The following is a 144,179-nucleotide window of genomic DNA, read 5'->3' on the forward strand; positions in this document are numbered from 1 at the left end:
ATGAGCCAGCTGGCATTACTGATAGGCTGTTCATGTGGAGTTGTGGCTCTTCCAGAAGATTTCCTGTAAAAATAATCAGTGAGTATTGAGATGTACTCAACTAAGATGATTTCTATGTCACAAACCACTTTCAGTATTTGGTGTTAAAAGCTTATCTGGTATTTTCAACTTGCTAAACTTTGAGATTTTTTTTTTTTTAATGACATACAACCTAGCATTTTTGGCTCTGGTAAATGATCAGCTGTGAGAGTAACCTCTTTTCCTAGAAATGTTGTAAAGCACTTAAAAGCCAACGGAGTGCACTGTTCTATTGGGTTGTTAAAATAATTCATCAGAGTAGCAGATGTTCAACAAGTTACAGGCTATCATATTGTTGTGCATTATAGCTGCATATGCAAGCCTAAAGACATGTGGACAATATTATACTGCTAAGCCCCTTGTGGACATATTCTCAACAATAAAATGAAAAAAAATTGAAAGAACTAAACGAAAAGGAATTCCTTTCAGCAGTCTTTCCTTTAGTGCAGTGCCATTGGCAAGAGCTATGCTGCTTCTGGATCTGCAAATGGCATGTAAAAGCCCTCTATATATTGCACTGTCATGTGTTATAGACCTGTTAGTTTTGCTACTGTTAAGTTTGGCACCTTAGTCCAAAATCTAGGTACAAGAAGCTGGCTAATCCCAGGACTGCCTAGATTTCTGTCAATAAAGTCCACGTATCACGTATATTTTTACTTCTGGCTATGCCTAGAAATGTCAAATTCTGACAAGACTGGGCATTTTGTTACTTGAATCTTGCCATCATTCATAAAGTGAGAGTTCCTCTGCCTTTTTCACTTGGAGGCCAACACTCATTGATGCCTACCCTCAACACAGGGAAGCACGTGGGCACCCTGTTTACCAACCATTTAGTGATCAGGCTACTTGCCTGGGGTATGAGACTGCAGTTTAAAATATCTGTCTGCTCTGGAGTCAGATCAGAGTGGTTCCAATTTGCATTAAATATTCATTAGGCACCTGAGTGAAAAAGAAATGGAAAACTATGTTATGGCACAGAAACAGTAAATACGGGCTAAAACTCACAAACCCAAGGACTTTCCATGGTTAGTGTTCCAGGAGAGAGGGCAAAAAGACAGAAAGCGTAGTTTCCAGCAACTTCCAAAAGTTCTCAGTGGCTTCAGTGACGTGGGAATGCGGGCAGTTCAGAACCAGACTGATGAACAAATGTCAACCCTGGCATCTTTCAGATTTGGTCTCATAAACATTTGCTGTGTTACAAATTTATATCCTGCAAATCCTCTCCTCTGTCTGTATATAAAAATCCCACTGAAGTAGATGGGACTGGGGAGGGGAGAGAAGGTTCCTGAGTCTGAAGGCCACAAAAACTGCTATTACGAAGTTGTCCACTGTGCTGTAACCTAAAAACTGGACTTGAGATGCTTGGTGAAACTTCTGACTATCAGAAGATGGCAGCATTGACGAAGAAAACAAGTAGAGAAGACGTAATAAAGTAAATATTGATTTACATTCTGGCTTTTTACTTTGAATAAAGTAGTATTGTAGCAAGATAATGGCAATACAATAACTGAATGCAAAAGAAACCTTAACATGTCTGTCCTGATGAACAAATCACTGAGTTTAACAGTGTATTATTGTTAAGTGAGGCAGGATTTTCTGAGGTGGCCATCTAAACACCATATACATGTAGCATTTGCATGAAGTTCAAAGTTTATTCCTGGTGAATACAGTTATTAAAGTCACATGTCTATGGTAAACAGACTTTTTGCCCCTTTTTTTTTTTTTTTTTGATTAAAGTTAACATCTCCCAAATGTAGGCTATGTTTAGACCTACTAGTCCAATAGGAGGCTTAATTAGATGTGATTTTTTTCAAATAATTGGCTCTCAGATTCACTGTAGGCAGGAAGCTCTGTGTTTGACGTTACTGACACTGGCCTAGATTTTGATATGTTTGGCCTTATTGATGCGTGACTTGTCAATAATAAATGTGTGCTGAGACTATGGAAAGGTCCCCTTGCAGATTTGCTCCATAGTTCAGCCTAAACCTACTCGACATAGATTTGTATGTGAACAACACGCAAGTAAACGGAGCTTACGCTCTGCTGGGGGAGCACAGTATTTATCTAATTCTCACTGCAGCATCTTGAAACAGCAAAGCCTTAACATTTATGACTGAGGTAGATGGTTGGTGAGTGTGGGGTTAAGGGCATATGTATGTAGAGCATAACTTTTCTCTCAAAGAAACAAACAGTAATTTAACTTTTACTGTTCTGAAAGAGTCTTCCTAATTGGGAGCCATCTGTAACAGGCAATACATTCAATTCCAAAATTTGCAGACAGGTAACTACGACATTTTACCATTGTGTTACTCTTTTCAAGCTCTTCACTTAGTGACATGAAAATACATGGGTTCAAAAGACTGCTTGCTTGGGTCAATGGAATAAAGCATGCGGCAGATTCATTAAAAAAATTTCAGTATCCATACATTTATGGCAATTTACAAGAAATGCATATAGAAACCAAGCAGCACAATTATAATGTCTTCACCATTTTGCAGAGCCATACACTAAAGTTTATGGGTGCAGCATACTCCCTCTGTCTGCAAAGCTACAAAATAATTTGATGTTCTGATGAGCTGGTGTAGTGGTTTCTGTCCTGTGCTCTTCCTGCTTCTTTTTTTTTTAGTGCCAGCATAAGTTGGGAAAAGAAATACTCATTTACCTATGAGCCATGGCTCTTTATCCTTATGTATAACAGATATAGTATGGAGAAAGTTCCTTACTTTCTCATTGCGTCACCACTCTATTTTCCTGTTTTCAAGGTTCAAGCCATGCATTTGTGATGTGACTTTTTACAAAGTTTCAATGAAGGAAGGATATGAATGAAAACTTCTCTGTAAAAGTTCACCTGAAAATTCACTATTTTGTGGACTTCTAGGATTTGTCACTTGGAAAAGAGAAACCAAAGAGTTTAAATTCAAGAAATTACAAAATGAACACATACAGCTTTTTAATACTTTCATTAATATTTTTGATCTGCCTGCTTTATTTGCTGTCCTGGGATGGTATAGAAATATGTGGTACTGTCTTCTCTTCCCTTTCTCTGGATTGTGACTTCTTCAGTAAAATGGCTCTAACACCTGAGGTGAACAGTCCCATCTTTTCTGTTATTCACAGTATCTCTTGGAGAAAAGGATTTTTCCATCCTTTTTTTTCTTTTCTTTTTTTTTTTTCCATTTTGCATTCCTCCTTCCCGTTGAAAGAAAAATAAGCAGAGTTCCTCTTTTCTTTTCACCTTTGTCCTGCTTTCCATTCTCTCTGCAGAATTTCAGTCTTGGGTATCACAGGCTACAGGATACATTCTTTACCAGTTTCATTCTTGCAACATCACAGGTTCACAATAGTGTAGTTAAAAGGAAAATTAGACTTCATGTCTGTGTGACAGCTAGTTCTTCAGCTTCTTACCTACTTTTTGATAGCTCTGATGGCTTTATTTTGACTCTTCATATTGCTTGAGTAATATACCCAAATTTCCTATTGCTAGGATCTCATTAAAATATCTTAATTATATTTTACATATACAGTTGTGTGATAATAAGTGATAATAGGGTGATAGGCAAGAGGAAGAGAATATAATATGATAGAGGTACTCCAATGTTTTAAATAAAGCCTGTTTGGTAAAAAAAAAAAAAAAAAAAATTCTTCATTCTTTTGTCTTTCTGCAAATCTTCAGAGTACTGTGATGGGAATGCAGTCAGATTTTGTTTGCACTTGTAGCACGTCCGTTGCTTGTTCCTGTCTTGGTTGTTCCTGGTTTTAATAGTCTTCCTAAAAAATTATTCTTAAAATTTAAGAGCACCGTGGCAAGATTTTGTACATATAATCCATCAATTTCATTGAATCTCTTTCCCTGTTTGAAACCTTCTTCAGCACTACACTCTCGAGTTATCAGCCTTTGCAGATGTATTGGGTCTGGCTGAGATGGAGTTAATTCTCCCCATAGCAGCCCTTGTAGTGCTATGCTCTGCATCGGTAGCTAGAAAGGTGTTGATAACACACCAGTGTTTTGGCTACTGCTGAGCAGCGCTGGCACAGCATCAAGGCTGTCTCCCCAACATTTTTGCCCCCTCCCTCAATGGCAGGCTGGGGCAGGGCAAGATCTTGGGAGGGGACATAACCAGGACAGCTGACCTAAACTAACCAAACAGATATTCCATACCATATGACGTCAGCTCAGATATAAAAGCTAAGTAAAGGGAGACGGAAGGGGGGCATTTTTGTCTTCTGGAGCAACCACCACGCATACTGAAGCCCTGCTTCCCAGGAAGTGGCCAGACATTGCCTGCTGATGGGAAGTAGAGAATAATATAATTTGTTTTTCTTTGCTTTCGCGCGCGACCTTTGCTTTCACTTTATTAAACTGTCCTTATCTTGACCCACGAGCCTTTTGTTATATTTTCTCCCCGCTGTCCAGCTAAGAAGGGGGAGTGATAGAGCGGCTTTGGTGGGCACCTGGCACCCAGCCAGGGTCAACTTAACTTCACCTCTTCTCTTGCTGTTTCCATTTTCTGCTCAAATTGTGGCATTCTCTTGAGACTTACAGGTCTTTGCATTTTTTGTCATCAGGATATATATAAATATATGTATATATCCTGGTTTTATATGTGTGTGTATATATATATATATATATATATATATATAAAGTATATATATATCTCAGAGGTCTTGATGTTGACCATAGAGAACAAAGAATTGGATTTCTTTCACTTCTGTCCTGTTGAGATTTTAGCGCTCAGTCATCTTGTCAATGAAAATCTTGTCACTAACTTTAATAGGTTTGACTCCATAGCATTTGAGGTTAAAAACTTAACAAACCTACCTCTTGGCAAGGTGAGTATTTGTTTTCCTTTGTATGTGCTATCCTCTTCTTGTTGTTGATGGGAAAGGGGAGAGTATCCAAATAAATGTTTCATATCATCCCTGTGCTACCTTAGGTTACAATGTTCTCTTTCTCCAGTTTACTCCTGTAGCAGCTGAACAGATTAAGACATAAAAGGATGGCCTGCCTGTTTAAAAGTTTATTTAATGATCTCTGTTCTGCATTACTCTTAACTTGTCATCCAGACACTTTACCATTACTCATGTGAGGTCATGGTAGTGATAGAGAAGTGAAACTCCTGTATCATGTTACTAGCAGTTAGAAAAATTTATGCGTCAGGTCCTTCATGTTAATATGGGGCCAAGTAGGTGATTGTGGCAATCTGGATAGAGCATTTGCGTTTTGTGGTTATGTCAGCATGAGTGATGAGTTCATTCTGTTATTCCTTTTGCAGTTTGGATTGTGCACTGCTTTTTGTGCTTCCCTGTTCCCAACTTTTCAAAGGTGGTAGTTGAAAAGCCTCTTAGAGACTGGCTTATAGCAGTTCATTACAGGTAACTTTCAATCACTAAGCTCTTAAACATCTGATCTCCCTATTTCTGCTAACCTGAGCTGGTTTTGTATTAAACATCTGTATTAAATTAAAAGGAATACTAAAAGCACGTTGGCCTCGGAGCTCTATTCTAATCAGCATGTAGTAGTAAAATTTTAAAATTAAATTCCTGTAGGAATTAAGTCCACCAATAGTGTTATATGTTTAAAATTAATTATAATTTCAAACCTTCAGTTCAAATGCCTCAGCTAGCTTTTCATGTTGTAACTTTTGTGTGCATAATTAGATTTTTATGGATTTTCTTCTGATACTGTGTTCATAATCTTATCAGAGCAATATATTGTGTCATTGTAAGTACTTATTATGTACTATAAGCCATGAACAACACCTCCTTGTAATAGACCACTTGTCTGGTAGTCAATGTGTATTGAATTTTATGCTGTATACAGCAAAAGGATTCATTTTTTAGGTTATAAAATTAGCATTTTTGAAAGATGTATTGCAGAATATGAAGAACTTCTTGAAGATTCCTGGAACATCAAATTATTTTTGAATGAACATTTTGTTGTAGATTAATCTATTCATGATGCATGTAATTTTGAAAATGTTACTATGGTAGGCAAATAGGAATGGGCATTTCATAGTGACAGTCTTACAATTTTCAGATTTTCAGTATATGTTCACCAGTGGAAGCTACACATACAAGACTTCGCTGTTAGGAGAGTCAATTGTCATGGTGCTAAATATGCCCATCTCCAGATAGTGCCAGCAGTACAATACATGCTGCAATAGTGTTAGAGCAACAGTGATAATATCTCTTTATAAAGTAGGGCTTGTAGTTACTCAAGTGTAATAAATAACCTTGGTTCTATCATGGCATAGAAACAAAGTGGTTTTTATATGGTACAACCTGGGTATTTTTCTTCTGTAGAACTGGCATGTGATCACAAAAAATATCTTTGGGAATACTTAGATGGCTTACAGTTCAGTATTAACTCTGAGCTGCTTTGTGATTTCAGTTCTTTTTCTGAGTTAAAAGGTGAAGAGGAAGGTATGTTTGTGGCTTTTCTGGTCAAGTAAGTCACACGTACAATATTTAGGTTTTATATTATGAGATTGTATTGGGTCTGGCTGAGATGGAGTTAATTCTCCCCATAGCAGCCCTTGTAGTGCTATGCTCTGCATTGGTAGCTAAAAAGGTGTTGATAACACACTAGTGTTTTGGCTACTGCTAGGCAGCGCTGGCACAGCATCAAGGCTGTCTCTCTGACATTTTTGCCCCCCTTAACGACAGGCTGGGGCTGGGCAAGATCTTGGGAGGGGACATAAACAGGACAGCTGACCTAAACTAACCAAACAGATATTCCATACCATATGACGTCAGCTCAGATACAAAAGCTAAGTAAAGGGAGACGGAAGGGGGGCATTTTTGTCTTCTGGAGCAACCACTACGCGTACTGAAGCCCTGCTTCCCAGGAAGTGGCTAGACATCGCCTGCTGATGGGAAGTAGAGAATAACATCATTTGTTTTTCTTTGCTTTCGCGTGCAACTTTTGCTTTCACTTTATTAAACTGTCCTTGTCTTGACCCACGAGCCTTTTGTTCTATTTTCTCCCCCCTGTCCAGCTGAGAAGGGGGAGTGATAGAGCAGCTTTGGTGGGCACCTGGCGCCCAGCCAGGGTCAACCCACCACAGGCATCCTTGCCCATCTTTGTCTCTTACCACATGTTTTTATTTTGGAGCAGTGAATCATAGCTCTCTTCATGTTGGTTTAACAGCAACTCTCCTATTTTCTTCATTCATTTCAACATGATATGGGAAATTCTTGTTTTCTTGTGAAATTTTTTTATCCCACTGGTGCATATTAGCTGTCCTCTTTAAAGAGGGATGGGTCCATTTTCTCTGGCTGTTGTCTCCCATATGATGCTGTGGAGCTAGGGATCAAATAAATTTGTAGAGTGCTAGGATCTCAGTCTAGAAATGGCTTAGATCTTGTAATAGTCAAGGAATTGATCAGCCTCTTGTAGAGGTGTAAAAGCTTTTATAAGGGAGTATGTTTAAGTATGTTTCATTGTTCCCATGTGTTGACTTACAAGCATCCTTGTATTCACACACTCCATTTCCACCTGCCAGGTCAACAGGTGCTCTCTGTGTGTTTCTCTGCTCCAGATGTTGATTTGGGTTCCCTTTCTGTAGTGTTGCCTCTCTACTTCCCCTTCACTTTAACTAATATTATTTCTTTTCTTTCTTTTCTGGATGATTAGTCTATCAGGATGTCATCATATTAAACAATTGGGAGAATGTCTAATGATGAAATTGTCAGCAGGTGCCATCACCCAGTTCCTTGCTGAATAGCTTGACTATACACCTGCTTGGTGACGATGGCTCTGCTAGCCAGGTGTCTGATTCTGTGTGTCTCCCATTTTCCTATTCCATTTTTCTGGTTTTGGGTTTGTTTTTTGCAAAATCAGTAGAGTTCTGTTGAGTAAAATTTTGGGGTTGAATGGATGGAATATTTTGGTAACAGTACAACAAGCAAACAAGCAGTCTTATGCCACTGAAATGAGCATAGTGACTCATTTTGCTGAGGGGTTTATGATGATTGTGGGCCAGAGGCTCAGTGGTAGCAACCTTGCCCAATCAGGGCAGCTCTGGTTGGAAGTGAAGTACCTCTAAGTGCACTTTCATCTTGACCCATGTGAATTCTGATCTTGGGGCCAGCTGGAGCAAAAATGATGCTAAGCATTTTAAAATAGTCACCAACCTTTTCTACAATTTGATGTCAGAAGCAGCAGCAACTGTTATGTTACCAAGAGCTGAATGGTGAGCTTTTCCTAACGCTGGTCCTCAATACTGGGGATCTGGGTAGCATTCAGTTAATATCCTGGACTCCTAGGTCTCCAAGAGTTATTATATAGTTATTCTGTCAGACGTTGCCAGATCCAGATATAAATATTATTAGAAGCAATTATTAGGGTTATGGTTTTCCTGGTTTGTTTTGGGGCTTTTGCAGCTTTTTATTTCCTTTCTTGCATTTCTCCCTTTGTCCCACACTGGCTGTTTTAGCAGTTCTTACTGCTAGCTGCCAGCTGCTTTTGTTTTACTAACACTTCACTCTCTCATAGAAGAAGTGGGAGGGTTGCAATGCCCAGACTGGTGCATTTCTCCTCTTTTAGAATGGGTGCTGACTGAAGTTGAACAGGTTAGCATAATGGCCAGATCTTGGCATTTTATAACCCTTTAAATGTTTTGTGCTTTTATTAAAGTAGAGTGACTAAATTCAAGACTTACGTTTGTATTTTATTTATTTACTGAAAGTTACATTTCAAGATTTTCTGGGTTTGTAGAGAAAAGCCTGAAAATACTACTTAAGTCTCGATGACCGGAAGGCAAATAAGAGGATCCCTCAGATTGTTGTCTAAAGCTCAGGACATTGGACTGTGACTCATGATTTTGAGACATTCTGGCATGAATCACTAAGCTTTTCCTAGTAGAGGAAGGTCTGCAGACAGTGAACAGCAAACCTGAAAAGAGTAGTGGAACACTAATTGGTACAGTCAGGTTTTGAAGGGGAGTTCATGACATACTGATACTTTGCCAAACTGTATTGCTATGACCATAAATTGCAGTGACTTGTGTTAAATGCACTCCATTTTTGCCTCTGATTTCCCCCTTTCTGCCTTCAAATTCTACTCAGAAAGTACTTTGCTTTTTCTTGGGACACTTAGCAGTAGTAAACCCAGAGCAAAATCAGTAATTCTCCTTTTGCTTAAATAAAATAAGCTTTTATTTGGCATAGAAATTGCAAATAAATGAAAATAAAATTGTATCATAAAGCTTCTCATTGAATTTCATTCTACAAGGTTGTCTGCAAAGGCTTCTTCTTAAACATAACACTCAAGGGGAAAACTGTACTGATTTTGGCAATCTAGTTTGTGGGCTCCATCTCTGTGCATTCAGATCATGCTAGTAGAAAGGGTGGCATGTTATTCAAAGTCTGAGCATCCAAACCAAAGCAAAATAGTGGAATTATGTGCAAAACTGGAAACAGAGAATATTCAAACCTGCATGCTAAAAACTAATGTATGAATTCTTGGTTAGGCATGTAACTGTGAAGTCTAATATTGTGCTGCACATAGCTGATTAATTCTAGCCAAATTTGTCTAAAAGTTCTTGTTAGCAGTTCTAACTCCTACCAAGGCAGGCACTTGGCAAGGAGACTTCAAGTTTACTTAATCTTATTTTATATATATATATAAATATATATATATATATAAAGGCAAAACCTTATATTTATGTAACTCCACACCTGAATTTGAAAACTGCTAACAATTGCTCTGTAGAGAAATAGCTGAGGTTGCTTGTGGCTGTATGTTTTTATCAGCACTAAGCAAATTATTTTGGAAGGGGAAGTGAAGGGAAGTTTACTGAAAACTGGGAGTTTCATTACTTTGCTGTTCCCTAGCCTTGCTTTATTCATGTCAGTGAATGAGTATCTTCTTGACAAAATAGTTCAAGTTTCTTCATATAAAATAATTAAAAACACTTTTAAATTTGCTGCAGTTTTGTTTTCATCATTTTAGCTGAATGAGTGAGACAACACTCCATATTTTATCATACCCCTTCAATAATACTGTTATTGTGGTGGTTAGGTGGCAACTTGTTAACAGTACAAGGGCACAACTCAATTTCTGGGATGTAGCTCCTTGAAGATACAGTATATTTTGTCTTACAAAGAGGAGTGGAGCCTTCCTTAGTAACTTATTTTATATATGTGGTCTATACATGCCTTTCAGAGTAATTTTAAATTGGGACCATTATATTCTTTTGTATTTACTATGTATTACTATTATTATGCATTACTATTATTTACTATGTATTACTCTGTATTTAGTATTTATGCATTTATTAATCTACTTTTGCCTAGACTTTCTGTTTCAATCTAATCCAAAACTTTGGTTCATATCAATGGCATATAAAGACGGGATTATTTGCATGGAACTAGTTAGAGGATAAAGAAGAGAAGAAGAAAGAAAGAAAGAAAAAAAAAAGCTTGTGTACTTTTTTCTGGTGTATTTCACAGAAAGCACAGACTGTAAAAAAAGGTCATCTATAATCTGTCAGAGGCATAAAACCAATGCCTTGGAGACTGTACAGAATCTGCTCACTGCTCATTTTTTGGCCACAAGCATTACCAGATATAACAATTAGGGACAAATTTAACAGCTATCATGTCTTCCCCCTCTTCCCCCCACCATTATCTCTTTGAGCAAGCTACAAAGAAGTTACTTAATACTGCTGTTCATGTCAGGCCTCTGCATAGGTTCCTGTCAAGATTATTTTATGAGAAAAATGTTTTTATAAAATACTGTAAATTTGCCTTGGCTGTAAATCACTTCTTTTGATCAGGGAGTACCTCCTGTACAAGTTGACATCTACACACCTTTCTTATTGCAAAGGAAAAAGAAATCGTTGATCTCCTTTTGATGATTTGTTGCTTCCCAGACCTGTCATTCTGTCTTGTGCATCCTCCTCTGCAGCCAGGAGCTGAATTAAGGCTCAATTGCTCTGGGTTTTGCCTTGAAAAACGCAAAACTTCCTGCCATATCTTATTGCTAGTAAATGCTTCATGGACAGCTGGATGCAGAACTGAATCTGAAAAGGTGGAAAAAAATGAAAAGGATTAGAATACTGATAAGAAGGAGAGAGCAAATATAGATTAACCTCAGTCTTAAAAAAAAAAAAAAAAAGGAAAAAAAAAGAAAAGACTGAGACTTAGGGAGGAACCTGTGAAAACACAGGGAGATGAGAAAATGTTTGGAGAATAACAAATATCAAGAAGAACTTCTTAAAGATGACTTAATATCTTAAAAGCAATATTTACTTACAGATATATATAAAAGGAATGAGAACTGAAGAGACAAGAGCAAAGACAAGAGATGTAAATTTGGATATCTAAAATAATTTCTCTGGTTAAATGTTTTTTTAAAATTTGGAAAATATGAACATGTTATTTACATACTGAAAAAACCCCTCACAGATTCCCCAGTTTGAATACTTTTGTTTACTGTGCCTCACAGATTAGTGGATGGATAACTGAAACACATGTGACAAAAGCTCAGAGAGTCTAATAAAAACTGTCTTTCAGGAGAACTCGATGAAATCAGTAAAGTCAGGAGAAGAATTACTTGGTCACTCTGTTTCACCAAGAGCTTTGCTAAAAACCTTTCCAGTAGCTAGCTTATTCCTTCCCAGTGCCAGTAAAGCCTTAGTTTTCATGCTTCATTGTCCTAAAAATAGAACCCTCATTAGTTTTTTGAGATTTATTGAGCTAGAGTATAGTCTTGTGCCCACAGCTAGGAAGACTCCCTCTAGCATCTTGAGAACCAAGAAAGAAATATTAACTTAAAAAGTGATACACTGGTAAGTTATTGAAATGTCTTTGTATTTTGTATTTGTCATTTATGTCTCTGTCCCTGTCATGGAAGCTGCTGTTGAAATCTTTCAACATCAACACTCTGCCATTTAAAACTTACCCTGCCAGCATGCCATCTGTTTTGATCAGGGAACCACTTTCTACGTGAGCTGACTCCTACACACATTGCACTTTGCAAGAGAAAAATGTATTTGCTGAAAAGTAAAAAAATCTAACCCTCCCTTGAAAAGCAATGCTCCTTGACTGAGTTTAAAAAAAAAAAAAAAAAAAAAACAACTTAAAATTAGATAAATACACTTTCTTCCCTCTCTCCCATTGTTTTAGAATTCTAGACAATGGAAAAAAATCATACTAAAGTGAGTCAAGCCTTCTTTGTAATCACGTTATGTACCCCCAAAGCTGGTTGCACATGTTGATATATTTCCAGTCAGGGCAGAGATACTGGCCTTTGAGTTTTTTTCTACGGTATGTTAACTTTGTAAGTTTAAGAACAAAACAAAACTATTTTTTCCATACATGGCTTCTTCAAAGAGCAATGCAAATACATTTCTCAACATTTTTCTAGCTTTGTGAAAGCAACTGTAATCAATATGATTTACTAATCGTTATATGTGATTTTTAATAACAGATACGATTAGAGTAGGTACATCTGGAGGAGATACTGGTCTTGAAATCTAACCCCATTCTTCCTTGATAGGCTTTTTTGTTAACAGTTTATTAATGTCTTTCACAGTCATAACAGTGCTCAGTGCTTTGTGGGTGAAGGGAGACAAGAGAGGGAGATGAGATGTACATCCACAGTCTACGCTGAGGCAACGTTAGCAATCCCATAGCTGGCTTTCAGCATCTTGCTCTATACCCACAATTCCAAAGCCTGAACTTGTGGCTCAAGTCCCTAAAGTGATGTGGTGGGCAATATTGATTACCTGATGGTTTTTCTTTTGGGTCATTTTGTGGTGCTGAATGCAGATTCTAGGAACAGTTCTGTGACAGGGTTCCTCACTACAAATATCTCTTTGCAGCACAGGATCATGGGGAAGACAAGAAAGCACAGAGCAAATGGGGGTGGCAGTGATAGCTGCTACTTTGTGTTGTGGAAAGCCTGACTGAGCATGTTTTAAACTTACTTACCAAAAAGGAGAACAGTCACCGGGGCATAAAATACTCATATTAGTAAAGACAAAGGAGTCCTTCTTTACAGCCTATTAGGGTTAAATAGCATGCAAAGGAATGGCATTATTCCCTTATCCCCTCTTTGAAGCTCACATTAGAAAAAATGTGAGGACCTCCAGATTCTCTTCTGGAACTGCATCATGTAATCCTTTCCACGAAATTATCAAATTCCATCTTCTAACTGCTTAGGTTCCTTTGTAAAGACCTATACTCTTCTGTTTCTAGTTTTGAGCCTGAATTTTTTCATGGCCAGTTTACAACCAACTGTTCTTGTGCTGACACCATCCGCATGCTTAAATAGTTCTTCTTCCTGTCTGTAATTTACCCTATAAAGTAATAATAAAGGGCATATCCCATCATTTTACCAATCTAAAATAATACACATTCTTTTGGTCTCCCCTCATTGAAGTAACTTCTTCCAAGTTGGTCCCAGCATGATTTAATAAGGGTCCAATACTGGCAAGGTGCTTCTTCCTTACAAGCTCAGCAGCAATCCCAATAATTACCTCTTTTAGGGAGTAACAAATCAGTAAGGGAAATCCAGCTTTGGTTGGTTTAGAGTCATGTGAAATGCTGTGAAGGGCATCAGATCAGTCTTCCAAAAGAAAAAGAAAAAAAGAACCAAACACAACAAAACCCTCTAGTGTTCCTCTGACCCCTATCCTGCAAATTCCCCTGGGCAGTTTCATAGAATATTATCCTGAAATTTATTATTTTCTATAATTTATCTTAATACTGCACTAAAATCCCTAATAGAGTAGTGATGACACAGATTAAACTCTCCATCCACAGAAATATAAACACTTTTTAGATAGCCTGTGAAGAGTGGCTCAATGTTAGGAAAATTGTGAGGCAAGCTGTTAGTGAATTATTGTCAAGGTCAGAGAATGCACATTTATTTTTCTGGTAGTTGTATCATTATCAGGCCCTTATGATATATCCACTTGTACGGAAAATGTAGCTAACTTACCTTGGTGAATTTGATTTATTAGCATTGCAACTGACAAGGTTGCCCGTTTGTTAGTGCTTATTTTATATTTGAATAGCTTTCAGCACATAAATTTGAGGAATTTCTTGAATACTTTAGCTGTTCCGTATTTCATGGAGAAAGCTAGACCAGAAGAGTGCTGCTGTTGATATTTCTATTTTGATACTGTCCACTTTTTTTATAAATTAAAGTGATGCCTGCATTTGTACTTAGGTGTGCCTTGTGACCAGAATTTATTGCAAACAGTAAAACTTAAATGTGAAAACTCATTAGCTTTATCCTGAATAAACTGTGACATAACCTTGCAATACAGTTTATTTTACATTCAGAGCTTATCATAAATGTTTTTTTTTTTTAAAAAAAACCAACCCCCCAAAAGACATGGAATTCAAAAGAAATTAACTAATTACATGAGTTCCTCAGATTAATCTTAAATTAGAGAATGGGTGGAGAAGGAATATGTGAGTAAGTATATGGTGCGGGATGGAAGAAGAAGCTCTCAAATGGGTCCAGAAATGAGGCCTTTAAGTTTCTTATTGACTTCAGTGGCGTTACATCAGGCAGAGGAGCACAGCTTAATTACAGCCAATATTAGCTCATCCTTTTCCCAGAAGGATGTACTTTTAAGTAAACACAATTGTATAAAGAGCCAAATAAAGAAAAAGCAAAACTAATTACTTGCCCCTAACATCTTGTAAAGTTTCTTTAACACGTCTCTATTCTTTCAGGTCTCCTTCTTTGCTGTGAGGAAGAAATGCTTCATTTAACTCACTTTACTCCCCTGTATCACTGTGGGCCACCAACTACGTACCTCCAATTCTATAGATCTCAGGTTGTCCTGATTTTCTAGGGATCAGGAGGGAAGCCAATCAGAAGCACAACTTATATAAACTCACAGTGTAACGGGAAGAAAGGGTAGATTTCTTTAGGGCCCCATGTCATCATGTTGACACTCAGGACTTCTCAACTTCCAGAATGTCTTCTCAGCTAGTTCTTCTCCCACAGTGACTGCATTTTTAATAATAGCGCAGAAGGAAAACAGGAAGACTCATCTCCCATCCTCCACTTTAATGAATGTATCTTTCCTTCACAGAAGGTGAATGTGCTAGTTTAATGTCAACAACAGCAGTGAGACTGACAGTCACAACTCTAAGAATGATTGTCCAACCATGCAATGGCTTGGCTGTGATCAGGATGAGAAGCCTCTGGTTGAAGATAATCATGGAAATTCTGAGTTGATGTTGTTCGGTTATTCCAAGAAATTGCCGGTTTATAACATCATTTACTGCTGAAGTAATTTTCAGATTATTAACACCACCACTGATAACTGGACTCCTCATTCCTTCCAGCCACTCAATACCAACCATTGGAAAAATGCCTTTTTTTGCAGGGGGTGGGGAGGAACCAGAAGTCGTCTTCTGTTGGATTTTAGCAGTATGATCTAAGCAGATGTAACCTGCAGGCTTTATTGTAAACATCCGTGTATCTACTGTAGAAATCAAATGATACGCATATAAAATGCTAAACTGAGCTGAGTATGAAAGTTCAGTGCTTTTTCTCGGCAATGAAGTCCACCAAGAATATTTCAACTTATTGCTCTTTTCTCTTAATCCATTGGGTCAAATTCAGGCATAGGGTTTTTGTAATTTCAGGCCTCTGCTATATTAATTTACGTTAACTGAAAAGCTGCCTTTCTGCATAGCTTTCACCTCATGTAAGAGCTATATTCCAGTGGGACAACAGAATAGCCAACATCAGTAGAGAAGCTTATGTGTGTAGGAAGTAACCCCCAAAAGGTCAGAAAGCAAAGCAGAGATTCCCAACTGAAATGCTGGGCATCATACACACGTGGTTGCCTCAATATTTCTTGCTGGGAAAAGACATGAAAAAATATTTTGTTTCTGAACCCATTAGTAGTGTTAGGATTGGTGGTTGTTGAATTGGTCTATGTACAGAACTTTATGAAAATTAGGACTAAGTTATTTTAATTACAAAATACCGACTGTATAATTAGCACCACTTAATACAAAATGTGTTCAGTATATTTTACATGTAATTGAAATTCTGTAAAATTAAACTAATAATATAAATAATTTTTTTCAGGATAAAAAGTAGGTTAAGATAAGCAAATTTCATGCTTTAAACATTGAGATAAATATTCCCTGGTGTATTAAAATATTGTGGTTTAGACTGTTAATCTTTTCATTGAATAATAAATATGAGCTTCCCTTTTATGTAATTAATGCAACCCATATTTTTCAGTAGAGAAATGAAATGTTGAATCGTACATAAAAAGTAGCTATGAGTATTTCATTACCAAACTTAATTCAGTCATTTCCACAGTCTTATGGAAAACGTTACTCACCTCTTGGGGAAAACTTTTGGCAGTGAAATGTAGTTCTGCTTGGCATATATTTTGAATTGCTTGAATCTCTGGTTAGTTAGTTCCTTCTGGGGGGCTATTATACAGACTGGTTCAGAACAATAGTTAGGTCCTAGCAGTATTTTATGTTTTCAAAGTCTTATTATTAATGTAAGGCATCCTTGATCACCATTTCTGAAAGGATATTGAGAGGTTAACCTGTATTTTCTAGTATTTTAGTTTTCACTCGGTTATAAAATATGCAGTCTAATGTCATTGTGTGAAATCTGTATACAAGAATGACAATTTCCAAAGCATTTCAGAGGACCATGAGTTTTATTTCTCAGGCTGTTACTACATTTGCATGCAGCCATTTCTGTGGTGTAAAATAAGGACATCATCTGAAGTATGATTATGCTCTGAATGCCCAGTGAAGCTTTTAAAATGATACCTGACAACCAGTTGCATAGCTATAGATAGACTTTTTTTTTATAATTCACTTTTTACAAAGACAGTCCGTTAGAATCCGAGAGAAACGGAGGAAAACAAACATTACTTCCCTCTCTTAACATTCACTGTAGCTAAGAAAAACTGTTACCAAAGATAATTCAGTTACACTTCCCCAATTCTGATTTGGCTTTTGTAAGTAAAGCCCTAAGGATTAGTTGGACATAGTCTTTTTATTAAAATACTTTTGTTTATTAATACTATGGGAACTGATATCTGGCATCCTTAGGCAGTCTGGAAAGCTAGAGGCTTAGAATTATTACTATAGCATATAATTATCAGAGTAATACAGAGCTACACTGCAGTTTTAAATGGTCTAGGCTGGTTTCTGCTAGCAGAGTATCTGCAGTGACAGAATGCTGTGTGGACTACAAAAATGTACTTGAGGACACCTGTAAATCCTTAAGATGGTAGCCTTTTCTGAGCTTTGCTCTGTTACTGCTACCCAGTACTCAAGCTAGTTTGTGTAAAGCTAGTTCAGATACATCAATGCTAGCAGCAGCTGTGCCTGGTGTACAAGTATTCCAAGGGAATCTGATGTGTGTGTTCTCCAGAGAGAAGATGTTACAAGATCAGACCCTAATTATTTTGTAATTGTGCAAGGCTTTAATTATAACACCTTAACGACTGGCTTAGTTTAAAACACTTTAGGGACGTTGACTTAAATAAAATGCTGCTGTTGAATTATGTCCTTTCCCAGCAGTCTGAGCACTTTTTATTTCTCTCTCTCTCTCAGGAATCTGCTATGCCTAACAAACAGAGGAATAATCCATGTAATTAAGAGATTCTGGGAGCAGGTTCCCTGTTTATCCTTAAAAAAGCTGAACTAGTAGGCACTGGGCACCCAATTTTCAAGGCATGCACAGTATGTTCCACTTTTCATCCTAACAGAGCTCAAATATTCCCTGTTCTTTCTGTTACATAAATACAGCAAAAAGAGTTGAAATGGCCTTTGCAATCAGTTGCTTCCAAACTGGGGAGAGAGAGGGAAGGGAATACTAGTGAAATTTTGGCCAAGGTCACCGGTCAAGGATAATTGGTATCAGAACTCAATAAATCTGCATGCAAAGCACAGAGAATCTTCTTTTCTACAGATGACATCAGAAACAAAAGATCTTGATGTTGCCTTTTTTTTCTTTTTTTTTAATGTGTCCTGTACTTGGGTAAGTATTGCCTCTTCCTACCTGAAGTGTGCACTGAGAGTACTGAGGAATGAAAACGATGTAAATGAAATGTCATAAACTTCTGCAAAATATTAACAATGTTGGCTAGGGATAGCTTATGAGCCATTGTAGATACTTTGCTTGGCCTTTACTGTTTTGAGGTTAAATTCCAACTTGAAATGCAAAACAGCTTGATAAATCTGCTTTGAGGAAAAACCTGATCTTGATAAACTGAGGTCTTTGTCAGTAGGTGTGCAAGTTGAGATGATGAAAAGTAAAATGGCATTAATACAGTTCCTAGTACTTCCGTCCTGGAGTCTCTAAAGATATGTAGTTGTGATGGAAACATTTAATTATAGGAAACAATATTAAGCTATTTTTAAGCTGGTCAAAACTCAGAATTTCTGTCCGTTCATCCTGAATCGAAATAAAAACCTGAAAGGCTTAATAAAAAGATTCCTGAAACTTTCATTCTGGGGATACTGAAAAGATGTTCTGGAAACATTTTATTTCAGTAAGACTGAAAGCCTTTGAAGCATATTTATATAAATTTTGATAAAATATTTTTGAATTCATGTAGTAATCATGCTCCATAGAGTAAGCGGTGGGGGGGGCGGGGAGCAGCAGGGAAGGAATCTGAAAAAAGAATAGTGTAGTTTTTAGTTGGGCAGGTTGTAAAATACTATGCTTTTAAAGACTGTGTTTCTTTTTCTCTCTGGGAAAGAGACAAATGATAACTTTCTCCAGGTGGAAACCTTCCTTTGGGCACTTGGAGTCTTAATGCTTGTCAGTTTAAGTGTCTAAGCTGGCTGTGGGCTGTGTGTCCTCCTGCTTCTCTGCTGTTCCATGTAAGTAATACTTGAGATACAAGTGGCAAACAGAAGATTTAAGTAAAATTCTGGGTTGTCTAGTAGAGAATCACATATTTTTATGAAAAAAAAAAAAGGAATCCACTATTGTAAATGTGCTTAAGCTCATTAAAATTATATCAATATAATTACATTTTGGGGTAATGACCAGTGTTATTGAATAATATGAATACACTCAAGAAATTGTATTTCAAGAACTACTGTTCTTTATGTTGTGCTAACATAAAGAATAAAGCAAAACAATTATCAAATCAAACAGCAAATTGGATTCAATATCTCATAGAAATGGAACAATCAGTCATCACAATAATACCTAAAATTCCAACACCATTTGGTTATGGATCCCAAACTTCTGGTCATTGATATGAATGTTTATATAGCTGTATAGATAGAAACTAGATTTTTAATTTGTATTGAAATACTGTCTTTCTTAGTTCTTGTTCCTGTTTCAAGTATAACTCTCTGCCAAAAGGAGGGTTTATAATGCTGATCTTAACAGAACACCCTTTACAAGTGAAAGTTTGATAGCTCTTGTGTATTAGGAGTTATCAAATGTACTAAAAGCAAGGAGAAAAGTCTTTCATATCCCCAGAAACTATCTTCATCTCAGTCCTTAGAGCAGCAGCTGTTTTCAAGCACCGAGAATTGCACAGCTTCTGAATCCAAGCTTGAAAATTGTTGTTGTGTATGTGATATGTGAATTTACCAGCTTGGACATCTTTGTATCTTTTCTGTGTATGATATAGAATGCCCTTTGGATGCCTTTCATCTGTGTTTTCCTTACATATTCACTAAGCCATCCTTGGAAGTTAGCAGCTTTGCAAATAAGACAGGAATGATTCACTTAAGTTTTTACGATGCTGCAAATGTAAGTCATCTTGTTGCAGAGCTTACTGAAATTAGTATAGATTGCAGGATGAGCTTTTCATCTGCGCTCCAGATAGAGGGAGATTAGTGGGACAAGATCATCTTTTGCTTTTGTGGAAACACGGAAAGGGAATCAGACTTTACTGCATTACTTTCAATGCATTTCATTCTCAGGCTGTTAGAACACAACTGATATCATACTGTTCTTTCTTACAAAAAACAGTGTGGAAAGGGTCTTTAGATAGAATCCTAAACATCATGTTTCTTGGAGATGGGGTCTTCTGCCACAGGCAAGAAGAAAAGTCTCTTGTGTGTACTCCTGGCATAGTTGCAGTCTACATGTGCTCAGTCAGACCTCTAGACTGTGTAGGCTTTCCTCTACAGGGAGCTGATTCTCTTCTTTCACTTTCTATCTCTTTGTCTTCTGTATTCCTCCGTCATATGGTTTGGCTGAAGTGGGCTCCTTATGACTTTGGAGATACATATCCTGGTTTTATAATTTTTATAAAATTGCAAGGCACAGAACATTCTCCAGTTATTTTTGCAAATCATTTTTTTTGAAGCAGGTCCTTCTATTCAGCTGTGAGCCTTTTAAACAATTAGAAATTGTTTATTTCTAATTTTATGGTTTGGGTTTGTTTTTTTTTTGTTTGTTTGTTTTTTTTTTTTTTGCATGCTTTTCCCTTTCCTGTTATCGTGAGAAGCTGGTGGTATTAAGCAGTATTTCTTAGATGCCACTTTGCTTGTTTACTGAAGATGTAACTGTTTCCTCAAGCACAAAAGGAATGAAAGAGATGGCAGTTTATTTTCTGTTTCATTCTGATTTCCAAATAGCACAGACTGTCTGACAGTCAGATGGTAAGTACTTCTCTTGCTGTTCCCCTGGCTTTTCTGGCTGTTTGGCTGCCTCCGTTCACACATCTGTAGCTCTTTATCAAGTAATAATCAGGTCTTTATCTTCAGTCCACAGTAAAAGCCTCCTCAAACATAGAGTCTTACTACTGGGCAGATTTGTGCGAATGCTGTGTTTTAGGGAGAAAGTCTTACAGCTTCAGTTATTATTAAGCTTTTAAAAAGAGCTTAGCTGCATTTTAAATATACTCCAGGAAAAGGGTGTTACTGTGCTACACAGTTTCAATGAAACTTCACCCACCCCCCCTTTTAGCAATTGCTTCTAAAAAGACATCTTTTCTTTATTTGAGAGATAAAATGAAGGGGAATCCTCATTGTCTTTATCAGGAAAATAGTGATTAACCCAATAAGTGATTGAATACTTAATGATTAGAGTAATCTAATTGTAAAGATTTATCATACTGCTATAAACTGTGCCATATTTTTTCTTCTGTACCTTATGTAAAAAAAACCCATGAAGGAATCTGTGATGCAAACTCTGTGCTTTTGCCATCATCAGCCTCTTATCAGGAGACTCATCTCTTCAGAAGAGGAATTGATTCTTGTTTCTGGTATCAAAACATGACAAAGAAGCTATGTAAACTGGATTTTTGTTAGAGCCAAACCATTTCTTTTCTGTGAGATCAAAACCTGTGGCATGAGGGTATGGAAGAAAGATTCCAGATAGGAAATACTCAGGCTTTCATAAATGTGTACTTTAGAGTAAGTAAACTTGGGATTTAAGGAGCCAGTAAGATGAAGTGGCCACTGTATTTAAAAATCTCTGTTTTCAGTTTAATTCTGATTTTTTAGCAAATTGTTTTTTGTATTCTAGTTTCTCATGTTTTGGCTTAGTATAGAGACAGATCTCTCTGTGTATGTGTCTGTGTGGGGGTGTATGTATATGTGTATGTACGTGTCTGTATGTGTATATTTAAGACTTGAAAAACGCTAAGCCCGAATCCAAAAATCATTCATGTTAATATCTTTTGGCTTTATATCCATCATTATTTGGAATGTGATTAAATCTCATTTACTTCACTGGGCCCAAAGCATGTGTTTAAAGTCAGGCATGTGCTTAAGTGTTTTCCTGAATAAGGATGCTTTCCTGAATGAGAATTTAAAATGAATGCACTCCATGTGAACAGTGAACATCTTTTTCCATGTAATTGTTCAGTGTCATACCAAAGTCTGAGCTTCTGTTAATATATTTTCTTTCTAGTTAATGTGGAAAGAAATATTAGATCACATGGATTGAATTCCTTTTTTAACTGCATATTTTTTTCTGTAGTTATAGCACATTATATTACTGTTAGAGCAAACCTCTAATTCAGGGCTGCAAAGGAATAGAGAAATATTCTTTAAAATGGACTAACATCTCATCATTGGTCTATGAATTTATTAACTAACATGAATATTACAGATTTTGTTCAGAGGGCTTGTTGTCTACCTTTGGTTATTTTCTGCAGAAGCCTCTTTCATTTGTGGCCTGTGCGGTCATTTATAAAACATTAAAGGTAATATATAGCAAAGTCAGTGAAGTAGTGTTGGTTTTGATTTTTTGGGGTTTTTTTAATGCATTTTTTAAAGGTAATATGTTTGTACTGTATTGCTACTTAGATAAATGGCTGTTTAGGATTAACTTGTTGTTTGTCTCTGATTAACAATGTCTGTCATTTTTTAAAAATGAAAGCAAATATTTGTGGCATGAAATATGATGTATTTACAGTTGAAGCCCAGCAGCCAGTTTTAACTTGCTAATATTTTTGTGGTTGTGATCCAAAAAAATTGACAATGTATCGACTCCCTGTTATAGTAATGCAATTTGCAATGTTAAAAAATCTAATATCAGTTATCAAAATTTAGAAGGTATTTAAGAATACACATTGTTTCTAGGAGTCTCTCTGTAATAATTTTTTTTTTAAATTGTATGTAATTTTTTTATCCTGAACATTTATTTTCCCGAAAATGCATTTGAGATTGTAAATTACTTGCACCAATAGAATATTTGCCCTCATTAAAAAAAAAAAAAAAGTAATCTGTGAGTCTGTCATATTTCTCTTCAAAAATCCTAGTGTATCCTTTGCAAAATTCAGGTATCTTAAAGTCTACAATGAAATTCTAATATTGTACTCTTGAAAACTATTGAAAAGCACACTGACTGGAGGCAGACTCTGCAAAATAGTAGTCCAGTGAATCTCAGTCTGTGTTTATATAAGGAATTCTAGTTTGTACCTCATTTAGAAAAGAAACAAACAAAATGATTGAGAAGTGATTGCGGTTTAGATCTATACATTAGATTGAGTTTTAGGATTTCAAGTTGTCTTGAATTTGTCTTACTTTTATTTTAGAATTTGTCTTGTTAGTTTTCAGCATGATTACTTCTGTAATCTAATTCATTCCCCCACACTCATTTTCTGGAATGATGATAGAGTATTTTATGATACAGAGCAATCTTAGTTACCTTGGAGGTACCAGGTTCCCAGTGCAGCAGAATGGTACGATATTCTGAAGAGTGCAAGTTGCCTTTCAGGAGTTAAAAAATTATGACGCTCCTTTTAAGAGTGTCCATATGCTTTCAAATCCAGTTCAAAAGCCTATTATAAATTTTGAGCGCAATGAGAACTGCAATGCTTTCATTTTTACGTTTTTCTTTTAGGTTTGGTATTTCCCCAATTTGCCTGATAGCTGGCATTCTGACATATATGTGTGTTCAAGTGCTTTCAAATCCAGTTAATGCACAGAGTGCAAAATGTAACTCCTGTACCTTTCAGCAATTGTGGGAGTTACTTATGGCATCAGATGAACAGAAAAAACCCAAAAAGTTTAAGGAGATACTGTGGGTTTTTTTCGTGTCTTTATAGAGCATCCACCATAATTCTCTCTGAAATTTTTGGGAACTACTGTAACAGATGTTGTAAAAATAGATAAAATTAAAAATAATATTTTTGGTAATGTAAAAAGATTTAATTTAAAATTTAAGAACCTTAAAATAGACTATGCTGCTGATTACATTGTTTAGTGGCCCACCAAACTAGCTGAGTAGCTCTGTCAGTATCTTGACAAAAGTTAGAGGTTGTTACATAAAAGTAGATGTTATCTATTCACTCAGCTAGAAAAACTGAGTTCTGTGTAACTGCTTTTGCAAATGCTAGGTTTTTACCCCATGGCAGCTAATCTTCTCAGGCTGTCTTTACAGTAGGTGGAGTAGATGGGCTCCTTGAGAAGGAAATTGGAAGAGTCCTCTCTCAATCTCCCTCTGGAGGACCTGACATCTCTTTACTAGAGAGGAAACTTAGGAGATCTGCCTCCTTAGGTGAACCTTAGCCCTTTGGAACCCCTTTCAAGAATGACAAACATCTGCGTGATAGATTGCATTTTTTGCCATGATGTGCAAGGCTTTGGCAGCCATTAATTCCATTACTACTTCTGCTGGTTATTTTCCACTGCAATTGCTTATTGCTGTTTTCTATTTATATTCTGCTCATTTCGCTGGAGTGCAAGGTTATACCCAGAACATTCAGCATCTCTCCAAGTCTATTCTTTGTGGAGATACTAGGGACAGCATTTGATGTTAATCAGAAATGTGCAGAGAGGGCTTGTTCCAGAGTCTACTGAGTCAGGAGAAAGATTTTAGTGGAGTTCTATGTATTTTGGATCAGGCTGATGGTTCTGAAATTTCACCCTGAAAAATACTGGTCATATATTTCATTATCTTTGAACATCAAAATTAAGGTAATTGAGAGTTTTAAAAATAGGACTTAGTGTTGCTGTATATATGAAATGTATTAACTCTAATTTTTTATAGTTGTTTGCTATTATATGAATGTAATTTATTGTGCCTGCAGCAACCTGAGGACATGCTGGAAAATTAGATGATTCATTTCAAGAGTTTTATCCTAGTGAGCAAAATTTTAATCAGTCAGTTTTCTAATCCCAGCTCTGTTATTGGCACACTCTGTAAACTTGGCAAGGTCACAGAAGGACTCCATTGTAGACACAGTGTTGCATCTCAGCTAAATCATTACTGCATATGTTTTCATTTATCTGCATTATAGAATTTTTAAAGAAATAGAACTGTAGAAAGGTGCTCCTCTGATGAGCTATGCTAAAGATAATATAACAACATAAATTATGAGGAATATAAGATTTATCTTGAGCTATGGTTACTATTTCCTATGCAAAATTTTTACTTCACCTTAAAAAACCCCCCTCTAACCTAGTAGAAAAGAAAGTAAAAAACCTCATAACACACGGACTACTGTCTTGTCACTCTTACAAGTTTATCACTACATTGTTCATTGAGCATCATGAATTGCACCACGCAGTGAACAGGAACTGTATTATCAGTTTGCTGTACCTCAAAGCTTGCTGTTAGCTTTTATCAAGAAGATGCTACTTTTGACAATGTGGATGTTAATTCAGAAATATAAAGTAGTTCAGTATCCAAAAATTAGTTGAGTTTGTCAAAAAAAATGCTAGTGATAGTGTAGAAGATATTCTAATTGCTTTAATTATCAGGCGGTAAATATAACAAGAATGGTCACATTGGAGTAAAATTTTCAAAAGTATCCAATGTCCTAACTTTAAAGGAAATAAAGAAGCCTAACATCCATTGAAAGCAAATAGAATTAGGCTCCAAAACTCATAATTGACATCTGAAAATGTGACATAGACTCCTAAGGAATGTTAAAAAGTTTTACCCACAGATGACCGTGAAAAACACAAGCTCTTCGGAATGATAGACTGACACATCCCAACATTATATTGAGAGTGGGATCATGAAACATGTTATATGCTGCATTTTTTGAAGTATGGGTTAAATTTCTTTACCAGGCAAATATGAATTTTTCCTTGGCTATCAGAAAGCAGAAGGCATTTCAGATTAACTGCCACATAAAACAAAAACAAAACAACCCAAACCAGTGGATATTATTAGCAAATTATAGAAGAAGAGAGTAGGAGCCATGAAACAAAAGAGGTATAAAAGGAATGTCATTTTACAAAGACTCAGAAATGTTTAGTAGGTCATTAAATGAGGTAAATGTGTAAGCATGTTTTTACAGAATTTGAGTGAGAAAGGCACAGGTAAATTAATTCTAAGCAGGGAGGGAGATAAGGATTACATATGTTGTAATACATATATGTATTTTATATACATATGCGTATATGAATGCATGGCTATTATAACCATAAAAATCAGACTAGGGTTAAAAAAAAATTACTTAAGTCATACATCTTGCAGGTCTTTCCAAATAGCAGTTTCTATTAAAGCAATTCAATTGATCGGTAAGTTGAAACATCTTCAGCTTTGAATATTGTCTAATGGTATGTTGTTTTTCTATTCTCTAATTTTCAAAAGTTTTAAACAATACTGCTCTCAAGCCCCTCTTTTGCTTTTGTACTGCATCACATATACTGCCATTGCAGTCTGTTGTGTTCAGTTGATCTACATTCGTTTAAAACAAGGTGGCAAACTCTGATTGCTGGCTGTCCCATGCTGGCGATACCACTTTACTTCTGTAGAAATGATGAAACCTGGCAAATAGGCAACAGCCATTAAGAAAACTGTGGAATGTATCACAATTAAGATGCCAGCAATACTGACCCCTTCTCATGTGATTATTTATTCAAGCAGTAATTTTTGAAGGACAGATACTGATGACTAACTATAATTATGCTGGCCTAAGTGTTCCCATTTTCTCATTTTGCTGTTGAGATACACACCCATTTAGAGATTATCATCTTGCTATTATTTTGTGAGCTAGTTTGAACAATAAACTTGTGGGAAAAGGTATAAACTACAGCTGAGAGTAATTTCAAAATAACTACCTTTTATGATACATATTAGCTTCTTAAATCCCATGCTGGACTTCAAGAGCTGCAAAGCAAAACAAAAATCTCTTAGGGCATCTGAACCACAAAAAATACTCAGAGATCGGGAAAACTAATGAGAATCCAGCAGCATGAGAATGAATGTTTTCTGATAGAAATGGCTTCATTCTAAGAAATAACACAGAAATTGTGAAAAATGGGGAAGATAAATTCAAAAACGTATGGAAGCCACAAATTCATACAGCATGTTGGCAGCTGGGTGGAATAACTGGCCTTATCTCTTCTCTTTCAGTGCTCTTTCACAGTATTCTTGGTGCTTTAGTTTAGAGAAAATTAAATACCAGGTTTTGGAGATGTTGAAACCATTGAGCTAGTTCTTGTTCTGCCTTATCACCTATTTATAATGCTATAATCTGTAGGAGTCTGCTTACACATTTTAGTAGTGGAAATCTTTGTACAGACATATATGAGAAGCCAGAATGGAAGATTAAATCAGTTTAGTGTAGTCAGGCTCTCTAGCACATCCCAATGTGATTATGTGCATATGAATATTCCCTTTGGCTTTCCATACAGACAATATGCAAAGTTAATTAACGTACATATACTAGCCTTTTCTTTCAAATTCAGGTGCCTAAAGGCATACTCTGGTACGCCCTGACAGGTCAGTTGAGAAGCCAGCCATTGTGATTTTTTTGAGCATAAACCAACCTTGATGCAAACAAATAACCCTTTTATACAACTGACCTGTTAGTTTTCCCTCTTCACTTACATCTGGCAACATCACAGTGACTAGGTTTTTATTGTCTTTGTTAGCAGCATGGGACTGAATAGTCAGGTTCGCACCCTGGGCATGGGGAGGGCCTTGGTGTTAGCTCTGGTGACCTGTTTTGAGTGGTGGCATGCAAATATGTTTTCTTCATAGCAGCTCCAGAACCGTCTGGCCTTACCTGCCTGGGCTTTCTACAGCATAAGAAGTTTGCTCTGTCCCATGCTGAGCAAAAAACTCATCCATCCACCGCAACACTCTCACAGCTTGCGCCTCAACCAAGCATGCTGAGACTTTGCTGACCTTAGTCTCATGCTTGGCAAAGTTGCCTGCTGTACCAGGCCATGCATGCCTCCTTGCCAGGCTATTTACTCCTGTTCCCAAGTGTGGTGTGCTTTTTTGTCTGTTTGGTTTGGTTTGGTTTTTTTATTAAACTATTTCTTCTTTCCTACTAACATGAGCATTCATCCCAGCAGCCTTGGGGGACAGCCCTTGCTGGTTGTGGCTGCTGGTGGGGGGGGGCTTGGCCATGGGGCAGGGCTGGGCAGCTCCCAATTGCACCAGTGCTGTTCCAGGGAGTCTGGTTGCTTCAGTGAGTTGTAACACTTCCTGCAGGCAGGTGAAGCCTCATGGGACAACGCTGGAGGACTCTGAGGGGGTTAAGGGAGCCAGATCTGATGGGGCCTAATCTCTTTTGCAAGTAAGGATGAAATTGGGTGGGTATTGTACTCGGTTTCCTCTGACAAGTGAGGCTGGTTGCACCAATACATCAGCTGAGTGGAAGATGGGTAGACAAAGACATGACTGCGAAGTTAGAAATACTGCAACATGACAGTAAAGGTACACTATGCTATTTTATATAAGGGAAGCTTTGTGTAGAGAAAGCATATATATACTCGGTGATTCTTCCATTTTAAAATACTTCTTGTTAGAGTTGTGAAAAATCTCAGTAAAATTAACTATGCCTAATTATTTACAGGATACTGGAAATGTAGGTGGTTACAAGAGAGGAAAAGAGGCAGGCCTTTTTAAGGACTCTAGACTTCTGTTGTGGTTGGCTAAGATATGACTACCGAGTGGGATTACTCTGAGAAAGTGTTCAGCAGAGCAAGTAAAGTTCCCTTGTGCATGACAGGAGGGCTAATTGGCCGACTTCAATGTGTAGCTGCGCACTTATGTCCTTTTTTAATTCAGCAAGGGAGTTAGGTCTTTGTGGAAAAATAGACCCTATCCCTGATCATCAGCCAGACCAGGCAAAATTGTTTCTGTTTCTTGTACAGGCAGATTAAAGTTGGGAGATAGGTTATGTAAGCAAAAAGGACATCTTCAGATCTTCAGGAACTTATTTTCCACTTAAGGGCAAAAGCAGGAAAGACTGACTCCCGGGCTTTTCTCTAATGCACTTGATGCACCAGCCCTATGTCAGCGTGTATTTAAAAACATAATCTGGCCTCCAAATACACAGAAAATAGTGCTGGTGTATTATCCATATAAATATTTTTGAATGTTTTCTTTTTAATGGCTAAGATAAACCATCAGAAATATAATGCCTGGCAATATTTTACTGGGTTTTATCATGTTGCTGTCTTTCATTTCAACCATAAACATCTATTTGCCTGTCCTCTTAATTAAAAAGGTTGAAAAATATAGCAGGTGTGTAAATTGGAATGAATTCATGGAACGTTTATTCTGGCAGATAGTTCAGTAATACTTGAATCCTCACAAAGGCGGAAACGGAGTGATGCTAATGAAACTACCATTCCAGTGTAATCACAGATTTCAGTTTTCCCAGGAAAATAGTGGATGTTAAAAAGAATATCTACCTGGGGTTCTGCTGAGCTCTAAGGAACTCCAAGTATGTCATACGACCTGGCCCAAAGTGTTTTCACATTCCTTACCAGTGACAATTCTGCAGCTAGTCATGGCCACTTGTTCCATTATCTAACTGGGCTTTTAAAATTCTCTAAATATTGAACTTGCATTTATCTTGTTCATGCCAATCTCATGGATGTTTTCCTTGCTTTTCTTAGATCATGAAGGAATTCGATCTATGTTCTATTTGTAACCTTGTTTTATATTTAAAAAAATCAGGAGTGCTTTGCTGCTTTGGTCTGGCGGAGATCTCCTCATCATTAGTGAACAACGTGAAGGACATGAGTTCTCAGGTCTCTCCTAAAACTTCCAGAACAAATATTCTGGAAGTAGAGTGGCTATAGAGCTTTTAAGATAGGCAGTTTTAGTTAGAATTCAATTTAAGAATTTCTGGAGTATTTTAAGTAATGCTCATTACCTTGTTGAACACAGTGTCTAAATAATATTAAAATTAATTAAGTGTCTAATAATATTAAAAAATGCATGTGTAAGGTTATATTACCATGTCTTATTCTTACTTTCTTGAGTTAATGTATCTACTTTAGTAAGCCTTTTATTAAGGGTTTTTTTCCAAATATTTAGTAATTTTTTTGGTTTGTTGCCTTTTTTTTCCTTTTTCCATTTTTTACCTGTTAAGTGTTAAATCCCAAATAAATGCCTAGGTCCAACTAATAGTGAAATAGCTGCATTTCTTTGAAAGCCCTGTGAAACCAGCTCCCCAGCAAAACAAAAGCATACACTATCATCACCCAGTGATTGGCCTTTTCTAGTCTATTTTTACCTGTGTCTTTTGTCGTTCTAAAAAAATCTCTGTGATTTTAAAGAATTCTTCAAAAGTTGATATATTTTCTGGAAACTGAAATGAATCAGTGATCCATTTGAATAAATACTATATTGTCACACATTTGCTATGTAATTTATCCAGTGATTCATCAGTTTAGCTTTCAATATACATAATACTGATAAGATTTAGTAGATCATATATTTGCTTCAAAAGATGTATTAGATTTGGTAGGTCCTGACTTCAGTTCAACATAAGATGACTTTCTCTGTCTTATGAGGATATATGTGATTTCCAAAAGCAATGTATCTGTTTTTGAAAAATCCTCCACCGAAAAGGGAAAAAATTAATTTATTGTAAGGAATGAAACATTCATTTTAGGAATCTGAATATAGAAATTACCCACATTTATATTAAAATTTCATAGCAAAGCAATATACTGTGCATGTCTTCACGTTTCATATACTGAAAGTAATATTTTGATCATGATAACTTCACTGCAAGTATTGCTGAGTTCTGAACTGAAAAGCAGTTTGCTCTGTAGAATAGAAAAATCAATTTAGCATAAGGTGATCTCATTATACTCTATTTATCCAAGATTACAACAATTTAGAAGATTGAGAGTGAAAGTAATTGTTCTTTTATTAATCCAAGTAGCTTTTAAAAAGAAATCTACTGATTAGGAAGCTCTGCTTGACTTCTAACTTGAATCTCCCAGGACTTATTCCAGGAGGTTCTGATTTCAGTCATGTGTTCTGATGACATCATAAGCAACTATGGCCATACCTTGCTGAAGTCACAGAAACAAGATGGAGTAACAGGTTAACATGATCTGTTAGTATATTCAGTATTAATTTGCCATAGAAATGTTAATATTTTTAAATGTTCTGCATATATGTGCTCTCTTGCCAACTGGTGATTTAAAAGCTGAAACTTTAGGCAATCCTTTCACTTTTTAGTGATGTAGGTTTCTGATTTTATTTTGAAAAATTAGTACAGTGCTTTGAAGATACAGTGCAATCCCCTGTGCACCAAGATTCTATTGCTGACCTTTATGGATGCTAAGTCTCTGCCTCCTATTCTTTTGCATGTAAGGGTGTAATATTTCCTGCCAAATGCAAGGAGAAAAGAGAGAAAGGACACCTACTGCCAGGAGGTCCAGACTTTCACATTACACCTCCAACATCAATGTCCCTGAAAATGTCTTTGGACTTGAATGAGAGTTTTCTCCCTTTTTTTTTCTCCTCCCGCTCCCCACAATTTGAAATCCATGATTTTAGTTTGAATCTTTCCTTAGTTACTGTATTGGTAAAAGTGACAGGTTACAATATACTGGACACTTAACACTTAAAATATTCATAAAATTCAGCTGAAGAAGTGATGATTATGTTTTCAACTTGCAACTACAAATGTTAGCTCACCGTGTCCGTAAACATCAGTTGCATCTGACAATTTTTAGCTCAGCTCCAGTGAATCAAATAATATAGTTGCTGAAGCAGGGTCATGTAGTCTCTATAGGCTTTTATTCATTAAACATTTTTATCTGATAAAAACCCCTCAAAATTCTTTGTAGACTCTTATACAAAATTCAGCCATTTAAGTAAAGAATGTCAAAGAAAGCAGAAGTCCTTATGCAGTAATTAAACTAAACATTTCCTTACATTGTGGGGATGAATGGTGGACAGAGGGTCTAAGAATAACAGGAAGATGCTGGTTTATGGGTGTAAGCCAAAAATATGCAAGGATCTCTGTAACTGAGCAAGCCCATGGTTTGTGTGTCCCAGATCCCACTCCACTTTGGATTGTGACCATCCCTGCACTCTGCCTCTTTGCAGGCCCAGCTCTGTTCTGCTGTATCCCAGTCTGGAAGTACACAACCTTTTAGGAAGCAGAACAACTTGCGTATTTAGTGAAGTCAGGTGCTCTAGTTACTTTGATCTTTCTCATGCATTTTGCTTTTGATGTTAGCAGAGAAAATTTGTGGCAAACTAAGTTCTTGTATTACACCATCTAGGTATCCACCTAGTTGGTGGTTTAATAAGTGAGATGTAGAATAAATGGAGAGAAGACTTAAAAGGACTGGTAAAACGGAGTATTAGTTTAGAGTATCTTTTTGTTTATTAGGAGATCTCAGACTGAAAAATGTGCTGCTGCCTTGCAAATAGATGTATAATATCTATATATAATAATACCTATAATATATTATATCAAAATAGAGATAATATAAAATATGTAATATATATAGTATATGGTGTATGATATATAATATATAATATAATATATAACATCTAATAATATATCATAAGAGATATACAATATACAACAATAGATATATAATAATATCTATTATATCTATATATAATATTAATAATAGATGCCCCATCCCTGGAAATGTTCAAGGCCAGGTTGGCTGGGGCTTTGAGCAACCTGGTCTAGTGGAAAGTGTCCCTGCCCATGGCAGGGGGGTTGGAACTAGATGATCTTTAAGGTCCCTTCCAACCCAAACCATTCTATGATTCTGTAATTTTTTACATAAGACACCAGTGCTAGAAAAGTTTCTTTTTGGTATATAAGGCCATGTCACTGTTTTATAAGGCTGTACAGAAGATCAGTGACTATGACTGATATAGCTATTGTGCTTTTTAATGTAGTACTTTAGTGCTATTTTAGATCAAAGATGAAATTCCAGTGGTGGTAGTCAATTGGACAGTGAATCCACTCCTCAGGTGTAGCATAGAACCTGCAAAGAGGCTCTAAGGAAAGAAATCTTCCTATATTTTAATTAATTTTTGGTTTTTCAAATTTTCATCACATTTGGCTTTGAGACATTAAGTGGAAAGATCTTCATAAGTGAAATTGTTTCTGAATAATCCTAAATGAAAAGTTGACAATGGTTAAAACTAGAACAGATGAGTAGGAAAATAAATATTTTTAACCCTTTCTCTCTCTCCTCTCCAGAACTAGCCAGAGGTCTTTGTCCTGCTTCAGTATTCCATTTTCACGGAAATGATCTCAAAAGAGGTAACCTTTCTGATGTCCTAATCATCTTTTGTTGCAGTTACTGTTTTTATTTTTTAAATTTTTTTGGTACAAGGTGTGGAGAAAAATGAACGGTTGAGCTAAATTTGCAGAAGAGGGAAGTTTATGGGTTTTACTTGATTTGGTACTTGGGAGTATGCCTCAGAACAATGATGACCTTAAATGGTGTTGTGCTAAAGAAAGAGCTGAGCAAACAATGCAGGTTTCTTCAGAATGAGTCAATAGCTATTGTGACTTCATAGAGACATTTTGACTTCCGGAGAATTGATAATAAAAGGAAATGTGATGTTCCACACTGTGTGGTAGGACAGATTCTGCAGTGTGTGGTAGAATGGTTACTGAGGGCACCTGGTTGACCAAAAAGAACTAGACTGGCAGAGTGTCCTTTACACATTGTTTGACAATTAGATTTTAAGATAGCTACATGTCCCTGGCTGTGCTAACAAGCTGTTTATAGTTAAGGATTTCTACTTCTTTAACAAAATGCTTAGTAAGTCTCCTGCTTGGAGATCTAAAGTAGCTAATTGACTGTCATTGTGGGGGTTTTCTCTATTGATAAGATATGCTATCATAACTTCTGATACCGTTCACAGAGTGGTGAAAGTAATATTACTTCAAATATTTGTTGAACTGATCTGTAATCTCAAGTTCACACTTCTTAAAATTTAATTTGTTAGAGTATTTAGATAAACAGAGGCATTGACTTAAAATGGAGCAAAACTGCAGTATCTCAACATTGGGTTTCTGAAAGGAAGATTATTCTGCACCTCTGAATATTGAAAGTCCCAGTGTAATAAAGTTCTGAGTGTGCATATTGTTTCTGAAAAACTTAAATTTAGGTCTTTTATGTTACGTCTTGAACTAGGTGTTTCTTTATGAAGGACTACTCTGCATATCCTTATGGCATAGAGATAAACCATCTATATACTGTCAAATGGAAACAACTGTATACATCTCTGAATAGTGATGATTTTCATAATCTCAAACCACCCTTACAAAAGTTTCAAAAGTTCTGTTTTGAAAAGTTAAACTACAGGTGCTCAGAGCTGCTACTAAAATCTCTCAAGGCTTTATTTTTTCTTCAGAGTACCTTTGCTTTGCCTTTACCTCCCTTTGTCAGCCATATCTATTATATTTGATATTGTATTTCTCCCATGCTGGACTTACTTTTTCTCATTGTGTGCCTTGTTGCTAACACCATTCTATCTCAGATGTATTTGTGGTGTGGTACCTATTCTCTTGTGGTATTTTCCTGCAGTACTGCTTGTTATCTTATTTTCCATAGGTACATATATCTTTAGACTGACACCCTCCCCCGCCCCCCCAATATGATGTTTACAGCCTGCCACTTCTTTTGAACAGTTGTTTATGGTAGGGAGAGTTGGGGACCGATGACTGTAGATATCTGCACCTCATCACTTGGAAGATAAACTGAAAAGTAGAGTGGATTCATTCCACTGTTGAGATAACAGGGAAGACACGGAGATTCCTAAGTCCCCAGATATAGCCAAAGAAAAAGTGACGTAGGATTTTGGAGGCCTAGAGCTCCCCCAAACATAAATCATCAGAGAGCAGAAAAAGGATACCATCCTATGGCATGTTCCTTCAACTGACAATTCAGTGCTCAAATCTGTGTTACTACCTATGTTATCAATGCTATACACAGAAGGAGAGAGTTTCAGTTATTCCTTTGGAAGTTATAGCTCTTTCTAGATGTAAATGTATTTCTTCACTTCTTGCTAGTCATATCCCATAAATGAGGAAAGGCAGACAGGTTTTTGGCAATGAAAGAGAAACTTCTCTTACCTGTTAATTTTTATTTTTGGAAAGGAGCCACTTGATCCAGCTGACCTGCACAGTATTTAATATTCACCAGCAATGTTTTTGACATGCAGTATTTTCATGCTGCTTTTCTTTCTCCAGCAGGTTTAGATATTTGCAGCTGACCCTATAGTTTCCTCTTTTTTCTTAGCCTTTAACATTTGCAGTTATGAGTCAACCTGATACTTTTATTTCCCAAGTGACTGCTAGAGCTAATACCATTTTGGAATTGATCTGCACCTTTGCAGAAGGTAGCATTACCATGATGTCATTGCTGTATTTTTCTGCAATGGCCACTGAGTATTCTTATCTCTGCTCCCCTGTTAAAAACAAACAAACAAAAAACCCCAAACAAACCAAAAAGCTGAGCACAGGTCTCTTGGAAGACCAACTAAGAGAAACTTCTTTACTAAAAATATTGGTGGTTTAAATATACCAGTTTAGCAAAGCCTTTTGTAAATGGTAATAAGTTGATTTTATATATATCAGGAAAAGCATGAAAAAGCCAGTGCAGACCCAACAGAAGTCAGGAGGGCTGTGGGTGATATTCAGGACTATTGTTAACATTATAACAGCTATAGAATGCTTTGCAACAGCTCCAGGGGTTGTGGCGGTGTCCGTAGCACCATTCATGTACAGATGACGAAAACAAGATAGAGTACTTCAGTCATAAAGCTTAAGTATCGAGCTTGTCTCCCCTGTGAATAGTCAGGGACTCCCCCTGCCCCAGTCCTCTTTTCAGGGGGTTGGGCAAATTCCAGACCCTTTGCCATTGAGCTCCACCTGAGCCAATCACCCAAAGAACTTCTTCAAGGGAAGAAGGGTTCAATTTGCAAGATGCTCAGCCCACCTGCTACCGCTGACTCATGCTGGTCTTCTTGCAGGAGCTGCTTTTGTCCTATTTGTGCCTTTCATCTTTAACTTGTGAGAGAAACACCTGTCACATTTGGGTGTATTTGCACCTCTGATTGTTTCTGTACTACTAAATAAAATGAAGGCCAGGATCTATTCTCTGGTCCTTGAGGTCAGATGGAACAGACAGGCCACATCCACAATCCTGGGCACTTGGCTGTAGTCTCCCCTGAGCTCATGTTTATCCGTACTATCAAATAAAAGAGCAACAGTCCAGTTCAAACACTGGACTCCTTCTGGCTACGGTTTGTACTACTGCAGAAAGCTTTCTCTAAGAGAAGACATCATCTGGCCTCAAAGGTGGGGCTTGGTCCTGAACCACCATTTACTTACTTATATGTAGACATAGAGGCTTTTATAGACAGTCCCCTGGCTTCAAAGTGAGTTTTGAGGACCCACCTGAAAACAGTGCCAGAGCTGGGACAGGAACTCCAGAAAGGCTACCTGGTAGTCCTGTGTTAAGACAGATCTTTTCAGTCTCATACCACCTATCTGTAACACAATTTTATCTTAACAAGGAGTAGTAATGGCAAGTGAGATTTTGCCTTCCAAGAGTTTCAGGTCAAATTGTTTCCAAGCAGTCTTTTAAAAAATTATTTTATTTAATTTTATTTTTAAATAGAGCCATAGAAAAATACAGCTGAAAGGACCATCAGGAGGACTTTTGGTGCAGTATTATTCAACCTCCAAGCACCTGATCTGTGGTAGTTCATAAAGCTTCTTAAGGTGATCTACAAAATGACTCCCAAATCTGAAAACCCTGCACATATACTCATAAGCTGCTGAAATGCAAGCTCAAGTATCATCATTAAAAAAAGATCAGAATGTTCCATTAAAGAACATTTTACAAAGGAGTTAGTTTATTTACCTAAAAGCTAAATACTTTATTTTTTTTTAATTTTTCTGGAATGTGCCAGGTAAATCAGATACAAGATGACCCTCTTTTTCTCAGATCCATCATCTGCTCATTAATTACAAAGATAGTTATATATATCTAAGTATCCATCCAAAAGCAGGATCAGCTGTAGCTATACCATCCAGTATATGCTTGCCAAACCCCTAACAATGGTGCTCAGCAGATTCCCATAACAATCCAGTCCAGTGTCTCCTATCTATTACATTGTTTTTCCTCATGATTAACCTATATCTACCCTACTGCAAATTTAGTGGTTTATTTCTTGTCTTGTCAGTTGTGGATAGAGTATCCCCTTTACAGACAACTATGTACAAAAGCTTTTTGTTTTTCCCATTCAATCATTTTATTAACTGTCCTTGTGAAGTTAAGGCATCTTTGTGTGTATGTATGAATAAAAGTGATTTTCTGTGAACAGGAATGGAGGAAGAAAAGGGAATTAAATGAGAGTGTCCCCCAAAGTCTGCTTTTGCTTTCATCCTACCTGTTGTGTACCTTCCCACTACCTAACTTCCAAACATATTGTGAGAAGCAATATGTTTAATGACAGCACTCCGAAGTTATTCCTTGCTATTTAATAACTGGTAGGAATGCAGTAAGGAGCACAGTTAGAGTGAGTCTAATCTTGGTTAAACTAATAGTTTGGAGTTAAAACAGTGTGGTGAATTTATAAAGAATTGCAGATTCATTTCTCAGAGACATCCCAGAAAAATAAGGCCCTGCTTACCGCATCTGCTCATAGTAAAATCCTCCTTTGACTAAACACTGCTACTTCATCATTGTCATTTTCAAGAATCAGATCAGGAACTCCAGGGTCATTTTGATGAAGAAGAAGTCTTTTCAATGATTAGAATTAAGAGGTTTCTCACAGAGTCTCCTGCTGCTTGACTAGTCATTGTTTCAATAACAAGAAGTTACCCTGCGGTGATGGTATCAAACTTTTCTGCTTCCTATGGTGCATTCAGAGGTCAGCTGCAATGAGAATATAGAAGTGTGTTTGACAGAATAAAAGGAAAACTGAAACCTTATAAAAATCATCACGAAAGAGGTAAAAATTGATGTCCTAAGAAAATAAGATTATTTTTTGTTCAGATAAGAGGATAAGGGAACAGGTTATGTCTCTGGATATCTTTGGGAAAAGAGAGAAGTAAAGGATCTGCAGAATTTAGAGTTACATAAAGTAGTGTTGGTTTTGGCTGGAATTGCCACAATGTGAAGGTTGAAGGTGAACTTTCTTTCTGCATTCCCCTTCACATTTTGAAAAATTATTTTCACCTGTGCTGTACTTCTAAGATGATTTTTGAGAAAAATAACCCATGAAGCTTTAAATTCAGGGACAGGGATGTTGATCAAAGCCTTATTTTCAAATATGGTAGTCCATATTCGGGAAGAAAATGGTTGTGTCATACATCTAAATAACTTAATAATTTTTCTTTTGGCTCCTTTGCTTCCTTCCAATTTGCCTCCTACTGGCTATTTATCATGGAACCTACTGTCATGAAAATATTACATTTTATTTTTTACATAATTATATATTTCTTCCCTGTACATTTTTTCTTTCCCTGCAGAAATTATCGACGTTATTATTTATTGCAATAAACAATAACATGTATTTGACAAAATAAAATCAGCATAATCTCAAATACATTACTGCAGCTTAATATTTCATACTGTTCTCTGTAACAGAGAATCTTTTAAAGATAGAAAATAAATTTATTTGGAAACATCACACAGAATACTTCAAGCCTATAATAAACAATATTTAAACCTTCAAAAATGAAGCTGATGCCAAAAGCCTAACAAATTAAAAGTATTTCTAGGTGATTAGTCAATGTGTGTACAGTACTTTGAAAATGAAATGCTATGTCCTTGCTTAATTATGAGTGTCCTTGGAATTACTAGATGCAGTCTGAAGAAATATGAAAACATATGGATGTTCATTTTCATTTCTGATGCCCCTCTTACCCTTTTGAGTCTTCCTCCCCCCCATTCCTCTTATAAAACATATTTTCAAGAAAGCCAGAAAATGCTGGGTCACCTACCCCTCTCCAGCAGAAGAGGATTCATTTAGTATATGGTCTGTCTATAGGCTGCCATTTCTCTCTGGTGCAATTTATCTTTTATGTTGCAGTGGGATTTAGGAATCCCTCTATTCTTCACAGTTTCAATGAATTCAAAGCTGGAAAAATAATATAGGCTGGCTTCCTGCATAATATTGCTGAGGAATTCTTGCATGTTGCCACAACTTTTGAAATCAATCTTTTAGATTAACATCCAATCTTGACTTAAAGATTTCAGATTATGGAAAATCTAACACCTCTCATCTTGCAACAGGTACCTTTAGTGTAAACAAGTGCACTTAATTTTAATTCTACATGTTGGGTTTTCTTACACCTCTCTGATTAAAAAGCCAGTTACTATTTGAAATCTTTCCATGTAGGCACATACAGACTATGGTTTGTTGCACAAACCTTCTGTTATTACAGAAGAGTTTCTCCCTCACTGTAAATAGGGAAATGAGAAGCTGATTGTTGACACACAAGGTTTACTGCATCTTTGTTTATTAGAAGTAACACAGTAAGTGTTCTTGGTTTGCAAGCAAAGAAGCAATTCAATTTTTATTGATTCGTTTAGAGATATTGTCTGTATTTGGTGAGGCGATTCTAAAGGAATTGTCCTTTCAACTTTCTCTGAATTTTTCTTTATTTCCAATGCTATGGTTGTTTAAAAAAAACCAAAAAACAAAACCCCCAAAACCCAAACCAAAACACGCCCCCCCCCCCCCCACCTCTGAACCCCATTTAATGTCTCCATATATTGTTCCATCCTGTTTTCAGATCTGAATTTGTCTTAATCCTTCTTCGACTGGCTAATCCAGATTCCTTTGTCCCTTCTTTTTGAAGGAGCGGTGAAAGAAAATATATTCCTCATAGTGTTTTCAGCTGGTGACTAAACTTGTTTATTTTCTGCCTGGTCTGAACATGAGTGGTGATAAGGCAACATCTCTTCCTTAACTCTGGTGGTGTCTGTTTTCCTGATTTCTTGGAAAGTAACACTGCCAATTTCTCATTTTAAGAGCAATGATACCCTTTATATTGAGCAGTATTAACAGAAAGCAAGGGAAAACACCTTCTGCAGGTTCATAATCACACTATTTAACAGCTTTTAGTTGCCATCTATCTGTATGAATTCTGTATACATAACATATGTGTGTTCCTCTAAACAGCTGACTTTAAGCTTATTGCCTTCTACACTTTCTGCTGATTTACTCTAGCTTCTCTCAACATGAGCAAATAATTTTCTAGCATTCTCTTGATTAAACTAAGAATATTGACCTTCTCTGGACTTAAGGTAGATTTTTCAGGTGTCAAAATATGCTTTAATTGACTTCTGAATATATTCCATTTTTAAATATGGTTTTAAAAATGGAAATGTCAGACTAAACATAGTGTTCCAGCATTAGTAACATCAGTTTTTGAGTATGGAAATAATGAAAAACATCTACTTCTTTTCAATATTCCTTTACTTTTTCAAGGATTGAATTAGTTCATTCAGCAACAGCTTTGCACTGGGAGTTCACAGATTCTTACCCACCTACAGTTTCAGAATCACTTCTTTCAGCATCCCATCCTATAAATATGACCCGCATTCCCTCTGCCTAAATTTAAGACTTTGCATTTGTCCTTATCAAAATTTATCTTGTTCAAATGAAGCCAGCTAACAAATCAAGACAGATCATTCTATAGAACATTTGCCTTATTACTTGCCACTCCACCAATTTTTGTGTGCTCTTCAAGTTTTACGAGCAATTACTTTGTATTTTCTTCCAGATCATCGAAAATTATACTTAGGACTTAAGATTCAGATACTGGTTAGCCCATATTAGAAATACTGTGATTACACAGGCATTCCTCTTTTATAGCTGAAAAGGAATGTAGAATATATTTATAACAGCTATAGCTAATAACTAATTAATCATTAAAAAATAAACTTTAATCATTTAAATATCATTTAAGTTATTGTATTTAATACTATCCACCCCTCACTCCAAGAAATCAGCAAGAATGTGGTAGCTCAGAATATGGAAATAAGTCAAATGCTTTACAGTCATGTAAGTAAAGTATATTAACCAATTTTCTTCTCTCAAGAAAAACTCTAAAGCTTGCAGACAGAGTGCTCAAGGTACAATCTTCCATTTCCATAAAATCAATTAAACTTTTGGGGGAGATAAGAAAGCCACATTTCACAATCCTTTTTTCTAATAGTAGGATATAAGCTCCAAAATGTTATTTAAATTTTAAAACAGCAGTTCATTCTAAGCTTGCAGAAGATTACTGCATTATGATGTCCCTGCTGGACCATGAAGAATGAAATCTGAAGCTAGGAAATGGTGTCAGGTGTTTTGGTTTTGGGGATGGTGGCACCTCTGTCTCCTTGTTGGTCTGTTCCTATCAAAGGAGCTCCAAAACAGAGTAAGCTGATCTAAGTCAGAGCTGCTCTAGTCCTTTTTCCCTCCCGCTGCACAGAGCTGCGTGTTTTGTGGCAATATTAGTGTTCACCTGGATCTGTGGTAAGCAGGCTTTGGGAGTTAAACTGGCTCAAAACTATGAGGATAGTGATGATGATGATGATGCAGGAACCTGGCCAGCTCAGCTGTGCAGTAGGAGTGTGAGAACATGGTCTGAGCTGAGGAAGGTCAGCGTCAGTGTAAATTTGATTTAGCAGCCTGTGCAATTTTTTTTAGGTCTGTTGTGCCTCTCTGTTTTGTAAACTGGAGTCCCATGATTTTCCAATTCGTAGACTGGCGGGATCTTAAAAAATACTTGGGTTTGTCTAGCTCTGTTTTCTGCTGGAGTCTTACCTTCCTGCTAATGATGGACTGGGAGAGGAAGGAATTATTTACTCAACTGCAACATTTCCTTATGGAGCTAGTGCTCACAAAATAGTTCAATTGTATAAGCAGCTGTAAGGAGAATAGATAAACCATTCTTTATCATATTGCACATTAATTTTTTTCATGCAAGCACCATCCTGGTGATAATTAATTTTTTATTTGTAATGAACAAATCTGTGGTATGTGAGTAAATGTAGATATTACGCAGAGAAGTGTGATGGAGCGGGCATTTACAAGGTGAAGTGACGTACATTCACAGATAATTTTTTCTACAGGTAAATGATTCGAAATTAAATACGTGATGTTGTTTTCCATAGAAACATATACTATAAAAAGAGTGGTTCAATCTGATTAAACAGCTTATAGATGTGGTGGGCCACATAATTATCTATCTATACACCATACCTCAAGCTGTAACATGCAGGCAAGTCTCCCTTCAGTAATTTCCACTGCTCCATCTCTTTAGAAATATAAATGCATTGGCTCTGCAAACAGAATTATTTACTTCATTCCTGTAACTACACCTCGAGTCACTTCTAGTCAGCTTTCTCTCTCAACACTTTCCTGAAACTCCTCTGAACTAGCCAAATCTTGGAATTGCTTGGAATGTCTTTCACTCTTTTCTCTCCTTTATTTTCTTTATACCACTAACTTTCAATTCAATCTTTCCCTTGAAAATGGTATCTTTTGCAGGGTTTGGTGAAACATTCTTCTAATTTTCTGCCCACCTCTCTGCTTAATTCTACAGCATCTCATCTTTCAGTATGTTGTTTTTCATACTGTGAGAATGCCAGGGGCTTTCTATCTGTCCCTAAAGGGCTTTCCCTCTGCACTGCATTCACTACCATTTTTATATTGGTGACTTCTTTCTGACCCATCTCCTGCAACTATCTATCTTGGTACTCATTACTTATTTTGGTAGTCCTCCTGTCTCCAGCTTTACTATTCCCAGACTGTGTATCTCTCCAGATCATCTATATTGCCCATCATACCCTTTCAATCCTTTTAATGTCTCTTGCCTTCTTGCTAAATTACATTGTTTCTATTCATTATCTTCAAGTTTCTTCCACAGCTTTAATTTTGTCTCATGTACTTTTACCTCTACTACATCATCAGTACTCTCTAAGCCTCTCTAATGAAAACAAATTTGATGAGTGCTATATTTGTGCCTCTTCTATGCCTGACAAGATCATAACCTTCTTGAGACAAGCTATATAGGAAACTGCTCCCTTTTGCACATCCCTTCTAAAGCTGGTGTCAAATTAAATGTCTCATGAAAATAATTAATTCATAATGTTCGGGGATAAGGCAGTTGAGGATAGCTGCATTTTCTTCCTTTTCCCTCTCATTTAACGTTGCCTCTCTTTGATTGTAAGTGCTTTGAATTTGGCATTGAATCGGTACACAAATTTGGGAAGTGACTAGCCCAGGATGCAGAAAATAGTTTTTAGGGAAGATTCTCTTGACTTACGAAGAACAAAACCGTCATCATCGTAAAATATTTAAAATATTACTACTTGCTGTGTTTAGCACATACAGCCAAAAACTGTTAGCTGCCTTCTCCAAACAGTGCATTGTTATGGTGGGTTTTGTTAAAATACTTGAAAACTCACATGATTCTCCTGATTTAGAATCCAAATAGGCACCATTAAGCCAACAAGCTCTTGAAGTGTAAATATCACCCAGCACCTCTAAGTTACCAAGCAGAGGACAACATTGTTTCTGACCATTGAAAATTTTTTCATCTGGGCAACAAAGAAGGGATAAAGGAAGGAATGTGGCCCCTTCAAAAGGATAAAGTCAACAGGAGAATGAAAAGTCTCTCTTATTGCATCTTGAACAGAGGGTTGGTGGGGGAGGAAGTCACAAGCTTCAAGGAGCCTACAACAAATTCAGATTAAGGATAAACCTCTTGAGGAAGGTCTCAGATGATAGAAGTTGTCATAGAACTGGTTAAAAGTTACCTCCCTTGCTTACTTTACCTTCCATCACCAATGACTATCAAATAATTATTAACATATATGCAAATGGAGAGGGGGAGTCCAGGCATAGCTTGAGCACATTAGTCTGCTGTATTTGTGCCGTGGAAAGATGTAGTCAACTTGCTTGTAGCAGCTTGGAGAAGAATGTGCCACCACACAGAGCAGCACAAATGTGGCCTTTGTTGGGGTGCAGTGAAGGCCAGCAGCTCCCAAAGGAGAGGAGCCAGGAGCTCGCCATGGGACCACCAGCAGGTCCCATCCCTCCACCCTGGTTTAGGGAGCAGGGCAGCCCACAGCTGCCATCACCAGGCAGGGACTCAGGGATGGGTTACACTCAAGGCATGGCCAGGAAGGGTGTCCTTCCCCAGGATTGTGCTTGGGGTACTTATTTGTGAGGTGGTGTGGCCATAGCAGGAGCTTATGTGTTATTCACTGGGTCCTTGGACGGGGCCCAGGACGTCACTGCAGGGCTATCTCAGAATGTACATTGGGGAGAACTTCAGATGGATGGCTGAGATGTTGGGCACATTTTATCAAGGACAATTTATTTTCAGGGGAGTGAGAGAAAAGGGAGAATTTAAGTGTCATTTAACACCAAAGTGGGAACTTGTTTGTGTCCCTAACTGAAGCTAGAAATTCTGGGACACTGAATCCGTTGATACACACGACCCATTTCTTTTTGTATCTGTCTTACAAAACCTTTCTCTCTTTGGTTTTTTCTTCTGCTCAGCTGCTACCCTTCTCAAGTCTGGTCTGAGCTGTTTGTTCCAGCACAGAGACTGGTTCTTTCTACAGCCCCTTCCTACTGGTTCCAGTAGGAACTGGCTTAGTTATAAAAGACCTTTAGAATATTTTCACCTGCTGACAAGAGTAGTTGAGGCCTTGTGAATCCTTGTGAGTGCATGCCTCTTTTGTAGTATTACGGCCTGCGGCAAAACCAGGCTCAGAATTTAGATGGAAGAAGGACTCTCTAAAATACTGTGTAATTACTGCAGTAATTCACCTCTGTTAAACTACCTATAGATATGTGTGTAAAATGATTGTCAATTAAACTTTTCTTCATAAAAGCTCTAGTAATTTTACCTACGTGAGCATTACAAAATGCACCAATATAGTGATCCTTGTTAGAACAGGGACCTACACTGTATGTTCTCTAGATAAGACAGGGATTTCTGTACTTCTTATCTGGGAGCTACCAACCATGCTGTGGGTGTGATAGAATACTAAATAGCAGTAACATATTTAAAATATAATTACAAGTATTTGACTACATTCATCCATGGCATAATGGGGCAGCTGTATTATTAGGCTGTCCTTAGGAAATTGAATTACTCTAATAAATGGAAATGACTGTTATTTAAATGGAAGACTATTTGCATAAAATAGGCCAATGCTAAGTGACCAGCTGTTAAATAGGTGCAAAATCTAATCTCAAAGTTCTGGGTCAAGGATGGATGGGTTCTTGCCAAAGACTTTCATATTTGGACACTTAGCCTATATATAAAAATTCTGCAGTCAGAAGAAGCTTCAAGATCTGAAAACTGCAGCTCAATTTATTGATTTTCCTTTTTAATATTTTTTATTTAAGAACAAGCTAGTGAATGTCATTCAACAAAATCAACAATTTCTCTTAAATGGAAATAAAGAATAAAAAGTCAAATGATGTAGCTTCATTTCAGAAGGGAAATGAAGGGAAATGCCACTGTTGTACTTGTGGCATTTCTGAGATAACTGTTTACTTCACTGTTATCTTATTTGATATCATCAGCTTGGAGATAATTCAGTGCAAAAGAAACAATTAAAAACTATCATCATCTTAATAACATACATATTCACTTTATCAACAGAAATGCAATGTGTCCGTATCTTCCCAGCAACTTTCCGTACCTTATTGTAGCTGGGGCACAGCTCAGACTCCTGTGAGTGCTCCTTCTATTTTGGAAGATAATGCCAGCTTTTATGACAGCAAAGCTTTTGGAAAGGCAAGCTGGAAAAGAGTTTTTCAGCAAGATTCTTGGTTCGAAAAAAGGTTGTACAAGTTACCTGAAAGACCACTTTCTGTAACGTTCAGCCCTACATTCCCTGAGAAGCCTGTCAAGAGTTATAAGGCTCACATCTACCTATCTCCACAGTACGCTATGGAGCAAGAAGGTGAGAAGCTTTTCCTTTCATGTGTAATTTTTTAAACAGGAGGAAATTCAGTATTTTGCTGTTTGCCCACTGCTGCCTTTTTTGTCATGAGGCCACATTCTCATGTGACTTGACATTGGTACTTTTCCATGTCCATTAATAGATTTATGCAGCTGATGGGCTACATTATAATCTTCTTGGTCTGTAAGCATGGTGTAGCTTGGTTTATGAATAACAAGCACTAGCAAAACTGCACAGTGAAAAAAATCTCGAACAGAGCACAATCTTGGAAAGGTTTTTTTTTGTTTGTTTGTTTTCTGTTTCTCACAAGTAAGTTTTTCTGCTGAAAGCAGATAATTTGAATATAAAATATTAATTTGCCAAAAGCTCCAGTTTCCATCAAAATGTTATCTTTTCAGCCAACAGTTTTTTATTTATTTTTCTGACAATGACTCTCTGAGTTGCTCTGATGTGGAAGAAAATTAAGCAAGATAGCATGTGAATCCTGTGACTGTTCTGTGGCATTCATGTGATGTCATGTGATTGGTCCTAGTTTGGGCTTAATTTATTTATTCCATGGTGTGGAATGGAACTTCACTTTTTGAGAAGTTAAAGAATTTTTTTCACTGAAGACCCTGATCTCTGTATGTCAGAAGGGGACACATTCTCCACACATCTTTGTGGTGATTTTGCTTCGAAGACTGGAATTTAATACCCTTTTAAACGTGAATGTCCTGGCTTTGTGTGTTCCCCTGCCATCTGCTAAAAAAGAAAACTACTGTAATAATAGACATCATAGAAATACTTCCAGCATTTTCAGACCTAGCTAGCTGATAAGTTTAACAACTTTCACTAGCTCTACTTGAGGTAAAACAAAACTTACATAGGGTTATAAAGGGCTGCTGGATGCATATCTCTAAGGAAAATATCTGTAAGTCTGATTTTTCCTTTTCTGTAGAGCAAATGTTCAAGCCATTCAACATTGAGAAAACTGCATTTTGGGGAAAATGCGTTCAAGCTTTACTCCTTTGGCCTTGTTGAGTATTTATTTAGAGATAAAAGGAATGAAGCCACTAAATACTGCAAGATATAAACCAAATCCAGCTTCCTGTCATCTTTAACCTATAGACTTTTATCTGTATTCTGTACAGGTGGCCCAAGTCCCACAGTACTATGAAATTTGGCAAGTTCTGAGGGAAAAAAAAAAATCTTTGCAATTTAATAAGAATGTTGAGAAAGTCTGCCTGGCAATTCTGAAGCCCCAAAAATCCACTTTTACATTTACGTTTGTTATTTACTTTTTTTTTTTTTTCCCATAAAGAAAGCGTGTACCTGCCATTGGTGGACTGCACCTCATTTCAAATACTCTGATTCAAACCAGCTTCTCCATAAGTATCCATCTAGATATTTAGATAGATAGCTAAAGCTGAATCTATTTATCTAAATTTAGATATCTAAATATCTAGAGTTAAACAACAGCAAACAGGAATAGTAGGTAGAGGAGACTGATACTGTGATATGTAGGTGAATATGTGACCACTTTGTAAAAGGTGACGTGGAACTTGCACTGGTTCATTTCATTAGCTAAGTTTGGGCCCAAAGTTTGTTGACTGATACCTGATATCTTATTGACATATGCGTTGTTAAGTAGTTTTCTCTAGGCATGAGAGAAAATGAGAGCATTTCTGGAGAGAAAGTGTCTAGGGCAAAGTTTGTTTCCACAAAGAGGATCCCTAAACAACAGAGAAAAGTGAAGAAATTAATCTCTCAACAACAACAAAAAAGGGGGAAAAAAAATCTGAACTTTCTTCCAGTTTTGGTACTCTATTCATTGAGTTAGTAACATAGCGATAGCTTAAATTATTTCTTTTTCTGTGCGTCTTTATTCTTGTACTGGTAAAAGTGCAAAATGGACAATAGTAGCTCTTCTCTGCCTCAGTTAAAATTCCGGTTCTCTAGTGGATAATGGGCCAAGACAGCTCTCAGAGATTTTACTTTCTTCCCTAAAGAAAGCTTTCTGAAACCTTGAATTATACTTCCTAAAGTGAACAGAGTTAGCGAGTTGCATCTCTTTTAATATTTTCTTAATTTGGGAGCCCTTTCTTTTGGAATACAAGGATAAGATAGCTACAGAACGGATAGAATGGATAGAACATAACTATATTAGCACACTGTGGTAAATTTTTATGCTCAGCATGAAATCCCTGTTTCCTCATGTTGGAGTAGGCTTGAGCTGCTACTAAAGTGAACTCAGAAAAGGTTCAGGGACTTCTACAAAAATAAGACCTCCTGAGTGTGTTTGCTCACCTAAGTATTTCAGTAGACTCTACACAATTATTAATCAGAGCAGGACTGGAACTGAATGTGTAAGTACTCCCACTTTCTTTGCTCTGTTTATAAAACTGCCCAAATTCCACTAAACAAACTTGTCCCTAAAATAATCAGTTTCATAACTTCCTGTAACCTTCAGCACTAACCTTTTTTAGATATTTGTGAAAAGTGTAATGCATTAGCATTGTATTTGTTTAACTACATAAATACAGGCAAGCAGATTTATTCATTTTAGCCCTTGGTAATGGCAGTCTTTCAGAGTGCTCTCCTCCCCGTTAAGTTTTTCTAAAGACACTGTTGGTTTTTTTCTAAATGTAAGTGGCAAAGAAAAGTGTCCCAGGCATGTAATTTTAGTAGTATCTTCTTCCCTTATGACTCATTACTGCTGAAATCAACACAACTTGGGATGTGCTCAGAACTTCAGTACCTCTTTAATGTTTTCAAATAGTAACATCTGTGCATGTTTATGACTTCATGCTCTGCCTTAGCGTTAGTCTTGGCCAATGTTTCTGGCTGTTAAATGGTTGTACTTCTAGAGAGTAGGGTCCCTGCACATTGCAAGAAGCAAGAGAATTACCATTATTGAATATTTCATTGAGCAGAACAGCAGCAATGTTGCAGAAGCAGACCTACTTTTATCGGAACCATACAGGTTTGTTTAGAACTTGTACCATGTATTCAAAGGTAACTGATAAATGTTCCACCCCCCCCCCAGCCTCCAAGTCATGACCAAACCCTTTCTTTCACTTTCTACCTTCATTTAGAGGCAATAATGCTTCCGGATTTGAACACCTCTGGATCTTCTTGCAGACCCACTTATTTCGGCTTGCCATATACCATGATGGCTGGCTGAGGGGAGAAGAGACAGAGGTGAAGAAAAGGCCGGCTTGAAGATAGATAGTGAGAAAAGGAGAGAGCAGATCTCAGGGGACAGTAGTGACCTAAAACACCCCTCCTTTAGGAGATGGCTGAAAAGTAATCTAGTAGTGGAAGCCTACAACCATTCTTGCTTGTACTTACGCAAATGTGTATTTGTATAGAGGCTATATAAGAGAAATATCTTAAAGAACAATTACACATAGTCTCGATGGAACTTTTGTCATCACCTGATGCTATATCTTGTGTATTAATATCAGAATGGCTGATCTTTGAACAAACAATACAATCTGCAAATTGTCAGACATGAATCTGCAGCCTGGCAGGACTGCTGGTTTTGCTACTCTAGACAAAGGGCAATTATACTAGATTGATTTCTGGAATGCTTTCAGGATAATTATCTGTGTCTGACTGTACTCCATCACTATCTTGGTCTACATCTTTATACAGTGAATTCAAAGTTTTGTGGCATCTAGATATAGCAAATAAATGAGCTATCTTTTAAAGCTCAAAGTGCTAATAAAACTGTGAAGTATGAAATGAAAGTGCCAAAGTGTGAGAGAGATGTTGCAAACTTGTGTGCAAAGAGGAAAGACAATATCAGCTGGAAAAGGCATGGGATCAATGCAAATATTAAGTCTTCTCATAAAAGATATGTACCTGGCATTCGGAACGGTAGTGTACTGCATGCTGGGGAAGTTACAGATGTCCTGTAAAGCCTTTCCGTGTACTTGATGACACATAAAGAAATCTTGAAAGGTTTATGCCAGAGACAGAATTTTTCTGCTTGGTTTCTACATTTGAAATTCAAATTCTCCAAGGAAAATTCTCTGTTGATTGAGGACTAATGACATGTTAATAATCACAAGAACAAAGAGACTGAAAGTTGTACAGCTCGGAGGAGAATGGGTTTAGGGTCATTCTGTTTAAAACAGAGTTTGCAAAAATGCATGAATGTGTTGAACACAAAACTGAGGAAATATCCAAAACAAAGAGAAGGCAAAAAATATGCAGCCTGCCTAACTCCCCCTGTGGAATATGTGAATTCACTTATGGCACTGAAACAACTTTTACCTGTGTTAAATCAACATGTACACATTTTAAATGCAAAAAAGGAATGATCTTTGATTTCAGTGTGATATATTGTGAAGTACAATATAAATCAGGGAGAACTTTATATTCCTAAGCAGGTACAAATCAAGACATCAGCACTGCTGCTCTGGGTTTGGCATTCCATCTGCTAGAGATACATGCTTTGGTGTTATTTTTTTCTGTCTGATACTTGACTGTGGTAAGACTAATCGGGCGTATTACCAGGCTAATGGGAGTGAGCTATTACTGGCTGAAAGTTGCATGCACTGCATTGCATCTGCTGCAGCGAGGTGAGAGGAGTTCACAGGATGAGTTGGAATTGACTGATTTCTGAATCCCCCTATATTCTTTACTTTCAAATTACAGTTCACACTTGTATTCCACTTTGTTTTACTGAATTTAAGGGAGTTCATTTGTTTTCTTCCCAGTGTTTTGCTTCTCTCTAAAAAGTGTGAGTGTTTTCAAGAGAGAGATTTAATTATGTTTGCCAGTGTGCTGAACTGGTATGATAGGGCTTGGAGGAATGAGCATCTTCAGTTCTACCTTGCCTATAGTGTACTGTGGTATGATTATGTGGGTACTAAAAGAAACAGAAAGATTCCAAATCCATCTGTCTGTGTGTGTGAACACAGTACAAAATGTAAAACAGTTTTAAAAATTAGAATATGTTAATTTGGGGAAGTAAATACAGAGGCAATATTTTTATTGTTTAAGGAAATCTTCTGAAGGGAGTGAGGGGAAAGGAACAGTACTTACAGTGTACATATTTGAAGGCTATTGAATGTTTTTGCTATCTTTGGTAGTTCTAAAACAATTGCTGTATGTGTACATTCCTAACAAGATCTTTTCTAATGCAATTTTGAGGCTTAAAAATGGTTTAGTTTTCTCCATGCTTGTGAATATAAAACAGAGCTATGTGGAGTGTGTGGTCCACTTGCATAATGGTTTGGAGAGCAAAATTAAATGCAGAGTGACATTGGAGAAGATGCCTGTTTGCAGTATGTGCATGTGTTTGTAGTTTTCCTGAGAAGTTTCTCATACTCTTGTAGAAAACATGATGACTTGGTGTCTCTCTTGAGCTGGCTGTGCTTGTATGTATAGAAAGAAATACATGTTAAATTTTTGTTATATCACTTGCCTTTTTCATAGAGAGAATAAGTTTAACTGAGTTGTTGTCTGGGATTGACTCTGTGAGTAGAGCTTTGGAGAATGAGAAAAAGGAGAACAACTCACCTCTCAGGTAAGACCTGGGATAATTGACTAGACTATTAATTGTTTTTCCTCTCAAAGCCAAATAAGTAGTTGACTCTGCCTTTTTACAGGTTATATGTTATGTTTACTGTAAATTTCTAACTGTAAATTCTTTAAGAAATTATAAAGTTCTACAAAATCTAGGAATAAAAGTTCTGTTTGATTGCTTGTTTACATTTATTTTTATGAAGTTCACTATTGCCTCATCAATATGTAGATTATTCCCAAGATCTCACTGAAAAATGCAGGGTGAGCTATCTTTCCAACGATATACTTTAACAGCTTTAGTTCTTATAGTAAGATGAACTGAACCTTCCTTTTTATACACATAAACTTACTAGTTTAAACTCCTGATTTTTTTTCCCATTGATCTTAGTGGTCAAATTCATATTTACATCCTGTGATCTCTGGTCAGACCCTATACCAAAACTAAACCACTACTGAAATGTAGTAAACCACTACTGAAATGTAAATAAATAAAAAAAAAAAAGGCACTTCTGTAATTTTTAGAGCACCTACTTTGCCTTTTTGAAACATCAATGCCATAACCTACCATATCTACAAAAACCCCAAGATCTTTGGTTGCCTTGACCTAAACAAGGTGGTGATCATTTACAGCAGCTGAAGATCTGACCCAGTTCTGCTCCCAAAAATCAGCTTTTCCCTTTGTTCTGTTCTGATCAGCATGGCATAATCATTCTGTGGCACATATCTCCCTTGTGGTAGCACCACTTCTTGTGAATCTGCATAGACCTTGGCTGCGCAGCTCTTAACTGTTTGGTAAGTATTTACTCATGGCTGCAGCCCATGTGCTCTTATGAGACTATGTGTATGAACACATGCCTGCCCACCATCATGAGTAATGGAGCACACTCTAACCCATTATGGATATTTATTTCCAACCTTGGCTGGTTCTTTGTGAGCTGAATCTTCCCCAAAGTTGCTTTATTCTTTTGATAATTTTAAAGATTTCTCAAACATCCTTCTTACTGTTTCAGACACCCTTCTAAGAATGCCTCAAAACTGTTGACAATACTTTCCTTTTATCATCTGAATTCTAGCACTTTAAGGAACATTCTTGGTGGAACATTTTCAATTTCAATTTGAGATTAAAATATTGGTAGGAGAACATAGAGATCTAAGTGTGTAGTTTTAGAGGCTTATAATTTTATCTATTTAGCAGGGTAATTATATTTGCCTTGCATGAGAACAATGAAATGGCTGCTCACAGAAAATGGTTTAGCTGTATCAGTGAGCTTTAGTTGCTTCTTTCCACATATCCTCAAAGGAAGACAAAATTCTAGCTTATAAAAGACCTTTCATTTGCTCCTGCTTCCGTCCAAAAAGCACAAACCTTAATATATTTACTAAAATGTTTATTTGATGATTTTACAGGTTTTCCACTGTTTAGTATCCCCTCTCCATCCCCCTCTTCTTGTGTGCACCTAGATAGAAAAGAGAAGTGGAATCATAATGAGGGGAAGAAGTTGGGAGTAACAAACAAGGAAGAACACTAAAGCAGACAAAGGGGGAAGGATGGCTATGTGCAAATGGATTTTACATTGAGGTCTATAATCCTGAATTTTTGGGCTTCTTTTTTTATCACGTGGGTTTACCTGCACTTTTGTGACAACATTTTGTAGACACAACCCCAGTTACTGGAAATCCTTGTGTGTGCCTGTTACAATCTCCCACACCTGTGGCTGCATTTGCACCTTCTTACATGTTTTCTAAGTGAAGGTAGTAACATGAACACATTGCCTAGCTACTTTAAGGGCACATGCACATCCACTGCAATTGCGTGTATCTATCCAAGTGTAGAGACCTGGCTGAAAATAAAATTGATAGCGGTCCACCATCATCAGTAGTACATGAACCCTAAACTCAAAATCAATGTAAAATCCTATTCAGAATTTCTTTTTTGCCTTCTTTTACATCAGACTCTTAAGATTCTTCAAGAATTCCAGGAAAGCCCATTTAGTCTCCCCAAATCCTTGTGAATTTATGTAAGGTTCCAGTGGTGATATTTCCAAGGAAAAATAAACTATAGCTATAGCTGTGATTTTATCGTGTGCTGCTTTCAGTGTAACCTCTTTTCAGCCTGAGTATCTCACGTAACCTTTCCTTCACACCTGGAATTCACAAACAACTTAAGATCAGCCCCCTAATCACTCCTGGAGTACATTATAAAAGAATCTGAGTGATTTAAAACTAAGGCATATAATCTGGATTTTATTTTTGGAAAATGTAACATATCTCAGTAATAAAGCAGAATTGGGCACTATGCTTCTGGATGATAACTGTTCTTGGTGGGTATCTCAACGTAGTGGGGTAAGCAAAAGGTTGAATACCTTTAACACTGATGAAATCTGATAAGCCTGTAGTAACTTTCTGTACATAATATATCCTAGATCTTCATGAACATGAATTTGGCTATTAAATAAATAAAATAGGAAAAAAAATTAATTCTTTACAAGATAGCATACTTAAATACCAAACTCAATTACATACATAAGTTGTGACAGTGATTTCCTTTCCATGAATTTCCTGTTGATCTTTTGATAATATCTGGATCCTTGTGACCATGGTTGCACAGTAGGTGTGGAAAAAAGTGCTCAAGTTTTAAAAGCACTTTGTGTTACTGTTGACTATGGCAATTCTTAATAACCTTATTTCCAAGCCAGAGCTGAAACTGAGCTGTGCTTATCCCGTAGAGTTATTTCACAGCAGTTCTAGAAACTGGCCATGGGAACAAACTTGTTCCCTGGGATGAGTATGTTTTATGCATCTGGCATTATGCAAAATTAAGCATAGTTAAGCAGCTAGGTTAAAACACGTTAGATAAACTTATTTATGGTAATATAATGTATTTATATATTTAATGGAGCCCAAAAGCACAATTTCCATGACTGAATTAAAATTCAGCAACTATGTGACTGGTACTCATGAACAGTGAGTAGTTTTCAGTAACTGATTTTTCAAATAGAATATACTTTTTTATTTCTGAAAACTACCCACCATGACAGCTACACACCACATTGTTTTAATGATAAAATAAATGAAACATCTGGAACTGACAGAATTATTCCACAGAGTAGCCTGTGAACAGATGAGCAGACAGATTGGCATGACTATGAAGAAGCAAAAGCCAGACCAGCCTGCTCCCACCCATCCAAAAAAAGAATGAAGCTTCACAGAAGTCATACTTCTTGTCTCACTGACACCTATTATTCACATAACAGCTACAGCGTACCTGTAGGCAATGCCACTTGCCCAGTCTTCTTTACCAATATGGACAAATCTGTGTTTTGCAGTGCTACCATAGAAAATATTTGTTTACTTTCATTCTTTGACTTCCATACCCACAATACCAACATGAGTGGCAGCTGATAACAGTCACAAGGACAGAAGTCAGTCTGTGAAGAACTAGAATGAAGCCATCAATTTATTTCCTATTATCACAAAGCAGTTTTTAGATTGTAATGACTTCAAGCACATCTAATAAGAACAGCTAATTTAGAAATTAAAGTCTCTAGTATTAAAAAGTCCCCAACCCAAAAGCTAGTGTTTATTCAAATGGTTAATTTTGACTTTTAAGTGTTTAAAAACATATTTTGAAGTGATATTTTACACAGTATGAGACTTTAGCTTACAGTGTAAGCTTGTAGAGATAGAGAAAAGATAAAATTTTGCTTTGTTTTTATTTTTTTAAAGCAGATCCTTGGATTTCTTGGATCCCTGTGCTTCTCCTAGACCATATGGTAATCCTGGGTTTCAGATCACACACAAAGGTAAAGAGAAGTAAATTCTGTTCTGGTGCAGAGAGTAGATATAATCTGATTAACCTATACTGAGTATTAGAAAAGAAAAATTATCTTGAGTTTTTGGAGGGAGAGGTATTTTTAAAAAATTCCTCATGTTGAGTGTATTCTTTCTAAGGTTCTGCAAAACTTCAAAAGGTTTGCAACATTGTGCTAGATGAATTTAGATTATCTTTTTTTTTTTAATTTCAGATGTTTTTGTAAATTCATCTATCTCAGGGACAACACTCCATATTTATCTCCTAATCCCTTCCTACTGAATAGGCTTTGCTGGCTTGCTTGAAAAACTTTATGCTCTGTCCTTCAAACCCAAAGTGAAATGTATCTGTTTTCTTGTGAGCGATTACACATATTTCTTTGCATACATGAACATGTACCAAGAACTTGGCTGATTGACAGTACTACTGTCAAGTCTCATTGTGCTCCCTCCTGTCTTGAGCAATTCTAGCATGCATTGAACCCCTTCCAAACCTTACTTGGATACTTGGGCACCTAATCACTGTCAATCCAAACAACAGTCAAATAGCCTGGCCACAGTCTGTTCCCCAGTTTTGTGGTTTAAGCCCAGCCGGCAGCAAAGCACCATGAAGCCGCTCGCTCACTCCTCCCCTGCCCCAGCCCCGGTGGCATGAGGAGGAGAAAATATAAAGAAAAGCTTGTGGGTTGAGACAAGGACAGGGAGGGATCACTCACCACTTATGGTCACGGGCAAAAAACAGGCTCAACTTGGGGAAAAACCAAAATCAATCTAATTTACTGCAAATCAAATCAAAACAAGGATAATGAGAAGTAAACCCAAATCTTAAAACACCTTCCCCCTACCCTCCCCTCCTTCCCGCCTCAACTCCACTCCCAGTTTTCTCTACCTCCCCCCGCCAAGTGGTGCAGGGGGACAGGGTTTGGGGTCAGTTCATCAAGCGTTATCTCTGCTGCTCCTTCCTCTTCAGGGGGAGGACTTCTCACCCTTTCCCTGCTCCACCGTGGGGTCCCTCCCAAGGGCTGCAGTCCTTCACGAACTTCTCCAACGTGAGTCCTTCCCATGGGCTGCAGTCCTTCAGGCACAGGCTGCTCCAGTGCGGGCTTTCCCATGGAGTCATGGCCACCTTTGGGGGCATCCACCTGCTCTGGTATGGGGTCCTCCACAGGCTGCAGGTGGGCATCTGCTCCCCTGCTCACCTCCGTGGGCTGCAGGGGGACAGCCTACCATCTCACCACAGGCTGCAGGGGCATCCCCTCCTCTGGCGCACCTCCTCCCCCTCCTTCTTCATTGACCTCGATATCTGCAGAGGTGTTTCTCTCACAGTGCTCTCCCCTCCCTGCTGTAGGTCTTCCTTCTTAAATCTGTTATCCCAGAGACGCTACCACTGTCATTGATTGTGTTGGCCTTGGCCAGAGGCAGGTCTGACTTGGAGCCGGAGAAGCTTCTAGCAGTTTCTCACAGGAGCCACCCCTGTAGCCCCCTCCCCCACTGCCAAAACCCCACCACACAAACCCAAAACAGCCAGGGATTTAGATACTGACTTGAAAGCTTGGCTGATGGTTTTCCCATCAGTCAGGTTTCCCCATCAGGCACTTGGGTGTAGAACTGGTCTGTGGTCCTGAGACCTAACACCTGTTTCTATCTGCTCCAGCCTTGGTTCTTGATCCTGACTCACAGATATGTATCCCTCTGTCCTGCCTCCTGTCCCAGTCTGTTCCTGTTGCCAAACAGCCAGCCTAATTCTGCTCCAGCCTTCTTTATTTGACATCTCCATCTTGCAGGATGGATCTTGTAACCCTCAGCTGAGTCTTCCCTTTGCCAGCATTGACTGCTTGTATTAGCTTTTCACTAAACTTTAGCTTCTATGAGCTTTTCACTGGCCTAAGCTGCTGAACTATAAGCCCAGCTGAGAGCCTGAACTCCTATTCCTCTGTGGAAACTCATTAAAAATAAAGTGACTGAAAAGAAATCTGCATGAAAAGCTCCTGATGCAAAATTGGAGACTTAATGCTTTTGGGACCTAAGGAACTTACTCAGTTCCATCTCTTTCAGTCAAAGGGCACTGAGAAATAGATACAAAGATCTGACTCTTGTGAAAATAAGACACTTATCTGACACAAGTTTTCCATGATAAACAGAAGCAATAACAAAAATGTGTTTGCCATAAATGCTTCTTGGGCCTTTCACAGACTTAACTTGGCTCTGAGTTATGATAGTCACTGAATATTTTCTTAATCTACTGGACTTAAAAGTCCCCAGGTAGGCTGTTGCTATCAGCAAAATGATCTGTCTGCTTTGATCTTCCCTTTTTCTCTGCACTCTATAATCTTGGTATAAGGAAATGTAAGATTATGAAAAGCCAATGGATTCTGAAACAGCCAGGTATTGAGAATGAGTTAGCATCCATTCTGTCTTCCAATGCCTTCTGTTTAGGTCTTTTACACATTTCAAAATCTAAATTTTCATGCAAGCAGACAAAAAAGAACTGATTTAAGCTACTATCAATAGGATACTGCTGTCTCAATGAATGGGAATGTTTAGACTACATCCACAATGTGTTTTTGCAAATATTGTTTAAAAAGGCAAAGAAAGGCTCTGAAAACCTTTATTTGATTGTACTTCAGGATTAAACTGCAACATGACAACTTGCCTTAAACTGACTCAGTGGCAGCCTGGAGTTGTCCACCCCCAGATCAGATCAGGCAGTGAGCTAGCTCTCAATTGCAGTTTGTGCTTTGGTCCTCCATTCATTACAAGGAGGAAGCAATCTGTTACAGTCTATTCAGCACAGGATTACTTTTCCTTCCTAGCTGGTCCAGATCTGCTGGCCAACAAGACTGGATATCCTGCTCCCACCACTCATGCTGTGCACATCGCTGTAAGCGATTAAAAGTAGAAACCTTTGTGGAGTCACTGAGAGAGCTGTGATGCTATTCAGTGGAACAGAAAAATGTGAGGCAAACATGCAAGAAATTGTAACTGTCCTTTTTAAAGGATATAGTTGGTTTTACTTTATGATAGTCTCCTATTTGGGTCTAATAGTCAAAAATATGTACTCTGGTTCTTTGAGCTGATACATGTGAGCAAGCCCTAGATGTGCGCAAATTTCCCTATGCGAATGATGGCAGATTAGATTACAGTGCTGGGGTCATGAATGAAAAGAGAGAGGAACATAATTTGACAGGATATTTTCAAACAAAATAACTGATCATTTTATTGGTACTACCTGTACATTTGTACTATAGGTAGAGAAAGTTGAAGCTGAGCATCAGGTCAGCTATGAGATGATGTTTGTTACATATCTTTATAAAAAAGCCTCATAATTATATCCTTACAATATCTGCAAAAATGTTGATTTCAAAGAAAAAGGTTTTAAAAATCTGCTATTTAATGCTTTTAAACCTTTTAAGTCCATGCATTTGTAAAAATGTTTTATTTTTTTTACAATATACTAAAAGAACAGAAACTGCAGGTTATCCTTCTTTTTGAGGGAAAAGTGATTCTTTCCTTAGGCTGAATAGATTTTATCATTAAGAGCTAAGAACTGATAAATAGTAGTGAAAATGGCTAGGAATATGCAAGAAAAATATGTTTTCTAATAATTTATTTAATGATTAGTGCCAATATTCCTCAAACCATATTAAAGCAACTGTCAAACTAGCTGAATACCTAAGTCTTCAGTAAAAAATAGTAAATTATTTGATAAAAAATATCAGGATTAATTCTAAAATGTTTTTAGCAAATGACATTAGTCCAGCTGTCTTGTAAAGTAAGAGGACCAGAACTTTTTCTATATCTTCTGGGAACAAACCCTGACTAATTCTGTAAATGTTTGTACAGATTTGGTTGTATTCCTTTGAGTCTAAACTGCATATTAAATTATGAATATTGTCAAACCTCTTGTAGGAAAGGCTTGATACACTGTTTAAAAAGCTAAATAATTCATTCAATTAAAAATATGAGGCAAGAGCTTTAAGGCTGTAGGCAAACATGAGTTCTTGTATGTTAACATCAGCGTTTGTGTGTATATCACTAGGCATATGTAAAAATACATATGAACTCCTAAGATCTACTGATCCACTTTGCTTACAGATACAGCAAAATGGATACAGATACTTTGTTGATAGTACAGAATGGATATTATCTGTTTATTTGTTAATGCCAAATAACTAGCAACTTGCCTTTTTTTAAACATTAATAACAAGAAGAATAACTCTCACTAATGTTCTGTGAGGTTATTAACATAGCTCCTTACGGTATTTACATGACCCTCTTAAGGTTCATACTACCATCTTGCATGATGGAGAGGCAACACATATTTTTGTCAGCTTTTCTTGCTGGCAGGCTTCCTCCAGGACCCTGGAGAGACATTCCACAAGAGCAGAAGTGTGCAAGTGAGGAGAGACTGAGGGAAGAGGAGTAGATGTCCTTCTTTTGCTGTCTTCTACCAACCTTTGTTGAATAAAGTTCACGTGAGTAATAGGATGCAGAAGAACTGGATGGGTCTGAGGTAGTGTAAACTGTGGAGAAGCCCTGATTCTTTTCTTCTGGTAGTCCATTGTGGCCTGCAAGAGCCCAGGGGTCTTGCAGGTTGACCTGGAGCCTGTTTTTCATTCCTCCTCCTCTCAGCAAAAGTGTGAAATCTTTTGAACAGAACTTTGAGGCTGTTTTTTTCTCTTTGTTTTCTGCTATAAGTTATTCCTCCTATAAAGGTGATAGAATGCAGAATATTTCTCTTTCAATGAGCTAGATAGCTAAAGATGTCAGTTAAATCAAGGGTCTAGCTTATCTCTATCAGCCAAAAACAATCCAAGCCAAAGGAGCTGATGACAAATATGTGAGAAATCAAACATATTTGATGATAAGGAAATAATGCCAGAAACCTTGCATTGACTTGGTTCATCCTTATTCATGAACAGAGATGAGTCACAATCAGGCACTGGTTTGAACTTAGTTCAGCTTTTTCATTCTGTTGCCCACCTCTATTTCTGTCATATGGAATAATGATTTTCTAGCAGTATACAAGGAGGCAAGTTGGAATTTAGTTTTTGCCTAGTAGGCTGGTTTAGGTTTTGATGGTTTTGTGGGGTTTTTTTTGTGGTTTTTGTTTGTTTGTTTGTTTAAAGGTGCATATGCTCAGCAAAGAATAAACTTCAGCTTCAATAGTTGACATTCCTTTATGTAGCTGAAAATAGAGCATTGTAATGAAAAAGCATTGACCAATTTTGATGGGAAAGGCTGGTAACAACGCTCTTGTTGCCCATTCATGGAGAAGCATTGTTGAAGAAAGACTCACTGAACATGTTAGCAGCACTCTCAACATTGAGTGAGGTGCTTCACATAAGCAATCTGATATATACTTTGAAAAAATAATGCTATGATTGAAACACTTGCAAGACCACCCATCTTTAATGGTTGGACTTATTCAAGGCTATGACAGATCTGGTACTGGAAAGAAAGTAGAATCTCAGAAGCCATGTATCTATAAATATTTTTCAAACCTATGTTTTCTACAGATAGGTCCTATATGAAAAAATACATTAATAGTAGCACTTCTGAATGCCCTGATGAAAATTAACCTTTACAATGAAAGTCAGTTTTCCTCCCCTGGCTTAACAGATAATGCTAATAAGAAATCTTTCATTTTTTGAATGAAAGACTTGGTGCAATAGAGGCCAGAAGCTGAAAGGCCAGGTGTTGGATGGTACAGCTTTATCTATGACAGCTGAACAGTTTTGAAAATCTGATCTTTAGAGCTGAAGGACTGCCAAATCTGGAGGCCTTACTATGTTGCTGGTGCTCACTACTAAATAGGGGTTGCAGAATCACACTCTCTCTTGAGTTCACCCGGTGTGAAAACATCTGCACCCCTTTTTTCCTCTGTAAAGGAACATTGGCCAGTTGCTGAGCTTCAGCAGAAGAGTAAGTCTAGCTCTAATTCTCTTTTATGTCACCATTTTAGGTGATCTGTAGTCAGTCACACCTGGGTAGAATGAAAAAAAATCAAGGCTGGGATTCAATTTAAATCCTCAATATAAATGGGTTTTTAAGAAACAATCAAATTATTCCTGTCTGCTTCAGGCACATTTGATACAGAAAAGCTGGTTGAAGAAACTCTCTAAGACTCGTTTTGGAGTTTTAGAAAGCAGGCATTCTTTATTGCAGTGCTGGATGCATGGGGGATAGTTCCACCTAGCGTGCATGCCACAGCTTTAGCACTAACAGGTTATATAGAATAACTAATTGCATATTAATCAGATTAGTATACATATACATAAAAATAATTGCAACTGATTATCTTAGTACTGCCTACATCCAATCATGCGCAATGAAGGATCTATTTGAGTCGAAGGGCTGCTTTTGCGACCACCGACCCATTTGAAGTTCTTGTTGGCTGTTCTTGAAGTCTTTATTCTTGTCCTTGTTCTTTGCTTAACGCAGCTTCAGTCACATGTGGTCAGTTTCAACATTGTTCTCATCTAGCGTACAGGAACATTTAGTCATAAGAGCAAAGAACTGCAAAACTTATGAGTAACTACCTCTACTAGTTAATTGCTTGGCTATACTTTTGTCTATTGTTTCAATCATAGTGTTAGTATAAGATTTCTAATAATTATTTACCAAATCTCACTTTTACAGTCACCTAACAGCAAAGCAGTTTCCACAGCTGGTACAAAATAGTAAAACCATCAAAATATTTAGATATACCATACAGAATGTATGGAAATATGCTATCACATTTACCTATTTTTTTCTTATTGTGTAAGAGAAATGGCCAATTTTTCTGTCAAAAAGAAAAAAATAGTTTCAGATGAGGAGGTGTTATCCTTTTTAGATTCCAGTGTAACCAGTTTTCAATTATGTGCTCCTAAAATGGTGGGGCTATTGGTAATTAACACTATTACAAGTATAATTTCAAACCACCTAGCACAATTTGTGGGGGCTAAGTTTTACGGTGGCTCACTTCCATCTTACAACAGGAAACTCTGGAACCAATTATTTTTCTTGCTTTATTCATCACAGTTCATGGTCATACATCTATCAGAAAAAAAATACACTTGTTTAATAACATGAAGGTACACAACTGATGGGGCTTTTTCATGGGAAAGCTTGTAAAACATTTCATTTCATAAAGGACAGTGTTAGCTGGAAATAAGATTTGCAGGAAGGAAAGGAGAAGAAAGCTATAGCACTGCAAATAAACAGTACATTTTCAAATGCAGCTTGAAACATAAAATAAAAAAGGTGAGGAGATTTCACTTTCTAAGACAGGATAACAATTTGACCTTTACAGAAGATATTCACACTACGTATTGCTCAGGCCCTTTGATGCTTTGTTGATAAAATCAAAAGCTGTTTAGAGCAAATTAGAGTTAGCTTGATTTTGAAGCAACTGAAAAAATGAGAACAGTTTACAGCAGTGATAAAACAGAATTTTGATCTCCCAACCAAGGCCATAGTTGTTTGAACTACAGTCTTTATTCTTTCCTCTGTTTCTTCTGACCTAGTATTATTTCTTCTTCGTCTTGTATTTTTGCATTACAGTTTAACAGAAAAGCTTCGCTGAATGGAACAGGGTTTAGTTTAGGACTACAGCTTTGTATGTATTTCTAAAGGGATTTGTAGGCAATCTTTCTGAGTACTGCTATATTTTTAGTAGTCCTCTCACTTGCCTATTAAATACAGGGCTTAACAATAGTAATTACTGCACAAATACTAGGGTCCCAAAGTAGTACCATTTACTTCAATGAAGAGCTGCTGTGAAAGCACATTTGAAAAATAACCCATGGTGACAAGAGATGGGGAAGAAGGGAAAGAAACTGCAGTTGAAAGGGCTTTTTCTGAGGGAGCATAATTCATTCATGTGTATACAAGATTCTTTTCCCTGTTGTTTGCATTTTCACTACAATAAAATAAGTCCATGGAAGTGCCTTGTGGGCAGAAAGTGAGTTCTGTAATGGAAAGGTTTATATGACTGAAGTAAAGAAAGGCTGTGAAATAGGGTACTGCTGGGAGGCTGGAAATGAGCTGGATCAGCTAGGAGGGGACCAGCTATATAAGGGGTAGAAGGGAAAAGATTAACTGTGGGATCAGACTGAGAGACTAGCAGGGCACAACAAAAGACCTACAAGGCGTAGCAGGAGAGAAGTCAAGGAGTGTCAGTGAAGACATAGTATCTTTTCTGAACTGGAAACTTTAGGGCCATCTTCCATCAATATCCCTGTGCCAGTGCAATGACAGTCAGGGACTCCCAAGGTATTCACGTGTGTGCTGGTTTAAGTTCTATTTTGTTTGTAAATCCAATATTGCTTTGGTGGAGGTGAGCTGTTGTAGCGGCATATTTTCATTATTTGCAAGAACTAGTTGTACACTGCAATGGAAAACTCTATATTAATTTATTTTTTTCATGTTATGTTTCTGCTCTTTCAAGACTGCCGCAGACTAAGAACTGTTGACTTTATTAAGCTTTCCCCTTTTTTAGAAATGAAAGTTTTATTGAAAAAGTATCAGTCTTTTAAGGATTTGTTTTGTTTTTGCCAAAAAATATATTTTTCTTATCTCTTTAAGTATTTTCTATGTTTATGGAGCTCACAATATTTTTCTTTTAGGTTATAAAAGGAATTAGTGAAGGAAGTAAGGAAAGAGAAAAAGACATATGTTTCCTTTTGTCCCAAAATCTTAATAGAGAAGACAGGACATTTGACATGTTTTTCACTCATTCTAGCATTTCACATTTTGTCTTTCTTTCATACATTATGTACTCCAGATCTCAAACAAACTTTTGTGTACGTGCTAATACTGCCTTGAGACAGGTCCACTGCTTGGTTCAGTAGACCATGTCATCACTGAACTCTGGCATTAGGGGAAAAAAAAAGGGTCAGTGGCTTTGCTCACGTTTCCTTTTAAAGAGGATAGCTTTGTAGATCCGCCTCACTCCATGTTTAACCACTGAAGTAAAATTCATCACTACACCCCCCCCCAAAAAAACCCTGAACCCCCCCCCCCCCCAAACCCCAGGCTTATCAAAAATGCTGTCTCCAAATGCTATATGGGAACACTATTTCTAACTAGATTTCTGCCATTTGGGTTGAAGACTCCATTTTTTTCCTCGGTGAGGTGTGGGTGTGCTAACCAAGCAGCTGAACTGGATGAATGATACTCTGATCTTACAGGCACTTGGAAGAGATTTCAAGATTTCTAATGCACAGAAATAAAGCTGATGAGACTGTCACGACACAAACACAATATTCTTCTTAACACAAGCAGGAAAAGAGACCCAATTTTAGATGTTACTTTGGTTTTCTAAGTGCCCTTGAAATGCATTGCATGTAAACAAACCTATCCTCTGGGTTGGATAACTGGACTAACACATGCTGTCTTGATTCTTCAAAGCGATTGCTTTACTTGCCAATATCAAATTCAATTCTAAAGCCTAGGAAAAGTTTAAGGATATGTAATTTCAACATATCTTCTGCTTTTTTTTTGACCAAAATGTAAAACGCAGTCTGAGTTTTTTATGATTTGAAACATGCTTAGAAAAAACACGGGGAAAAAGAAACGTAAATTTATTATAACTCTAGTATGGGCCCTATCTGTTGCAGTATATACCAGCTTTACCAAAGGACTTTTTATCAGAGTTTGTGCTAAGCAGAGAGGACCATAATAGAAAGTTCAGTTTACAGAAAGCATGTTTATTTCAAGTATTTCATGCATGTAGATGTTTTCAACATGAGCTGGCAAAAACACTTTACATAAAATGTGCAACAGTGCAACTACCTTTTCTAAACAAAACAAGGTTGTTCTGTTTGCTTGTTAAGTCAGCTTTAGCAGTTCTTAGAAATGTCATTTATTAAATGTCAAGCTAATTACTTGTAATATCAACCCTGAAAAGCAAACCTTTGTGGGTGCACTTTCAGAAGCTTTATTCTTTTCTGTTCACAGTCTGTCTGGTACATTTCTAGTAAACAAATTGACATTTGTCCAAAGGTATTAAACTACTTGCTAAATATGTATATTTGTTTAGAATATAGGAGGATGTTTCAAAATACTTTAATGAAAGGAAATGCAGAATATATCTTTATTTTAAATGATCAGGTTTTTAAAACATGGCTGTGATACACAACAGGTGAATTCTAGAAAATATTCCATGTCTGGCAGGGACCACTTCCACATCTGTGGGGGAGCAGGGATTGGTTTTGTTCTTGCTGCTGAACCCGACACCAAAAGTACAATTAGTGCTGACTCAATAGCTATTTCTATACCATGAACCATTACACCTTACACTGCCTGCTTGCACTGGAAGTGTGCTACCAGCAGTAACTGCACTATTAGGAAGAGTAACAGACCTCCTTTTGTTGAGAAAAGAGGTTAGTAGAAAGAAAACATATTTCAGTGTTATAAGTGCTTGGTCTGCAATGACATGTAAATCAGTAAAAATGAAATGAAAGTTGTGAATCAGTAGAAATAAAAGGACTGAGAATTTCCATACTGTTTACACTGCAAAAATGGAATTATTGCATTTGAAAACTCTTAACAAGCTCTGAAGTAGCCTAAATATGTATCTGCAAGGGAAAATGAAAACAAGCACTGTCATGGTGTGTTAGTTAAATCTAGTTTACATAGGTAACCCTAAAGTAAAATTGCAACAGTCCAAAGGATCTGGCATAGGGTTAAAGTTCAGAGTAGAAATGACAAAGGTTGAAGCTTCGAGATGAAAGAGCTTGGGAACAGAAACAGTAATTTTTGCAGTGGTAGCTGCTGTGGGCACAGGTAGTTCCCATTCTAGAAAGTTTGCATTCTGCATATCAAAAAAGGCAAGTGCTGACGCAGTAGGAAGCAGATGTCAACTCCACTTCTGGGAACTGAAACTACTAATTCAATAGCTTCACTACAAATAAGTAACGTGAAGTAATTTGGATAAATAACATATTTTTCAAAACCACACCTATCTTCCCAACAGACAAAGTATACCATGACTGGAGAGGTGTGATTGCACCAAATCCTGTGAAGGAGTACAGCCAGGCAAGGCAAAAAAGCGTGAAGGGCAAGGAGGTATGTAAAATGACCAAGTATTGGTCAGGAAGGATCAGCTCTGCGTACATTAGAAATTCTTGCATTTTAGTAATGAACTTTGCTTTCTAAGTCAGTGATCTATAATATAAACAATGTTGTTATCAAAACAGGGGAACAAAGTTTATAGTTGGGGCAGTAGCCAAGATTTTAGGTCCAGAAAATTCTCAGCTTACCGGACATCCTTACATTATTATGAGTACTGTGAGTCCATTACTATGGACAAAGCAGTGCTTCAATATTGGTGCACTACCGTGAGTAGAACTTCATGAATGTAAGTCTATTGCATTATGTACATGCATATGACATATTACATACAGACCGTCATATAAAGAACAGATCCCTGTTCTAAACTAAACCAAACAGTGTATCTAGATTTGTGGAATACATAGGCTTTTAAATGCTGATAGTCACTATGTGTTTGATAACACAGGCTAATCTCAAAATTGAAACAAGTTTATCTAGATGTACCTTTTCTTTAAGAAGAGGGACAGGTCGACTGATATTTGATTTGCATCTTTATGTCATGGCTCTCTCATTGTTTCATCAACTTGATTTTTACAACACGCTATCCAGAAATGTAAGCTTTTTTCCCTAAAAAAGCTGAAATTATTTGACATAGCCTCATGTAATGTAAGGCAGAAACTGGGTAATTTAAATTACCATACCTTTATACCAATTTTAACAAATATTTTATGAAAAATCCCGAACACTGCAAAGATTACAGATTCTCATATTCATATAGTTAAAATGAGGGAAAGCTCAGAAAGCAATAAATACATTTAACAAAACTTTACACATTCTATATACAAGATTTAGAAACTATATGGTTTTGAGGTACAAAGTTTAAATGTTAAAAGTAATTTAAGGTAGCAAGCAGCTGTTGGAGGTAACTTCCCTACTTAAAGTTTTCTGTTTGACCTTAGAAGTGAATAGATCCTACTATTTAATAAAATTATTTTAAACATATTTTAGCCTGTTGGAAAACACTTATGAAGACTGAAAGGCCTGCAAGAAACAAAAGTAGAAGTTTTTTTTTTTCTTTAAATATTTCTTCTGTTCTTAAAAAGTAGCATCTATCTGTGAATAAAGCAGAATATAAAAGAAGACAGAAGGTTTGATACCTTAAATTGAGTTGGACAGGATTCTGGATAGTGACAGTTGAAATTCTAGCACCTCTTCAATTGAGAGATATTATCCCTAAAAGCATCTTACAATGATAGTTACTTTCAAATGAGTGTTGTGGTTTAGGCCCAGCTGGCAACTAAGCACCATGCTGCCACTCGCTCACTCTTTCCCCTCCCCGGTGGGATGGGGAGGAGAATCAGAAAAAAAGGTAAAAACTCGTGGGTTGAGATAAAGGCAGTTTAACACAAGAAGAGAAGAAATAACAATAATAATAATTAAAAAAAGAAAATGCGAAGCAAGTGATGCACAATGCAATTGCTGACCACCCGGAACCCCATGCCCAGCCCATTCCTGAGCCGTGATCCCTCCTCCCCCTCTGGCCAGGTCCCCCAGCTTATATACTCAGCATGATGTCATATGGTATAGAATATCCCCTTGGCTTCCAGCTTCTTCTCAAAATTAACTCTGTCCCAGCCAAACCCAGGACAATGAGTCATCCTCAGATAGCTACAGTCAGATAATTGTTCTCTGTATTCTTTGGAAAAGACTATGAACCTTGCCTTTGTATAAACAAGAACTTTTCTTTCTGTACTGTAATTCAGTTCTCTTTGTAAATTCTTCTAACAGTCAGTTAATTCACAAAGAGAGTGACTCTGGACTGATAAGGGTATTTTCACCTCATGAATCCAGGACCTTGCTGTAGGCAACTGTGTCATTTAGATATTTATTAAGCACTAGTTTTCAACTAGTTAATTTTTCTTTTGCTCCTACTACTTCCATGGAAAAACAGCTCTTGTCTCCTTTGGTGGTCAGAAACCTTCAGTTTTCATCCTAAATTTAGGCAAGGCCAGTTTGTATTTACTCTATTTTGTCAACATTGCCATTTGGCTTTACCGGTCTTCTCCGTCCTTGAGTTTTTACACTCACTCCTGCCTGAATCAGTTGTGCCCACTGTCAGCCTTTGCCTCTCTGGGCTGAAAAAGGTGAAACGACTTCTTTTTTCCTCTCATATGAGACACTCTTCATTGCCCTAATTGTCCTAACAGCCATTTCTCTGCACTTTAACCAATCAGAATTCACCTTGCTGGAATGCTGAGTGACCACAGTGATACAGAATATAACAATTCACAGAGTACCATTAAGCTTTACCTTGTCTGACATTTCTAGGATCAAATTTACTTCTACTCAGCTATGGCTTATTGTCATGCTGGAAATTGGTTAGACATCCAGGTCTTCCTCCTCTACCATTATCTCTAACTAAAAAACTTGCATAGAATTTCTTCTCATTAATCAGTTTATAAACTTGCACTTCCACTGTTCGCTCTGTTTCTATAACTACAGCCTGCAATATTATCCAGTTCTTCTTTTCCTATATGACGCTTTGATCTTCCAGGTTTATTGGTGCTGTACTCCAACTATGTATCACTTCACTGGTACACTCTTATTCTATGCTGAATACTAATAGAAGTATTATTATGTTCACTAGTGACACAGATTTTTGGAGGAAATCCACCAGTAACCTCCTGGTAGCCCATAGTTTCTTGTTTAGATCAGTGCACCACTGGCTCTCCTTTACTCAGCTCCTTATCCACCTTACAAATAATGAGAAACCACAGCTAGGAACTAAATCAGAGTTAGAATTAGTTGAATGTAAAAAATTGCACAGCTAAGAGATGAATTTTTTACTGTATTTGAAAAAGATAGGTTTGAAAGTGTAACTAACTGTGCACCTATGCATACTAAACAACTTATGGTTGTATTTTGAGATTTACGTGTTCTCCATCTTAAACTTTGTATTTTACAAGTGGCCTCAGAAATTATCCGCAAATTGGTGACTCATATTGTTTCTGGTTTGAAAACTGTACTAGAAAGTGTGATTGTCTATATTAATGGCATGCCCAAAGATGTCATATTTAGTATCTGCTACAAACTTAGGCTGATGGTGACTAAAAGCAAAATGTAATATTCAGCCTTAAGAGTATTCTAACAATTGGAATGTGTTAGGAATTTATGTTAAGATATTCAAGCTGCAATAAAGGTGTTAACTGAAGAATCCTGTAGATGTATGCAATGACAGTGAAGTAACCCTTGCTAGCCGATGATGTGCAAACCTTTCTGAGGAAGCCTTCCAGAGGAAGAGTGAAAAGTCCACAGACTACACTCACATTTAAAAGATAGTATGGAAAAAAAAATAGAAAAAAAGAGAAATAAAGATCAGATGGGATGGGATGGAGTTAGCGTCCTTGTCCAGCTTTAGATCAAGAATAATGTTCAGATGAAGAAGTATTGCTGAATGCAGTAAATTTTCACCTTTGACACCATGTAAGAGTCTTGGGGAGTCTAGATAAAACAGGTTACCTCTTGCCTAGAGAGGCATCTAATCAAGTCTAAATTAAAATTGCATTTTATATTTATTTGTAGTCTGTTGTTTCTAATCTTGCATCAAAATGCCTGACCTTATTTAATAAAGAGTTGCTTGATTATTAAGTTTGCTTGATGTTAAGAATGAGATAAGCATGGAATGCTACTTCCATGGAAGAGTAAAAGGAAGGACTAAGCGTCATGAGCAGATGTTGCTGAGAAACTATGTCTCGGGGTGAGTTTATGGAATTTAGGGAGCCAGAGTATCTCCTGCTACACTGCAAACACTTGTATTAGGAACAGGGGCTGAGTTTACTGTGTAGCACTTATTGAAAAGTGTTTTTTTCAGCAAGGATAAGCCAGCATTTCCTCTACAAGGAGCAAATGACTGAGAAATATACCCTGACTTTAGGCAAATCCTGAAGCTTTACAGCTGAAATGTTTCCCCCACCCCAAAATTAGTTTCAATGGCATTTTTGTCAGAATTTCTCAGGCCTAGAATATCTGCTGTGGGGAGGAAAGGAGAAAAACAGAAATTCTAACCCTCTCATGAAACCAAGCATGCAGACGGGGTTTTGGGTAGGCTATGAAAAAGTAAAGTCAAAATAACTTTGCTGATTCATTCAGGGCATTTTATTCAATATAAATTTCTGGCATCACAAGTGAATGCCTTAGCCACTGTGTAGAATCTCTTGATTTTGTTCTGCAACAAAACAAAACTGAACTTCAAAATCTTAAAATGTCATGTGAAGTTATGAGTGAGCCTGTAATGAACACATTATCCAAAGACAGGACAGTACTCTTCATTTGCATAGGTAAACATAGCTAAATTACCTTCTCAAAAGAGGCTTCGATGGTAGGCCTGTATTGCCAATGCAGTTACATTTTGTTTTCACAACTGAATCTGGGGCACATCCTTTCAATTATTTTCAACATCAATTCAGCTTTCTATTTGCAATACCCATGTTCCTGGTAGGTAAGTTACCATGTAAACCTATGTGCTTGCTTCATGGCATCTTTATTTGATTAAAGCCAGCTACAATGTCTAATCTACCAAGAAGAAAAACTAACCTGGATTAAAATACAGACAAGAAGTGGTGAAGAAGTGGAAAGCATGTCATGCACAAAGACATCTTTGTTACTGAACGTTTCATGTGAACAAGAATCACCTTGCAGAGTATTTCCATGTCTGATTGCATTTTCTTTAATGAGAAAAGGCAACAGAGTTCACTGTAGCTTATGAATCTAGATAAAACAGTGAGTGTGCTCAGAAAGTGCCTGTAGCTTTGCTTACATCTACACACAAGGGGTATTGTTGTTTCAGAATGGCTTTCATGTACTCTTTGAAAGATTAACAGAAACAAAAAAGTGAGAGTGGTTCATTAAACTTTAAAATATGCTTAATACAATCTTTCCCCAAAAGACACATGAGGAAGAATAGGTTATAGACAAGGTGTTACGTTACCAGAATGCCATTATTTTGAATTATTGATTTATTTTCTTTGGGAGGAGATAGAATATAGCTGTGGTGTTTCAAGAGCTGAGATAGCTTGGTTTGCTTGCAGTTTGCACTTTAGTAGGATTTTGCACTTGACCTAAAATAGGAGACAGTTATTTAAATCAAAAGCTCTTCCAAAGCTAGCTGTGAATTACCCATTTCTGCATTATGATTCAAGGCTGATAAAGAGTTCTACTGTTTATCATGCAAAGTGGTTTCATGGTTCAAATTCACCAGTTTAGACAGAATATCATAATAATCTGAATTGAACAAAATATGAAACATCCTTTTCCACTCTATCTGATTCACAATAGAATGATCAGCTTCTATTCTTCGCATTGATGAATGGTGCCAGTTTCAGTGTTCCAGCATGCAACTGCAGGTGTTTTTCCTGTGCTACCTTGTGGGCTTGGCAGAAACTCTTTGTAGATGGTCCAAAACAACCTCTTTAATGCACTTTATGTTCATTCTTAAGATTAACCTTTACCACACTGTCTGTTCTAAAGTAACAACCGTTAAGCTCCTGATGTACTGTGACAACTCTGTGTCATGCCAATCAAAATCACTTCATTGTTTCCTTGTGTTACTTCATCTGTCTGTATTCCTCTGTTGTCTCTTAATTTTTCTTGCAATTGTGAATTATCTGAGATAGTAATTGTTCTATACTTCTTGTATTCAAGCAGTGTCCAGCACTATGGGGGACTGGGAACAAGACTAAGGTCTTGAGTTTCTGTGGTGTGGTACCACTAACTATAATAGACGAGCTGAATTTTTTATCTGGTTGCAACCTAGTCACCTCTTCCAGTCTTTCATATGACACCCTTAGTCCAGTTTCTTCTGGGCTGCAGTGATCTGTGATTACTGCAAAAGTGGGTTTTTTTTTTAAAACTTTGGGACAGAAGTCTTAATAGTCTTTTGAGTCATCAGGGTTCTGCATTTCAGCTTCTTCCCAGTTTCAGAAATTGCTGGAAATTTTAAAATGATATCTTGAGTAATTTTCCTTGTTGTAGATTAATGTAATTATTATATCCATATATATCCTGTCCTAGTAAGAAAATTTAAGGTATTCACAAATAGATCTTGGGCCCTGTACAAAAGAGGTGGAAGACTAGCAGAGCTAGAATGGAATAAATCAGTTTGCTGCCCCTGATTCTGGAGTAGCTTTCCATGCAGACATTATTCTTAAATAGAAGTTACTTTTATTCCAGAATAATTATTCAGCTCACAAAGCAGCTCCGGCTCTGAGACAAAGCTGAGACTTCTAACACTTTGTAAGTTTATCTCTGAATTCCTGCTGTGCAGATGGCACAGTGGGCTGGGGAGCAGCAGGACTGGGAAGCAATAGAGGAGTTGGCAGGTTGGTGAAGAAGCTAACAGGTGGCTTGTGAAGTGGAAGCAAGGTCTTCATTGCAGGCCACCCTTGTCTCAGGGAGAATAAAATTTTGAATTCAAAGGGGGGAGGTATCCTCACATGAAAGCATATGCAACCTACTGGACCACATGCTGGAGACTTGAAAGGTAGTTTGGGAAGTAAAGGAGAAGAATTGTGAACTTTTGGATGACCCTAGGTAAAAATTGGAAATCTAGAGGGAGGAATGGCTGTTCGAAGGGTATCTACACACTGAGATGGTGGATCAGTGCAAATAGAGGGCTGTTGAAGAAAAATACTCTATGAGGTCTTCAGATGAGGTAGTTTGTTTTGTTGTTGTTTTTTTTTTTTTTTTCTCTCAGCAACCTTATCAGAGTACAGATTGCTGTAACAGCCAATTAAATTCCTTTTGCAAGTGGGAAGCAGGAGAATGAACTCAATTGGCAAGTGGCTCTCAGAGTGTGAAGTGGGAACAGCTCATTCCGAGTCAAACACATGCTTCACTGCACTGTTTTATATGGAAGATTCTGAGAAGATAAAGCCATTTGACTCCTTTGTTATAGCAGTGTATCAAATAGCCTGGCGAGTGCAAATTGTAAAGAACCTTTTCGTGTATTTCTCACCTCCCACTTTTCAGGGGTTGATGATATGATTTTCCTTACTGTTAAGGAAGTAAGGTAAAATATACCTTACTTAAGAAAGATTATTTAATATTTAAGAAAGTAAGGTGAAAAATAGTTTTCACTCAGCTGTATTAAGCCTTATGGGTAGCATTCTGCTGATCAAGGGTTTATCTTCTCAAAATGTTCATTTTTTAAATGAACAATACTTGTAAGTGTTTGAAACTTGATTGATGAATATCAGAGATATTCAGAGGTCTGGTTCTGGCACATAATGATCACATGCATAGTAGGATTTTAGTTTCTTTCGTCAGCTCATAATCAGAATCACATACTGATAAGCACAGCTGGAGGACCTATGAGTCCCTTGGACAACGTCTTGAGTATTTCCATGGGGAAATTTTGTGTGAATTACTAAGATACATTGGAAGTAACTTAGAAAGTTATCGAGTATCTATCTTGCTCTGAATTCATACATTTATACCCAGACATGTGCAAAGTCACTTACTGTAGTGTTGGATCTGTGCCCAGAAATTCATTTTTGGAGAATGACTCTTGAGGTTTTATGCAGATAGTATGCTTATTGCACCTCTATGTCCACTCTTTTCTCATGTTTTCTCTCAGACAGCTGGTGTTAACATCCAGACTGCATTAAAATAACTAGTCACATCTTGATTGCACAAGAAGTGTAATTTAATCTTCATATTAAATCATAAATGGTCACTTTATTAGGCATTGGCTTGCCTTTAGACCACATGAACTAAAATGTAGATTGCCTTTCAGCATATACCTTACATGCCTGAGAGGGTTTCCAAATGGATGAATGGGAATGATAAGATGATAGGCTTTAGCCACTCTCGTTCTGGGAGGAGCAACTTCAGGACTCACATCCCTACATCAAAACCAGAAGCGAAGACCAAAATATAGCAAGCTAGTATAAAAGCCAACCAAACTGGACAAGACTACTTGGTGGTGACACAGAACTTAATAAATAAATTACCAAATAACTATACATGTATGTTATGGGTTTGTGTGGTGGGTTTTTTTGGTAGTGGGGGAGGGGCCGCAGGGGTGGCTCCTGTGAGAAGCTGCTAGAAGCTTCCCCGGCTCCAAGTCGGACCCACCTCTGGCCAAGGCCGAGCCCAGCAGCTACACTGGTAGTGCCTCTGGGATAACACATTTAAGAAGGGAAATCTGCAGTGAGTAGGGGGATTGGAATGTGAGAGGAACCCCTCTGCAGATACTGAGGTCAGTGAAGAAAGAGAGGGAGGAGGTGCGCCGGAGGAGGGGATGCCCCCGCAGCCCGTGGTGAGACGGCAGGCTGTCCCCCCCCAGCCCACGGAGAGGAGCGAGGGAGCAGATGCCCAACTGCAGCCTGTGGAGGACCCCATGCCAGAGCAGGTGGATGCCCCCAAAGGTGGCCGTGACTCCATGGGAAAGGCCGTGCTGGAGCAGTCTGTGACTGAAGATTGGCCCACGGAAAGGACTTTACATTGGAGAAGTTCATGAAGGACTGTCTCCCGTGGGAGGGACCCCACGGTGGAGCAGGGGAAGAGTGAGGAGTCCTCCCGCTGACGAGGAAGGAGCGGCAGAGACAACGTGTGGGGAGTTGACCCCAACCCCCATTCCCTGTTCCCCTGCGCTGCCAGCAGGAAGAGGTAGACGGAACCAGGAGTGGAGTTGAGCCGGGAAGGAGGGAGGGGTGGGGGGAAGGTGTTCTAAGGTTTGGTTTTTACTTTCTAATTTCCTTGTTTTGTTTTGATTTGTACTAAATTAAATTGATTTTTTTTTTCCCCAAGTTGAGCCTGTCTTTTACCCATGACCATAAGTGGTGAGTGATCCCTCCCAGTCCTTGTGTCGACCCACGAGCCTTTCTTTATATTTTCTCCTCATCCCACTGTGGCCGGTGGGGAGGAGTGAGCGAGTGGCTCCATCGTGCTTTGTTACCGGCTAGGTTTAAACCACAACAACCTATAAAATGAGGTACTAAGACTATTCCTGAGCATGTGCATGCATTTTAGCTCTGCCACCAGATAACAGTTAATTGCACTGGTGGCTGATGATCCTAAAATATACAAGGGTGTGCAGAGCCAGGTCTTCTATTTGCAGTAGTGATTGCCTGAACTGCATTAGCAGCCTCCTAAGAGGAATGTTTTTCTCTAACAGTTGGGTAACTCATACCTCACTGCTTGAAATCTGCAATACAAGTCAGCACACTGACTTACAGCTTTTAAAAACTGCATTCTTTGATTAAAAAACGATAATCAGTGTCTAGCATTCAGGCTGTCTGGGTAGACTTACTAAAGAAAATGCTTGAAAGAGTGGTTTAGTTGTACTTAATGCATTGCTGACATTAATCGGGCATGTACCACATCTGATTTGTCAAACAAAGTCATGTTTTGTTATTTGTTCATCAAAACATTCAGGTAATTGAAAAAGTAATGAAAACGTTTGATGGAGGGAATTGCTCTATAACGTACACCTGAATGAGCTCTGAATTTGACATTTTCACACAGGCAGGAACTTGGGACCGTTGTGGTTAGTTGTCTGAAATTGCTAACCAAAGGGAGTACAAAACACAGTAGGAAGTTGGGTATGGAAAGGAAAAGAACTTAGGGCTTAACAGAAAATGTCACCATGTCTGTGTACCTCGAGGCAGGTAGCAGTGTGGAGAGATGCTACAGTCAGGAGTTAGTGACAGAAGCCAAGCACATCAGGTCAAAAGAAGAATCAGTGGAAGTGTTGGGAGAATAGCATGGCTGGGAGCTGGGCTGAAGTATCAGGAAGTCCATTGAACACAATAGGGTCTAACGTAGTAGATAATAAGCAAGGCTAGCGTGCGATTGAATACGAGGCTCTGGTTTGAGTAAATGAGACTGGGGAGCAGGATCTGAAGCATAAGGTAGCCAAAAATATGTGGAAACATGCAACCAATAGGACTCACTTTTTCATGAAGTGGATAAGAGCAAATCACCTGTCAGGCATGCAGTCTTTCCTTCAGCTGATTGAATGTGTCAGGTCCTTAACTGACAGGAAGACTCCTGAGACTAGCTGTAGCACTGATAATCTAATTGGAATTTACTAAGAATATCAAAATACCAGTGTAGTTGGCTGTTGATCAGGATAGAGTTCTTACTACATCCATGTCTTAAATACTACATGCCAGTCATACTGTCCTAAAAAAGAAAAGGAATCTAGAAGGTAGTGTATGGGATTGCCAGAGGTGGGAAATAGTTTCTGTCATAAAACAGACTAAATAAACTGGGGATTGCCAGGTGGGAAAATGTTTCATGCTGTATTTACTGATAATGGATATCGTATACCATTTTACCATCCGTTGATTCAGTATCATAAAATCTAGGTGATAGGTAACGGATCAGGAATAAAATCTTGACAGTAGAGGAAAGGCTAATAAAGAATAGTATATATTTATTTCCTACCTCAAGAACTAGAGGGGCCTGATGAAATCATCAGGTAGCAAATTTAGAGCAAAAATACAAAAATCTTTTTCATATAATGCATAATTGAATTGTGGATCTGGCAGCCACAGGTGTTGCAAAGTCTGAAAATAGAAAAGGGATCAAAAAGGGGGATTAGACAATTTGATGTCTGATTGGTTATTCAGTGGCTATTAAACATAATGGTATATATGCTGCCTTTAGCTCCGTCACTAAACTGCTGATAATCAGAAGTCTAGAGTGGCGACTAATCACCCTTGAAAGTGTCATGTTTCTTATGTCTGCCTATACTGTTTTATTGGCCATTGTTAGGAAGAGCATATTGGGATGGTGGAATTTTGCTGTGATGTCAGATATCTGTTGTTTAAGATGCTTTGTTTATTGCTGCATTTCAGGAACGCTGGAATTAAAATGACAAGGACATCTGAGGGAGTTACAGTTACCTGCTTCAGTTATATACTGGGTTATTCTTTTTTTTTTTCTTTTATCCAAGTCTTTTACAGATGATGTATCCTTTTTAAGAGCTAGGCAGATCAGAAATGCATCGCAACAAAAGCCAAACACCATGATCTATTCAAGTTATAGCAAATGTTTGTGGGTTTTGTGTTTTCATAATTCATCAGATGAAAACACTGTTAGAATTATAAGGTAGCAGGACAGAGAGTAGTCATTGAGGAGATGGAAAGGAGAAAGCAATTATTTCCCCTTTATGAACCTGTACATCTGGGCTTAAAGCAAAGTATTGCTAGGTTCATCCCTAACATTTGCTGTTACTAATTAGGTTGGGTTTATTTCTTTAAACTTTTTAGTTTTGCTCAGTAAAGCTGTAAGTCCTGTCTAAATTTAGAACCTTTTAAAGTATATGTACAGTTCTTGACATGTATGGCAGTTATGAGCTGTCTTAGATTTTACCTATCTAATTCACTAGGTCTTTCTTCTGTCTTTCCAGATTACAGTAGACTTCCAAGCCAAGAAAAAGAAGAGCATCAAGTGCTAAGTCAGAAAGGAGGAATATAAGTTGCTTTTTTCCAATTAATCTTTTGTAAAAATGACAACAGATTAAATCAATGTACTTATTTTCAAACTAATTTTTCAAAGTTTTTCATTTGGAAATTAATATTGAAAACTGACAAAGGCACTAGAAAGCATGAATAGGTCTTAGTCATACATTTACACTATTTCCAAGTAGAATCCATAGATTCTCAATGTCTTTAAGTTGCAAAACCTCAGAAGGGTGATTCTGGGTTCTTCTGTGTGATGAACAAGATCTGTTTGTTTGATGTGTATATTAATCTTCCATTAACATCACTGCAGCCTCAGGAAACTAGGAAAATTTTAGTATCAGGCCCTGTGACCAACTAAATTGGGCCCACTGAGGTTGAAAACGGTGTCTTCAACTGAAAGTGAAAGCTTTGTTGTGCCTGTCCTTATGGCTTGTCTTTATGTCTCCATGTTGTTTTACTGTCATATTTTGTCTTCTGTGTACATCCAGAGTGAATAATTTGGGATGTATTTTTGAGTTTAAACAGTGTTTCCTCACCTTAATTTATGTCTGCATGAATTGTAATACGCTGGTCATCAAAATTCTACTCAGCCATACATTGATTATGTATATGCATATCTTCAGATTTTATTTGTAAAGTGATAATTTCTGGATTGAGAACATACTGACACTTATGAGTAATCACTGGGCTCCAGTTCAGCACTCCATCTGTATTCAGCAAAACACTTAAGCTTAATTTTAACTTTAGCTCAGGTAAGCATGCAATTGCCTCCATCCAAATTCAGAATAGCGTTTTAAGTATGTGCCTAACTTTAGGCATATCCTTAAATCCTACTAAAGCTAAAATCAAACACATCCTTAAGTGTCTTCATGAATATGGATAACTACTGAATGTGGTTTGATGAAATGAACTCCGTTGGCCATTAAATAACAAGAAATGCCTGGCCATGATTTCATTAATGTCCTACAGGCAGCGAAAATATAACAGAGAAATAAAACAATCTATTTGTGTCTTGAAATTCTAAAAGCTAAGCTGTGTACTGCTGAAGATAAAGTATTTTATAAACTGTGGGGGGTCTTTCTATCCCTTAAAGAAGACTGTATCAGTAGGAAATCAAGACTTCATTCTCAGTGTTTCATTAAGTTCAGAATGTTCAATAAAATTCTGTTTCATTCTTTAAACAAGACATTTCAGATAATGTATCTAAATCTGTTTAAAATTATGAATGATAACGAGAGTGCAACTGGTCACAGAAACTTATAAAGAAAATTAGTAAACTGTATACAGGTGGTAAGGATGTTACAGCTTATAGCACGTTTTCTATGATTTTGTTTTATTTTCAATGCTAAAGTGTTTGATTCACATAACCATTCTTTGTTTCAGTCCATTTTCACTTTTGCTGCTTCAATCTCTACAATCTTTCTGCACTATTTATGTGAAAAGCTCTTTGCATTTTTTATTTCAGATCCTCTCCTATTGCAGTTCATGAAGTCTTTCAACAGTAGGCTGTTAATTCTTTGCAGATTAATATGATTTCAGTGATAATCCTTTCATTTGTTGAATTTTTAAGACATATAATCATTAAAGAAAGTGCTCGACAGATTTTCCATTAAAGTAGTACAAAGCAGGTGGTATGTCTTTAATGTATGTTGGTAGCACTTTATGTTGTTCATTTATAGAATTAAATTTGCAGATAAAGCAAATAAGTCTAGGGTTAGTTATTGGTCTTTTCCTTTGGTACTATAGTTCAAATCCAGTCAAGGAAAAAAAAAAATATTCAAGGGTTTGCAGACAAACCAAGGTTAGAATATCTGTTTGAATACTCTTTTTGCAACTCCTTTGCTACTTTTCATCTGGAGTAAGGGTCAGTTTGGGTTCTGTCCTGATACTGTAAAGCATCAAGTTAAGCATGTGGAGAAAAAGCAGGGTATAATTTAATACATGAGATTTGCCTTCAGGTAGGCCATAGGATGTAAATGGTATACAGGAGTTATTCCAGCTCTCTGTACAAGGCTAATTCTTGTCTTCATTGAAGTTAAACATATGACTGAAATATTCTTCCCCAGATGAAACTGAAGTCTATAATTATCTCACAATAATGGCACAGATAAATCTCTTGCCATTAGGGTTTTTGGTTTGCTGTTGATTCCCAGCTCACTGCCCATGACTGTCCTTTTCATCCAAATTCTTTACCCTCTTTTCTATCTTCTTTTTCCTCTGATATTTCCCATATTAAATTATTTCTCATTTTCCTGTTCTTTTATGCACACTGATGAAACAAGAGACAGGAAAAGAAGGCACAGGTATTAAAATACAGTGATACTTAGTATTCTTGTAAGCCACATTATAGTTAAGATCTCAGAAGCAATGCTTCAAAGTTAATATACGAACAGCAGAATTGCTTTTTAGCTAGAGATCTGAAAAACATTCAAAGTTTATTAACTCTGTTTAAACAAATAGGTAGTAAGTGTGGCCTATCACAGTAGGCTGAATTTTTGCTTTTTTATACTGAAAACTCATAGATACTTCAGGCAGAAGGGAAAGGGAGCAGACACCACAACTCTTTAAGAAAATCAGGTCCTGAACTTGGCAAACCTTTAGCTGGTTTTGTCACATATTTGCAGCTTTAAAATGATTTGGCCTTTGCAACAGCCAAAATAAGTGTCCTTTAACTACTTCCAACCTATTAACAGATGGGCAAACAGCTTTTATAAATGGGGTATACAAAATACTCCAATATCAGCCAAAACTAATTAGTAGCATTATCTGAACTGAAATTTGTAAGTGATGGAATATATATTAATGCAGATAAACTGTTTGATAGAAATTCCTTTTCAAACATCATGCTTGGTATTTGTTCTGCTCTAGTATGTTCTAAACACTTATTAAAAAAAAAAAACAAAACAAAACACTCTTTTTCCTGTTTAGCTATTTTCTTCTATTAAAATAACAAATTTGCCTGTAAAAGTTATCATTAGACGTAGTGTAACTGAAAGTACATTAAGCAAGAGGTAGTTTAGTATGCATTTTTTGTGGCATATAAGAGAAAGAGCAGTGTAACTTGAACACAACCTTAAAATAAATTAATCTTTAAGAACAGCACAAAATACTGATATAAGACATTATTTATACAGCAGTTCCAGCATATTAAGTATTTCTTTACACAACACTATTAATCAGAATATGTAAATTGCATAAAATTAAATTGTGAGATTATGAAAAAATTACCCCATGTATAATTCAGTAGGAAGAGCCATTCAATGCATTGCCATCAGATCTGCAGCTTGAATTTGATTTTACAGACATCTGTAGTGCAGACAGCTGCTGTACCTAAGTGAGGATTTGATTGTACACTTGATCTTTCAAACAGCCACTTGTCCATATCTTTCATATAATTTTTATTATCATGTATCTAAAAAAGAGTGTAATGGTTACAAAATCAGAATTGTTCTGAAATATGTTTTCATCTAAAAAAAAATAAAAACTTGTCGGTTTTAGGAAGACTTTCTCTCCTTCCATCCAAGTGCCCTGCTTTCCCAACATAACCTACCTCTACCTGAACTTACATAGTGATTTGAGGATCTTGCTTGAAAAGACAAACTATATCTAGAATTTGAAATAAATCTGAAAACAATGTTAAGAAAACATTTCAGACTTTTTTTCCTGTAAGATAGCACAATGGCACCTGCCCTCCCAACATAGATAATTGTCTCTGATAAACTTTTTCTCAAAATCTGGAACATGATCTATAGAAATACTGTGTATGTTCCGTATACCCATGTATCTAATAAGTCAGGTAGTTCCCTTCCTGTCCATCTGACATAATCTTGCTCCTTGGTCTTTGAAGACAGTAGATTTGATCAGTCCAGAGGTGTGGCCCTTGGATATCCTCATGCTTGGCACATTCTCATATTTCAGAGTAGATAGGCATCACCTGCAAACTGGCTAGACCTGTCTAGAAACACTTGTGGTGATGAGTCCACTCAGGGTATTCCCCGTGCAACCTATGAAAGTGCAATTTCTTTGAAACCCTACAAGCAAATTAAAAAGCTGTTGTTCTCTGATAGAATCTTTGGGGTAAATAATAAATGCATAGCCTCTGCTGGTCTGGAGCTGAATTAAGCTGGTAGAGGGTTCAATTCTTTGTTCAGTAGAAAAGGTTAGAGGATATATCAGATTATGAGTGAGTGGTGAAATTGTGGTCCCATACTGTGAGGTTATATGAAATACCTGGAAGATTTTTTAGCCAGTAGAGAGATCAAGATTGATGGAACAGATTTGTCTTTGTGGCATAGAGTGGAATGATGAATAAGTGCAAATGATATTTTTTAATTATAAGAAGATGGTCTGATGAGAAATCCTGCAGGCTCTTGGCTAGAGGGAGAAAGTGCTACAGAATACCAGAAAATAACCAGTTTGAAAGTCATCATCTAAGTTATTTTGTTTAACCCCCCCCCCAATATATTATAACCTCAAAACCCCAAACCAACCAACCAAAAAAAAAACCAGCAAAAGACAAGATTTTGAGAAACAGTCAGATCTCAATTTCTCAAGCATTTTATCTGACTAGCACCTTGCTTAATTAAGATCAGGCATCAAAAAACATTTTCCTCTCAATTCAATGATATTTCAAGCAGATTGGTTTAGTCTTGGCACAATCTGGATGTGGTAAATAAAATTACAACTGACTTTACAGCACACAGCTACTTATGACCTTAACTATAAAATGACTATTTCTATTCGCAATTGTACCTTCAGAAAAAAAAAAAGGCCTAATGTGGTCGATGAAAAATCCTCAGCTATGTTTTGGTTTACATTTCTGCCAGTTACACTGATTGAAATGCAAAATCTAGCATTTTGGTTATTCATCATATATATTTTGATTATTTCCTCAGTTGGGACACAGTCAAGTGATCACACAGGAGGACTGTAGAGATGAAACTTTGGAGAGTTCCTTTCTACTCATTCTGTATTAAGACAAAGTTGAGAGCTTTCAGGGTTTTAAAATTGCTTTTAGTAATTTTACTGTAGCAAATGCACGTACAGTCCAGGTTGTTGAGTATCTTGGCTTTTCTGGTGTTTCTGCTATCTTGTTTTGACAGGAAAATATCCAATACAGCATTTCATGGTGTGTTCTTATGAAAAGGATTGGTTTCAATAAATTTCTATGTTCTTTTAAAATCTTCTTTTTTTGGGTGGGGGAAATTTCCTGGCAACTTTAATGAATACACATTAATGAAATCCATGGACGTTAGCATTCAGATGGAAGAGACACTTAAAGGTTTCATTGTGTCTATCTGCTATAGTTTGTATTATCAGTTCAATTGTAAGAGCTGGTAGGTAAGTTATTTTTTTAGTTTTATTCAAATTAATTTTTTTGAAATAGTGTATTTTCACACAACATATGACTTTTTGTGTTCTCCGTCTTGTAAAAACTGTACAGTTGAATAGGAATTCAAAATGTTAACAATGTTGAAAATAATAACTTAATCCTTATAGTTTACAAAGCCATGGGCATTGTGCAAATCTACGCAGCTGCAGCAGAACAGTTGGCAAGCAGATTTGGATGCTAATTCTGTAATTGTAGATGGTAAATGACCAACAGTTTCTTTTCAATCTTTTCAAGCTATTCATGTAAATAAAGGGATTCTACATGATTCTGTAATTTTTTAGGTGCACATTACAATTTGTTTTCTAGAATTTTGATTCATATTTCAAGCATTTGTCCACCAAACTGAAAAACAAATCTTCTGTACTTTAATTTCTAGTGACGAATGCCTTGACCGTCAAACTCAGAAGAAATATGTAACTCACCTGGAAGTCTTTGAAGCTTCTCGTGGTAGTAGAAAGCATCCTAGCAGTAGAGAAGTACTTAAAGCAGTCATTTGCATTCAAAGATATGTGAGAGGGTAGCTTGAACACAGGGCATTCAAGAGAGTAAAGATTAAGATAATGTCTCCATTGTTTAATCCATGTATTGCATATTCTAGTAGTGTAAGAATTCTTGATTGTTACTATTTTGCTATGAAAAAAACCCCATGCTCAGGTAGTTTGTCTGTCATGCACCTTCTTTCTGCACCTTCAAGGTTAAGGAGAATTCAGTGATAGTGAATGCTCCGCTGGGACCCATTTCCATCACTTGATCTCAAGAAGGCTCTCTATTAGTTTTTAGAAGAGCCTGTGTGACATTTGATCCCTCTGCCTTCAGATAGTCTTGTACATGCATACTGCACTGTTAATTCTGGGGCCTGCAGTATTTCAGGTAGCAAAACAGGCTGTAACTAACAGACTGTTTATTGCACTCTTCTCCCACTCTGTTTTAAGCTTCAATTACTGGAAAAAAAATCACGGATGCTGTAGTATAATTACGGTTTTTCATGTTTGTCATCTAGTATTGCTAAATGAAATGGCACTGCCTGAGAAATGACATACTAGAATGCCGTAATATGCACTTTCGCCTTCTATCTCAGAGTTTATACCAAGTTAAAAGAGTTTATGCACGTTGCAGGTTGAGTGCTAATGGAGGCTGCATAACTTCAGTTAAGATATCATTTTTCTGGCGATGTCTAAGCCTCCTGTCTAAGAAGTATACAATAAGAAAACTTGCACCTAATTCAAATAAGTGGGTCAAGTAGGAACTACCTCATCCATTAAATAATCTATTTTATTAGTTTTCCAGAATCTTAAAATAGGGTAATAAAAATCAGGTCATATTATTTGGTAATCATCAACCTTTAAAAATATTCCTTCACTTTATATACTGGAGGAGAGGGAGGTTTTGCTGCTGATATAATTAATGATGAGGTGAGACAGCATTTTTTTGATACCTACTCCTGGGCTGTAGAAAACAAATATGTATTTTTCCTCCCATGACATACTTTTAATCAAAAAAATGAGTGTTGAATACAGAGTTTCTCACCTTGCCAAGTTTCACTGTTCCACTTTTCCTCTGCTGAGATACAGAACCTTGTCTTTCCCCCAAGATTCTGATTATGTGCAGATAGTATTTCACATAGTTTCTGATCTACTTCTGTGATTTGGGATAAAATGTGTTTATCCCAAAATAGTTTTATCCAATCACCTTTGGAAAGGATAATCCCTTATCAGCGATATGAAGTAATTGTTTTTACATATCTGTCCATATGAGTTTACAGTAATGGAATTTGTTTTTGCTTTCTTTTAAGATTTTCTTATATGCTGCACACCTCTTAGTTCCACCTCCTCATCTGTTTCTTTAGTCACCCTTCCCTTTTTTTCTTACAGTATTGACAGTGAAACATATCTGTAATTAGAGTCTACAAGTCATGGACCATCCCTACCAGCAGTTGTAAGGTACTACTGTAAAATGATAGCCCGCATTAAATGTCAAGCTGGTGTTTTGGATCTCTCTACACCACTTTGATATTTTGAATTAGAGGAGTGGATGGACAAGAAAAAATGTAAGTCATCCCATTTTTAAATAAAATTATCTTTTATTTTAATTTCAGTGGTCTGTCTATTCTTAGGTGATATTCCGTGTCTGCAACACAATTACTTTAAAGTGATTTTTGGTGCAAGGAAGATTTCATGTCTCCATATGCACAGCCGCATTTCTAAGATGTCATTCTGGCACTACAGAACTGTAGGATTTAGCTTGAATAAAGAGACTCTCCTGGTCACTTGATGAGGAGATTAATAATTAACTATTATCATTAACTATTTTTTCTCTTGCATGCTGCACTTTGTGATTGTGTCATTGTGTTGCAGTTCTCAGACTGTAACTTTGTTAACTGTTAAATGATGGGCGGTGTCACAAACTGTCAGGAAGAAGGATTTGTAATGAGATAGTAGGTGAGAAAGTGCAAAACTGAGTATCATCACAATTTTCTTAACACTATCCTTTGCATTCATTCTTGCCAAGATTTTTTTCCCCCTAATATTATTGCTCTATTGTATTTTTGGGGGATTGTGTGGAAAATGAATAGCACTTAAACATCTCCAATAATGAAATTAATAACTTGTACATTTAGAGAGCCTCTTTAAAGAAGATCTCTCTGCAGATTTTTTTGAGCAATGTATTATATATTTTATTCATGGAACTACTTTTTATACCTGCCTTTGTTTCCCCTGTTTCGTCATGAGTTTGATTCCTCATGAGTTTGATGGCTCACTGTACAGTCAAGCAAGTGTGGTAGAGAAGATAGATGTTGCTGTTCAGCTGTATGGTAGAAAATTCATGGACACACACAATAGAATAAACAGCAATGGTCAGGAGAAGCATAAATGACAATAGCTTGAAGGCATAATCAAGAAGACACAGACACAAGGGCTGCTTCTCCTGATACAGAAGCAGAGAAGTGTTGAAAGAAGAAGAAACAGTTGACTAATACCAAAATTGCCTGTTCCTTAGCTCCAGATGCGCTGCTCACTGCCTGCTGAATTCTTCTGAATGTCTTTATTTGTGTAGTTCTTAGCACCCCAAGGATTATATGAAGATATTAAGGAAAATAAAAAGCAGTTTAGACTGCAAAATTTAATCTAAACTTCCTTTTTGTCTGACCCATTGCTCTTCAAATTCCTTTTCAGAGTAAGAGGTGGCTGTCTCATCACAGGATATTTAAGATTAGATGAGTGCGTACACTAGACAATAGCTTTCCTGATGGGAAAAAGCTGAGGAAAAGAGAATTAGTATGAGTTTTCAAACATGCATCAAAACGCAATACTGCAAGTTGAACTTAGGTGACCATTTTCATACCTAAGGGTTAGAAATGTACTGCTTTTTTTCCCCCGCTCCTTTAAATAAGTATTAGCATTCCAGAGAAGTAAAAATGTACCACCTGTTTAAATACTGGAATTAGGTTCTAATTGATTTGTACACCTTTTCAGCTTGATATATATTAATTGTTTATATCTTGATTCCCATTTCCACTCAGTCCTTTAATTCTGCATTCATAAAGCTTTATAATTCATTATAAAGTAGGAGGATTGTAATACTGAATTTGAACATATTCAGTGGGTAGGCTTTGAGTTCCCTCCACATGCCTTACTGATGCAAAACATGTAATCTGAAGATTCATGGCATAGTTTCAGTTTTGACTTCTAAACTCCATAATCAGGTCTTATATTCCTAACATCACATAGGAAAAAAAAAAAAGAAATGTTTATATATGTATGTTGTGGTTTAAGCGCAGCTGGCAACAAATCACCATGAGGCTGCTTGCTCACTCCCCCCTCCCCCCCCAGTGGGATGATGATGAGAAAATATAAAGAAAAGCTCATAGGTTGAAACAAGGACAGGGAGGGATCACTCACCACTTATGGTCACGGGCAAAAAACAGACTCAACTTGGGGAAAAACCAAACTCAATTTAATTTACTACCAATCAAATCAAAACAGGATAATGGGAAGTAAACCCAAATCTTAAAACACCTTCCCCCCACCCCTCCCTCCTTCCTGGCTCAACTCCACTCCTGGTTCTCTCCACCTCCTCCCTCTGGCAGTGCAGGGGAACAGGGAATGGGGGTTGGGGTCAGTCCGTCATACCTTGTCACTGCCACTCCTTCCTCCTCAGGGGCAGGACTCCTCACTCTTCCCCTGCTCTAGCATGGGGTCCCTCCCACAGGAGACAGTCCTCCATGAACTTCTCCCACATGAATCCTTCCCATGGGCTGCAGTTCTTCATGAACTTCTCTGGCATGGGTCCTTTCCGTGGGCCACAGTCCTTCAGGCACAAACTGCTCCAGCATGGCCTTTCCCATGGAGTCACGGCCACCTTCAGGGGTATCCCCCTGCTCCGGTGTGGGCTCCTCCCTGGGCTGCAGTTGGGCATCTGCTCCCTCGCTCCCCTCCATGGGCTGGGGGGGACAGCCTGCCGTCTCACCACGGGCTGCAGGGGCATCCCCTCCTCCGGCGCACCTCCTCCCCTCCTTCTTCACTGACCCGGTATCTGCAGAGGGGTTCCTCTCACATTCCAATGCCCCTACTCACTGCAGATTTCCCTTCTTAAATGTGTTATCCCAGAGCACTACCAGCGTAGCTGCTGGGCTCGGCCTTGGCCAGAGGTGGGTCTGACTTGGAGCCGGGGAAGCTTCTAGCAGCTTCTCACAGGAGCCACCCCTGCGGCCCCTCCTCCGCTACCAAAAACCCACCACACAAACCCAAAACAATATATAATTTGATTTTCCTCATATGTTATAAAAAAATATATAAATCAATAAAACTAATTAATTCCTAAAAAGGTACATGCTTATCCTAGGCTTCATAACTCATAACATACTGTCTAATGCTGGCTGATGGAAAAGTTTGTACTGCTCTTCATATTGTAATGAAATGCTGGTTGATGGTTGTGTCACTGAGGCTTTAACAGGTAGTCTTAAATTTATACCTTCAACGCTTCTTTGTTTGTAGATGTGATAAGATGTTGCATCCCAATGTATTCTCTTTTTTTTGTTGTTTTGTCTTTATGGTCTTCAAAGATTAGAATGCAATCTCTGCCTTAAAAGGCAGATGCTGTTTTTCTGAAATGTTAAATTGACATTAATTTGCTCTGCTTTGAAGACAGAAAGAGACATGTTATAGACCTTCATGCATAACATAGAGTGTAATATGATCTATTGCTGTTAACCCTTACAGGAAAACTAGTGGTTTTGTTAATTAGTAGTAAATCAACTAGACTAGTATCCTCTGTCTCTCAGAGAGAAAGATTTGCAGAATTGTTCCAATTCTGCAAAAATCTGTGAGATAGGTAGATCAGCTGAAATGTTCTGTGGACATGAAAGTATTGGAGACTGTAAAGTTCTTTATTTTTATTCTGTACTTTTCCTTCCCTGAGCAGTACAAAATAAATCACACAATACCTATCTCTGAGTTAGTCTCTTTGACTGAAGCTATATTATTTTATACATTAAATTTATCAAGAAAATAATTGACCGTTAGCCTACTGGTATAAGTCCTCTTTGTTCTTTTTTTTAAGTAGGTGTGGCAAGGCATCTATGAGCATTTCCATTATGATAATACTGGGGACAATGTCTTACACTGTGAGTTTTCCCCTTGCCTTTTACCCTAGGGGGAGCAGTTTAATATACTGCTTTAGATAGGTTGAATGTATCTGCCAAGTGAAAAAGAGTGTTAACCACTATAATTATCTACTTACCTTGACCTCTTTCTACCACCCTAGCTCTGCAGAGTCCATCAACTTTCCATATTGAGAAATTCTAATACGGGCAAGAGATGTTTTTCAGCCTGACTATTCCCCTTTGCATTCAGTAAGGATGTGTGAGTTTCACTTTAGTGCAAGAGTAAATCAGCAGCAAACTACTCCATCATATGACCTCTGCATAGGCCTAAGTTTTCATCCAAAGTTTATCAAGTGTATTAACTTGAATCTGAAGAAAATATTTCTAAAAAAAAATCAGTGCCTAATAACTTACTGTAAATATATATCTGATGGGAGCTTCTTTTCTTCAGTTTATGAAACAATGTTTTCAAAGAGAGAATTTGACAAAAAGACGGACAGAAGTGATCTGCCTGAGTTTTTGAGAGACTGTGGATATTCAATACCTGCTAGTGGAATACAACATGTCTTCCAGTTGGTCTGTCCGGGCAAGTGGTTTCTTAAAAATGCTTTGCAATGGTACAAAATTTCAACCGCAGAGGCTTTGGGTTTTTTGCTTGTTTGTTTTTTTACTTGCATGAGTAAAGAAGCTACTATTCTTAAAAGCATAGTTAGGACAAACGCTACCTGATGTTGATGATCTTTTTCAAAATGGAACATTTTATCATTATACTTGAAATAAACTACATTTTCTAGAATTCCACTGGGTATAAAGATGCTGGAATATAATCCCATACTATCTTGAAGTATGCTTAAGAGGGTGTAGAGTGATTTTGTAGCAGGTCTGCACTTGCAAATGTCTCCAGGCAAAACATTTGCCCCCTTTGTAAAGTCAGAGGTGCTTGCCTTCCAACATCCTTAAACAGCTCAGCCCAACAAACTTTTACAAACATTTATAGGTAAATGTTTGTAAATAAAATAAGATGTTACAAGGCAAGAATCAAGATATCCTGTACTGTAAATAGGAGGGAGATCATTACCCTTTAAAAATAGAAATAAAATTGTAACCAATTAAGCCCTTCAAATAAATCTAGAGTCTCACCTTTCTTCTGGCTTTTCTTTTTCCTAGGGCAGTCAGTGGTGGAGCCTGCAATGCTCTGCTCTTAGTGTGGAGCAGCAGCAGCAGCTCCTGGGTGAGAGTTATGGAGACAGCCTTTTTTGGGCACCTCACAAGTTGAGGTGGGAGATGCCACTTGCAATTTCTCCTCTAGCACACTTTTGGTTTGTACTGACATATGTAGGTGCTGTAAACCAAAGCTGGTCTAAACATGAATTTATATTACCTCTGTGTCTTCCTAAGTTTGACAGTCATCACAACTGGGAGATTCTTGCCGACAGTGATCTTCTTTGGAGGTTACAGTTAATTTTATTTATCAGCAGTTCCAAAGAATGATTTTAAAGTATGACTTTATTTAGTGAGAGAAACCCATGTTTAATTGGTGCTTTTGATTTGTTAATGACCTACATGTGGTTTCTTTTTTGTATGCTTTCTTCCAGCCAGTTATCTGTTAAAGCTGCATCTTTGAGAAGGTGGTCTCTTTTGAGTGTCTGACCACACATCATACTCACACATTATCTGCTTCTCAGTGTTGGCTCCTAATAAATGCAATTAATTTCTCATGGAAAATCATGTATTACATGTCATTTAGGTCACATTCCTAAGACAGTGTGAATAAGACCAGGTATTTTTAGTCGTTTGCTCAGTCCCCATCACTATGGTAACAGGAGATTTTGTGACTGTGAGACAGATTTCTGTCTTATATCCTGGATTTGAGAGACTATTGCTACTTTTCACTGTGTTCACAGACAGACTAGGAAAGGTTCATGCTTCCCTACTCATTATTTAATTTATTTAGAATCTCTTAGCTATGAATTGTTACCAAGGCTTGTTCGGCTATTTGAGGCAGTGTGTAGGCTTCTTATTCATTTTGAGTTCAAAACTCTCCGAAATTATGAACGTGTAAATGATGAATAATTGCTGAAACGTGGAGATGTGCCTGTGTCTAAAGGGCACCTATAAAATGATTTCTAACATGGAAGCTTTTTGAATAAATGGCACTTATCTGTAAAGTGCCCTCTCTTTCTCAATTTTATAATACAAATATCATTATTTCTGAAGATAAGTTATTAACAGAGTATAACCTTGCTAAATTGCCTGGGAGAGACACTGCAACCGGTTGAGTGTTTTGAATTGCTGAATACAGATTTGATGTAACTGTGTTCTGTGCCAATGCAGAACATTCCATACCATCAGACTGCCTGTTCAGGAATGGAAAGATAAGGGGCAGTGGGGGTGTATGTGTCTGGGCAGAATGGTGGAGACATCTACTGGTAATTACTAGACTGAGATTTTTTGGGTGAACATTGCATCCCGTATGGCCATGTGACCAATCCATGGAAGGTTAAAATAAGAAAAAGGACCCTGGCCTTGTGGCTATTTAGTCTGAGCACAGGGATAAAAAAGGGTTCAGATTTTATCTTGAAAATTTTTCCATCTCATTTTACTCTTACTGTTGGTTTTTGGTTGGTTTTTTTTGATGAAACTAAACATTGCTGAAAAAACAAGGCCTGTGAAAATAAGTGCCCAGATGTTAAATGTCCTGTCACTTGTCCATTTCCAGTAATGAAATGATGAGTACTGTCTTTGGCTAACAATAATTTAGGCAGGAAAAGCTTGAAGACTTTTTAATTTACATGTTCTCTTGAGAGTTTTAATTACATCAGTCATACAAACTACAAATCTGATTTGTATGGGATCTGGTTATTTGATGTAAAGGTTAGACACTGAAGATAAGGTAGTAAAATTATCAGAATAAAAGAAGAATATTTGTAGCAAAATGCTAATATGCATCAGTATATAACAAAGAGCTTGTTGTCACAATAAGAAAGAAGACTATCTCTTATAAAATACCCGTGAAATGTGAATTATAAATACTAGGTGGAATAGAAAAAAATATGGAATATATGTAAGGCTACTAGACATACTGTTTTGAGTGTCTGTGTTTATACAAGCTAAGCTAATACAATATTTTGACCAAACAAGACTATATTAATGACACTCTCGGGAACTAAAGAAGACATTGGTACCTGGAGTGGACTTGTGAGTGCTGAATGGAGGCCTATACAGAAAAACTTGTTTGTGATTTCCTTTTAAAATCTGCTTTTCAACTCCTGGGGAAGAAAGGAAGCTTCCTTTAGATCAAACAAATTTAACCACAGATGATTCTCTAGATGTATCCATACATATCTTGTTCCTCACAGTGTCAGGAAAAATGACTGCATTACTAGCTAACACATTGCTCACTGAGTTAGGAACTGACTAGAAATAATTGAATGCTTTTCTATCAGTGGTGAGGTTTAGCTGCTGGTTTCAGGAAAAAAACAATTAAAATTAAGGTCATAGTGCAGTGATTTTTAGATTTCATACACAAATAATGGTGCTATTTCATCATATTTCAAACCAATTTGTGCTGCTACTTCATTCTGCTATTGAAAAGCAGAATGCCATGCACTATGCAGTCAGGAGAAAACCTCAGTGCAACACTGCTGTGCTTCATTTGAATAAAATGGGAAGAATAGAGGTAATGAACCAATCAATTTTGGCCATGTGATTTGAAGTATCCATTGAAATTATACCTAACTATTATGAAAAATACGTCTTTAAATACTTTGCAGAAAGCAGTGTTGTAGCCTATGTTTAAATACACCTTTTTTCTCTGATTGATTCCAAGTGCTACATGTTCTATTCAGGTAAATATTTCCATTGAGTTCAGAGGAACAATGCATACATGTAGGTTAGATACTGGGACTGCTAGTTATTTTGCTTCTAGATTGCTGTCCAGCAGTAATATCTTGTTATTTAATGTATTCTGCAGTCACTGGAATTATTAGTATCAATGCTGGTTGAGATTGGGTTAGGTAAATAGTTATGAGCTGATCCTGGTATCTGTTGTTAAGGCAAACTGTTCACAGTTGCAGCATCTTGATAATGGGAGTATTTTCAAATAAAATAAAATGTAAACACAGTAAGGATTTTCTCTGCAATCAGCCCTTCTGAGCTGCCTCCACTAAACCCCATTTTTTTCCATCTCTGTATTTTGTGAGCTTGATAACTAGACTTGTATTTATACAAAATATCCAGTGTTTAGGCTAAAAATATGAAATATCACATATTCTACTTGAATTTGAATCGTTGCCTATAAACCATCTCAATTTATATCAGCCTTGCCTCATTGCTGATTGTTCTACATTTGCGGGGAGGTAGTGAACCATCTCTTCATTTTAGCACAGAAGTGTCCATAATTTTCATATATTAGTGGAAGGTAAGGTTTTTAACAGGAGCTTTTAGGTTGCAGACTGGTCTGGCTTGATTTGAAGCAGCAAATGGTAGTGCAAAACAATGAACTCTAACAGACATGTCAAAGCAATGTGTCTTCATTAAAGTCAGTGCCAATTCCCTTTTAAGCTGCAGACAGGGAGGGGAGATGCAGAAGGTTCCTGGGATATGCTTCCTTGCATGAAGCTAATAGTGGGTAGTAGAGCAGTCCCACAATGCCCTTGTCACAACCTGTGGTTCAGAGCTTGACTCATGCTGAACCTTCATCATTTTTCAGTCCCACTGGGCTGTTCCCTGATAACTTGTACCTACTACTGGGGCTTTTGGAAAGCTCTCATGGTTTTTGGATGTTCAGCTCAGAAATGGCACTGTCTGACTGAAGCTTTCCGCGATGCACCGTGCAGTTATTGTCTCTCTCAGTTCTTACTGTAGTTCATATTTGTGACACCTTATGCATAAATTGTTAATTATAAACAACACCTAATAGCAATTTCAGTTGCAGTCATGCCAGAAAAGCCTTATTTATAGGGCAGGACCCTTCTGTATTGAGTACTGTGCACTTTCTGAAGAAAAATATGCTTCTTGCATCACTGATGGGCAATTGCCTCCTAAAACTGTTTATTTTTCATTAAACAAAATCTTACAGGACAAGCAACAGGAAGCCATGAATGCTGTAATAGGAACAAAGGTGTAATAGCTCTCATGCATCTGGCAGAACACAATACTGGGGAGTTTCTTTCATTGTACTGTTGCTTAATAATGTTCTCCACACATATGTGGTAATGAGCCCTGAGGCAGATGTAGGCTATCATTATGACCATTTAAGCCAAATATAACATCAAGAAATTTAAATTCCACCATGGAAGAACTCTACAAGTGAGTTAGTAATAATGAATAGATGCATTAATAAAATGTCTTAATAGAGCTATTGCAAAGCATTGCATTTCGTACATAATGGTTGCTGGATCAAGGCTAAATGCAAATCTGATCTAATGATCCCTTCAGGTCTTAAAGACTGTGGGTCATTCCCTATCGACTGAAGCAAAAGGAAATAAAATATGTATAGCATACCCCTCTCCTTGCTGATTGTCTCCCAAAAGAGTCACAGATTATTATGAGTTTAAAAGGTTTAAGAACTCCCATGACATCTGGAATGTTTGTCAACAAGCATGCAAGGATCCCTGCTGGATCCAAAAGCTGTCTAATCAATGTTTGTCCACAAGCATCCTTTCTAACCTACCACATATATATAAACATAAGCTTATGTTTCTCTTTTTGTTTTTTCCTTTTAAAGAAAGGTAAATTTCATGCTTAAGAACTTAATTTGCTTGAGTGTTTTGCTGTTAGCATATCATCAGTATGCTCCTCCTGGGGTTGGCAAATCCGAACAGGAAATTCAATTTAGGTTACCCATGCAGCCTAGAGTACCCTAGGCCAGCCACCAACCTTGTTTTAACATGGTTAAAATGTTATTTCTTTCTGACAGTAAGAATAGTCCAAAACATCATTATGGATTTATTAAGATGTTTTGATAATAAAGTTGGGACCTAAACAAAACAAATGTCCTACTTAGTTGATGAAGAGAGTTTTTGCAAGTCTGTTCACATTTTGGATCACATTTAGAATTATTCTAAAAACCTACTTTGGAACAACGATGCAATTATCTGAGAAGTAAATTTTCTCCTTAAAATTCTCCTTTGCTACGATGTCTACAGAATAGTTGACAACAGTTGAACTAGTAGTGTGCTGACACTGCTGCCTGTCATCCAGACTGATGCTGCCTTATTTATATTCTCCTGTATTGTCTCTTCCTCTTATACCTAAGCTATAAAATCTTGGACTGGCTTTTTGTTCCATCTGTGTTAGAATCTGGCACTAAGGGTCTTGTTCTGTGCCTACGGCTCCTGAGCACTATACTAATACTAATAGATTGTACAAATAATGATGCATTGTCAAATCTGCTTTAAAGAAAGTTGGGAAATTTTTAAATTTAAGTGATGGAACTTCTCTACACCCATATAGGCAGGGTATAAGTCCTTACATTTGACTAGTTTTCTATGCCAGGTGCATCTCTCTACCCCCAAATATAGGAAGGATGATACCTATCACAGGGAATCCAGTGGCAGGTTATGCGTGGGAAGCATGACAGGATTGCAGTACTTATCCATCAGTGTATGGCCAGTGGTGGAACACAGAGCAATGTTTATGCTGGTCTGACTGCTTCTGCGACCATCTGGCTGAAGATCAGGGAGAAAGGACCTTCCCTGGGCCAGCGTTGTTCATTACAAGTGCTTATCACAAATTTGTGGGGTGTAACCTCTTCACTGAAGCTTAGGATGTTTTTTCCCTGCTCTCTGTAATGACATCATTTCGGATCACTGCAATAGAGTGGCTTGATCAAGTTGCCCGTTTTCTCTCTTAGCATTTTGGCCTGTCTCAGGCCCAGAAGGACAATTTAATCAGATGACATCCCTTTCCACCTGGCAGTTAGTGTTTTCATTAGCGTCACTACAGGGAATTTGTATTTTCCTATAAATATTAGTGGCTCAGTTTACTAATACATTTCATGCAATAATATCAAGTGCAATTCATTCCCTTGATACAATAGCACACACATTTAAAACCTTTTTAGAAGTGTAAGTAAATTAGCATGTGTGCCACACTAAAATGCTTAACAAAAAACCATAATGCTGCTTTGTCTATTTTGCATTTGTGGGCTCTTTATCTAGGAGATTTTCCAAATCACCAACTGGTACATGTAGGCAGTCCCTGTTTCATTATTATGGACAAACATGAAAGTATTGTAGCCGTGTGCACCCACTGATTTGTCTCCAGCTCATCCTCATCTGTCTCTCACCTCAAGTTTTCTCTTTGCTGTGGCTAAATCCTATTCACCTGTTGAAATCTCTGACTATTGGTGTGTTAGTATCCACATGAAGTAAAAAATGAAGTGCCATCCAATTAAGAGAACTCATCAAGTTCACTTGTGTCTTAATAGCATTAGCTTTTAAAACTTTTTTTCATGTAGAATTTGACTTTAGTTCCTTAATTGAATGAACTGCCCTTAAAGGCCCACCAATACTGATGGTGCAGGTTCATCACTTCTTATGCCTGAATGGCAGCTTATCTGTTAAAACATCTCAGGATGACATTTGCTCTTTTTGCAATTCTATTTTTTTATTGCCATTCTGTTTGCTGCCCTCTGTAGCACAACCCTTTACTGCTGCCGAGACAGTTTCCACCATTTCTGAGCATTTGATTATTTCTTTCCAAGTTTACTACTTTGCACTTGTCTTTATTGAATTTTATCTTATTGACTTTGGGCCATTTCTCCAATTTAGCAAGATAATTTTGAGTTTGCTCTCCTGTAAAGTGCTTGTAACTGCTTCCAGCATGGTGTCACCTACAAGCTTTATAAGTGTCTTCTCTATTCCATTATCTAAGTAGTCATTAATGACAATATTGAATAGAACCGGACTCAGGACAGACCTCTCTGAGACCTCACTTTATACTTCATCTCAGTTTTGACAAGAAAGTATTTATCCACCCTTTGAGAAGGATATTTTGATCCCTAATAAGAAAAAATGAGTCAGTGGAAAATATGAGCTTAAAGATTAGGTAGTTATTAAGAGATTCACAAATTCTAGCATAGAATAGCAGTATGTGGGAGAGAAATTAAATGTTCAGCATTTATTGCTACAAATATGTCTTTTACATGATTTAAGAAGGTTTATTCTCCAATAATACATGAAAAGATTTATCATTGCAGTGTTCTTGGTCAGAAAGATATATATTAGTTTTTAAAAGTTTGAAGAACTTGCTGTCTGTGAGGAGATGGACCATATAAACTGACTTAACTATCACCCCTACTAAAATATATATTATAATATTTATAATATATTTTAGTATATGCACAGTACAATGCGTCTATACAGATATGTGGATATGTATGTATAGTACATATAGAATAATTAAAAAAAAATTGAAGACTTGCATAATATATCTTGAAATAAAAAAGATCTATATCCAGAGAACAGAAATCACTTGTTAAACAGCAGGAAATGTGAATAATCGCTGCTGCCGTACCCCAAGATCTCTTGACAGGGCAATGAGTGTAAAGAGATTAAACACCTCATTTGATAACTATGAAGGGAGGATCATTCTAATATCCAGTTATGTATTAGTTTATGAATTATGTTAGTTTCATCTTTTTTTTGCAATTTTTATCCATACTTTAAAAGCACAATGATCTTTCCAATGCTGCTGTGTTGTAGATAAGTAAATATTATTCTCATTTCTTAGATGGACAAGTAAAGAAAAGAGTTTAAATTATTTGTCTCTGACCATATACTGAATTGGTGTTAGAAATTTGGTCTGAATTGTTTAAAATTGGCTTAGAACTGGTTCTTATGCCCATGCTCATCAAATAGGTGATTTCTAAGGAGCAGCTTATCTTTTTGTCTGTCTTGCATATGTGTATGCACATACACACCCATATTTAGTCCTCTCCCCCAGGCACATACCTAACACACATGTACTCAACTTCAGCTAGTTCTTGTTGCCTGTTGAGACAGGTACTACTCATGAAAAAATGGTCCTTGAATTCTTTCTGTCAGTAGTGAATGTGTGCGGGAGACTAAGTAAGATACAAAGGGTTTTAAATGAAAACTACAACTTGCTTTTTCTCATAAAAAATAGTTGTGAAAGTAGAGAAACTGCCCAATTTGTTTAGTAGAACTCTAAAACCTTAACTTTGTGTTTTTTCCTGTTAGGTTTTGATAACTTGACACATTTTAGGCAAATTCCAATCTATCAGTATAACAACATTTGGCTTTTTGTCACGATTGCAAAAGTAGGAGCATAGGGGCTTTGCCCCATTAAAATTACTTTGCTGATTAACCCTATGTCATTATACAGGCTCCTTTTCCAGTTGAAAGCAGTGGCAATAAAAAGCTTGTAAAATGGAAGAAATAAGATCTGCAGCAAAATGGTTTTAACTGTAAGATTGGTCTATACAACTTTATATTAAAATAACAGGATTGTTCTATGCTGTCATCTGCTCGACACTTCATTTGTAGTATTTTCTTAAATTTTTCCTTACTTCAGCAAAGCTAGTCTTTGCTTTCTGCTGCTACGTAAATTATTTGAGTAACAACATTTTGTTACTGAAAATGTCTTCTCACATGTTCTTGTAATCCATTTTTGCATTTAAGGCGCTCTCAGGTTAGATGATATAAACTTAATCAATCATTTGAGTGACATAGATATGCTTCTTTTTTTGAAGAATAGCCCTCTATAAAACAACTCATCCACCCTTCAAACCTAAACAAAAAAGAATTCTATAGCAAAATTATATTGTGCAATATCATCATATCAACCATTTGTGATATCAACAACTGGTGTTGATAATAACCATTTCTGTTAAGTTCCTGTCCAGACAAATATCTTGAGCTTTTTGGTTAAGATTCTGCCCCTTTGACACCTGGTTTAAAAATGACACAACTACAAAAAATGTAATTAAAGTCTCGATAGTTATGTGAATTCTACCTTTTAGGCATTCTGTGTATCAAGACTCATCAAGACCTTTCCTTTCAGATTATGATCTTTTTGCATTCTGTTGTAGTAACTCTATAGGAAGTAGTATTTCTTGTTCTAGTGAGTAATTATTTTTTTTCCCTCTAAATTCTCTTTTGCATTCTATTCAGTAGAAGGATTAAATACTCGTCTGGCTATCAACTGTTATATCTGCTCTATCAAAACCAACACAAAACATCCTCTTTAACCATACAACTCTCCTAGAGAACTACCGGTCCTTCTACCAGCATGTAATTTGGCTAACAATGTTTGTGTTTCTCCTAAAGAATAGAGACCTGGTTGTTGGTTTTGATCACGAGTAACTTTTTGGTTTTCTGTTATTCAGCTTGCTGGGATTACCTTAGTCTCAGTTCTACTATTCTATCTGAAATTGAGTTGTAGTGTAGTATCATTGCTAATATTGTCTGTCACCCAGCAAGAAGCTGTTTCTGCACTGGGGACATCTATCATTGTTGGTGTTTTCCCCTCTGGTTCATGAATTATTATTGTAATTCCTTTAAGTTTTGCTGAAAGCTGCATATTTGTGGTAATTTCTTTTTAATTCATTGTTTGAAACTGCACCCTTGTATTGGATGTCTTTTATATAATGTTGTGATAACCATCCAACTTCTTGAAACAAAGTCTTTAGAACATGTGTGGAGGATAACATCGAAGATGTTTCTCTGCTGTAGTTCAAGACAGTGTCTAATAAATCTCTATGTGGTAGATGACTGAATACTTTAGGATACCCATCAAGAGACTGCATTTTCTTAAAGGAAGTCATCAACACTGTCAACTTAAAATTGCACTTAATATATTTTTGCCACTTTGCAAACTATAAAAAATGATGGGTTTATGCATTTCTATATTAATAAATGTTTTCTTTTAAATGGAAAGTAATAATAAAAAATAATAATACCTATATGTAGATTTCCTAGTTTCTTATTCAAGAACATGCAATCACAGTATATGTAGTTTAATGCAATGATGGATAAAATATCTGTAACTCTTTTCTTAGAAAACATTCCAGACTAAATGATTAAGTCTCAAACAGATATTTCAAAGTGTATTGTCTTCTAAATATACAGACAGACCCTCACTTGTAGGGTTTAATCCAGAGGCCAATGACATCAATAGAAAAACTGATTCAAATTAAGCTCATCACTCCAAATAATTGGTCTTGGCTGTATGTTCAGAGACATATGGGCAACTCTCATTTAAGTATTGGCATAATACTGTCACACTGAGTTAAATATTTGTGTGAAAGTAATTAAATAATGACTTAAGTCACTTATATCCCTTTTTTGAAACAGTTCATGATATCAGATTAAATCTCTAAAACTTAAGTTGAAAGTTTATGCTAGTATAATGAATACAGTTAGTAAAGCTGCTTTTGCTACTTTGTTTTTCCAGTACTGAAAGGGTATTTGAATGTAGGGTCTAGGCAAAAAACTAAGAATTAAAAACTAAGATTTTTATTCCTGTCTTTATTCTGGGAAAAAGGGGAGCATATGTGTTACACAACTTTGCAGCAAAGTCCCTGGAAAATGCTGATATTTTATGAAGATTTATCAATTTCATCAATATTTCCAGGTCAAGGAGAAAATTGGCAACCTATTACGAGAAAGTCTTTTGACAATATTCTGGTTTATTGACAGTTTCAGGACTGCTTTTTCTCCAGAACTTTCTTCCAATGAGAAGTCAGAAAAGAATCTCGCTGTAGAGGAATTAGTGGGAACCACCCTGTTTTGGTTGTATGGATTTAACAGGGTTGATGGTATGTTTTGTGTTAAAGGCACATGTAAACATTTGAAATTGCATGATCTAGAATAGAAATTGCATATTTATAAATTTTGCTGTCTGTCATGGCATAAAGTCTTTGCCATTTTAAAATAAAATTGCACCTGGGTAACAAAAGTTATTTAGACTTTCACAGCTTGATCCTATGCTTCCTGCAGTTGAAACCAAATCTTCTGCTGACAATAATGATACAGCAAAAGAAATTTTTTACTTTCAGAAATGACCAGGAAGCCATTGCTATGTGTAAACTTGTATTTCTTAAATATAAGCCACTGCTTTTATATTGCCAAGTTCATATGCAAGTCTGTCCATGGAAGAAGAGGGATTTTCAAAAGCTTGTAGACCTGTGTTTAGACTGTGTGACAGATTGTGGTTTGGCACTCTTTAGAAATGTGGACCCTTGATCAACTAGGCCAGAATTAGGCCTTTTGTCAAAACACTAGGAAAAAAAGTGCTTACTACACTGGTTCTTTCTTCCCCTTAAATATGGAGTAGTTCAAGCAATACCTCATGCAGAAGAAATCTGCATGTACATTTTCTGTTATTAAATACGTTGTCAGTGATACCTTAACATAATAGCTCATGAAATGTACTGGTCACAGATGTAATTATAGAAAAGACAGGGAAAGGGAAGAATGCAGAAAATGGATATAACTACCCAAAATTGTCTGAATATGAATCCTAATAGGTAAATCGACTTTTTGGTACAAAAAGTACAAAAGTTCAATTTGGAACAATATGAAATTCTTTTTTATTCTTCTGAGTTCAGCTCATACATAATTCAAATTTCACAAGAACTATCACCTGTATTAAATTTCAGCCAAATAGTGAAAAATTTGGCATTGTAGCTTATCTTCTGCCACCTTGAAAGATAGAAGTTTGATTAAGTTTTAGAGCATCACTGTTTATAACCTTGGCTCTGTCAAATGCAAACATGTTCGTAATTTATCTTCAGACTTCATCCATGGCCTAAACAAATTTGAAGACATATAGTTATCTCTTCACACCAAGACTGCTGATAGTGTTTGTTTGTATACCCCAGTTAGGAGGTAGTAAAGCATACAGAATTTTTATACTTTTTTTCTAGCTGGTTGTCGTGGTTTAACCCCAGCCAGCAACTAAGCACCACGCAGCCGCTCACTCACTCCCCCCCCACCCAGTGGGATGGGGGAGAAAATCGGGAAAAAGAAGCAAAACCCACGGGTTGAGTTAAGAACAGTTTAATAGAACAGAAAAGAAGAAACTAATAATGATAATGATAACACTAATAAAATGACAACAGCAATAGTGAAAGGATTGGAATGTACAAATGATGCGCAGTGCAATTGCTCACCACCCAGCGATCGACACCCAGCTAGTCCCCGAGCGGCGATTCCCCGCCCCCACTTCCCAGTTCCTATACTGGATGGGACATCATATGGTATGGAATACCCTGTTGGGCAGTTTGGGTCAGCTGCCCTGGCTCTGTCCTGTGCCAACTTCTTGTGCCCCTCCAGCTTTCTCGCTGGCTGGGCATGAGAAGCTGAAAAATCCTTGACATTAGTCTAAACGCTACTTAGCAACAACTGAAAACATCAGTGTTATCAACATTCTTCACATACTGAACTCAAAACATAGCACTGTACCAGCTACTAGGAAGACAGTTAACTCTATCCCAGCTGAAACTAGGACACTGGTGTAACTCCTCCATCCCTTTAAATGAACATAAAATTGAGGTAGATCTTTTCTTAAATGTTCACAAGAAGTAATGGGCCATGGTGCTTTGTGGAAAACCTGAGATGGAATAACATGTGTAATAGCTGTTTCCCTGACATAGCCTTTGTCTGTTGCCTTAGGAGATGCAGCTCATATGTTTTCCATTTACCCCTTCTCTGAAGCATTATATCTCCTAGAAAGAGTAAATTTCAGCTTGTGCAGTTTTGAAAATACTATATACTGTATGAAATAAATATGTAGAACTGGCTTAGTTACTGAAAGCTGTTTAACCTTCTAGGCTATCAAAGTGCCCTTTGTAGAATATGGTGAGCTTTGGATGCTTTTACAGAACATTAAATACAAAATCATATTTTAAGATATCAGCCAGGGCCAGCATTAGGACTTGCTCTTTTCAAAAGCAGTGGCAAAGTTCTCATTAATTCTAATGGTGAATGATTAGGGGATAACATAGGAGACTCAGAGTTAACTCCCATATGCCATCTACATGTTCTCCACCACCCTGCTGTCCTGTTAATTTTTGTCAACATGGGAGATGAGGTTAATTTATATGAAGTAACAGCTGAAACTTTGAAATTCTGGTGTCTTTTGTTGGTTTGTGTCACAACCTGAGTGTTATTTAAAAATCTATTTTTTCATATTTAATACTGGATAATACTCTAGAGGCCTCTTTAAAACAGCTAATGTTCCCTTTGGCACTGAAATCCACTTACCTTAACTGACTTCTGTTATACTTCAACCTGATTCTCAGAGTCACAATGGTAATATTCATTTTAATGTCCCAATAGGCTCTTAGTATTCATCAAATATTTGATTTACATTTCTAATAAGGCTTATTGAATGCAGAAACATGAAACCCATACTCTGCCATGATTCTAACTACTGTCTCTTTCATTAACACTGTGAATTATTTCTCCAAAATAATTAAAATCTTTAATTGAATATACTAGAATAATTTTGGAAAAATAGTTTAATTATTCCAGTGCTTCTATTTGGAAAGATCAGATAATTTGCAATAACAGAATAGGCAAATATGAATTTACTCTCCCAGAGTCCTTTCATTTATAGTTACCTTTTAAGAAAACATATATACTTGAAACGCATATGCTTGTTAAGCAACACAGATACAATGTAGATGTTTTGTACTCCAGAATTCTACTGGAAAAAAAAAAAATCTCAGAATTATTTCAACAATTAATAGGTATGTTCTCCCATTTAGGAATTAATTTTTCTATATGCATATTGTAATATAAAACTATTCTTTACCTGAGCTAACTTGTATATTTAGCAACAGTAAAAGTGAATATGCAAATGAAGCGTGTATACTGTATGAAGAATTACTTATACACCAGAAATCACTACACTATGTATACAGAAACAAAAGTGCAACTGAAATAACTGGGAGATGAATTGAAAGGGTATACTGGCAAATCCACAGTTTTGGAAGTATACTGCTGCTGTGTAGGCAACTGCAAAGTCTTGCTAGGGTTCATCAGTGGCTTCCTGTGCAAGCACCTAAGGAGGTTTGTGATTCATCAGAGGCATGACCAGGAGGTCTGAAAACTGGCCATAAATGTCTGAACAGCATTTTCCAGCTGCTACTGCAACATATTAAGTTGTAGGTCTGACTGTCATTTTGACCATTATAAACATAGACGGGAAGTGTATTGAAGAGAGCAGAAAAGCCAGGCTAAGAGAAAACCTGAACTGGAAAATTTATAGGAAAGAGAACTGGAGTGAAAGAACAGAATGGAAGATCAGCACAATAATAAAATGATGGATATCTTAGTAACTTCAAAAAATTTTCAAAAAATCTTCAAATTGTGGGGCTCCAACTGCCTCAGGGATCCCAGTTGGTTCTTTGACATGATGCCAAATGGTACCCGCTAGGGACCTGCTCCCAGCAATGGTTATATCTAAATTCTCTGAGTTATTGGACTGATTTGGTGTGGATAAGCATAGGGCGTGCACAGCTATACCAGCGCATCGCTCACATGTTTAATTCTAGTTAATACAGAGGGCTTGCGGGTGAATGGCTTCCAGGCTGGCAATACTGCCGTGCCTAGAAACAAATGCCTCATAAGCTACTGATTTCTGTTGTGGTAATCCCTGTATGGCACATTTATCTTGTGATGCACCCAGCACTTCTCATTCACAACCTGTACTGATTCCTGTATTTTTTTCAGTATGGTTTGTAGTGTCAGTTTGAACTTGTAAAATCTTAAATGTCTGGTGTGTGTGTTACTTCAGGGGTTGCTTTTACTGCATGATGGAATATAGTTTATAGCACTGCAGGGTTAGCTTTTGAACCAGGACAATACCACCATGTCAGCACACGTGCGGAACCTGGAATAATTAGCCTTGCTGAGAGACATAGCTAATTAGTCCAGACTTGACACAAATCTCACCATGCTTCTGTGAGCTCAGCTGGTATTGCTGCGTGGTGATATGTCTGCCTGCTAATTCATTCAGAGCTCTCTGCGGGATCTCTGAGTGGACTGGGTCATCAGCTAATCCCTCAGATAGCTCCCTTTTTGGGAGACCTTATGGCATGGAAGCTCTTAGGCTCTCATCAGGTTTAACCTCAAAGCACCGACAAAGGTGTCCATGTCCAAGATGGTTTCCTTATTCTAAATTCTGTTTCCATATTCAGTCTGCCAACATTTTCTGTTCTTCAGTTCATATCAGAGGCCCGTTTGCTCATCCAGGCTCCTGAGCTTTCCATTCTTCTCTGTCTTGCTGGCTCTGGCAGGTGGATCTTCAGTGGCAGAGTCCCCTTTCCAGTCCTGACAAGGCCACAGGCTCTGTGCAGGGTGCAGGGACAATATTCATTACTGTTCCCAGCTTTCATGTTTTGGCTTGGTCGTTGTAAAGCAGCTGAGTGCTGAGACAGTGAGCATCGCAGAGGGTCAACTGCTGGATCAGGCACCTACCACGGGTGTCCTTTACTATATCCTTCCCAAACCCAGTACCAGGAAAAGTGGGATCAGATTTTTTTGTCTAAAGATGATTATTTGCTGTAGTAGTGATATGAGAGGAAAAGGATAGAATCTGTTTGATTCTACCTCATTTCAGTCTGTTTCGAATCACTGGCTGGTAATTTGTCACCTAACCTTGCTTGGTTTTCTATTTGGCTCCTGCAAACTGTATGAAAATGTTGCAGACTGCAGCATAGGAAGGACAAATAAAAGCCATGTGAGGGGAAGACAGGGTGTGTAGTGGAAGAGGAATAGTAGGCTATTTCCCTGTGTTCTTCCCTCCAGGCAAACAATGTTAAGTGGTTGAATTGCTTAGTGAATATTACTCTTTTCATCTGGTCTTATTCCATACATTTTACCAAACTGAACAGTAATTATTAATAATAAGTGAGATTTTTAATAGGTCTTATGAAAATACTGTTCCATGTAAAGATTGCTGATTTAGCCCAAAATGTGCTATTACAACAGCTGTGTATAATCACTTTTTTTCTGAAAGAAATACTAGAGTTTGGACAGCTGGGGCTGCGTGTGTGCACTGGGGGCAGAAATAGCTTTTATTGTTGTCCTATTATTTCAAGAAAGGAGATTATTGAGTAACCTAAGAATTCTTGGAGCTGTTTAGCACTTTCCCTGTTCATGCCAGAGAGAATCACACATTTACTGCTAATGAGCAGAATGCAGCTTTATGACTTTGTCTGAATATTTTCCCTGAGATGACTTCCTTTACTACTAAAATCATTGGCAGAACCCCTCCTGTTGGTTTTAATGAAGAAGGATTGGACCTTTAATAAGCATCACAGTCACGTAAGCTTGGGGTTTGTTTTTTTAGCATCGTGCTTTTTAAGTGTTTTTAGTTACTGCCTGCAGTGTATACAGCTGTGAACTTGGATAATAAATAAGGATTATTTCTATGAAGAAACCTTTGGCAGCAATTTTTGCTTTGCTGAGGTAAGCTGTTAGTCATCTGCCACCAAAGGGTAATCAGCTAGATTTTAAATATTGCTGTGTCTTTCTACTTTTACTGTATTTTTGATTAGTCAATAAATACATGTTCAGTCTATTTCCAAAGCCCAGCAATCAGTATAGATGCAAGATACATTGCTGAAAAGAAACAAAACAACAACAGCTAATTGTAAAGCTTTCGGTTGTTCTCAGAAAAGGTTGGGCTCACTTGGAAATTAGTGGAAGGTGGTAAAGCTTCATTATAAAAACATCACAACCAAAAAATTGTGTTGACAGGTGGTAAAGTACATTCTCAAGACTGAATAAACTTATTCTCTGATAGTAAAAGTTAAGCCAGAGAAACTGCACTCCCTGATACTAAGGGTGAATTTGAGCTAGAGTACCCTGAAGGCAAACACAATTTAAATTCGAGAGCCTACATTTAGGCTTCTAAATCCATATTTAGGAACCTGCCTGATTTTCAGAAGTGCTTACTACCAAGTAAAGGAGAGTGTCTTGTGTAATAAAGTAAATATAGAGATAAAAGAGGAATCATAGTTTCCTATTCTTGCTTGTTATGAAATCAGAGCCAAAAATCCTTACCATCCTAACTCTCCATCCTGAATCCCCAAAGAAAAAGTGCTGAAAAAGTCTAAGAAAAAGATGTAACAAAATGTACTGTGTAAATGGAATTGTTTGGCATATTGAGTAAATAAAAATGGCAATGGTCTGACATGGTTAAAAACCAATAGATATATCCTGGCTTACAGGTAGAGAGTAAGGAAATTAGCTGTTTGGGTTCTTACTTGCCCAGCCAAAAAGAGACAGAGTTGTTAGTTGCATTACAGGCAAACTGGGCATGTGCTATATTCAGTCATTGGATATACTGCAACAATACACCGAATAAAAAGTAATGGTTTAGCCATATCTAAAGAAACTGTTCTGATAAATAAGGAACATGGTGTATCATAAGGTATTTTTCTGCACCTCTGCTGTTTTTTGTCCATGATATGGATGCAGAGAAGGACACGTGCACTGTGCAGATGACACTTGGTTCAAATCTGGTTTGAATAAACCTCTGCTTGGTATTTTAACTTGTAAAGCCTTTAGCTGATAGCAAAAGATTGGGATGCATAATATTGCTTCACCTCAATAAAGCAGTCCTTGCTTAAAAAGACTTCTTTCCTTGGAATAATCAAGATCATATCTGTTATCATGCGTCAAAGTCTTTCTCTTTTCCATCCAGAGGGATTTTCATTTAAAAAAAGGGAAATGGACAAAATAAAAATTGCCGTTGCACAAAATAGTCAGATTTGATTATACACGTGTAACAGATATGAAACTGGGAGCACTTTAAGGCCCATGGATAAAACTGTCAAGAGAAACTGCTTAAATATTCCACTTCCAAGATGTCTGTCAAGTTTGTAATGTGGGTATGGATGCTTGCAGTTGTTCAGCTATTGATTTTCCACGGCTATATCTTCAACAGTGCATCAGCATGTATGTCATATGACATACCAAAGGATAGAATTCAAGGTTTCAATTAGATGACAACTTTTACTTTATGCCACTTTTTTTCAGACTATGCCAGTTTTTAGGAGAAAGCTGTCCTTCAACTCTTTGGGCTATATTCAGTCATTGGCTATATTTCAACAATACATCAAATGAGTTGTGCAATCTGAGCATAGAAGATGAATTTATCAAAAGAGCGTGCACCACATTGTTCATTTTGCATATCCCTGTTTGTTCTTAGTCTTTGGAATGTAGTAGTGCCTTAGAGGACATCATTAGATAATGGTAGGCCAAACTGTGAACTTGGAAACTTACAGTTTTGCAAAAGAAGAAAGTAAAAGAACCATCCTAAAATTAAGAAGCAGTGTAGAGAATCCAGTAACATAAGTAATTCTGACACACAGCAATAGTCTGAGGAAAATTGAAGCACCTACAAAGCTGGAAAATGTATTGCAGCCAGCCAGTGCTTAGCTGCCATGGATGGCAGAAGAACATAAAAAAGGATTAGTTTACAGTCAGGTCTGGGAAGCAGGGCACAAAAGCAGAACTGCAGAAGCTTGGGAATTATGCCCAGTTCTGCTACAGTCTTACTGGGCAACCTGAAGAGTTGTCTCATATTTTTGTTTCTTCCCTACGCTCAGTTTTGACTGTTCCCGACCTGATGTTACAACACGGATGTTGATGGGAAATTAAGGTTTGGACTGTAAATTCCCCTGGGCAGAGCACCATCCTGTGTGCTTGTACGATGCCTGGCACAATAGAGCTGGTATCTCTGTGGGGGACTGAAGGCATTACTGTAATATAAGTATCAATATTTTAATCATCTGCTTTATTTCATCTGTTATCTTACAATTATTTAGAGTAATTTGGACATTTGTTTCCTTTGCACATTTAATATGGTCCCAGGGAGACTTCAGTGGATTGAGGTTCAGGGTTTATGTGGACCTGATTATTCAAATTCCTTGCACCTGCGGGGGTTTCTTTTGATATTGCATGTTTCAAACTGAATGTTCACTAAATACAATGAATTTAAAATATGGAAAAAATGAATTAAATGAAAACATTAGAACTGCATCTAAGTTTATAATCAGCATGATGTGGGGGATGGAAATGAATGTGGAACCCAGCTGAACAGTGTTGGCATAAGAACTCTTGACTTACAGCTGTTCCTTTGTTCTTTTTTGTTAGTTTTACAGCATTTTTTTCTAAAAACCTTACTTTGCATGAAAGACAAATTCATACGAGAAGATTGTTTAGCTTTGTGCATCATAATTTAAACAGAGTGAATCGAAATCTGTTAAAGTTGCACAGCATTCTGATGGAGTGGGCAGTTTAGCCTAATAGGTAATTTCTGTCCAAAACTAAAAACCAGTCTTTTCTGAAACGTAAAAATCAGCTTAGACAGAAATATTCTTACTGTCTAGTAAGGCTAACATATCTTTAATACCAGAATTACTGAGATAAAAGAAGAAAATAAAAATCCATTACAAGAACTATATGTGGAAATTGCCTTTAAGCAGCTTCTCTAGATATTGTGAAAGAATGAGACAGATGGGTTAAGAGTGAAGGACTCTGTCTAGTAAGCATTCCTAGTCTACTGCAGGTAGTTCTGAGATCCTCACAAGGCATGGTTTCAACTGTTGCTTTTTCCACAGAGTAACTGGTGAGGAAGGCCACCACCTCACTCTTCCTGTGAAAGCATAGAGTAATTGAGGTTGGAAAGAACCTCAGGAGGTCTCTGGTTGCACCTCCTGCTGAAAGAAGGCTTAATGATGAGGTCACACCAGGTTGCTCAGCATTTAATCCAGTGTGATCTTGAAAGCCTGCAGGAATAGAAACTGCACAACCTTCCTGTGCAGGCTATTCCCCTCCTTGACTGCCCTCATGGTCAATAAGTTTTTCCTTTTATCAAGTCACTATACTTTGGGGTTTTTTTGCCTGGGACATGGTTTTTTAAGTTCCAGTGCTTTACCTAACCTGAAAAAAATTGAATCTGTGCTTCCATCCTCTCGGATTAATCTCATCATCATTGTGATACAGGCTGGTTGGGTGGGTTGGACTGTATTACCTGTTGAAATCATTCTGCTGGGCAGAAAGGACTCCATGGATTGCTAGACCAGAGGAACAGATCTAGGGGCAGCAGGAGTCTAGTCTTGCAGCTAGGGGAAAAAGGGACTAGGAAGAAGAGGCATTTGGTTTCTGATACATACTGTAATAACTGTTATGCATTTAATGTTAAATAGTCATTGGATAAAGTACATGAACAGAAACATAACCCAGGTTTCTTGCCACCCACAGAAGTATCCTGTTTACTGCATTAAAAAGTCATGCCATAGTCCTGGGATATTTTTTTTTCCACAGTTTCATCTAATGAAACTTGAATATTTTTTGCTGAGGTTGTCCAGCTTAAACAGGAAAGGTATCATATCCTGTATAGCCAGGTGGTGAGAGATCTATTCAAACAGATGGACTTTGAGCCTCCGCCCCCTAAGGTGGTTTAGCCAACGCTTTAGCATCAGTGCTCTGATGGCTTGCCTGTTACAGAACAGAAAGCACTTTCACTAACGCCTCTCCTGGACATCTTCGTGAAAGTGCCATATTCGTAGCTACACAGCCCATGCTCACAGAACAGCCACTGACTGGCTCCATCATGAGGCAGGTTTACTCCCTGCCAGGTTTGTGAATTTGGTTCAGGTTTAGGTTTTTAAGTCAGCCCTCATTATCTTTAATGGCAACGGTGATAGATGAACAGTAAAAGTGTCTTTCCCACTAACATCTGCCCCCAGGTTCTCCAATTTGCAAGGAAATTAGAAAACACAACAACAAAAATATCTCAAATTTCTCAAGTTATTATTATTTTTCTTTCTTCCTTCCTTCCCACCCTTTTTTGTTTGCCTGTTCATTTGTTGCAGAAATTGTAGTGTGCAAGGTGCAGAACTGCTAGGCTGGAAGGGTTAGTCTCCTGGTTCAGGTGATCAAGTGCCACTGCGGGGGACTGGGTTCCTCTCTTACCTTCACCACCACGTTGCAATGGGATCATCAGCAGATTTCTTCAGTCAGAGTTTTCACAGATTTTTTACAGACATTTGCTGTTTATGGACATGCTAAAAGCTCATGTGTAAAGTACAAGTTAATAGGGGCTGTATTTTAAATGTGTGCACTGCTACATAAATTGCAACTTCTTCCCCCCCCCCCCCCCCCCCCCCCCCCCCCCCCCCCGAATACTTAGTTGTATCAAAGCAGGCACCCAAATTAGTGCATATTTAGCAAAGTGGCCTTCATCTCTCTGTGCTTCATTATATGATTTCTTAGAGGTGTTGGGAGGATAGATTAATTATAGTGAGAGCTGAGAGCACCATAAGAAAGCTGAGAAAACCACAAAAAAGCCTATGAAGAAATTGGTAATTTTGTATTCAGTGCAGGGTTTTGATGATGTGTGCTAAATAAGGTCTGGAATCAAACATAGAAGGATGAAGATAAAAAGAAAAACTGAATAGCTCCCCATTCAGTTAGTGTCCATATTATACACTGAATAAGTCCTGTAAGGGGGAAAAATGCAACATTAGTTCTCATATTTTATAACTTTTGAGTTCTTGAATCTGTAAATTTAATATTTGTGTAGCATGAGATTAGAGAAAATGCACAGCAGAAACGGCACAAAAGAGTGTTCTTCCATGAGGACATCTCTCAGATTTCATTTAAGCAAGATACAAGAGTTTGTGCAAATTTTTATGTACAAAGAGCTTTTGTTATTGTTGTTGTTAGTGCCGGAAATGAAGCTGCTTGTTATCAGTAAACTTCTCAGCAGCTGCCTAGCCAACAGGCTGCCACATTTCCTTGTCCAGCTACATGATGCTGTGTACGGCAAGTACGTCTGGGGGTAGTAAATAAACTTGGAAGAGATCTAATATTCCTGAGCTGACATGATGTGCCTGCCTTTTTGTGAAAAGGAATTGAAGTGTGGGATTCAGATACATGGAAGCTTAATTTTTAAGCTTTATGATTAGAGGTAGAGTCTTTACTGCCCTCACCTGTACTCTAACTATTTAAGTCTCCTGTGTGAATCGCAGTTCTCTCTGGAATCAAAAGGCAAAGGAAGCCTCGGGTTTTAATTTCTGCCTGTCAGTCACTCGAGCAGAATTGATGACCCATTCACAGGGATTACTAAAGCTACATAGGCAGGAACCCATTTGACAGGTAAAGGAAAACTCCCTTTTTGTTTGGTACCTTCGTGGCTGTAATTAACATTTCTGTTTTGTTCTAATTATAGTTTTTGTATCTTAGCCATTATGCTAATGGTGTTGTTCAGTAGTATGTGAGATTGCATTCATTATCACTGCTGAATTAAACCTTTATTAAAGAAAAATTCCCCCAGGCCTCATTCTGAAGTTAAGTAATTCATTTGGTTTTATCCTGGCAATTAGCTTATATACTGTAGCACTCATGATTGAGTTTCTATACCTCCCCAGATGAGATTAACCCACCATGGTAAATAAATGCCTAACAGCTCCCAACAAGTTGTTTTAAGCACATTATTATATAGCAAAAAAAAAAGACTCATCATTCAGTAAAACAGCTTTCCAGTTCCTAGCAGACAATACAGTCAGAAGGAGATTGTGCTGGACATTTGGGACTCTGTGGAGCAACAGTAATAACAAATGAGTTTATGAAGCCCTCCATCAGAGCAGTTAATTCTTTCTTCAACTGCAATGACTTCCTTGTTCAATATGCTTCATAACTGAGATATGCACTATACTCAGCCACACTCACATTGTAAATCAAACCTTCTGAGAGCTTCCAGACATAAATAAATTCCTGGATGATGTAGCCTAGCTCTCAGTCATGAGAGGGGAAAGAAGTGTCGAGGAAAATCTTATTCACCCACCCCTACATATTAATAGTTTGTGAATGCCTCAAAAGCACTATTGAATTCAACAATACTTCCCTGAAGAAAAATGAGTTTTTATGCCTAGCTTACTACCAGAACATGGAGGCATGGAGGAATTAAGGATTTACCAACAGTCACACCAGTGATCATCAATAGAAATAGATTCTCCTGTGGCCTAATCAGATGTTTTACTTGTGTTAACAGTTTTCTCTCTCATATCTCTTTTTAGCACACATTGAGTTTAGAAATCTCTTACAAAATGTGAGTCAAATGCATTTGAAGTCTCTTTTTACTGATCCAATTCATCTTTTGCTGGTCTATGGGGAGAGGCAACCATTGTCCTGCCTTTAATTACAGCTACAATTTTTAGAAGTATTTTTAAATGGAAACACCTTAACAGCACTAAATGAATCAGTCAAGCATCCTTGATTCCATACAAGACTTCAGTGATGGCTCATATATAATCATTGCATAAGGTGAAACCTAACATGCTACCGCAGCCAAAACATTAATCAACTACCTGAGAGTTTTGCCTCAAGAAGTAATTTAGGATTTGACCTTGAATTTGGTTAGCTAGTATATATGAAATGCAGGCATTACCTCCACTGTGTTGTGAACCCAGCAAATTTGCACAGGTAGGAAAAATTAGTATACATTGATTTTTGATAAGCATCATTTAATCTCTTGTATATTCTGGCAATATCTACCATATATCCACAGGATGTAGGAACCACCTTAAACATCTCCACTTTAAATTCCAAATGCAAGCTGCATGTCATTAACCTTGCCTCAATATCAAACATGTGAAGCACAGCAGACATAAAATAAATAAATTAAAAATAATATTGAAAACTGCTACATAATTTTCCCATTGGGAAAAAAACAGAGAAAAAGAAAAAGGGAAACACAATGCTGTTCCTGTCCTTTAATGGATGTCATGAAAGTATTTCACTTCAGATTCTCAGAGGTTATCTGCCTCACCTGCTCTACTATCAATGGAAGTTGCATGCCTAAATATACTTGAGTTTCTGGACTTCAGCTCCATGCAACTGAAGGTAAGATGAGAATCTGAATAGAATTCAAGGTCTTAAGTAAATTTTATTAAATTATGTATTATATGTGGAGTTACAGATCACATAACACAATATTGATTACAGTAGGTGTTATCTCACCTTTTGGGATAATAAAGAGGTTGCTTGGTTAATACTCATAAGGTGTTTTAAAATGGTAAAGTGATATATAAGTGAAAAATATTATTGTACTGTACTATAGCTCATTACCCTAGTAGGGTTGAATTGTGTACTGTAAGACTTCCACACAGAAGTCATTCTCCTCCAAATGTGCTTTACAGACCACTGCATCCATGGAGGGCTCAGTGGCAGTATGGTACAATGATCAGGGAGGTTCAGCTTCCAGGCTTTGCTCTTAACCACTTTATGGAGTAGTAATTACATCACTATGGAAAAAAACCTCTCATCAATAAAAAGGAAATTGCAGATATGACCTGTTGATCAGTCCAAAATGAGTGCTAACTGCTATGAGGAGGAAAGGGAGGAGTAAACTTGGGTTTCAGCTGAAAAATCATCCTGTCAAATTGCATTAAGAAGGCTTCCATGTTTAATCGTGTGTCAGTTATTTTGCAGCAAACCTTTTCTGCTTGTCGGTAAATCTATATTTTTGATTTCCACAACAGCAAAGGAAATCAGGCTTGGTTTTTATCCCTCCTGCATTATTAGAAATCATGCTTTCATGGTAATGAAAATCCTGAAGACCAAATTCTTTTTTCACTGGTATCTATTCAAGTGAAATGCTGCTTGTGCCCTGACCATCCAGTGTTGGGATGCCAGTAGATAATGCCACGCCTCAGGACATCCACTGCAGTTGTGTAAATCAGAAGTAAGTTTCCTCCATGTATAAATTATCTACAACATGATAGTCCTTTCAATCACAGCCCCTCAAAGTTCTCCAAAGAAGAAAGTGGAAGACAAGACAGAAAGAAATCTAAACCTGCAGATTTTTACACTGCTGAAATTGTCTTCTGTTGACTCTTACTGTGGATTTTTGTCCCTGCAAGAATGGGAGACCTAAACCTGCATTCTTAATTGAAGAGAGAAATGTGAGGAAAAAAAAAAAAAAGTTATATTCACCTAGCCTTTGATGATGGGACATCAGGCCAGCTGAGGTTGACAGTGAACTGTTAGGTAGAACCTGCAAATGCGTTGATTCTGTTTCTAGACACTTTTGCCTCTACCAAGAAGTCCATAAGCTGCCGTGCATGCGTCCACTACAGCAGATTAAGTCTTACAAGGTTATTTATTTAGCAAGACTGATTATTTTTTCTCTTTTGTGTTGGGAAAAAAGCACTCCTGTTTATTCTTTTGAAAATTACTTTCTCATTGAAATGCTGAATTTCCATTAATTTTGTCGTAACTGTAGTCAGCATAAACAGGAAACATTTGCACTTTGAATCAGGCTATCATATAAAAGTAGAAGACATTTCAGTAGGAGAATTTTGGACATGTCTGTTTGAATGCTCTGCTGTTTTATGATGGTACTATGGAGAAGACACTAGGAGTTTGTGACAGGAGTGAAGAGGGTTTGGTCTGAGCAGTTTATTGCCTCTGGCAGACACTCCAACAGCAAAACTTGTGCAAAGTATTTGAAATTGTTATTATCGTTGAAGAACTGTAAAAACCATATCCAATTGGAGAGAAAAGGACGTGTAAAGATGTTCAAAGCTAGCTGATTTAATTGGTTGGTGAGCAGCATATTTCTCTCACAGGGCCTTGTCTGTTAAAGTATTCAAATATATCAGCCTTGCATTAGAGCAGTATCTAATGAAGTTGGAAAACAGTGCAACTCTAGCTTGCTTGTTGCTTTGCATCACTGTCTTCAGTGGTGATCATAACAACATACACAATCATAGCGACACTCCTTAATTTTAAATTAGTAGAAAAAATTTCTTGCTAAAAAGAGATATTGTTGATTTTCTGTTATGCTCCAAGTCCTTGAAGTGGCAGACTGTGAAATGATGACTACAGAGGTTGATTAGGAACACAGGCCTTGCTTTGTAGGGACAGGTCCCTAGTGCTGTTGCCTTAATGAAATCTGGTAATCTTGAGGAAAGCTTCCAGATATTCCAGTAAAAAGGTGCTGAAAATATATATTTATTAATAGCCTTTAGAAAAATGTTAGCTTCACGTTTTATGTGCCATTGCCTCATTCACATCTGAATCACACCAATTTTCTGAAGTGTCCAGAAAATAAATGTTAGTCCATTAGTTATTTTCATAATTCCTTACATTTACTAGATATGGAATTCCTAAAATTTTAAGTTCCTCATTCAGGCTGCTCTTCAGCTGGAATAGATAGCACTTTTTAAAAGATAAATTAGAAAAACTACCCATTTTAAAAGAGTGTTCCAGAATTTACCTACAACAGGGAAGTCTGGGACTCCAATTTCTTTTAAATTTTAGAATCCTTTCAGGAAGGTGGTCCTTAACTATGGTAATCTTGAAAATACTGGTGGCCACTTGAAGTCAGGGATCTTAATTCTGTAGGATACCAAACCTGCTATCTACAGTTAGGGTATAGATGATATTAGCCAAATTTCCTCTGAAATTTCCTTTGTAAATAGAGTGAAAGTTGGGATATACTCCGATTCTGCTATCATAACTCTTAACAGATGTTGGCTTGAGTAGTCACCATTATAATGTGCTTTTGAAAACTTGCAAGTTTGTTTCACCTCCATCTGGCTCTGTTTCTTAAGTTTCTAGGTATACACCCATGCATTTACTCCCACTGCAAATGTGAAGAGAGTATTAGGAAAGTTTTAGTAAATTATCAACACTACTTTTTATAAAATTTGAAAGGTGCTTCAGATTTCTGCTGGCAGATGACGAGAGCTAATCTGCAAGTAAAGTGATCACAACATGCTGTGCATATGAGCAGAAGGGCATGTTTTTATACCTGGCTGATACCTGTTCTTTTCCAGATTCCCTTAAAAGGAACTGGGCAGAAATACCATTCTTGAGTCTTACAGAAGAACATTTGAGTTCCATTGTAATGATAACCAAATTAAGCTTCTCTATATTAAGGCTGGGAATGGATTTCCTGAAGAAACAGATAAAAATAGTTTCAAATCAGGACAAGCTTTTGCTTACTCTTTCCACAGTCAGGTGAAATAAGACTTTAGAAGGTTCAGAACCAGGAATGGAAAACCTGCATATGACTTTGCCATGGGCAAATGTTTAGTAATGTTAAAGTATTTTTTAAAAAGTTCTTTGTTATATGATTTTAGGAGGTTGCAGGGTCAAAAATAGAATTTTCAGCAGGTCGAAATATCAAAGCATATTTTTTAAATCACTTAGACATACTAGTGTTTTTATTGCACATAGCACAGTAATGGCTTGCTGCCAGTCAGACACATTCTGTTTGCTTTATTTACACATTGAGGTCAATGAGATTCCAAAGCAGGATTACTCACTTGCCCCTAACAAATTTAGATTTGCCAGTGAAATGACCTATGTAGTCAGCATGATTGTCTTAAACCAAAGATCCTGAGTCCATCCTACATGAGTTAAAGGGGTCACTAGTATAATGGTGATAACAACATCTTTGGTAGACCTACACTCTTCAGTTTGTTTAAAGAGTACCAGTTATTATGACAATATGATATTATAACAGTAATATTGCTAACAGCATGTATGTTGTTGTTGGCATTTTAATGACCTGCTTTCCCCTTCTGGAACCCTGACTCGTGGTTATGAATGGTCAAGCATCTCGCATTGCCTGACTGTGTTGCCAAAGCTCAGAGTGACTTTGAATCCTTTGGTGACTCTTGTTTGTTTGTCTTTTCTACATGGGTAACCTTTGTTCCAAGAGTAGTCAACACACAATAGGAAATACGAATTTTAGATCACTTTTGTAATTCCCAGTCCTGGGTTTTGTAATTCCCTAACACCTGGGTTAGGTGTTAGGACCACAAGAACTTGCATTTATGCAGTTTCTGTGTGCATATCATAAATGTTATGTTTTTAAATGTTTTCTTTCCACTATTTACCCACGGAAGGTATATTGCTTCCTTTTCAGTGCTGGGTTAACAAAAAAAAAATGTATATTAGCCTGAAAAAGATAAATTACTTAATGTAATTTTGTAGCTACAGTCTTTGTCATACTTACAGGCTTGTTATTTACCCAACCAATTGTATAACCAATTGTTCCCATAATCCTCAGCATTTAAGAATAAGGTTTCCATGGTAATCTTAGATTTTGTAAACGCTTAGCATTTCTCTAAATGGATAGCTTAAATAAATAAGTGATCAGCTATCTTGTAGCCAGAATATACTTTATTGGTATAAAAAGCAGAAATATACCTCTGTTATAAAAATAGACTAGTTTGTTCAGCCATAATAAGTTCACAATCTGCAGAATCATGACCCTACTGATAGTGTTAACAAAAGCTTGCTCCTTAATTATCTGCATTGCATTCAGCTGCTGTTTCCCTCCTAAACTCAATTATAATTCTAATAGCAGCTGTGCTTCCATTGTTTGTTGCAATTAATTTTAAAGAAGTTTGATTGGATGTCATTGGTCTTTTTGACTAAATGTGCAAGGTTCAAAGTATCCACTGCCACTAATAGCCCTCATCTCATCTCAAGATTATACTAATTATTTACATAATTATATATTATACATTATAGAGCTATTATGTATTATTCCTAAATGATAGTTCTCCATCAAAGATGTTGAACAAAAGAATATATATAGTTTTATTGTCCTTACACATATTTCAGTGTTGGTGAAGATATGCTTATGATTACTCTCTGTTTCTGTGTTAGCCAACAATTGAAGTATCCTTCCAATACACTGGAAATTTATTAGAGCATTCAGGAGTCTCTATTGCTTTCAATTATGACTCTTCATTTATTATTTCTTCTGTACATCTATGTCTGCAATGGATGTGATAAGCAAATACTTTTACAAGAACAAAAATGTCCTCTAATGTCCTTCAAGTTTTGTTGTCCTATTATATGACAGATCTTAGTTTGACGATTTAATGTAATAATTACAACACTTCATGATTACTACTTACATAATTCTAAAAAGCCAGCTCGTCTCTAGTGTAATATAAGAATTTATAGGATGGAATATTTCAGGTCATTTATACAAGAGAGGACAAAAATAAATGAAGAAATTGCTGCAGGTCTTGGATTTTCGATTGGATTCCATGTGTGGAGCTAGTTCTATTGACTTTATATCACTACTACAAATATAACTTTATTTCAGGATAACTCATATATGTCAAAGAAAATAAAGCAATAAAAAAAAAAATCTTTGGTTATCTTAAGAAAAGGCTATCTGTTTAGTCACAGAACTGGATTTCTATGATGTTTATAGGTGAAATGAAGTGACTTGAAGTGGCAGTTTTATTCCGAGGACTGTGGAAGCCTGAAGTTTCATTTGGGCACATCTAACACAAAGGCAAGGCCATAAATTCTGCCTTCTTATCATGGAAATGATGATAATGGTCACCTATGTGTATGTGGGCATCAAAAGGCTTGGTGCCTGTTAAAAACTCTGGAGTGTCAGTGCATTAAATCATGAGGGCAGTCTTGCACTTTTTTTCTGTTTGTTATTTCTAATATCTTAAATGTTACCACCCCCCCCCCCCCCCCCCCCCCCAACTCCACAAAGCATTAAAAGAACCCTGCTGGAGTTGCAAAGTCAAGTGATTGATAGTTTGCACATCAGCTGCACTGCACATGCAAATTAGCCTCTACGTATATACGTAGTGTAATGTTCTTCAGTTGCACAATCACGTACATATTTGTGAGAAATTGCTGTCCCATTCTGTACAAGAGATTCAGAGTTTATGGTGAGAGATTGCAGCCAAGACTCCTCCATTTTTTGCAGAAGCTAGAAAGTATGTAGCAAATGATGATGAGAATTGCAGGGAAAGAATGGTTACATAGAGTATTTGAAAATTGCCCACAACAGCTCCACAGAGTTTTTTGCTGATAGTTCATTTATGTAAAAGTGTTTGCAGAGGTGTTCAGTATTTTTGGATGCCTGACTTGGGATCTTGATGACTGATACACAGAAATGCTGAGGCTTCAGAGCTACAACTGACGTTTAGATTTCTGCTGCAGCTTGAAGCTTGTGTTTAAAGCATATAAAATGTTAGGAGAATGCCAAACACTCTGAAGATGAGATCCAAAATGGCTGAGAGTGGCAACCCGCAATTCATGGATACCCTCATCCTTAATCTGTTTTGGTCAGATTTTAAAATGTATTTGCATGGCTAGTGATGGGCATAGTCTCACAGAAGAAATTTCAAAGGCACCTGTGTGCTGGAAATGAAGAGTTTTAGCACTTTGGGGAAAACTGTTAGGCTCTTTCATGCATTTTTGGGTACCTATTTAACTGTGAAAAATCTGATCCTATGTGCCTTAGCTCTTATGCAGTGAAGAAGAAAATGTGGAAAATGGCCATAATAAAACCTACTCCTCTCTCAGGTTGTTGCAAAGGTAAATTTGTTAATATCTCTGAACATCTGATACTCTTGTGATGAGTCCCATGAAGAAGCTCATGAGGAATTTACTAATTCCATCTTCAGCTCAGAGCATGAGTACTGTGTGGTAATCGAGTCCTGGAACAACACACTGAAAAAGGAGAAAACAAAATACCAAATAGCTGCTCATAAAGTGAACACTGTCAGCTTGGTGCAGTGAAGGAGACAGGGCTCATGTGGATCGTGAAATTAAGGACCTTATCATAATGCACATGCAAAAGGGATTCTAATGCTGGAGTAATATTTGACTTGCAACCTTAGTAATGATATCAGAACACAGTTCTTTTATATGTAATATTCTATAAAGTTTTGGTTGACAGTCGTTTGGGAAAATACATATATCTAACTTATAGCTCTGCCACCTGTTATTAATAGAGTCTTCCTAAACCGGAGGCAATACAAGCTTTATTGCACCTCAGGCTGTCATATATCTATATTAGGGGAGTGATGAATGCACTTTTTCATTTTTCAGAGTTGGCTACCAAATACTTACAATTGAAATCCTCTGGAAAACAAATATGAATCTGGATAATAAGACAAGTCTGCCATGTTGATGAAAATAAATGTAAAGTTTATTCTAACAGAGCTTCAGAAGCACAATCCATTTAGAGGAGTATTGTATATCTGTTCCAACTATCTCATTGTATGGAATATGAAAATGTATTTTAGAGTTATGCAAGGCATTTCACACAGAATCCAAACTTTAATCATGGTTTAAGATTTAAAGGATAATTTCATAAGAAAAAAAAATCCACAATCTTAGTGTGAAATCTCCCCCCCCCCCCTTTCTTTTTTTTACTATATTCTTGGTATCTCTGCATATCTGGAGCTCTGGTCTGGAATTGGCAAATTCTGTGGGTTTCCTTAGATTTCTGTTCCAATACTATCAGGCAATTATTTTTTGGAGTCCTTCATCCTGTGAATGTATTTCTAAATACTTAGAGAAGGCAACCAATGAGTGGGATTCATGGTCATTTTAGTGTTTTTTCTGCTTCTTTTTTGCGCAGTGGACAAAGAAGAGCTAGCAGCTATACCATGTTATTCCACTTTGAAGCAAAAGCTTTTAAAGGTCTTCTTTTGGTTCCATAGATGAACATTTTAAAATAATTTAAAATTAACTGAAGATTCTGTTTGGTTCCACAGGTTGTTTACATTTTGAATTGAAAAACTGAAGGCAAAGCGATGGAGGGGAGCAGAATAAAATCCCAGGATACACCATCAAGAGATTGCACTTTTGAGATTCCAGCCTAACCTGCATCTGTTTTTCTTGTATGTTACTCTATTTAGCTTGGATCTCTCTTACATTCCTGTTTATGCTTCTTTTTAGTAGATCTTCCTGATTCCACATTTTTTTCATCTATTTACAAATTAAATGCAAAGTGGTATGCAGTGTGAGGTACCAGATGTGGATTGCTTTCTTACCTCTGAAGCAAATAACACATAGAATAACTACAAGTATTAGGGAAAAATGGTAATACCTTGTATTTGATTGGAATCATAGTTCAGAAAATACAGATGAATATTCAGAAGTAAACCTGTGTTTTCTAATAACAAAGGCATATTTTAAGAAAAAATTAAAATCTAGGATAGGAATAATTATAAAATTTAAAAAAGCAAGCAACAATGGATACATTTTTACAAATACATCACTGTACAGTTTTCAAAAGAGATGCAGCACTAATGGTAAGCAAACCAAACAGGCATTCTTATGTTTATTGTATTATTGGTCATTCTAATCAGCTCTAACCATTCTAGCTTATTATTTTTTCTTACATTAAAAAGAATCATTATTACTATTTTGTATTAAAATAAGTGATAAGCATACATATCTCTGCACTTTTTAGATATTTGCATTGAATACAGGATAGCTAACAGAAGTAAAGTCTTCAAAATGAATTATAACTAGAGAATTTCTGAAGAGCAGTGAGAAATAATGCAGGTAAAAGATGCTGCTGTGACTTTTATGGTCAGGTGATACAGACCTGATTCCAGTAGTAGAAAGTATTTATATTTTATAAAATTACAGAGCAATTGCTCTAGTCCTTGGAGGGACACCACTCACTCACTCAGTGCTTCTGGAATGGGGTAAAAGATGTTAAGTTAGCAGCAACTTAAGTCTGCCTAGTTGAATTTGCACTTCTTAATAGCTTAGTAAGGTATCTGTGTTCCTTTTGTTTTGTGACCTTGCTTATGCCTGGGATTATCTGCCTCACTTGCTTTTAAGACACACAAGAATTTTTTTTCCTCTGTCAGTTTGCAAAAGGAACTCCCTATATGCTTTTTTCCATTATGTATATTAGAACAGCAAGAGTTAGGATGTGAGTCCCTAGTCCAGACTGAGTGCCTACATATAGAATTTACTTCTGGAATATACAGGAAGCTATGATATGACAGCAAACAGGCTATTGGTAATGAAGAAGCAAAAGTAAAATGGTTCATCTCATTGTTCATAAAAAGGCAGGTATGTTCATGTAAAGAAGCTTTAAAAATGAAGACAGTTCAACTGATGGATTTTTTGAAAGAGGTATATATATGTTTGTTAAAATGGAGAAAATGATTTATTTTCTAGAACTTTGTGATGTATTCTGGAAAAGATGAACTCATCATTTATCCAAGTACTTTAGGGCTAAATTGAACAGGGAATCATTTTTTGTGTGTTTCCTGATAAACCTGGCTGTTCTAAGTGTTTCTGTGTTTGCTGGTTTCTAGTTCCCATGTCCTGTGGGAACAAAGAGGAATCTATTTTTATTGTTTGATTTTCAACATGAGAAGCTTTTTGTAACTGGCAGGGAAATGACCTTCCTAAAACACTGCAAATCCAAACCTGGCAATTGGTTCCTAAACTGTTTTTGTAACTGATGAGATTGTGGACCTTATCCTATATAGAAATATTCCCATACGAGCGTGACAGATCTATGTTCCATCTTCTGTTATATGTCGTAAGTCCTTTTAGTGTAATCAGCATGCAATTTAAAGCCTAGTATTTGACGAATGCAACGTGGTCTAATGTTGTAAAATGTTTGAATGGTATAAAGGGACATTACCAAAATAAAGTTTTTCTGCCAAAGTGCTGGGAAGCAATAAGGAATTAGACCAGTAGATTGTTCCTCCTGAAGTCTGATAAAAGGTGACTATTGTACTTGCTGGCACATGTGAAAGTGTCTTAAGGCAGCCTGATTGTACTAAGGGGTTGAGTAGTAGCAATAGCACTGAGCAGGAGGCCAATAATATTTATATCATAGACATGCTTTGTCTTTGCCAATTCCTGTTTCTATTGTTTATCACCCAGATTTCAGCATGCCTTTGTAGCAGGTTGCAAACTAACTGCTTTGCTAGCTAACTTGGCAATTTGAATTTGAATTCTCTGCTTTGTAATTCCTCTGGTAGGTTGACTGTTTTTTATTTTTTCTCTTCAAAATACGTAATATGGTTTGTCATTTCCCAGCTCTGGGACCTTGGCTGTTCTCCATTAGTTCTGAAGAATAATAGCCAGTGGCTCCAACACTATTTCTGCAAGTTCCATTAGCTCGTTGGGATGAATTCCATCTGATTTCTGTGAATTTTCTTTTGTTGCAATAAACGTATTGTATATTAAAAGATCAGTTGCATTACTTAAGAGAGCCTGGGCAAATCTGTTCTACCAGATTTTTTCAGGAAGAAGGCTAGGAATGTGTGTATTTGTGTCTGGATGGCAAGTGAGAGCTGAATTTACAAAGGACAACTGAACAGCTGCAGTGATTCTAGGGGACAGAAATGTAATGTATCACAATACCAGCAGATGAAGTGACGAATGGTACATTTGGAGATGTTGCACACAAATGAATTGTCTTTATAAATAGCTATTAACCATTACTCTTATTTAAAATTGGAATAGTGACAAACATCTATTTTTAAAATTATTTTTATTAAAATGAAAGCGCTTCTTGTTTATAAACCTGACTCTTCCCTAGTACATCTGCTTGATTAGTCCTGCATCTTAGGTTCCAAGTCAAGTTTAAATGAACTTTGTTGTGCTTTCTCCTTGTCATGTGTTTTGTACATTTAATTATGATATCGGAGATCAATGATCCTTACATTTATTTTCCTAGACTGTATCACTCGATGACATGATTCTGAAACACTTTTTTAACAGTTTTGCCCTTCAGCTGTAAATTGTGATTCTGTACTTCTTCATTAATGATCTTGGAGTGCTTACATAACTACTTAAGAGAAAATATTAAATGTAAGATGGTTCCATTAATTTAAGAGCAGGGACATTCTATTTAGACTCCCCTTTCCTTGCTCAAGGAGTACAGCATTTTTCATTTTGATAAATGATTTGCCTTGTTATAACTTTTTAAACTAATGGGTATAGAAAAAAACCTGTTAAATAAAAATGGTATGACAAAAAGGTGTGACATTCACTTTATTTTATACAGAAACGAATGTAACACAAAGTGGTTTTATTGAACTGTAACAACAAAACATTGGAAGTTCAGAGCTGAGTTGACCTTAGATTCTTTCACCTCCAGGTGTAGGTTCAGATATAGCCCAAGTGGTTAAAGACCAAGACTGCCAGCAATGCAATGCTATAAGGCATTTGGCTCATTTCCCTTTTCTAAAGGATGCAACAGGTGTTCTTACCCTGCGCGTCAGTATCAGCATCCTGGACACAGGTTGCAGCTGGATGTTAATCAGAAGGGAAAACTGCTCCCACCCCATCCCCATCCCCGACATGCTTCTGGAGAGGTTATTCTGATTGTTGCTACAGAAAGGTCATATCCAGAAAGTTACATTGCTTTAACTGTTCCTGCAGTCAGGAACAAGGCTATAGCTTCCAAGGAAGTGAGCCCTCCATATGTGAGTGCCAAAGCTCCTTGGTCTCATGAGGACTCGTGCTTCCTGAGTGCAGTAGAAGTACATGCATGAGGTACACTTACAGGATCAGACTCCTTTATGGACTCCTTTTTCATGTCAGAGTTGTTCCATTTTTAAAAATAAGTTATGATCAGCTGCTGTTGAAGATCAGTGTATAAAGCGTGGTGAGAACAGTTTCTTACTTGAAATTTTAGCTCCTTCTGTTTTTTAATAGGGTACTGTTAACAAATATTTCATTTAACCATTTAATTTAATGGTCTAACTTCAGGTGTGCTACAGTTTGTAATCAATAAACGGTAAGAATCAAGCTTGAGATTTTCAGAGGGGCTGGAGAATAATTACATATTCATCGCCCATTAAGTTCTGAATGTCTTTGAAAATTTTAGTCATGCCTATCGCTGGACTCTACTCGGAAAAGATTGAAACGTATTATTTAGTGAGTGTCATTATAGAACACATCTGCATATTGAACTAGCTGAAGTATTAGAACAGTAATCAATTAAATCTTTCCAAACTGGAAACCCTTGTCCTGTTTTTTAATTGCATCCAGCAGCTCCACAGCTTATAAGCCTACATACATCTCAACCTTTTAACTTGCAGAAGTTCACAGTTCCATCCTAATGTGTTTCAGTTAAGTAATAAAAGGAAATCTATCTGTACAGCTTATTACTGTGAATGTCAATTGCATTTTTATATATATCAGAGGAAAGATATTGGTCATTATATATTTTTTCCTCTTCTTCAGGTTCCACTGCTGCTGTAAGAAGCATCAAAATGCATCAAACAATTGAAATGGCTTTCACATTATTTCCTCCTCTTGGTGCAAAAGTGAAGAACCTAATTACAGTGCCACTACCATGGGCGCACACTCTCATGGGTCGAAAAGATGGATCCAAGAAATTAGGTAAAAATTTCAACCCCACAGAAGGATATTAATGTAATGAAGGGCACAAAGGTGTTGCACCTTCCACATCATCTATTAGAACCTGTGTATGTGGTATATACATCTCCACAAACAAATTTACCACCATGACCACCCCTGCCACTGAAGAACTGATGTATACTTTCCAAAATTGAGTTAGTTTGCCTATTGGCTTTCCATAGGATGAGATAAAATCCTTAGGTTTTGGTAGTTTCCAACACAAAACCTACTAATTCAGCAACTGAGCATCACACTTAACTGGTAACGTTTTTTCTATGTGTGTTAATATTAAGAAGGGCATTTTCAGTTGTCGTCTCTTTGAAGGTTCAAATCCAGGGGCAGAGCTGTTTTTCTGCCACTTTTGCCTCAGAATCGTAGGCAGAGGAACTCCACATTTACATGCAAATGAATTTGGATGTGCACAAAGAATCCTCAGTGTGTGTGCTGAAGAGAGGAAGTGAAAAGGATAGAAGAGAGAAGGCTGCCCCTCTGGGTTGTGCTAGCCTTGAGCGTATAGTGCTACTACAAAGTCTAAGGTGATACATTTAGTGTGTGTCAGGGCATGATTCCACTGAGAAAGGGACAATTACTGCAGTCAGGGATTGTGTGAGCAGGAGAGAGGTGAAAATAAAAGGAAAAAATAAATTAAAAACCTCCACAAAACTATGAAGTGTGTAGCAGGCTGGGTTTTTGGTTCCTTAATGTCAGAATAAGAAGAGCTTTCCTTTTAACAAGCTTGGAGTCAAGTGTCAGACTAAAGTCTGTATGGGAAATGGCCCATGATTTACACTTGTTATACCCTTTCCCCTTTGACATGTACTGGCCAAGCTGTATGTTAGAAACTCAAGGCCAAAATCTTGTCGGTTCACACCTTCATGGGAATTTCCTGCAGTTCATTTAGGCTCTAAACGTGTTTTTAGGATGCTGGCCCAAAGACAGCACTCTGTAGGTTGCACAAAAATATGGAATTTAAGGACACTGAAAGACAAACGTCCATCTCTGCAAGCATAGATTATTTTTCAAATGTGTATATAAATCAGAAGATTGGTGGAAAGAAGGAATAAGTGGCAGAGGAGAGTGGGAGCCATCCCTTGTCCGGAGAACGTTTAGTGTTCTTGTGCTGCATTCAGATGAAAAGAGCACTGGATTCAAGTTAAGACAGTTGTGCTCATCCTTGATGTGTTAACAAGATAGTCTCCTTCTCCTGTCACTTTTCACAAGTGTCCTCGTGACAGCTGCTGTGCTGAAGAAATTATTATTCAAAACATAACTTTCTATCTCACTCGAACTTTAAGTTGCAGGATCTGTTTTTAAACTAATTTTTCATGACTATATTTTCATAAGTAATAATTCATGATTCTAACAGCTGTAAGCCTCTGATTGAAAATGAAATGTAAAAGGATTTTTTTTTTTTTTACCTGCAGACATAAAAGGCACTTTTAAGGCAAACATACAAAAGCTTTTCCCTGCTTTTGATGTGCCATTAGCACTGTCTTTAGCTGTGCTTGAACTGGTACTATGATATGCTGAATTATACTTTCTTTGGGCCAGATCCCTGTCTGCTGGAAATAGTCATAAATTCATTGATTTTAATGCAGCAAGGCTGGTATACAACACGTGAAGACAGGTGCCATTTTTGTGAGATTACTGAAGTCTGCCAAGACTTGAAGTATTTAAATGCGCTCATGCTAGTCAATATTCTAGGTAATGACTTTTCATTTAAAATGCTTATTCTGATCTTTGATAGCGTATCGGTCTGTCAGATTTTGATTATAATATAGGCAAGAACAGTGGAGGAGACAAAAATAGATTTGCAAATGAGATTATGATGTATATGGTAAGATCTACCTCTGGAGGGCTTTCAAACTTTCTTGCTCGGTGACCAGAGTGTTGCATCTTCTTGAGTTACTGCAGTTATTAAACTGGTTGACAAGAGAGATGCAGTAGTTGCCTTGAAAAGACATTAGTCTATTGAAGGAGGACTTTCTGTAGCTCAGAGACTCCTCTTCCAATAAGCACTTTAGCTCTGGATAGCCCTGGAAATTTATTTTGTGTTCCACCATCAATACTCATAAACACTATAAGATTCATACACCCCCTTTTTGCTTACTGTGTCTGTTTCTGTGGCTTCTGAGATGCATTGAGCTTTCAGCGGGTAACTGTGAAGCAGTGAACACCCACTTACCAACTCATCTGTAGGCAGGGCTTTTACTATTTGGTAAAGATCTAAGCCAAGATAAACAATCCTTCAACAGTGATTGTATTTAATTCAGAAGTGGAAGTTCCCATAGCATATATTAATACCATATATGTAAATTACGGATTCTGGTGCAGTGTACCATTAACTTCTAATCTAAGTATAAAAATTGTACATGTGCTTAAATAAGCAGGAATTAAGCTTTGAAACTTTCTGAAATACAATAGTTTTTTTTTCATATCATTGATATACAAGGCATGTTTTCATAACACTTCTGCACTCATATCAACTATTATTGCTCCTATATTACCAGTAACTAGTGTGCTAACATCTCTTAGTAATGAGTAATCTTCACTGTAATTTTTAACTGGAAAATGGAAGATAATATTCATTTCCCCTTGGAAAAATGACTATATGAAAATGCATCTTCCTACTCAATTTATTTGACAGCTCTTGTATTCATATTGCTTTACTGGTTAAAGAGTCAGGACATCAACGTTTAATTCGCATTGAATTTTGTCACTGTGGTAAGTTTTGCAAGCATTTCAACTTTCCATATATCCCAGTGTCAATATTTGAAAATGGGACAGTATTTAAAATTCACTTTTCTGAAGTGCTTTTAGGTGAAAGAAAGCATGGTTTCCTTATTTAAATGAAGGCATGGGTGATTGATCAATCCTTTTATTTTGCTGTGTGAGCACTTTGAAATAAATACTAAGCTGTATTACACTATCAATGATAACATAGAGTCAGCTTTTCTCTGTTAGGCTTGTGGTACAATATTTCCTTTTGATAGTCAAAGGAAGGACACAGTTTTTTACTTTATCTTTTACAAAAGTCTTGTTCCTCTATGGAACCAGGACATGGTCTGGGTTTTTTTGCTGTAAAATAAGACTTTTTTTCAATGTTTTACTGCAACAAAGAAGCAATACCACAAAAACTTAATGTTGTTGTGCTTGCTGGAGATATATATATACACCTTGAAATTATCAATATTGGTAATACAGCAATGGGCTTAGTGTGGTTAATTCAAATGGAGAAGTAAGGTTGCAAAAGGTTTTTGAAGAGAAGTCTTTCCTTGAGAAACTAATTTAGAAACCCACTGTTTACTACCAGAGCCTCTAGAAGTCAATGGAAGTGTTCAGTGGTGATGTAGATCAGTCCCTTATGATATGCTGGTGGATGTCCACAGCAGTCTGTTTACTCATCACTAGCTATCTCACAGGTGTAAAGAATCTCTGCCAGGGATGGTTTCCTGGTGATATTCAGAAGAGACGCAATTCCATCAACATTTCCTTTCGCTGCTAGACTAAACTGTGATAAGAAGACCCTGAATATAACATGTACCGTGATTAGGAGAATTGAATATTGTTCAGTCTTACCATGTATGTGAGAAGACGCTTTGTAAACATGGACTCAGCAATTCCTTGGGGAAAGAAAGAAGCAGAGAGGAAGCAATGTAAAATGGAAGGCTGAAGCAGTCATACTTCAAGGGGTAGAGGGATTATTCTACTACCTGAGCAAGAAAGGATATGGCAGGTGTTTAAATGTCTGTATGTGGTGCATATTAGCTCTTTCTTTTAGCTTTGGTGTGATTTTCCCAGTTTAATTTACATGGTATAGCTTCGAAAATAAAGAGAGGATATTGAAGAGCTATCATGGCAAGCTTTTCATATGGTGTCAGTTTGGGATAAAGGAACAAAAAGTTCTAATAATATCTTTCAAGCATTAATCTCTGCAAGATGTCGTGAAGACCAGAATTAGAGCAATATGTGGTCTTTGCCATCTTTGACTGTTGTGACTCAAAGACACTTTTGATCACTTAAAAAGAAAATTCAACACTTAAAAACACAGAAACCAGTAGAATTTCCACAACAATCCAATTCCCCATTTACATCCCAACAGGGTCAATTTTCAATGCATTTCACATAAGAAAAAATATACTGTTCTCACGATTGTTTGTGTGTGTAGTTCTCCATACCCCATGCTGTAAATATACCCCACAGTGTCAGATCCATGCTGTGACCAACAATATATGCCCAGTGGGCTAGCATAGCTATATTGACTGTATGTTTACATTTTTTCCTTTGCATTTTTGCAAGGCTACTTCTTCCTCTGTCTTAGTCTGGCAGTATGGCTTGCTATAGTTCGGGGGATTGTAAAGCTGTCTCATATTGGAATGCAGCATTTGGACTCACAAATGAAAGCTCAAGCTCTCTACTGTGAGGCCTTTATTTTCTAAATGTTTGCAGGGTATGTGGCAGGACAGAAAAGCTGCACATCAACATGAGTGTTTGTAGAAGTTGTAGATAATGCAGTGACATCCTAGTGCCTCACTTAAGGTGAGAATTGTGGGTTTTTTACTATGGGGCATTTCACATTAGAGCACACCTTAGCTTCCTGAGCTGTGTTGGATATCAAAGGAATCTGAAGTAAAATTCAGCCTAAAATTCCTTTTAAAACTTTGGAAATGACAGCTTGACTGCTCAGAAAGGAAGAATTTTATTTCATAAAAAGTGAAAAACAGTGTTTGAAATCTCTTTAGAACAAGGCAAAAGGGAGATGTCACATCTCTTCTAGTCCTATTTTCATATGATTCTGTGAATGTGGCACTTGAGTTGGTAATAATTTGGCAATTAAATATATCCCATAATTTGAGAAAAGTCAACCCTTGTCTCACTTTGTGTTTAAGAGGTTCTTGGAGTGGCTGCAGTTTTCTAAAATTTCATCCATCACATCGCAAAGTCGGAGTTTGAAATCTGACCTGTATGCATGTTTGTGACTAGTCAATTAAATCTCACAGTTTTATTTCTGTTTCCTGATTTGATTAACTGAGCTCACTGAAACACAAGTAATGGAGCATGAAGACTTCATATTGACTTTCAAATAGGCTATGCATTACTCAAGCCTGTTCATCTGAAAGTTTGCTCAAAAGATGCAGAGACATGCCCAAGGTAAAATCATGGAAAAATACCACTAAGTACTCAAATTATTCGAGGCGTGTATAACAGTGTGAAGCCTGAACCATTCTGAAGTGTTCTAGGATTATCTAGAACCCTAGAAATGCAGATTTAGGATAATTTCTAAACTGTTCTACATCTACTAGACTAAACTGATATTTCTTAAATGTAAAACATAACTCATTGCAACTTGTGAGGGCTAGTATTAGTGTAGCATTTCTTTTTCAATTTTTGAAAAAACCACAATGTAATGCATCTGCTAAGAACAAACTTTCCAAAAGACTTTAATAATGAGAAATAAAGAACTGTATATCTATGTACATACATACATCCATTTATGTATAAATATATAACATATGAACATTTTACACATCTAATTATTATTTATTTTATCACATCAAATTGTTTAAGGAGAGTGCAGCTACTGATTTTTTAAATATTTTTATGTTTGACTGAAGTAGTTGGCATCCTTTTTTCGGCATCCTCTGAGTGAAATATGTCAGTATTCTTCAGTGATACTTTTTTGTTTAAAAATCTCTTTCAATGTATTTGAAATACAAATTTCAAACCCTTCAATATAAAATAGAAAATTTTTAATCAAGCTGTCACTTTTTTAAAGTACTGCTTAACTGAAGTATCATTATTTCATTGTGAACCAAGACAAATTTTAAAAATATCAAAGAGAACAGCCAAAAATATTTGTATGTTCTTTTCTTAACTGCTGTTTATTACTGGATTGTCATTTACTGCTTATCATGAAGCAAGATATAATCCTTTCTAAGGAATGATAATCAAATAATATCATAAAGAGGTTTTTTTTTTATTATTTGCAATTACATGACTAAATGGAGTTACTTATCAACCTAGTGGGCCAAGAACATGAATCCTAACTGAAATCCAGAGTCAAGTCAGCCTTTGTTAGAGAGTTTATAAAATCAAGGTATCTTAAAGGTCTGTACGGATCTAACAAAGAGGTCATAGAGAATTCCAGTATGAATATAGCTGGAATTTTGCCCTTGAATTAGAGATTTAAAGTTCTGAGAAACATTGTTGATGAATTCATGGTAGAACAAGAAATATTTGTCCTACTCTGCAAATACTCTGGAGGTAATTTGTGTCCCAACCATTACATGCAGAAATCTGTGCTATAAAAAAAAGGAGTGAAAATCATTTTTGCTTGCAAATTTACCAGAATGCTGGAAGGTTAATTTAATCTAAAAAATTCTGCCTTTAGTTACAAGAATATTGAATTAAGTTCATCTCCCGAACAGGAAATATAATGAAATTGTCACATTTACTAACAACACTACTAGTCCATTCATTAGACATACTAGCAAAATACGTGGGTTTTGTTATAGTTATTGCCTACCTTTTGAGAGGTCCCTTGAATAAGGATTTCATAAAATAGTAAAATGCATGCAGTTCTTTATGAAGAACTGTAGAGTAAGAACACCTTTAGTCACTATATTAAAACATTATATACAAAAGGAAAATTTAAATTTCAGCTTTTGTGGTTACTGGCATAGATATGCAATCAGTAAATCAACTGATTTGCTAACATTTTTCTCAGTTCAGGGTAGATAGCAGAAGAAAATTCTGAGCAATTTCTAAAAGGCATTCAGGTTTGACTTCAGCGGTTGCAACAAAGCCTTGACTTCAGAGGACCGTAATTACCTCAATGAAATTGCTGCACTGTATTACATCTACAGCAAATATACAAAGACATACAGTTTTAATAACTGAAAAACTTTGGAATTCCGCAGAAAGAAGAGCTGTGTTTCAAAATTCTATTGGGAATGATACAAGTGTGACCCTGAAATCAGATCCCTTAGAAACCAAAATTGCAATTTTACAAAGAACAGGTTACTCAGAATGGTGAAGCTGTAAGCAAGATAGGGTTTCAAAATAAGAATTGTTTTTTAACATCACAATTACCACCAGATAGATATCTAGAGATAGCTTAGTATCTGATAATTTTAAGAAAAACAAGGCTTGGGGGGAGGGAAGGTAATTGTACTAGAGAGGCCTTTTGTTTTAAAAATTCTTTTTCAATTAACCAAACACAAATGTAGCTTCATGTCTACAGTCCAGAACTTTGGTACTGTCCAATCTGTGATTCATGTTTGCAGTACTTAGAATGTGAAATCCACATCAATCCATAGACTGATTTCTAAAACCCTAAAAGTAAGTTATATTTTATGAAAATAGAAATTCTTTAAATCCTACTTTCTTGGCTCTTGAAACATATTTACTGCTTATTACCACACACCTATTTATATTCTTTTTGCCTGCTCTAACTATTTAATGTACTAGTTTTCATACATGCATTTATGTTGTTTTTCTGTAATGTTTAAAAATTAAATTGTTTAAAAATATTCAAAATATTTAGTGAATAAATTGCCTGTCTTTGAAATCAGTATACACTACATGCTTTGTAATCCTGCTAAAATGCCTGCTTGCATTTGCTTTGGGTACTATAGGCAAAACATTGCTTACAGCTATTTCCCTTGATGCCAACGGAAATTTTGAATATAACAGGAATCAAATTGCTGAATATCTTCTATGGCCCAGGCATTCCACTTCCTAGTATTTATAACTGCTCTCAGGGTTTCAATCACAAGAAGAAATGCTGAATCTGTTGCTTAGCAAACTCCTTCCTTCATTAGCAGGAAAGACATTTCAGAAGATATAATTCAAATTAAGAAATTTGAACCAATGGTTTTAGTGAGCTGATTGTTTGAGTTCCTGATTACATCTTAATACTGGTTGGTGAGTATGAGAAATTATCCACAGAGACATAAGAAGCTTCATACCTGTAGTTATTTTTCATTGCTACGTCCCATAAAACCAGGCTCTGGGATTAATAGACTCATAGATCAATAAAAAATTGGCCACGATATAAGAAAGTGCTAGGCATCAATGAGAAGACAGTTTCTAGTCAAAGTACTAGGAAAATGGGAATCCATTTATTTCAGGGCATTTTCCCCCCCCAGAGTCATTGTTACTGGCCTTATTCCTGTATCTGATTTGTTCTCTTGAATAGTCTCCAGCAGGTGCCATATTTAATACAAATGCTTCCAGTCCCGAGTAACATACCAGAGTTTTAATATTCGCTAATCTGTTTTCAGTTGGTTATCCTGAAAATAATGTCTGCTTGCCCTATTGGCAGCTCCAAAGACTATAGTGAACAGGTGGGGCGTTTTCTTTCCAGGAAATGTCAGTTTGATGTCTGGAAGCAGATGTAGTTTTCCCCGACTCAGTGCGGGTCTATCTTCTAACTTAATAGGAGCTCTAAATAGCTGACAGGTGATAATACATCTAGTCAGCTCAAAGCATATTCTGACTATACTGCCAGCTAGTAAATGGGAAACTTTCACTTCTGCAATGGTGATCTTAAACTGATCACCTTTTAGAGCAAGAAATCATGTTTAAAAAACTTCCTGATGAGAAAATCAAGTCAGCCACCTTCATAGATATATGTAATTGATACAGCTATGTCTATAGAAACATTATTTTGTAAAACAGCTGATAAATTGGTTATCTGATATTAAAAATAATTTTCAGGGAAGAAGAGATTATTTAAATCTCCGTTATAGGCACCTCTTAAATGAAAGAGGATACAGAAGTCTGTATCTAATCTGACCTCTGATGTCAGCTCCAGAGCAAGGATCCAAGGCTAAACCAGTAAGTAATTCTTTTCTTCCAGAAACCCATTTTCACTTACTGAGCATTTTGGGTGGATCAAGTGTGGCTCCCTGAGTACAGTTCTCATGGGCTGAAAGCTTTCTCTCTGGACTCTGGTACTCTTTTGGTGACTTCTGCAGTCATACTAGTTATTCCAAACTAGCATTAGTCAGTTCTCCTGAGAGAAGAGGGGGAGGAGAGGAAGACGAGGGAAGGAGAGTTCAGACATTAGGTTTCTTCCACTTGCTGTGAATCCTACTGTCTCCCTTCAGTCTTCCCTGGCCTGAGGGAGAACCATCTGTTCCTCTCAGCTCCCAGTTTTTCCCAGCAATTGGTCCAGCATTTAGAAAGCAATATTTTCTTCTAGATATAATAATTTGTTCTCTGAGAAGCACTGCTGATGATGCTCAGTTAATATGCAACTTGCATTCCTGCTCCAGCTAGTTCTTGGTGTATGTTATTGCAAACTGTGTAAGCCAAAGTGAATATTTGATATCATGCTGAGATAGCATCTAACTCCAGGTTATGGTCAATTCCTGATTTGGATCACAGCCCACTTAGAAAGTAGAAAATCCATTTTAGGGTTACATGGAAACAAAGGAGATTTAAATCTGTTCCAACACCATTAATATGTAGGAGCAATAGTGTAGTGATCAGTTTAATGAAACAGAAAAGTTCGTCACATTCTAACCACATGCAAGGCAGATGAGCTGTTTGGGTTAACTAAAGAAAATCCTGTGGGAATGTAGGATGTAGAAGGTGAGAGCTGAGCTGTATTGTAGATGTGCTGACATTCTTCAAGGATGGCGATCAGGCATCCACAATCACAGAAGATCCCCTGTCTCTGAGGCCAAAGCAGTTCTAATATGAAAAGAAGAAGATGGAATATTTATGTCTATGAAGATAGTGCATAGACCTTGTGGACATGGTGCACCAAAGCCTCAGTCTTCTGGGGCTGCCTGCAAGACCATCTTCAAAAGGAATTGAGTAATGGCCAAGATGATCCCTGAGAAATGATACTGCGCAGTTTAGGGATCCGCTGATCCTACATTTCCTCTGGAAATGCAATGGCTTTTACTCTTTTTTTCACTTAGCAAAAAAGATGGGACCTGTATTCCCTTTGCCTTCCTTGATGTAACCTGGTAATCTGAATTATGGGGATTTGGGCCTTTGTACATTTGCAGTTGTACAAAATGTAAACTTGATTTTCATGAACTTGCTCTGGTATGTAATCATCTCCAATACAGAATATGCTCCTGAACATGGTAAAATTGCTTTATATGTTATAAGATATTAAAGCAAAAGAAAAAACGTCTGCTCAGTTTTTGATACCTTGTTATATACCCATTCTGGGTGAGAAAGATCTTTGAGATTTAGTACATGCAAAGAACCACAAGCCATAAGAAGCAAATATTTAAACCTCGGTCCTGCAAATATTCCTTTTTGTCATCAGGAAATCCAGATTAATTTGACTGTATGGTAGGTAAATCATTTGCCAAACCCCACTTTTTAGAACAACAGTGATTTTGAGCTATATAAAGTGATATTCCAAATAACACACCAAATGGATGATTCTGTCAGTCAGTGTTGTGTACTGCAGGAATGTAGATTATATGTGTAGATAATAGAGAGACAGACAGACAGACAGACAGACAGACTGACCAACCAACTGATCAACTTTATTTGCTAAGCCTGAGATTCAAGGAAGAAAAATTGCCAGCAAGTTAAAAACTCCTGAAAAACAAGATTTAAAATAGAAAGGAAAGGATGACACGAGTCTAACAATAGCATTGTGAATGGCGACATTGTCATTCTGAATGGAGATCTGCTTGAGTCAAATTGAATAACAATGCTCTTTTTCTTCATTCAGGCCATTAAAATCTGTAAGGCTATGGGACCTGAATAGACATAAAGGTTTTAAAAAGCAATGAGGAGAGACTAATGCTCATTGCTGCATACTTACTTGAAGAGCCCAATTAAGTAAAAGTTTGTGCTAATTTGTGCTCTCTGAAAAATCTGAGCGAAAAAGCCTCATTTTTGCTATTGCATTGGTTCAGAAAAAAACCTACAAATTTTTCTCTGTATCACCATATAAATATTACGAATTTGGAGTGCAAAATGATTTTAACTATTGTAACTGGAGATAAATGTTATTTGTGCATAACATCAAAATATAAGAATTCACCAAAAATTCTGTGCCTCACTATGCTGTTTCAATGGAGCGTCTCTGGGAATATTGCAGTTTTCTATTGTTTTTTTGGAAGTGCTAATATTAGCATGAAATGTGATAAGAATTATTTAAGAACCTAATTACATGCTCTCTATTTGGTATTTGAATTTTGCATCTTTGGAATTTGTCTTTTCAGAGTGCTTTATTTAGTCTCTATTAATACTCTGTAATTTTATAATTGTAGTGGGACGCTAAGGAGAATATGGAACAAGGAAAGATTTACATATTTCTTTGATACAGTAGTTTGTGATGGGCTCTGACCTTTTTTTTTGACTGATCTTAAAAAGCAGTTTTGCTAAGGCTGGTGTGAACACCACAGAGCACGGAGAGACCAGATAGGGAGACTATTCATCCTTTATTCGATTCATTTGTCATATGACTAAGGGAAGGCTGAATCAATCAATCAAAGCTCTGCAAAGCAGTATTAAGCAATGTAATTCTTGATTAAATCTTGCTTTCAATGTAGATATCAGCCTGAAGAAAAGATCTGTTAAGCTAAATCTTACCATGAAAGCTGAAAAAAAATATTGCTTTTTCTGTTGCCCTAAGACTATGCAGAAAAGCACATCTGAAAAAAATTGTGGCTGTGACTTCATGTTTGAGTTTTTGCCTGTTAAAACATATTACTACAGGCCTCTTTTTTTTGCACTTGTAACCCGAGTAAGAAAATGGTATGCAAGAAAGAAATCTTCTGGAAAGATTGGCTAATGGCTATGTAAACAGCAAATGCCTGCCACATATGGGCATTAGGAGTTTTTATTGCAAAGACTCAGTGACTACTGTGAACAGGGTAGAGCTCTGAAATGTGGTAGCAAGGCAGATCTTTGAGGTGATGCTTGGAAGTAGTTTGGCAATATGTCCCTACCAGAGGCTTTGGGACTTTTTACTCAGGGACTATGTTAAAAAAGGACTACAGCAGCTAAATGACAAGGCTGTACTGTGCTGTTTGGGTCTTCTGCAAAGGGCCTGGAGTGATGTGAATGAAGGGAACACATAATCAACAAAATAGGGCTTAAGCAGAATCACCTCAAGGATCTGCATGTAAGCAAGGAAGTGCTTGCAAGGCACAATTATGGGGAACCCCCTCCCCGACCCTTTCTGGGAAATTCACATGCTGGGGTGCCTCTCTGAAGTGCCTTTACACTAACACATGCAGTACAGGGAATGAGCACAATGAATTAGAGGTCTGTATGGAGGTGCAGGGCTGTGATCTTGATGGGATGATGGAGACATGGTGGGATGGCTCATGTAACTGGAGTGCTGGAATGGAGTGATACAGGCTCTTTAGGAAGGACAGGCTGGGAAGATAAGGAGTTGCTCTTTATGTGAGAAAGTAGTTGGAGTGCATGGTGCTCTGCCTGGGAATGGGTGATGGGCCAGCTGAGAGCTTATGGGGATGGAAGACATTGTAGTGGGTGTCTGCTATAGGCTGTCTCATCAGGAAGAACAGGTAGATGAGGCCTTCTACTGAAAGCTAGAAGTAGCCTTGCATTCACAGACCTGGTCCTCATGGGGGATTTTAACCACTCCAATATCTGTTGGAGAGACAACACAGCAGAGCAAAAGGAGATTCTAGGAGACCATTGATGACAACTTCTTGACAAAAGTGATAGAGGAACCAATGAAGGGAGGTGGTCTGCTGGACCTCATACTTACAAACAAGGAAGGGCTTTCTGGGGATGTGAAGGTCAAAGGCAGCCTCGGCAGCCTGCGGTGACTAAGAAATGGTGGAGTTTAGGAAACGGAGAAGAGGGAGCAGAGCAAAAAAACAAGATCACAGCTCTGGACTTCAGAAGAGCAGACTTCAGCCCCTTCAGAGAACTGCTTAAAAGAGTCCTATGGGATAGGGTGATAGAGGAAAGAGGAGTCCAAGAAAGCTGGTTGATATTCAAAAATCACCTCCTCCAAGCTCAAGAGCAGTCCATCCCAAAGAACAGAAAGTCAAGGAAAAATGCCAGGAGGCCTGCATGGATGAGCAAGGAGCTCCTGGCCAAACTCAAACACAAAAAGGAAGTAGAGAGAAGGTGGAAGTAGGGACAGATAACCTGGGAGGAATATAGAGACAGTGAGTACGCAAGGACACAGTGAGGAAAGTCAAAGGCCACCTGGAGCTGGATCTGGTGAGGGATGTCAAAGGCAAAATGAAGGGTTTCTACAAGTACATAAGTAGTGAAAGGAAGACTAGGGAAAGCATGGTCCCACTGCTGAATGGGGCAGCCCTGGTGACACAGGACATGGAAAAGGTTGAGGTACTGAATGCCCTGTTTGTTTCAGTCTTTACTAGCAAGAACGGCTTTCAGACATGCCAGGCCCTGGTGTTCAAGGGGAAAGTCTGGAACAAGGAAGACGTACCCTTGGTGGAAGAGGATCAGGTATGGGAATATTTAAGCAAACTGGGCATACATCAGTCCATGGGCCCTGATGGGATGCACCCACAAGTGTTGATGTCATTGCAAGACCACTTTCAATTATCTTTGAACAATCATAGCATTTGGAAGAGGTTTCTGAGGGCTGGAAGAAAGCAAATGTGACTCATGTTTCCAAAAAGGGCAAAAAGGAGGACCCAGGGAACTACAGGCTGGCCAGCCTTATCTTGATTCCTGGAAAGGTAATAGAATAAGAGGCAATGGGCACAAACTGAAACACAGCAAGTTCTATGTGAATATCAGAAACATTTCTTCATTGTGTGACTGAGCACTGGCACAGGCTTCTCTGAGAGGTTGTGGATTCTGCATCCTCGGAGATACTCAAATGTCATCTGGACATGGTCCTGGGCAACCTGCTCTAGTTGGCCCTGCCTGAGCAGGGGGGCTGGACAAGACAACCTGCAGAGGTCCTTTCCAAACTCAACCACTCTGTGATTTTGTGAGCTGACAAGAAAATTGAAAAAGAAAGGCTTCAAAATATTGTGATTGTCCTGAAAGAAGTGGGCTCCCTGCTGCGCCTTTGGCAAGGATGAAGTAAAATTTTCAGGAGGCTTCCTCAATAACAATGAGTGGAAAAACTCAGCTTCTACTCTCAGTCTACTTTTTGACGATTGGAAAATGTGCCCAGGATACAGCAAATATTGGGGCATGGCAGAAGGGAAAAATACACTTGCTCATGGAAGTGGGCATCTGAGTAACTGTCCAATTTGCATTTCCAGTGACTGTCCTCTTTCCTCAAATAACATTACCTTCTGTTTTTCCTGTTAACAGGGAAAGATCCTAGATTTCTCTACAGATTTTGTATAGAAATTATTTTAACTATCCTATTTATAGGCCTAAATACAGACCATAAATGGACCGGTATTTGAGGTCAGCTCAAATAAACAGAGTGCATCAAGAGGAGAGAGTTACTGTGATTTAACAAGGAAACCCAATCTAATATATTTTTAGTTGGTTGGATTACATCCATGCATGGCTTATAACCATCATAGTAATTCTGAAGACAACTTTCCATCAACTAGTAATAATAGTCCCACCCCCCCAAAAGGAGGCTTTGTACTGTGCTGCCATTTCTTTGCTTGCTCTGGAAAGATCAGGAAAGATAGAAGTAATTGCCACAAGTGTCTGCAGTTTGCATGGAAGTTTCCCATTTTCTGACAGTGGATGTCTGATGTCATGAATGTACAGATGATAGTGTTTCATCCTCATAGCTTCTCAGAGCATAATTAATCTAAATAAATTTTTGTATCTATGAGAGCTGAAAACACAGAGAACAATAAAATTTAGAAGCCCCAAAAGCATAAAATATTTTTATCTATACTTATTAATATAGGTCAGTTAATTCTGACAGAAGACTTGAGTGTTGTTTTCCCAAGATTCACCCATTGATAAAACAGTAAATCCTTATAGGACAAAAGATGTGTTCATTGCTAACTATGTACCAGCTTTCAACTGATGAGGAGTTCTTTGCTCCCAGGTATAAAAATTATTGAAAAATACTTCTTGGCAAAATGGAAGAAAATGCAAAGGAATGTAATTGAGTAGTATGCATTATCTCTTAAATTCTTGGTTTAGCATTTTTATTTCAGCATTTCTATTTCATCACCTGACTCCCTGGCCACTTTCTCTGAAAGAAAATGTTGACTTTTCAGGAAATTATGAGCTTTGTTGAATGGTTGGAATTTGACTAAAGGCTGAGTAAGGATTACTTACATGAGAGAGATTTTATAGCAACAGCTTCCCAGATGTGGGGCTATGTTTGTATGTTTCAGGAGCATTGCATCAGGACATGATCTAATATTCTGTTATGAATCCTAATTTTCTCAGTTTCTCAGAGTTCAAAGAATTCTTGCTTCAAATGCAGCAGTAGAAATAATACTGTTCTTTAGCAAACAGTCTTGGACAGATTGCAGAAATCTGTTAAATATTAATTCCATTAAGGCTGAATATTCAACTAAGATTAATTGCAATGCTATGTAAAAATAATTTCATGAATTTATTTAAAAAGGGATGCAATGAAATGTATAGAAACTTGTAAGTAGTATTTTAAATAATGCAGTGAAGCTTATAATAATTTAATTTTATATTTGAGGGTAATATAGGTACAAACTTTGGAAGAAAAGATCATATATATATAAACTCACATATATATATGTGTGGATGTGTGGAAGTTACACACACACACACACATATATATATATGTATATATAAACATGACCGGTGAACCAGGAAATAAAGCAGAAAATAAACTGGCCTTGGACAGCTAGTCTACAGATGTCCTATCTGTGCTTGTCCAGATTACTGGTCTTCTGAATTCCTGCATCCATGTGCATGAACCTGTTAGCACCTCCATTTCCTGGTATGTGGGTTTTAGCATGAAGTTATGACTGGATATGTGTTGATCCAGACTGATGCCTGATCTGGACATTTGGGAAAGCTGGTTACTGGAGCATGGTATAGCCTGAAAAATTAGCAAGGAAGTACGGATGCAGTGACTGTGTCCTCACTGAATATGACTTGAGATGGTAAAGAATTTAAAATATTAGGAAAGAATTACGGTGTCTGTTCTCCATTTGCTACACAGTTTTTTAAGGGAAATAAACCTTTTCAATTTATTTTTTTCTTGCTCAATATTTCTCTCTATCCCTTCTCATGTGGCCCATCAGCCATGTGGATATTTTGCAGAAAGAACAAAGACAGATATATGAGTAGGAAGGGAGAGGGAACTCAGTAAAACTACTTTTTCCTTTCATATATGTCTTTTCTTGTGGTATATTTCCCCTCAAGAACATTCACAGGGTGAAAACAACATAAGGGCTACTGAAAATATGTAGCAATGTACTGCATGCTTCTTATCCTCATTAATTCAAGATAGATAGCATTTGAATGTAAAATATCTCTCAATATCACTACAAAAAATGGAAATACAAGATGAGCAATGCAGTATTTGTTTCAATGAACTTAGCGTGGAGTTCAGTGCACTGCAAGGGACTATGGAATAAATATTCAGAGGTATTCAGTTTTCTCACCCTGCATGCTGGAGGGTTCAAGAGAAAGCTCTGTGGGATGGCTAATCTGTTTTTCCAAACCCGATAGGTATGTAGACATCCTTTCTAACCCCTGGCTGGAGAGTGCAGCCACTGTGGGGAACTACTTGCTGTTCATATCCAACATGGGACTAGGTGTTAAACTCAGTATTAAAGGAGTCTGGTGGGAAACTGAATGTTCCTCTGCTAGAGCAGCAAGTGAATGGAGGCCTCGCCCACCACACAGGCACTTCGCCCGCCCATCCAATCTAGGCCATCAACAAATGAGTTTATGCTCTGATGAGAAGCTGGCATGTTCTGCATTGGCAGACAGTACCAAAACTAGTGGGTTCATGCCTAGTCCTGCCTCTTTGTTGGAGTCTGTAGCTAGTGCCCTTGTGTGCTGCAGTGCTGAAAGGCTCCAAGGCCCCACTGGTCTGACAGGCTGCTGCTTACAGATACAAGCCTTGATCCTGTGGTTTTGGATGTCATGGAAAGGTTCCATTAAGTTTGGTGGGCTTATGAAAAGAATCTGTTCTATTTCATGCTGTATCGAGTGTTTTTTTCAAATGAAGATTAGGATACCTGACTGTCCAGTCTCAGACATTTTATGAAAATATTGGCTCAGGACTCTCTTCCTGTGCTTCCTGTTCTTTTTTCTAGGAAGGCCAGTTGCTATGACCAAAATCAATCACCATTTCAAGATTCCTGGCACACATATGTAAAGATGAATCACTTTCTGTCATGCTTCCATTATTGCAGTTATGTGGTGAAAAGGAGAATGCAATCCAAAATACAGAAGCCCCAAATCTTCAAATGCAAATGCCCTTGCAAATGAACCCTCTACACATATGGAGAGAAAAGATCCAAGCTTAGATTCATGGTATGTAGCCTGGCTGTGATTCTATGTGTGAGAAAGTTTGCTGTAAGACCAAAATCAAATTATCTCTGTGTTCACAAGATAGTTACCATTAAATTAATCTCTGCACCATCTAATTTCATTTTCAGATTTTTGCATAGTTTATCTTAGCTAATGAAGAACGTTGACACAGCAAATCATGTTGTGCAGAGAGGAACTCAACTTTACTGGCTTTAAAATAGTTGTCTTCGAAACACTTCTGGGCAGAATGACATAAACGTAATAACAACCCAGACTTGTAGCTGCAAATCTGTATTAGAAAACTTTATATTAGTGTTAGGGTATCAGGGTTGCATTGTCAAAGAGGGGCAAAGATGCTAAGAGCCTGAGAAAGGCTTTATTTTGTGAGTATTTAACTCCTAATGAAAGAAAAGTAGCATAAGAAAGGAAGTGATTCTTTTTCATCATTTCAGACTGCATGTTAATGTCAGTATATCCAAGTGCATTTACAATGTGGTTTATTCTAAAAGTACCAATTTATTTGTACTACAGCATTTTTTCTGTAGTTTTGTTTCAGGCTGCTATTTTAATGTCAGGGAATCCAAATTTGGAACCTTGTGAAATCTGAGATGTTTCTAGTAATTTACACAAGATTTTCTTTTTCTAATTCCTTCATGATTGTTCCAAGGGTTTTTATTTGATTTTATTCTGCAGAAGATTAGACCTTAATATTACAAATGTTTTCATTGGGACTGGTATATGAGGCTGCTAGGGCAAGATACCATCTGGGTAACATTGCTTGCATTGAGTGAAATGTATTCCTAGGACAAAGTGCCAGGACAAATAATTCAACCTTGCTATCACAGGAGTACGCAAAATGTATTTGCTGTGCCACTTTGAAACCCATGAAACCACTTCAAAGACAACTTCTTAACTGTGGCCATCCTCAGAAGAGTTAACTGCTTGCTACTGTCTCCTGTGTGTCATCCCACAAAGCTTGAAAGTCCAGGGAGTCCTACGGTTGTACCTGCAGGAGCCAAAATGCTCTCCAGCTTCTGCTGTCACTCCTGCAGCAGGGTCTGCTCCAAAAGCCATTCATC

The 144,179-nt window shown here is 37.2% G+C and overlaps 1 protein-coding gene across 3 annotated transcripts; it reads left to right on the forward strand.

The window, feature by feature from the left end:
- Positions 1–19,959: 19,959 nt before the first annotated feature.
- Positions 19,960–79,011, forward strand: LOC115345423. 3 transcript variants are annotated; one of them, XR_003924817.1, is made up of 8 exons: positions 19,960–20,105; positions 32,919–32,981; positions 45,369–45,672; positions 51,100–51,190; positions 54,916–54,992; positions 65,963–66,054; positions 77,456–77,575; positions 78,976–79,011. XR_003924817.1 is itself a non-coding variant. In XM_030024103.1 (7 exons), the coding sequence occupies exons 2-7, from the start codon at positions 32,967–32,969 to the stop codon at positions 77,501–77,503; spliced, it is 627 nt and encodes a 208-aa protein (XP_029879963.1). In that variant the 5' UTR covers positions 19,960–20,105; positions 32,919–32,966; the 3' UTR covers positions 77,504–77,934. The 3 variants fall into 3 exon arrangements, 1 of the variants encoding a protein (XP_029879963.1); XR_003924824.1 differs by having other exon boundaries at positions 54,919–54,992; XM_030024103.1 differs by lacking the exon at positions 78,976–79,011 and having other exon boundaries at positions 77,456–77,934.
- The last annotated feature ends 65,168 nt before the right edge of the window (positions 79,012–144,179 follow it).

Source organism: Aquila chrysaetos, chromosome 1 (genome assembly GCF_900496995.4).
Source record: "Aquila chrysaetos chrysaetos chromosome 1, bAquChr1.4, whole genome shotgun sequence".
NCBI lineage: Eukaryota > Metazoa > Chordata > Aves > Accipitriformes > Accipitridae > Aquila > Aquila chrysaetos.

Coding starts and splice junctions, on each gene's coding strand:
- LOC115345423 (XM_030024103.1), top strand. Junction 51,191..54,915: donor GAGAACAACTCACCTCTCAG/GTAAGACCTGGG, acceptor ATTTTTTTAAAG/CAGATCCTTGGATTTCTTGG. Junction 66,055..77,455: donor AAAGCGTGAAGGGCAAGGAG/GTATGTAAAATG, acceptor CTGTCTTTCCAG/ATTACAGTAGACTTCCAAGC.